The 144179-nt window shown below is 40.1% G+C and overlaps 2 protein-coding genes across 5 annotated transcripts; one reads left to right on the forward strand and one right to left on the reverse strand.

The window, feature by feature from the left end:
• Positions 1-4050: 4050 nt before the first annotated feature.
• Positions 4051-22103, reverse strand: DEK (DEK proto-oncogene). The gene is made up of 11 exons (XM_081950947.1): positions 21899-22103; positions 16907-17049; positions 15802-15903; positions 15466-15575; positions 12629-12723; positions 11490-11610; positions 8710-8895; positions 8086-8221; positions 7103-7251; positions 5854-5922; positions 4051-5458 (listed from the first exon to the last, which is right to left on the reverse strand). The coding sequence occupies exons 2-11, from the start codon at positions 17034-17036 to the stop codon at positions 5447-5449; spliced, it is 1110 nt and encodes a 369-aa protein (XP_081807073.1). The 5' UTR covers positions 17037-17049; positions 21899-22103; the 3' UTR covers positions 4051-5446.
• A 227-nt stretch (positions 22104-22330) lies between these two features.
• RNF144B (ring finger protein 144B) lies at positions 22331-102036 on the forward strand. 4 transcript variants are annotated; one of them, XM_081951544.1, is made up of 9 exons: positions 22331-22360; positions 32939-33032; positions 59673-59860; positions 78113-78217; positions 95659-95719; positions 97146-97350; positions 98112-98256; positions 98735-98824; positions 99717-102036. In XM_081951544.1, the coding sequence occupies exons 1-9, from the start codon at positions 22346-22348 to the stop codon at positions 99855-99857; spliced, it is 1044 nt and encodes a 347-aa protein (XP_081807670.1). In that variant the 5' UTR covers positions 22331-22345; the 3' UTR covers positions 99858-102036. The 4 variants fall into 4 exon arrangements, with proteins under 4 accessions (XP_081807670.1, XP_081807671.1, XP_081807673.1 ...); XM_081951545.1 differs by lacking the exons at positions 22331-22360; positions 32939-33032 and adding an exon at positions 41059-41428; XM_081951547.1 differs by lacking the exons at positions 22331-22360; positions 32939-33032 and adding an exon at positions 41759-41816.
• Positions 102037-144179: the final 42143 nt, after the last annotated feature.

The following is a 144179-nucleotide window of genomic DNA, read 5'->3' on the forward strand; positions in this document are numbered from 1 at the left end:
TTAATAGAAAGAAGGACTAGGGGAGACATGATAGCAGTGTTCCAATATCTCAGGGGTTGCCACAAAGAAGAGGGAGTCAAACTATTCTCCAAAGCACCTGAGGGTAGAACAAGAAGCAATGGGTGGAAACTAATCAAGAAGAGAAGCAACTTAGAACTGAGGAGAAACTTCCTGACAGAACAATTAATCAGTGGAACAGCTTGCCTCCAGAAGCTGTGAATGCCCCAACACTGGAAGTCTTTAAGAAGATGTTGGATAGCCATTTGTCTGAAACGGTATAGGGTTTCCTGCCTAGGCAGGGGGTTGGACTAGAAGACCTCCAAGGTCCCTTCCAACTCTGCTATTGTATTGTATTGTATTGATATCATGCCAGCATCAACACCTTTTCTTTATTTGCTATGAACATGCAATATGCAATATTTTCTAAATATATAATGGAACGGCTTGTCTCCTGGAATTTTGAGAGCTCCATTGTTGGAGATTTTCAAGAAAAATTGCACAATCATTTGTCCAAGATTGTATTACGACTCCTGCCTTGGGCAGGGGGGTTAACTAGAAGACCACCAGGGTCCCTTCCAGCTTTGTGATTCTATGAAGACTTGAAGAGTAACCTGATTTACACAGTAGAGGACAGACTGGAAAAAAAAGATACTGCTTTAAAATAGACAAGTTTTAATATTGTAAATTTTACTAAATTAAATGAACTATAATGATGAAAACATGTATATAAAGAAAAACAAACATGATTTCTGGAAATTTTCTCTGATCTAAAATGCTCAAATTATGTGAATGTTTATCTAAAGCAGTTTAGCTGGTTTTTATTTTACCTAAACCTATTTTCTTTGATACTTATTAATCCTTTTATGTGAAGTTTTTAAAAAATAACAAATGGTATTAGCAAATAAAGGAAGCACATCTTAAACCCAAATGATATAATGTGGAGCATTTACATACTGAGGACTAGGCATCTGTAGGTATTTTATTGTCATTAATGTGGAACTCCTGCTTAAATATTGAATCATTGTATAAATTGTTTTTGCAAGGAAAGATCAGTTATGAATATTTTTCACATTTATTTAAATGACTTAAAATATTCAGGAAAAAATCCCAAAGATCTTTTGAAACTTATTCATTTATTTACATGTAGCAAATTATGCCTTGTAAAACATTTTGAAGTATTTACTAGTGATCATAAGTAAAATGACTTAATAGCAATATAGTAACTGAAAAAATGCTCATCTGTGTTAACACAGGTGTAATATCGAATTACAACCACAATTGAACCCCAAATTTCTGTTGCTAAGCAAGACATTTGTTAAGTGAGTTTTGCCCCATTTTATGACCTTTCTTTCCAGTTAAGTGAATCACTGCAGTTAATAATGTGATGGTTAAGTGAATCTGGCTTCCCCATTGACTTTACTCGTTAGGTTGTAAATGGTGATCACATGACCCCCAGAACTCTGCAACCGTCATAAATACATGCCAGTTGCCAAGTATCTGAATTTGCATCACGTGATCATGGGGATGCTGCAGCGATCTTAAGTGTTAAAAAGAGTCATAAGTCACTTTTGTCAGTCCTGTTGTAACTTTGAACTGTCATCAAACAAATGGTTGTAAGTTAAGGAGTACCTGTACAGTGTATATAACATGTGACTTTGTGCCTGTTCTCTGCTTGGGCTGTTTGGAAAATAGAAATAGTATAAGAAGTCAACCAGCTTCTTAGCTATTTAAAGAAAACCTGCTGGCATTAATTCATGAAAATAGAAGACTAAAGACTAAAGAGAGACTAGAAAAAGAATTGGATATAGTGGTACTTGGGCATACTGGTGTAACCAAGTTAGCTTTCATTTCTGCTTTTTTATTTAAGTATAATTTGCTTGTAGCTCCAAACTGAACATTTGTCATTGTTTACTGACCAAACAGACAAACAAATGAAATATGCTTTTGTTTCTCTTAGAATGACATACTTAAAAGTCAAGATTATAAATCAATTTGAAGTCCTGATTTTAATTAATCCTATAGCTTGCTTAAACAATTATACTTTAGAACTGTTAATATTATATACAGGCAAAACCTACAAACGAGTAAAGGATATAACTGAGAAATAGGATAAGAGTCTGACAGCTGTCAGTTCCTTGGAAATATTTGGAGAATTAATCATTAGTACTCGTTTTTATTCTTCAGAATAATTCAGTGGTTCTCAACCTTCCCAATGCCGTGACCCTTTAATACAGATCCTCATGTTGTGGCGACCCCCAACCATAAAATTATTTTCGTTGCTACTTCATAACTGTAATTTTGCTACTGTTATGAATCGTAATGTAAAATATCTGATATGCAGGATGTATTTTCATTATTACAAATTGAACATAATTAAGTAAAGACCCATTTTGAGTCCAACCACTAGTAAGAGTTCACATTTGCATCTACACAACGAAAATCCAACAATCAAATTGAGATATTTTGCCATGTCATTGCGTCTGATTAAAGATAGAAAAGACAATTTTCATAAAAAGTCTGAAAGGCCCACTGTGAAGAATTTTATGACTTCTGGATAATGAAACCACTCAGATTCAAGAGGAGTTGAACTTCAGCTGCACAGCATCTACAGATGTGACTGGCCCTTTTCACAGGTCACTTACATACTGTACAAACTACACGTATGTAACTAGAAGAAAGAAGGCTTTCTGGAAATTTCTTTATAAGCTTAGAAGGCTACCCTTTTTAAACTCATCACAAACAATTGCAATATCTCTTCCATGTAATAATTCTATTGTCACCAACATATTGAATGAGTTCAATATCATAATCCTGGCTCACAGTGTACTTAGCCACCATAGTACATGACTACATAAAAAATTATATAGTTTATAATTCAGTTTGCCACGAATCCAACAGTAGTTTCATTCATCACTAGTGCAATGTATGAATACAGGGGTAAGGCAAGAATTAATACTGATTATGGCTTGGGCTGAAGGGACCAAAAAGTGGCTGACTTAGGGCTGATAACACTCAAATTGGCATTCCTCAGAGGTGGTTATTTGAATGGCGAGACCCGAGCCAGGCACTCTAACTCCCAGAAGGAAGAGGGGATAGAAAAGCAATAATTAGCTGAATACAAATTAGGGGACTGGTCCAACTGGATTCAAAGCCCATGCTTGAGCATCGTGCAAAGTTACAGGTTAAATTTGTGCAGCAAAGTAAGCAAAGTGTGAGGACGCCTCCTTTGAGACTCTGTGGGCTGCAGCCCTGGATCCTCACTTCCCTAGTTGGAAGTTAAAACCTACTGCCTGGCCCAAGAGCCTCAAGCTGGCACAACCCCCTTGCCACCACGACGGTTCCTCTTCCCTCTCGGTTGCCGGGGCAGCCTGAAGGGAAAGTGGTGAAGATGTTTCCCTCGGCTGCTTGGCGCAGGATATTCCGTAAGATGGCGGAGGCGTCTTGTCAAAAAAAAAGGCGCCAAACAGCCGTCACCAATCCGGCTTGCCCCTTGCCGAGCAGGGCAAAGCAACCAACACAGGCTCCCAAGAGAGGCGGCCGCTTCTCCTTCCTGTCTTGGCCAAAGAAAGAGCAGGAGCCCAGCAGATCAATGGAATCAGACCCAGCCCCGCTCCCTTCACTGCCCGCTCTTCTCACCCGAGATCTTTGCCGGGCCACCAGGGGCTACCATGGTCGAGCGAGGCTCACTTTCTAGGAAAGGAGGGGCAACCGCTCAGCGCTTGTGGCTCAGAGCGGCTCTCCCAAAGAGCATATCAGAAGCTTTGCCAGCTTCTGGCTCAGAAGGGGATGCTGGGAGCTGTAGTTTGAGCTCAGTCTACACCGTTCCTAATACCATAGAAAATATGTGTTTTCCGATGGTCTTAGGCGACCCCTGTGAAAGGGTTGTTCGACCCCCAAAGGGGTCGCGACCCAAAGGTTAAGACCCGCTGGAATAATTGTTGCTTAGGGAAATGTATACGCATTGTCTACACAAAAATAATGTTATCTTAAAATTTTGCTTCATTTAGCATAAACAAGGAATATTTTGTCTAGATGACATACACAAGCACCTTTGATTCTATATCATTTACTCTACATGTATTAAAATATCAGTGTACATTTTCCTTAAAAGACATTTATTGAATAAAAAATTTACACTCAGCTTAGTATAATGATTGCGTGCAAAGTGATAAAAATGATATAAGTTGATCAATTAACAATATTTTGGAATATAGATTTATGATTCCATAACTACATATTAATACCTTATTTAAAACCTGCAATCATTTTAATCAATACAGTCATGGAGAAATTAGTTATACTTGATTTCCTTTATGACACATTTATTTGGCATTTGCTGGAAATTTTAACACATGATGATCTGATCCCTTAAAGGATTTTTGTGAACAGGTACTTCATTCTGGAATTGAATAAAAAATTCATGAACAATTATTTGCAGAATTGATATTTTAATTTAGTTCATACTATTCAGAAGTTGCCTAAGATTAATGCATTTAAATATGTATTTTCCCAAGGTTTAGATTCTGAGAATCCAAAACAAGGATACAGTATTGCAAGAATACTACATTGTTTAAGAGACACCAGATAAATGGTCAATACACCACCTTGGAAAAAGTATTTTAGAAATCAAAATCAAATTTGTTGTTAATTTATGAATTAACAATATGGGGTATCACATTAAGCCTTTAGAGCTATAATCCTCTGCACTCCGTTAAAAGACTGAAAAATGAGTGCAATTAAGAAATTCCTTACAAAAAAAGAAATGTGCTATCTTTTGTATGGTGATTATACTTACTTCTTATTTAATCACAACATGATTCATAAACACTGATAACTAGTCATAAATCTAAAACACATTTTTCTTTCTTAATCTGGTTTTCAGCAAAGAAATCTGAAATAAGCTTATATACAAAAGCCTTTAAAAGTACAAAAATAATATCTATTTGTGATTGATCATGCTTTACAACTTTCAGTTGTATACACATGCAAGATAGTAAAACATAACAGTAGTCTTAGTCAGGGCATGTGACTAGCTCCTGATAGAAAATGGGTGTGTATTTAAAATACATTTAATGCCCAATACTGCAGTATTTCACAGTCTCTGCATGTGTATGTACTAATACAAGTTTTTATATTGTTCTTTTAAAAAAATCTCTACATTACAAAGACTAAAACCTACAATAGCTATATGACTATTTTTACAAAGAAATATCATAATGTACAAAACAAAAGTAGAGGACATGTATTACCATGCAAAATTTAGGAATTATATTAAACTCATTTTTTAAAAAGTTGGTAATTCCAATCAACACTCAGAACATTAAGCCAATAGTCATCTCCGACCAATATTGTTATACCAAAATAAATTTTACAATTTGCTGGTTTTTGTAACATATTTAAATCCAGGAGAACAAGTCCGTGTGGCCTTCATTTTCTTCCCATTAGATCATGAAATGAGCTAAAAAGAAAAGAAAACATTTCATCTTCTATATAAATCCACCTTTCCACGAACACTTTGCTCAGGCTGAAATTTTAACATCTTACTTTAGAGAAAGTTCCCAAAAACTCAACAGGATTTTCAATTAATATTAAAGTTTTTGCGTTGATCCTATGCTATACATCCATAGCATAGGATCAAGTAATTAAACAAACATTAAAGCAAAATTACCAAAATGCGTATTAAGCAGAGTTGAATAAAATTTGGGCCTGAGGAACTGAGTTTTAGAGTTTAGTATTCAGTTTTTAAGATTTCTAAAATTTAAATATATTTATTTACCAAACCCATCTTAGCAAAGCAAGACATATATTATAATTGAAATTTAATGTATGATATCACATTGATCAAGTATTTACCTCTTTCACTGTCTTTTTGATGAATTCTTTTCTGTCAGATAAGTCATAACTGGGATAGCTTTCATATACCTGTAATGATCAATTTAAAACAAGTTTAATCAGGTGAAATGGAATGAACCTACTTATGATGGGAGAAAGGAAGGCTTTTGTTTTAAGAACTATTTCCTTCAGTATTTTCATTATTAAAATTGTTCCTTCAATTATTTGCACTAAGGAAATTATGCAATAAAAATAAAAAGTACTCATATCCACACCCATGACTACAAAACTGAGGAAAACTAGAACTGACTTGCACTTTATTTCACAGTGAATCCTTTCCAGTTCTCATCTTCATATATGGAAAAGAGAAAACTGAAATAAATGCTTACCCTGAAATTTTACTACTCTTGCTTGATTTGACAAAGGCATTAATTGACATTAAGAATGGATTAATGTTCCCTATAACTTAAAAGGCAGGATTCATATGACCTAGATATTTATCTTTTAAATGCTGTACTGATGGACTCCTTAGGCTTCTCTTGTATAGCTGACTCTGAGACTGTATAAACCAAAGGAGTCCATCAAATAAAAGAAGACAAAAAGGAGGGGGGATGTTAACACACAAAATTGTTGCCAGAAATTGGGCCAATTACTCCCTCTGTCTAATCTACCACAGAAGCTAATTGCTGCAGGGACAAAATAAATGAAGATTTGTGTGTATATTGCTTGAGATTTCATTAAAAATATTTATTTATTTTGAATGCTATATTAAAAAAAACTTTACTATGTGCTACAGGAGAGCTATGAAAGTGGAAATATACAAATCAATGAAAATGTCAAATTAGGACTGGAAGGCTCATATTCAGAATTCTCTTCCATTATGAGCCTCATTAGTGACCTTGGGCGTGTCAGTATACCTCAGCTCAAAACCATACTAATTTCTATAGAATTCATGTGTTGTTGATGGCAAAGTAGACAACAGAAGTACAGGCCTTTTTATCATGCATGCTGCATTCTATTTTGTACTGTATTTTCTTTTATGCAGGGTTGTCTGTAAACTGTAATAAAGTTTGGTTAACTAATTAAATTTCAGCGGTTCATTGGGCTGATTGCAAGCATTGTGGGGGGGTTGGGGGTTAGGGAGGAAGAGACTTTATATCCTTGCTGCAAAGGCAAAAACTACAGAAATACTGTTATGGATCTTTATTTGCAGCCTTGAAAACTAAATGTACACAGTAAATAGTACACAAAATAAACAGCAAATATATACCTCTTTACAAATTTGTTTCATGGTAACTTCCTCCAAATTTGCATCAGCAAGTAGTTTTTTCACAGTTTCTTTCAAATCTTCATCTGTGGGTGGCTTTTTCAATTTTTTAATTAAAGGCTCATCATCTGAACTATTCTCAGATTCACTTTCTAAATGAAAAATATTTTGTTAAAATGCAGATAACTGTTTTTTCCTTCCACCAGTCAAATTTAACTTTGAATAAAATTGCGAATTAGTTTATACTAAAGAAAGCTTTACATACTGGGATTTTTCAAAGAGAAAGATTCAGATAGTAAAAAGGTATCTTTTAGATTAGAGTACCCCAACCATTCTGGCTTTGTGGACTGACCAGGAAAAGGGAGGGAAAGGGGATGGTCCCATGTGAGTGGCGGACAAGTGCATGGACACAAGCAGCTCCATTTGGAGTGCCTGTGTTTGCCCAAAGCTCATGCAAGTGGTGCTCACCCTTGCCTGCCACTCAAGGCCCAGTAGTGGGCTGCGGCCTGGCGGTTGGGGACTACTGTTTTAGATTTCTTTTCTCCTGTTTTCATATCCTCCAACTTTATTATTTCTCATCCCAGTCATCTCTAGGTTCTTTCCACCCAATATACATGAGAAAGGATAATCAAGATAATGTTTCTAATATGGCTGATTTCACTAAAAAAAAAAACAATTCCTCTTAACCTGACAGAACATAGGAACAAATTCTTTTTGTATAAAATAAAAAGTGCCCTAGTTTCCATACAATAGTTCCAAATCATGTGATTGAAGTTGTTTAATAGAAACTGAGTTCAGTATTTCTAACTGGCCTGCCAGGACATTTCCTTTTGATCCCAACAGCCAAAGTGAACATTAAAAGCCATGAAATAGTTCAAAATATTTTGAGATATTAAGGAAGACTGGTTCCTCAAAAAAAACCCACAGTTTGAAATTGGTTTTTTGTCAGATTATAATAACTGAGATTTGATGAGTGGTGAACTTACCTTTTTTGGAAGAGTTCTGACTCTTCTTGGTTGTACTGCTATCTGCTTTCTTGACATTAGCGTTTCTTGCACCCTTTTTGCTTTTTGAAGCTACTTTTTGTTTGGGTTTTTCTTTCTTTGTTGATTTTTTGGGTCGCTGTGAGGTAGGTAGAAAGCACAGTAAAATCTATTTCAATATCAGTTTTAAACATACTGAACTAATGCAAATTTAATGCTAAAGAAATAAAATAAAAGTGTAACCCATTTAAACACTGTTATGTATGCTCTACCTGTCCCAAATATCTGTGGCTTATTAAAAGTGGTGTTTCTATTTTTTTTTCCAGTATGCAAAAAGATACATTATAGAACATGTAGACTCAGGCCTAGAAATCTGATACATAGATAATTTTAAATTATGACCTGAAAATATCAATATTATAACAATATAAACTGCAGTTTATAATTGCTATTATTCAGCCAATTCTTTTAAGAACCATTTATAACATTAATATAGCTTAAAAGCGATAAATTTAAGGAATTTTGGGACTATCTGTAACAATCTGATTCCATGCTGTTGCCATTTAACTTAAATTATTGGTGAGAGTATAATTCTTTAGCACATATTATTTATACTGAAATTCTTACCTCTTCTTCACTTTCTTTATCTTCCTCAGATGATTCATCTTTCCCTTTCTTTTCATCGTCTTCACTGCTAGATTCATCTGTCAGGATTTCAGGACATTTGGTGCGTTTGGCTTTCCGTGCTGTTCCAGAGCTACTACGCTCTTTTTTACCACCTTTGTTAGGAGTTTTCTTGGATTTTGGCAATGGCTATTAAATATTGAAAATGAAGTAATTTATTTTAAAATGATCAAATAGTTTTATAATCTATACATACTATAGGAAATACTGTAAACTAACTTAGATGATTGTTCCTATTTTGAAAATTTGTTCAGAAAATAGTTTCATAGGATTATAGTTTACTTTAAGTGAATCAACATTTTTTTGGCTTTTATAAATTGTTTTGTGCTAATTTTAGCTTTCAATATATATTATGTATTTTGTGGACAGCTCATAACCTGTTAGATGTCAAGGTCCTCTTCGATCACCATGGACAAACGTCATCATGTATTTTATGTTTTCATTTTTTTTAAATTCTCAACTTATTTTTACTTTTGTGTTAGACTCATAATTCTTTTCCTATGGAAAGTCATGATACACATTAGATGAGTAAACACATTCGTTTTAAAAAAAGAAATAGAACTGAGTAAGAATTTAATTCCTATTCAGATTAAATATTCAATCTTACATATCTGTGATCTTTTTGATATATTTTTCAGAGGTGCTCTGTAAGTTGGCAGTAACTCCCAGAAAGTTGGTTCCATCTTTGTGCATATAATACAATACAATACAATACAACAGCAGAGTTGGAAGGGACCTTGGAGGTCTTCTAGTCCAACCCCCTGCCTAGGCAGGAAACCCTACACCATTTCAGACAAATGGCTATCCATCAGCTTCTTAAAGACTTCCAGTGTTGGGGCATTCATAACTTCTGGAGGCAATCTGTTCTACTGATTAATTGTTCTAACTGTCAGGAAATTTCTCCTCAGTTCTAAATTGCTTCTCTCCTTGATTAGTTTTCACCCATTGCTTCTTGTTCTACCCTCAGGTGCCTTGCAAAATAGTTTGACTCCCTCTTCTTTGTGGCAACCTCTGAGATATTGGAACACTGCTAACATGTCTCCCCTAGTCCTTCTTTCTATTAAATTAGACATACCCAGTTCCTGCAACCGTTCTTCATATGTTTTAGTCTCCAGTTCCCTAATCATCTTTGTTGCTCTTCTCTGCACTCTTTTCTACAGTCTCCACATCTTTTCTACATCGTGGCGACCAAAACTGAGTGCAATATTCCAAGTGTGGCCTTACCAAGGTTCCACAGAATTCAGCAATTAATTATTGAAAGTAGAGTTTAAGGATTTCTATTCCCTGATTGAAGAGGATTATTTCTTTATAATTTGCATTTAGTCCTCAGTCTCATGGACTCTGGTGATCTGAGATACTTTGTATTATTTATAGAGATTAGAGAAGATTGAAGAGTAAGGAGAACATGGGTTTAATAAAATTTAAATGTTATTATAGAACAAATCTTAACAACTCTTAAATGAATTGTGGTTTTGTTCTAATTGGCTATTTCAATTTGCATGTATCATATTTTTTGCACTATAAGACACACTCCCCCCCAAAAAAGTGGGTGGAAATGTGTCTTATAGAGCTAATATTGCTGAAGCCCCACCCACTTGCTGGCCCCCATCCTTTAGCTGTTTTCTGTCTCAGCACAACCCATTTTCTGCCTCCACACATCCCGTTTTCTGCCTGTTTCAGGCGGTAGGAATAACCATCACTGCCGAATGCAATCGGTGGTGATCCACGCCTGGAACAGGCCAAAAATGGGACATACGGAGGCCAAAAATGGGGTGCAGAGGCTGAAAACAGAATGTGCAGAGGTGGCGATAGGCAACGATGATGGGTGGCGGCGATCCCCGCAGCCTGGAATAGCTGATTGGCAATATTCCGGAAGGCCGATCCAACCACTAATCAGCTGCTCGTGCTAAATCAGGCTCTGATAACATGCTGAAGCTGACTAGGCTGTTTGCTGCAAGGACGCTAGCCAGATGAATACTTATGGATGCTTGGAGGCAGAAGTAGATTTTTTTTTCTTGTTTTCCTCCCCAAAAGCTAGGTGCATCTTATGGTCCGGAGGATCTTATAGTGCAAAAAATACAGTATTTTCCATTTTTTAAAAAGGGAAAAATAAAGAAATAACTTAATAGTTTGAAAATAGGCTCCACTAAAATGTTTTAATTCTCAAGGGATGTTAGTACAACCCTAAGAGCTTCACTTGCCCTCAATATTTAGATGACTTTCCACTCCCCAGAACTACTGTAGGTTATCAGTTTGTTGCATTTGCTTTCAGAAAATATGACCTTACAAATATATCTAAAATAAACAGCAATTAAAATGGTTTCAAATCATGTACTTGTATTATTAATGGAATCATGAAGACATAATCAACCCATTCAGATAAGCATTTGTAGATGCAGGGCAACTCTTGAAATAACAATCTTTAATAACCTTACTGAGGCTAAAAGGGCATTTGAGTTGTTGTTGAGAGTTACTTTAGGTAACTTTAATATCAATAATATCTCAAATATCTCACCCGTATAACAATGTCCTAAGCCATGGCACATAGATGTACATGAAATAAGTAAAACATTAGTGTAATTTTATGCTAACAGCTAGGCTCAGGAGGAACAGCTGTAAAAAACGAGGCACAACATCTTTTTTGTTAATGCTAATATGTTCAAATTATGTCCTAAACCCCATTTTAGTTTAGATTAAAACAATGATCTAAGCATAGCTCTCACCTTGCCTGAAGGTTTTGGATGCATTAGGAAATTTAAGATTCTTGCTACCAGTTCACTGTTAACTCCTGATCTTTCCAAATCAAGAACTTCACATATGCTTTTTAGCATTGCATTTCTGTATCTGTAGAGAAACACACTTTTAAAAACGTTTAGTAAAAGTAATTACTAAATATGTAATACAAATAGACAATATGTTAAATATAGGTAATAGAAGTGTGGGATTTATATACATACATACATACGTATATACATTTATATATACATACTCATGCACATTCTCTCTCTCTACACACACACACACACATGCACGCACGCACACACACAGAGACTCCTTGGTAGACCAAAGTATTTAAAATGCAGAGGCCTCCAAGCCCTTTCCAATTTTAATCAACACTCCTTATCAGTATAACCACCATCATTTTGCAGATAGATAACTAGATTAATATTTTATGCTTCTTTTTTAGCCTCCACACGACATATCCAAATCACATTAATCAAGTATTCTTAAAATTAATGAAAATTCAAATATTAACAATTGTTCTGATTGTTACATTCCCTATACATGAAATAAAATTGCACAAAAAGTTCTCTTAATCATAAATATCAATAGCAACTTGAAAACTATGGAAGACCTTACAGTTAATGCAAATAAATAGAGAAAACATTACAATTTGACAGTAGAGGACCATTAATATTTCCTTCAAAATAAAAATTGGTCTTTCATCAAATCCTTATATACGAATATGATTATGCTAAATTACAAAGCTAAAATTTCCAAACCTAGTACAAAAGGAACTAATATGTTCTCTTTAGACTGGATTGCATTTTAAATGTACAGATGTGAAAACCTTCAGTATTTTATTCAATAAATTATATTGAAAGCTACACTGCTATAAACATATCAGCAACAATGTAATATTGTAGTATAATTTAAGATAATGATTATATTTTAGTTGTTTAATTTTTAAAACATGCTCTGTTAAGAGTATAATGTCAAATTATATTAAATTATATTCACAGATATGATTTGAAATACTTGTACAGTGAAATTACTAATTGAATTTTGTCCTGGGAATACACATTTAGGCTCCAAATATTTTGAACATTAATTATACTGATTAAATATGTTAAAGTCTCACTTTTTCAGCATTTCTTCCTTTTTCTTGTATTGATCACTTCCTTTTTCAAATGGAAAGCCACTGAACTGTCCTACATTTTTTTTCAGTGAAGTAACCTAAAAAAGAATACAATTGGTCAGTATAAAACAATGTTGCAATGTTCTTTATTTCATCTAATTGTCAAAATATCAAAGTACAAATGTGTAGCCTTAAAATCAGACAGCAAACTGTCGTGTCAACTTTGACTAAAATCTAAATATATAGCAATCGAACTACAGAGTAGTCCTTGATATATGATCATAATGGAGGCTGCCCATCCATAACAAGACAAGAGGGGCTAAATCTGGCTGCACAAGATCAAGCCTTAAGAACAAATGCACACAGTGACAGAACTGAAAAGAGAGCAACAGATGCAAATGCCTCCTCTGCAAAGAAGCTGAAGAAACAAGTGAGCCACCTAGTTAGCTGTTGCAAAAAATGACATGACCAAGTAGCAACAATGATGCATTGGAAAATCTCCAAGAAATACCATTTGCCTGCAAGCAGAAATTGTGGGTTTTGTGGCAAGCTTTCTCTGCCATTTTATCCTCGGCTTTGAGCCCCTCAAGGAGGTCAGTGGGAAGGACCGAATTGGAGATAAGGGAAATAATGGGGGTGTCCACTTGTGGCAGTTGCAATAAATCATCTAATTTGCTCTCCACCGAGTAAAGATTTTTGTCTACCCCGCTGGGATTGGTCAAGGAGCCAGGTTGGGCCCACTGGCACTGAATTATATTGACAAACATGTCTGGCACTGGAATCAGTTCCTGTGCGGGGATGATCTCATCAAAAAGACCCTCTTTTGGGTCCTGAGGGTCAGAGGTGGTAGTGGACCCCTGGGAGGTAACGCCCAATTGGGTCAAGGCCTTGGCCTTATGTAATATTGACTTAAATATGGAAGGGCGGAATAAGCCCGTAAAGGCAGGTTTTTCAGGAGGATTCTCATCCTCTGAAAATTCCTGCTCCTCTGCATTGTCCTCCTCCAGAACTAATTCCTCTGTAGCAATAGAAGTCCCTGGAGAGGGAGGCCCTGCTGCCTGATCCCTTGGAACAGGCTTCTGGGTAGTATTGGCACGAGTGGCTTTTGAGGCCTGGAGTTTCTTTCGGATGCCAGCCTCTATGCCCCTCTCAATTGCCTGCTCAATGGCCCTTTGCATCTGTGATGACAGATTGGGTCCTTGATCCTCAGGGGATCCAGATGCCCCCCCCCCCCTGCCAGCTTGCCTAGGAGTTGGATCTTCCTCGAGGGCAGAACAGCCAAAAGGACACATTTCCTCTTGAATAGAGGACTCAGGGTACCCCAGGGAGACTGCAGGTGAAGAGGCCTGAAACTCCTCCTCCATAGCTGGTGGGGAATGACACTGTCCTGGGGAGCCCTGTGGAAAAACCTCGTGGGGTTGTGGCAAGGGGCTAGGATCCCTGGATGGCTGCCCAGAAGAAATGGACAGTCTCCTGGCCCTTTCAAAGGTTTTTTCTAGGGCCTTATGTCTGCGGGCCTCAGCCTTGGATAAGGCCTTGCCACCTCTGGAGTTAGGGGTCCCCTTCCCTTTAGTGCCCTTTAGTCCTTGTTCCACCTCAGGTGGATCTGGCCTACTGCATTTCACCGAGGGGTCTGGATTGTCCTCTGGCGTTCTCTTGCTTCTTTCAGCCATGATGTCTGTGTTCTTCAAGGCTGGAGAGCAGTAGGCCTGGCACTGGCGCGAGTATGTAGTAACTGTGTGCCTCGCAGATCTGTCCAGTGGACGGGAGCATGACCCGAGGGCCAAAACTCTCCCAGGCCGCACTTGTAGGTTTTCTTTGGGGGGAGAAAGCCTTGCCAGCGCCCCGAACTAAGACTCCCCCGCGGCGATCTGCGCACTGAGGGAAAAGGCGCGGTTGCTGCAAACGGCCGAAATGGAAAAGCACGCCAAAACGTATCCAAAATGGCCACCGCGCCTTTTTTGGACGAAAAGGGAGCTGCCTGACGCAATACGGAGCCTCCGCCGAGGCCTCCGGGCGAAATTCGGTTAATTAACAGCTGGGGGGGGGAAAGGAAGCCTCCTGCCCCACCGCGCTCGCCAGCAGCCGCCGGACAAGCGCCCCCACGAACCGCAGCTCCGTTGGCTAATGGAGAGCCGGAAACCTCCGAATTTCTCTTAGCTTGGTAACAAAACCTCTCTTTAAAAAGCAATTTCTTTTCTCTGCCTAACTAAGGAGGTGACAAAAATAACAAAATATCTGACTAATATTGGTGAGTTCCAGTCTATTCGTCCAAGAACTGAGGAACTCTCCAAGAACGCATCCGAACGGGGCTAGACTGAGTTTCTGAACTGGTCCTCAATGAGGAGAGGAGGCGTGGCTAAGAAAATTAACTCAGTCCTTGGGCGAATAGGCTGAATTTAACCCATGCTTGGACTCTCCAAGCAGTGCACAGGAGAATATGTGCCTCACGTGAAAGAGGCTCATCTGATATTTACCAGGACTAGGGCCTTTATGAGGAATTCACTTTTATAGCTTTTGCTTCTACTTTTATAGCTTAAGCATTTCCCCTGTAGAAGACTTGTTTTCAATCTGCTTTTAAGAATGACATGTTTTTATGAGCCAATTTCTGATAATTTGAACTATTTATGGTTTTGTTATTTTGTTTACATTATGTATTATATTTTTAATTTTGGATGTGATTGGAATTTATTGGATTATATTCTAAATTACTGTAGGATTCCATTGATGGTAATATGCAGCATATAAATGTGCTCAATCTAGGAAATAGTGTGATTTCATAGAATCACTATATATCAACTTAAAACAGTATGAATGAAAAAGCATGTTATATTTCTTACTGTGCCTGGCCTGTTGTAAAGAAGTTTGTGCAAATTTCGAAGTTCATCAGTTTTCTTCTTACTTAAAAAATACTGTATTCTTTCAATTTCACAAAGTTTTTGACCCTTTCCTGAAAAGGCAAATATTATGTTATAAACAAAGTTACTTAATCATTTTAGCCAAAGCCCATCCCCATATTTATTGCAATACTTTTTCAAAAGAAACATTAAATGTCCCAAATCCCTAAACATAGGATAGTTTAGAAAATTACAAATGTGATCTTTCATATTGTATACAGAAAGGTTTTCTCTTCAATTAAACAAAGAAAAATGTAATATGCAAGACAAAAAGCTTGCCTGGTGTAATTGTAAAAGGTTCCTTCTGTAATGATGACATTTGCATCGTCAATCTTTCTACTTTCTTCTTCTCTCTCTTTCCTTCAACAATGAGGCTCTTTTCTGAAAGACAATTGATAGTTTCATGCAGTCAGGAAAATAGTTGAAATTACTGCACAGAATAAACAAAAAATAATATAATATGTAGGCTTAGAAAGAGTATATATGACACTTGAACAAGCATTCTAACCTAAAATACTGGCAAATTAGAGCCAGATGTAGTCAGATGCTCAAATAATTTAACAATTTATCCACAAATGGAACGGAACGGAATGGAATAGAATATAATAGTTTATTTGACAAACTATGATTATACACACAGAAGGAATTTGTCTCTGGTTCAGAAGCTCTAAGTGTACATGCAAAACAACAGAATCCAGCTGCACCACATGGCCAGTTGTTCAATCCATTCCTGGGCTGTATAAGCACTGGGCATGCCAGTACCTGTTGCAGTAGGATAGTAACTTAGCAACAGGAAAGACTTGTGGAAAACACCGTAGATTTTTTTTCTTGGTCCTATGGCAGATCTGCAGGCATCAACAGTGAAATGAGACTTGAGCTTGTACCAGGCATGTATCTTTGCTCCTCTTATGTAAGCAGAAATGATATTCTGTTCTCTTTCACCATCGAAAAGTGCATTCCCTTTCAGGCAAATCTGGTGAGGTTCACTGAGACTTACTGTTACTGTTTCTCTTTTCTATCCAAGTAGCAATTCTCTTTGTGCAAGCTTGGCTTGTAAATGAACAGCTTTATCAAAGCCAAACCATACTTCCACTCAGCTAGGACAAAGTGACAGTCAGTTTCTCCAAAGAATGAGCATGATCCTTCACCTTTTAAACATGACTACTGAGGGTCACATCTCACAATTTGAAGTTCTCCATCTTAATATATAATGAACAGAAAATAAATGAAAAAAAATTCTTCACTGTTCTCTACAATCTACAATAAACTCCATTCTGGAGAGTTTCTACTTGAAAGTGACAAGGAGCCAGAGGAGGACGGGATCTGAAAATAGCATGCTGTCTTATAGTCATTTGAATCTCTGTTCAGAATAAATTCCACTCACCTTTTTCCTCTTCCTCTTCTTCTTCCTCTTCATCGTCCTCACTATTTTCAGCTTTGTTTTCAGTTCGTGGTTCTCTTTTTTCTTTTTGTTCAGTAGAAAGTAAATCATCTTTTTCAGAAACAGAAGACATAACTGCTTTCTTTCTGCATAGATGATATAGGGGAAAATATCAACTTAGTATGAAGCATTTTATTACTACTACTAGTACTGAGACTTTGCACCTTCTAGCACAAAGGTTCATACAATGTGCATAGTCATAATTGGTTTGTTTTTGGCTTAGAATGATATGTGAGCTTACTCGTTACCATTTAATGTTATATACTTATTAGGTCACTTATATTTGTTCCACAAACAATGATTAAAAAGTCCTGCTCTACCATTATATAAGCTCAGTTACTGCCTTTCAAATTTTCTTACACCATAAGAAACAGATTTTCTTAAGAATAGATATGTATTTGTTATATAACCTATTAAATACAGCTCCAAATCTCATGTGAATATTTTGCTATCAATTCAACATTATCTGGTAGGTAAATCATATAGCTAATAAACATGCAGATAAAGACAAACTACTGGTAAATAAAACAGATGGATAATCTATTGAATAGTTTTATGACCACATCAAAGGTAAAATACAAGGTATATTTCAGGATAAACTAGGTATAAGAAAATATAATACATTATTATATATTAAATTTTTTTGTTCCCCATCTCACCACAAGTATGCTAAAAATAAAGAATCAATTATTACCTTCTATTATTGGTAATGGAAAAAACTGGAAACAAATTCCTTGTGTGTCCAATCACTTGGCCAATAAAGAAAATTGAATTGAATCGAAATACATTGGCTCTATATAATACCCTGACTTATTCAATATAATTCTGAGCTGAACTGCCTTGTCTGTAAACTTAGCAGTTCTGCTAACAATGTATATGTTAGAGCCTAAGAGGAAATAGGACCATGTGAGATTCAAGTCCCAGTGGGCAATCCTTTCACATATGGATTTAAAATATTGAAGCCTAAAAGGGGCATGCAATTCACAAACAAACAAAATATGAACAATATCTTTAATGGCTAGGGCACTGCAAGCATATATCCTGTCATATAGGAAGATGGAAGCACCCAAATTTGTCATGGAATCCAAAAACTTAAATTTTGCTCTAGAGTAAGCTGTTCTGCAAATTAAGTAAAATAAATTCCGCATTAAACACACTAAAGAACAGAAAAATGCATTCAAAATAATGCTTTCCATAATTTTTAGCATACAATTTCACATTATTATATCCTGATTCTAAAAAATTCCAATTACCGTACTTAAATAGAATAGGACAATATGACTCCCACATATGAAAGGAAATTAATCAAAATGACTTAGAAAACTATTATTAAACCAATTATTTATTTACTTCCAGAAAAATAAGTTAGGAAATTTTTGCTTTATAAAGCAAGTCAAAAGTGTTTTGTACTGTAACTTTGTGAATACTTCTGAACTAGATAGACTTTGGTCTCACCTATAAAAAATGGCAATGTATTCAATACATATTTTAAATAGGTATTTGGTATATATCTGTTTGGTAAATTTTGTATAGGGACAGACAGAATTCCAAATAAATATTTATACTGAAATTAGTCAATTCTTGGCTTTGTTAATATACTAATATGTATAGAATCAATACCAAAAAATTCCAGACATATAGATATAGCAACCAAGATAGACTTTAAAATCCTTCTTCATTTTGACCGTCACTATTATACCTAAGAACATAATAAAGATCAATTTAGACCATGATCACTTGAATACATATGGACACCATGCAAAAATTGATAGTCAAGAGGGATACTGTTTTGCAGTGATGAGAGCCCTATATTCCTTGAATGCATTTAGTCCCTTTTAAAATTGTCTAAGTTAATGAAGCTTTGCATTAAGTAATGTAGTTTATTTACAATATTCAGAACTTTTGAGAAGTGAAATATAAGTTTAAAAACTGCATCAGCCATAAAATTCAATGGTTACTTTGGATAAGGCAGTACTATTCAAACTACTAGCTATGAAAACCAAGCTGCTTGAATAAGGACACAGGAGCATTCTGTATAATGCTAAATAATAAACACCAATACGACATTCTGTGTCTGATTTTCACACTTACATGTTTTCTTCACTGAAGTAGGCAATTCTAGCTATCTCTGCAATAAGCAGAATAGCCACTTCATATAGTTAGTGGAGTGACTGTGCAACAGATGAATTTGTACAACATGCTTACCAACTGGATCATGTAATGGAAATAACCAATCATCTGGTAGTGCGTAATACTCCATTCCATACCATAAACTAGTTATACCGGTACATTTCTCACAGCATTTCAGGCTAAAATATAGTTGGTCATTTTCTGATGCACTATTGATGTTTGCAGATTGTCAGCTCATAGAAACAAAATATCTTTTTCAAATAACACCAAAAAGGAAAGTTTCTGAGTTGCACAATACTTTTCAGCTTCAATTTTTTAACTTTTAGCAGCTATTTTGAAACAAATTCTCCAGTAGCTAATACCTGGAGGTAGCAGCACATTGGTGTGATAGGCTGCCCATAAATGATGTAGTAGTAGTAGTAATAATAATAATAATTTTATTACTACTACTTGGAACATCGTACATCTTAAGAAGGAACTTGGTTGATACCCAGGAGACTGGAAGCAATCCGTATCAACCATTAGCACCAGTCAATGGTATTTCTGATGCATTTTTGAATGTTCAGTTGATTGAGTTTCACGTTTAATGAATAAAGTAAATAATAATAATAATAATAATAATAATAATAATAAACATCAACAAATTGCAGCTTCCTGCAATAACATCAGCGGAACTGCAAAAAACTGCGTTACTCGGAACATCGTACAACTTAAGAAGGTACTTGGTTGATACCTAGGACGCTGGCAGCAAACCGTATCAACCATTAGCACCAGTCACTGGTATTTGTAATGCATTCTTGAATGTTCAGTTGGCCAAGTTACATGTTTAATGAATAAAGTTAACAACAACAACAACAACAACAACCATGCCCTGGTTGCCTGGTAGGCAACCAGGGCATGGAGCTGACAAGCTACTGGAAGAAAAAGCAAAAAATCTGGACTAGGGAAGAAAACATCTTTATTATGGAAGCTTACTATCAGTCTGAGCCAGAAAAATGTGGATTTCAAAAACGAATGTATCAGATTTGGAAGGTGAACCACACGGACTGTGATATCAGTGAACAAAGGCTAATGGACTAACGACGTTTAAAAATTGTAAAATAAAATTTTCACTACAGCAGAATTATTTACAGGAAGTAAATAAAGGAGGCCTTTTGAAGACAACTAAGTTAAAAGCTGAATATAAGAAAGAAGTAATTGAGAAGCGAGCTGAAAATTGGAAAAGCAAAGCTATGCATGGCCAATACTTGAAAAGTTATTGAAGGCAAAGCTGACCAAAAACTAACTTGGAACTGGTTAAGATCAGGAGTACTGAAAAAAGAAACAGAAGGCTTTATTTTGATAGCTCAAGAACAAGCCTTAGCCACAAACTGCATGAAGGCAAAAATTCAACATGTTACCACCAACAGCAAATGTTGCCTCTGTAATGAGAAAGATGAGACAGTTGACCACTTGATGAGCGGGTGCAGCAAAATTTCACAAACTGACTACCTACAATGCCATGACAGCATTGCTAAGATTTTTCACTGGAAATTGTGCCAAAAGTTTGGATTTGAGTACAGCAAAAACCACTGGGACCATCAGGTTGAGAAGGTTTTAGAGAATGAGAAAGGCAAAATCTTGTGGGATTTCAGAATCCAGACTGACAGGCACTTGGCCTACAACACACCTGACATAACAATAATTGAAAAGAAAAAAGTATGGTTCATTGACATTGCAATACCTGGTGATGCACGAATTGAAAATAAACAGCAAGAAAAAAATCACAAAATACCAGGACTTACAAATTGAGGTTGAGTGACTGTAGAAAAATAAATCATGTGCTGTCCCAATTGTAATTGGAGCCCTTGGAGCAATACTTAATGGGCTACCTCATTTGAAAATTCTAAATTTACCTGACTTGAACATTCTGACTCTACAAAAAACCACCCTACTTGGAACAACGTATATCCTCCGACGTTATCTTAACAGTTCCTAGGTCCTTGGTTAGGACTCGAGCTGTTAGGCTACCAACCAGCCCCAAAGGCTGTGAATCTCACCAAAGATTAACCACATAATAATAATAATGTTCAAAAAATCAAGGCTCTACAAATGGGAAATCAAAACACCCCCATCTTTCCCTCAGAATTGCAAACCCCAGTAACTTGTGAAAGTCGGTTGGATGACTTTGGATCAGTCGCTTTTTCTCAGCCAACCTACCTCGAGGGGGTTGTTTGTTATGGGGAAAATTGGAGGTTAGGAGTATTAAGTCTGCTCGCCTGAGTTTTAAAGGAGGAGATTGCAGGCAAGGAATTACAGGGACGTGAAGCAGAAGAAGAGCACCGAGGCTAAGAAATTACACGAAAGAGGAGGAGAATAATAATAATACAATATCGCGGCCGAGGAATTACACGGCGTCCCCAAGAGGCGAACTGATCAGTTAGGCGCCTTCCTCTTCTACCGTGATTTATCCCATTTTACTACCGCTGCTTGCTTAAAGAGCATAGGCTCCTGCAGCGTCAGAGGGCAGAGCACACAGCCTCGGGTAGCTGCTGAGGACTGTGACAGGCAGCAGAATTCCGGCGGGAAAAACAGTTGGAGCCGCGAAAAACGTCAGGCCTCGCGCTGGCCGGAATTGAAGTCCACTCTGAGGGGAGAAGGGAAGAAAGGCGCTGAGGGATTCTTCCCCTTTCCTGACGGTTCTATGGGGCGTCGTGGTAGGCCGTTCCCCCTCCCCCGGCCGGGTTTCGGACACTAGCACACCCTCCGGGCCTGTCACAAGCATCTTCTTTTCGGCCGTTATCCCAATAACACCGAAACACCTACCTCGGGTACTTCGGGGCGCTTCTAAGAAAACGGGCCCAGCAGCGATGGAGGCGGCCCCCGGACGGCGACAAAACAAAACTTGCTTCAGGAGGGCACGAGCCTCGTTTAAAAGAAGACGGGGTAATGTGGGGGGGGGCGATATTGGCGTTACTGGCTTTCCTCACAGAAAATCAACAACGTTTCAAAATGGCGGGTTATCAAAGGGGAAGAAGGAAGCGGGAAAGTGCCGACCAATAGCTGCTCAAGGCGTAGTCCCGAGGAGGCGGGGTTAGAAAGTGATGGGCAGGAGAGCACGTCAAAGACATGAATTTTCCAGGAAAGTCGGGCGGAGCATGCGCTAAGTCGGAAGGCTGTCTGAAGCGGGTGAGGAGCTTCGCGAGGCCGGCTGCAGTTTTTTTCCCGTCTTAATTGGGAGGTGGAAGTTGCATTCTCTTCCAAATCCAGAGAATGGAGGAAGGCAGGGTATCGTTTCTCAGGGCTTAGCTTTATTTTCCTCCCCCTTTAAAACTCCGTGGGGAAGTACGTGATTTATTTACCCGAAATAAGTGGAATAAGTAGAGGAGGTATAGCTTGGGAAACGACACTTATCCCAGAGAAGCGGATAGGTGAATTCTTGGTTTGGTCTATGCTTAAATGAGTTGCACAAAGCAAAGATTAATTGGATGTGTCTAGTCTAGTGAAAAGAAGGATTAGGGGTGACATGATAGCAGTGTTCTAGTATTTGAGGGGCTGCCACAAAGAAGAGGGAGTCAAGCTATTCTCCAAAGCACCTGAAAGGAGGACAAGAAGCAACAGATGGAAACTAACCAAGGAGAGAAGCAACCTAGAACTAAGAAATTTCCTGACAGTCAGAACAATTAATCAGTGGAACAACTTGCCTCCCGAAGTTGTGGGTGCTTCAACACTGGAGGTTTTTAAGAAGAGCTTGGACAACCATTTTGGTTTGAAATGGTGTAGGGTCTCCTGCTTGAGCAGGGGATTCGGCTAGAAGACCTCCAAGGTCCCTTCCAACTTTTATTCTGTAAAGTAATCTTTATTGAATATGTGTCCTGGTTTTTGGATCACAGTTTATTGAATAAAATGTATCAGGTAGTCCTTGAATGTTTGACTCAAGGAGTGTCAGGAATTCCAGAACAAAAGTATGTTGTGGTTTCATTAAAGTGGTCAATCTCAAACCCAAGAAGTCTGTGGTTGGGATTTTCCAGTGCTGTTAATTTATGACAATGTTATTATACCCAAACATATACATTCTGGTCTGGACACAAAATTATAGCCAGATTTGAACTATCATTTGCAGTTAAGATGCAATACATAGAACATATCTTCATGTGTATATTTTATGACATCTTAATATCCATTGGCAGTTGTAATGAATATTCTTCAATCAGAATAAGCCCCTACTACTATAATACATTTCAGTATTTAATTTTCTGAATTACAAATGTAAATTAATTTCCAGAAAATTGCTGGATCGCATTCAGAATAATCAAATTGGCACACCTATCAAATAGGTGATAGGTTTTGCACAAACCTATGACTGAGGTAATTGCTGTTTGTCAATGTTGACCAAAATATTCGGCTACCCATTACTGCAAGTAGAAATGGCAGTGACTAATATGCATATGAGAGCCAGTTTGATGTAGGGGTTAAGGTACCAGGCTAGAAAATGTGAGTTCTAGTTGTGCTTTAAGCATGAAGCCAATTGGGTGAGTTTGGGCCACTCACTTTGTTTCAGCCTAGGAAATAGGCAATGGCAAACCATTTCTAAAATGGCCAAGAAACTTGCCATGAAAACTGTAGGGATATATCCAAGCAGTCTCTAGAAGTCATCACTGGTGGGCATATGCATATGTACAAACACACAACACACACACACACACAGAGAGAGAGAGAGAGAGAGAGAGAGAGACCATGTATTTGTGCAGGAGCAAAATGTATTCTTCACTTAATGTCTAAATTTTTAATTTTACCCAAATTCTTATCAATTTTTGTTGTTGATTGAGCCCATAGAATTATGTAGCTGGTCCCCAAATCATCAATTCAGTCTTCCTTCAACAAAAAGTCTCTTGTTTTTCTCTAAACTAACTTATCACGTTGTCATTTTCACACATTCTTCCAGATTCTTTTATAATCTGATCCAGGGGTGTCAAACTCGATTTAATTGAGGGCTGCATCAGGGTTGTGTTTGACCTCGGCTGGGATGGGTGTGGCCAGGGTAGGCGGGCGCCATTTTCGCTGGCAGAGTGCTGCAGGAGGCCTTTGTGCCAAAAACAGGGCTCAGGGGGGGCTTCACATGGCCCCCAAGCTCCATTTTTGCTGGCAGAGGGCTGCAGGAGGCCTTTGTAGCCAAAAATGGGACTCAGGAAGACTGTGGCCCTTCTGAGCTCCATTTTCACTGACAGAGGCACCTCAAGCCAGTCTTTTGCTGTTCCCAGGGCAGCCCCATGGGCCAGATCTAAGTACCCTATGAACCAGATCTGGCCAACGGGCCTTGAGTTTGACACCCCTGATCTAATCTATCACTTTGGACATTTCATTATTCTATTTTTGTGCATATAATAATCTTGCCGCAAATGCCATACACAGTACTGATTTCTCGTAATTCTTTTCTTATTCGATGTCCATAAAACCCAATAGAAACAATTCTGGTTTCATCGTACCATACTTTGCTATATTAATTAGGATTTGTACCCAAGACCTCTTTGCTTTTTCACATGTCCACCATGCATGAGAGAAGATCCCCTTTTTTATTTTTACTCCCCCAACACAGGTTTTGTATTCCTTTATACAATTTTCACAGCTTGACTAGTGTCCAACGATATATCATTTTATTAAAAAAAAACTTAAATTGTGACATGGCGCAAATTTAACACCAGTGTCACACATTTTTCCCATGTATCTATATTTATAAGCAAAATTTAACACCAGTGTCACACATTTTTCCCATGTATCTATATTTATAAGCAAATTTTGAAGTTCATATATCATGCAGTCCATTTTACCATGGACTTTTAAAACATTTTATCCTCTGTTTCAAGGTCTTGACCTTCCTTTATGTCAGGGGTGTCCAAACTTGGGAACTTTAGGACTTGTGGACTTCAACCCGTGGCTGGGTAATTCTGGGAGTTGAAGTCCACAAGTCTTAAAGTTTCCAAGTTTGGACACACCTGCTTTATGTGATCCCTCTTGTGTTTGAAGAAAGTTATCCTCCTCACACTCTTTAATGCTGAACATGTTCAGCATTGCTGAACATGTTCAGTACTCTCAACCTCTCATTGAGCTGTTAGGCTTCCAGATCCTTCAGAACAGTTTCACAGTATATTATTCCATGCCTTGTGCTTAGTTATGCAGGTCTGTCTGTCTTACTGGAAATAATTGGGACTAGGAATTCTGTGGTTAAGCATGAAGTCATAAGTTGAAAATCCAAGGGACTGTTGCTCAGTCACAGCAGTTCAGCCAGTCCCAGTTGCTGTCATTAAGTAAGGACCATGAAGGTTATTTAACAAGGATCTTACCTGACTATGACTTCCAACCTATCAGCTTCCGCACTGACTTTGCTTGTGGGAAATTGGCAGAGAAAGTCACAAATTGCAATTTGGGATGCTCTAACGTCATGATCACTATCGATGTGATGAACATCTGGTTTTCTGATCTTGTGACCACGGGATGCTGTGCTATCCGTAAGTATAAGGTCCAGTCAAAACTGCCACTCGTTCAGTGCTATTGCAAGTTTGAATGGTCATTAGATGAGCAGTCATTAAACGAGGATCACTTATAATGACAGAAAGAGGCATTGTATGAATTTTTGACATTTTGATTTTGTGTTTATGAATAGTCTAAATGGATTTTTTCATGTGAACGCTAGAGGGAGCTTTGCATCAAAGTGCAACAATGATTTTTATAATTCCCAGGTTTAGTTAAAACAGCTTTTCAGGATCGACTTTCATGCATACATAAGCAATGTTAGGAAAAGTTTTTATAAGATTTGAGTTAAACCTGCAAAACATCTAGCTATAATAAAAGCTTCATACAAGATAAAACCCATTGTTTCAATTTCCTTATTTCCCCTCTCTGTTACAATAATAGACTTTTAAAAAACTCAAAAATGCAGTGCAGGTATTCCTTGAGTTATGATGGCAATGGGGACCATTGCTAAGCAGTGTGGTCATAAAGCATGATGTCATGTGACCACATTAGTTAGTGGTGGCAATCCAGGCAGTCTCTAGTGTCATTGTCACCTGAGATGTGTGGGTCATCAAGTGGGAAACATGGGTGTCCCAAATAAGGAGCTGTGGCAGTGTCTCAGGGTGTGTGGGCGACCCTAAGAGGGCCAGCACAGGCCACATGTGAGTGGAGGGAGAGGGCTGCTGCAGTGTGGCACAACCCATAGGAATGCAGGGAGGCCAGGGAAGGAGGGTGCGTCTGTCGGTGAGTATAGGAAGACCTGGGAAGGAGAGAGCATGGTATATTCAGAGAGACCCAGGAAAGGGGGGGGGGCGCATGCGAGTATAGGGAGGCCAGAAAGGAGGGTGCAGATGTAAAGGGTGTGTGAATGTAAGGAGGCCCAAGAAAGAGAGCATGAGTTACATGTGTATGTGCAAGCACAGGGAAGGGGGAGGAAGGCACTGGTGGGTGCATGTGTGCGTGCAAGTACAGGAAGACCCAGGGAAAGTAAGCATTGGTGAATGGGTGTGCAAACAAAGGGAAAAAGGAGGGTGTAGTGCATACATAAAAGTGAAGGGAGAAAAAAGGCCAAGCTGGGATGTGGGAGACTTACCTGAGCCAACTTCCTATTGACTTTGCTTGTGAGAAGCCAGCAGGGAAGGCTGAGAATGATCATTCATGACTGCAGGATACTGAAACTGATAAGTGAAAGTTGGTTGCCAAGATCCCAAATATTGTTCATGTAACTACAGGGAAACGGCAACAGTTGGAACTTAAAGGACCAAATGCAAGTGCTTTCGTTTGGTACCATTGAAACTTCAAATGATTGCTAAATGAATCATCATAACTTGAGGAATATCTGTAATCTGTTTTTAAACAAACATGTGGGGGAACTCTTGAATTAGTTAACCCAATATTTTTGTACTATATTTATATTTGTTAGTCTGCAACTTTGCTCAGTTTCTTCATTATGATCACCTTTTAAGAGGTTTAATCTAAAGTAAATATTTCCTTAAAATACTCTCATGCTTCCTCCTGAGGGCTAATTAAATTGTCCAAGGGGTTATTGGACTCATGGTTAAGTGAGAGACGTGATCAATGTCTCCTTGATGTTGGATGTGTACAGCCATGATAAGAAAAGATTTCATGTCCAAACAATAGTGAGAATGTGCAATGATCTTGCTTAAATCAACCAGGCTGGGCATCTTTTCCCAGATGCTACTTGGTTAATCAGATTGGACGGTCTCTGCCATACACCATCTGCAGCCTGAGAAAGTGCCATTTTCTAGGACTAGAAAGAATTGCTACCAATTGTTTCTGCTTTTCATGAAGCGTTTCCCTGCAGTTCTTCCTTGACAGTTCCTGTGATTCCTCAGTCTTTCCATTGATCCTGAATCTGAAGAAGCAATAATCTATTTTTTGTAAACAGAAGATATTTGGGGAACAATCCTGATCATGACGTCTTTTTAGGCCATCTGAAGGGTTGGAACTTGAGGGCACTTTTCTTTCTCTTCCTACTGCCAATTTTAGGGTGTGTCAAAAAGTTTCAACTTTCAATTTCCAAATATTTGAATTGCTCAAAAGTAAAGATATTTTGGTTACTTTAATATAATTTAGATGTGCTTGGTAAGTTAACTACCCTGTTTCCCTGAAAATAAAACCTCCCCGGATAATAAGCCAAATTGGGCTTTTGAGCACATGCACTAAAATAAGCCCTCCCCTGAAAATAAGCCCTCCCCGAAAATATTGCAACATAGCAGCAGCCATGAGGTGACCACGCTCGCCATCTTCTGCACCTCAAAAATAATAAGTCCTCCCTGAAAATAAGGCCAAGCACTTATTTCAGGGGTCAAAAGAAAATAAGACCCTGTCTTATTTTGGGGGAAACATGATACATAAAAATCATCACTTTTTAACATTTTGTTTGTTTCATTTGCACCATCTATGAACGATGATTTTGGGGATGAGAACAGTCAGTGGGTCATATTGTGTTAGTGCACAACTGGCATTTCTACTGGGACACATTTGTCTTCCATGTAGTGACTCTGCTATAGACAGAGATCTTCCATGTAGTGACTCTGCTATAGACAGAGATCTAATGTACTAATGGCTGGGAAATGATGATACTTTGTATGTGTTTAGGACCTGATAGTTATATTTTGCAGTGATTCCATGCTAAATAATGTATTCTCTATGAACAAACTTATCATACATTACTTTTTGTTTTCCTTTGCAAATACCTTCTGGTCATTTCCTCCCTCTTTGGGAGCTCATAAGAAATTAAGAAGAGATAAATTGATCCTATAACTGCATTGTGATCTATTATTTGTATAGCTAACAGATTTTTTTCCTTATCTTTAATGTTCGAACCTAGTCAGTGCATGCAAAGGAATAGAATGCATTCATTAATCTTATAATCTCATAGACAGAAACTTGAGAAAGAGAATGAAGAAGACATATATTATTTATAGCTTCCGTGTAATTTTGAGAGTACAGCTTGATTCCCAAATATTTGTTTGATGCATTTCCATCCTCAGAAGGGATGACTCTATCATTTGGCAGTTTGAGGCAATTGCCTCAGGCTCAGATGCTGGGAGATGGCAGCAGCTGTGGAAAGAGAAAACTGAGGGCAGCTTCTGTCTTGTACTCAGGCTATCCTGTTTTCTTCAAGTTGAGTGATAGATGTTATTCTATCCCAACTGTGGAAAAAGGGTTAGTCATCAGTCCGTTTATAGAATTAGGTGAATACTAGTTTACTTGCACTGGAGGCATCCCAATGTCTTCCAAGAAGCCCTGAATCAGACCTGCCCTACTTTGATCCCTTAGAGAAGGAAAACTCCTGATTCCATTTGGTTGAAGCGAAAAGTACTTTTACTAAGAGATGCTTGTTGCAATAAATCCAGGCAGAATCTAAGGTTCCTGAGCAACAATACAGAACTATGCCCCTTGGTTCCCTATTCCTCCCCCCATGACCAGTCCATCTTTAGCCAATACGACATCGCCGAGATGTTTTGGGAAACGTGAGGTGTTGAGGCTGGTGAAATTCCACTCTCAGGCAAATGGCCTTGAAGATGCCTGGCATGGACCAAAATGCTCTGCTCTCCGTTCTTCCCTCCCTAATTCTCACCACAGACACATATTTGTTGCCCATGTGTTCCCCCTCCCTTCCCCGGTGTTTTGATGGCAGGATGCCAACAAGATGCCAAGCCGAAGATGGTGGACCTGATTTTTCAGACACATTGGTACTGTAATAGAGAAGTCAAAGAATGTCAACCATTGTGGGTCTAGCAGCTGAACAATGCTGAAAAGGAAATTATTCTTACTGTTTGGCAATATCTATAGAAGATATTCTCCAATGTCTGGTAAAAATGGAAAGGACAGTAACATATCTTTATATTTTTCATCAAGCTGAATGTTTACTAATGGATCAACAGCAATAAATATTGATATCCTCTAAAGTACAGATAGGCCTCTTTTAGAGACTACTTGCAGTTAGAAAAGTGGTGAAAAAGTAACTTTATGATCAACCTTCACATATACAGGTGAAACTCTAAAAATTAGAATGTCGTGCAAAAGTTCATTTATTTCAGTAATGCAACTTAAAAGGTGAAACTAATATATGAGATAGACTCATTACATGCAAAGCAAGATAGTTCAAGCTGTGATTTGTCATAATTGTGATGATTATGGCTTACAGCTCATGAAAACCCTAAATCCACAAACTCAGGAAATTAGAATATTGTGAAAAGGTGCAATATTCTAGGCTCAAAGTATCCCTCTCTAATCAGTTAATTAAGCCATAACACCTGCAAAGGGTTCCTGAGCCTTTAAATGGTCTCTCAGTCTGGTTCAGTAGGAATCACAATCATGGGAAAGACTGCTGACCTGACAGTTGTGCAGAAAACCATCATTGACACCCTCCATAAGGAGGGAAAGCCTCAAAAGGCAATTGCAAAAGAAGTTGGATGTTCCCAAAGTGCTGTATCAAAGCACATTAATAGAAAGTTATGTGGAAGGGGAAAGTGTGGAAGAAAAAGGTACAGAAGCAGCAGGGATGACCGAAGCCTGGAGAGGATTGTCAGGAAAAGGCCATTCAAAAGTGTTGGGGACTTTCACAAGGAGTGGACAGAGGCTGGAGTCAGTGCATCAAGAGCTACCACGCACAGATGGATCTTGGACATGGGATTCAAATGTCGTATTCTTGTCAAGCCACTCCTGAACAACAAACAACGCCAGACGCGTCTTACCTGGGCTAAAGAAAAACAAATCTGGCCTGTTGCTCAGTGGTCCAAAGTCCTCTTTTCTGTTGAGAGCAACTTTTACATCCCATTTGGAAACCAAGGACCCAGAATATGGAGGAAGAATGGAGAGGCACACACTGCAAGATGCTTGAAGTCCAGTGTGAAGTTTCCACAGTCTGTGTTGATTTGGGGAGCCATGTCATCTGCTGGTGTTGGTCCACTGTGCTTCATTAAGTCCAGGGTCAACGCAGCCGTCTACCAGGAGATTTTGGAGCACTTCATGCTTCCTTCCACAGACGAGCTTTATGGGGATGCTGACTTCATTTTCTAGCATGACTTGACACCTGCCCACACTGCCAAAAGCACCAAAACCTGGTTCAATGACCATGGGATTACTGTGCTTGATTGGCCAGCAAACTTGCCTAACCTGAACCCCATAGAGAATCTATGGGACATTGCCAAGAGAAAGATGAGAGACATGAGAACGAACAATGCAGAAGAACTGAAGGCCGCTATTGAAGCATCCTAGTCTTCCATAACACCTCAGCAGTGCCACAGGCTGATAGCTTCCATGCCACGCCGCATTGAGGCACTAATTGCTGCAAAGGGGGCCCAAACCAAGTACTGAGTACATATGCATGCTTATACTTTTCAGAGGTCTGATATTGTTTTATGTACAATCCTTGTTTTATTGATCAAATGTAATATTCTAATTTTCTGAGATTGTGGATTTGGGGTTTTCATGAGCTGTAAGACATAATCATCACAATTATGACACATCACGGCTTGAACTATCTTGCTTTGCATGTAATGAGTCTATCTCATATATTAGTTTCACCTTTTACTGCATTACTGAAATAAATGAACTTTTGCACGATATTCTAATTTTTAGAGTTTCACCTGTACTACCTTCATAGATCTGTAAAGGAAAGCTGAAGTGATCATAAGTACAGTCACGTTTTCACTTAGCTTGGCTTAACAACTGAATTACCAGTCCCAATTCTGATTGCTAAACAAAGACTACTTGTAGAGGTTTGAGGAAAGCTTTAGAAACATTACATCTGTGCAAGGATTAACACAGATTTCTCTAAACTAGTACTTCCCAAATGTGTGGGTTGCACTCAGCCTAAAGTAATTATTCCTGAAAGATCTTTCTTTCCTAAAGAATAGTTTGGTCTGCTTGTTTTGGTACTGTATGTTTCACAGTGTTATCCAAATTCCTCCAGTCACTAGCACTCTTTGGGTAGAGATAATAACCAAGGAGTTAACAGTCACCACAATAATAACATTAATTTGGAAATATTTCTTTTATAAGTAGCGTTTGGAACTTCTTTGGATAAGAAGAGTACAGGAGATTGTCTACTTGTGCTCTGGATGGTGGAGACACTGTGTCTAAAAGTTGTTTTGAAAGAGGAACATGTTCTACCTGAAAGATTAAGACTGAGTTGAAAGATTTACAAATGACAGGCTACAGATATGACATGGGAAAAGTGTTACACTGGATGTAGAAAAGAAACTGACATACTTAATTATTAAATTAAAAGAGACATGCAAACAATAAACCAAGACAGTCACCTGGATAATTTTCCTATATTGAATTTACAAAAGAGGCTTGCTAATGTTTCAAAGAACCTTGCATAACATTGTAAATGTTACAACAGTATATTTTTTCTGTTGCATTTTTTCTTTCTTCCCCTTTTAAAACAGGTTTTATATATTGTTCTCTTTTTTTGAGAATGCATATATCTGCATTGTAATTATTTTTGTGTTTATTCATTTTTCTGTTAGTATTTTAGAAGCAATACAAATAAAAAGGTTAAGATTATTAGTAGTAAAAGAAATAAATAAAAGTTGGTTTATTTGATCAAAGGTAAAATAGATATGTTGTTATTTCTGGTAACTCTTAATAGACTTTGGTAACATCAAGACTGAAATGACGTTTTATGGATTTGTTTATAGATTAGAGATAAAATATGGAAGAAGTCATTTGCTAGATTTAAAGAGAAGGCAATAAGTTTTTAAAATTATTTATACTGAAATGAAGATGGAAAGTCCTTTATATATTTGTTTTATTTCTCCTTTTGGTATTCTTATTTTCTTTTCTATTTTACTATTTGTCCCTTTTTTTCTTTCTTTTCTGTACTTTCAACGCTTCCTTTTTATTTTATCTCTTTTTTTAGTTTGCATTAGTTTTTACTGTTGTAAATTATAATCTTTAATAAAATTACCAGAAAAGAAACATCAGATTACCAGGCCAGTTTTGCAGAGCTATCTCACTTAGGATATCAGAAGATCAGAATGATTTCCCCCCTATTTCTGTGATACTTTATTTTATTTTTGTGATCCCTTTCCCCCCCAATAGGTTGGAGATTCTGCTGATTCTAGTATGAGGAAGTTTGGCCAGAAAAATCTATTGTGCCAAAGCTACAATTATTTATTGAATCAACATGATTGTGTGGGAACATTCAAATGAATCAAAACGAAAGAAAACACAACATTATATGAAGTAGTCCAGAGAGAATGAATACAAGTTTAAATCAAAATTTTATATATGTCAAAATGTGTGATTTGTATTAGTCTTTTTCTACTTGCCTGCTTTTTTTTAAAAAAAAAACCCTCCCTCTTTTTTTTGCAGAATATCACATTTGTTCTTCAGATAGGAAAAAGTAAGGAGCTACTTCAAAGGCAATTTCACCTGTGCTCATTTTCAAATATTTGTTTCAGCACAGGTAGGAATGTGTTTAATCTTGTTCTTTTCTGGCAGGCTACTTTGTAAAACCTGTCTGAGTAGTCCCCCCCCCCCCCCACCAATCCTTCAACTAAACATATTCAATTACACCCAGCTTTAATAATAACACGGTAGCAAGCAGCAGTTTACAGTTGGCACTGGGGAAATCCAGTTTCAAGTCATGAAGCTCACAGGGTGACTTTGGGCTAGGCGCATTCAAGTCATGAAGCTCATGGGGTGACTTTGGGCTAGGCACATACACAAGATTGTGGTGGTGGGAAAAGTGAGGATGAAGTGGATTGAAAGGTATCCTCAGTTCTTGAAAGAAAGGTGGGCTATGCATCTGTTGGTTCTTCACCAGAAATGTAAACATTATATGTTAACTTTCAAGAAGTGAGGATTATAACAAGCAAAATCACAGCTCCCTCTGTTGATAGAAAAGTGGCATTTTAAAAGCAATTCACTATTACTGCACCTAAAACAACATAGCAGAAATAAATTGTAAGCACAAAAATGAGAAAAATTGCCTTGCTTCATCTTCAATTCTACTACTTTTGGGGTATATTCTTTAACATACCACAAAAAATATGGTGTGACTCTTGCACAATCCAAAATTGCCTGTCCTGCACTTAAGCCATAAATCACAATTTACTAATTCCCGTAGCTGTGTTTTTTGGTGACAGTTACTGTACCAAAAATGCACAAAGCCATTGCTTGGTGCATGTACCATTAGTTGTTGACTACAGTTTTTTTTTAATGTTATTTCCTAGGCAACTGCAAACTCTCTCATTTTATCCTCCTTGTTTTGACTCATGCTTGATAGATCCAATCTAGTAACCCACACTGATTACTGGATTTCTTCATGTTTTGGTTTCAAAAATATTTACTCAGACTTTTCTAAGAGAATAATATCTGCAACTCCTTCACTTTATTTGCCCAGCAAAGTAGCCTGTTTAATTACAGACACTCGTATAAACTGTTCCTACCATATATTTATTCAGTGAAAAGAATAAATTCAAAAAGCAGGAAAATATACTTTTTTTGCTTTAATGTGATCAAATACAAACATATAAATACTACAAATAGAATTCTATAAATAAATACAATCTCCAATTCAAGGTGCTAGTTATTGTTTTATGGCAAGTTACCTGAGGGACGGTCTCACCCTAATGGGAATGGCACATCCCATGTGCACCGGGAGAAAGGGCATGCTGCGGACCCCATTGGCTAAGCAATTAAGCTGGCGGTGTCCAAGAAATGCCTTTCCTGCCACAGCGTCTGGCCTCTGGAACGTCATATCCTTCGGGTGAGATCTGCCCCCCAATCTTCTTGGCCTTCCATAGTAAAGGTCTTAAAACCTGACTTTGCCAATTGGCTTGTGGCCCAGGTAGGGGAATGTCATCCTGGTTACTGGATTAACTGGAAGATCTCGCCTCCTCTCTATTACCCTCCTCCCAGCTACTTTAGCTATTTCTTGTTAATTTTGATGTTTTGTTTTATTGCTTTACTGTCTTAATTTGTACAAGAGAAGGTGCGATGGCTCAGCGGTTAAAGAACCTGAGCTACTCTGCTGAAAAGCTGACAGCCCGAGTTCCAGATCTGAGCGTTACGCAACGGGGTGAGTTCCGCTATTTGCCCCAGCTCCTGCCCACCTACCAGTTTGAAAGCATGCAAATGCGAGTAGATTAATAGGTATCACTTCGGTGGGCAGATACCAGGATTCCTTGCATATTGGCATATAATCATGTTGGCCACCTGACCAGAGAAATGTCTTTGGACAATGCTGGCTCCCTCAGCTAAGAAATGGAGATGAGCATTGTCCTCTAAAGTTGACACAACTGGAAATAGGAACTTTTCGCCTTTACATTTTAATGTTTATACGATAGTTTTATCGAATTGTAAGCTTCCCAGAGCTGTACAACAGTGAGATGGGAGATGAGTAAATTTAATAAGTACTTGAATAAATAAGAACTGTGTGGGTTGAAAGGATTAAAAGTTTTGCTCACTGTCTTTCTCTCACATAGACCATGAAGATCAGGTTCTAAGAACTGTGGACTAACATTCCATCATTAGGAATGGCTACATTGTGCAATTGCACAGCTGCTACCTTGTAAAAAATAGGCAGGTACAAATCCCTCAGAACATGATAATCAACATGTATTCTGCGGATGAACTGTGTCCTCATAGGTGATGCGCTATTAAGATTGTTGCCTCTGTTCTCATTGTGATAAACCACAATTTACTTTGGCTTGTTGGCTAAGGCATAACTGGATGACTTCAAGAATCATTCTAAGGCCAAATCATAAACCAGTGCTTACAAAGCATTCAGATAATACATTATAGTCAAACCATCCAAAAGTGGGTTTAGGACAACTTGCTCCAGCCAACTCTCCATGGATCAATTCAGTGCAGAATAACTCAAGAGAGAATTGCAGAGACCTTGCCTTGCTTTAGGTTTGAACCTTCTCAAGTTAGGAGTCTATGGTGAATTGTAATTCGACTTGTCTCTGTCTTGAGTAATCCCACATTGAATGGGTGGCGAGTTGTCCTATGGTGAGTTGTCTGCAGCAATTCAGCCGGGGTGAGTCGGCTGGGGCAACTTGCCCCATTCTGTCTAAAAGCTACACTTAGAACCATAAATATATCTGTCTACTAATTGTTTCTACAATTTCATTTTAGCTGTAAAAAAGGACAGGGCTCTTTAAATCAAGGCCTGGTGTCTCCTAGAAAGAATCAGTTGAGTACCTTATGCAGCTGTTGATCTAATTTGGTTTCACTATATATTCTTTACATTTAAAATTTGTGCAAATATTACAGTACCTTCTATTATGATCACAGTGCAGGGATATTGCTTTTTCTATTTTTCTTTTTGGGGGGGCTACTCAGAATAAGATCCCTATCATCGATCAGAGAAGCAAGTGAAGGTCCTTTTATCAGGTATATTGCTAATGATGTAGAAAATGGGAAGCTTAGGATTCTAGGAATGAAGATTCATCACTCTGTCTTTCTAAGCAATGATTTCCTTTTTTCACTATAGCGCAATGGATTTTTTTTACTGTAATCTATTGGTGATGTCTAGGCCAGATGATGATTGATATTTACTCCAATGTTGCAATTGTTTCAAAAGTGAGCAGAAAATTGACAAAGAAAGCAACTTAAATCAGAATAAAGTGATGGCATCTCAAACCAAGGGAAAGACAGACATTATTTTAGTGCTAGTAAAAATAGAATTCTACCTACTGTTCCAGTTTTGTATCTATCTACTGTATAATTTGGGATAACAATGCAGTAGTTAGATAGTGGGTGTGAAATTCCATATTCTAAAGAGATTAATTTTATTAGCCTTTGTTCATGCTCTGAATTAGAAAGAGGTGCATTTGGTACTATAATACCCAGTAGTGGAACAAGGGTCTTAAAAACCCCTCTGTGTATTGAATTTTCAATATGTTTTAAAATGTATGTGTTATGGGCTTACCAAATCATACAGGTGGAAATGTCCATTGAGTCTATCCCAGGAGCCTCCAAACTTGGCAACTTTAAGACTTGTGGACTTCAACTCCTAGAATTCCTCAGCCAGTGGTCTGTTCCATTGCTTGGAGCAAGAATCCAAATTAAAAACTGCCACGACAGATATAGCATGTGCTTAAGCATATCCAGAGAAGAGAAACCCATTCCATTCTGGATAATTGTCTTACACGAATCTGCCTTCTTATGCAGTAATTGAAATTCATTATTCCATGTCCTGCATTCTGTTCAGCTCTATATTGTCCTGTTAATTGACATAAAATGGAGAATCTCTCAATTCCAAGATTGGATAGCATCCGTCTTCCTGGGAGCTTGTCATTGTTAAAACACACTATGTATCTTGAAGCAGTTGGGCCCAATTGATTTTGCTTCTACCTGACCTTTCCCAGCAGGAACTGAGAAGAATTAAGTTTTTGGACATTTCAACATTCTACCAGTTCCTTGAAGTAATGGCTGCATGATCCCAACTTTGCAAGTCCCTCACTTTTCCAGGTGAAAGGGAAAAAAAGATATGAATTCAGGAAGGATGAGGAGTGTCACCTAAGGCCTTTATACTCAGAGATCTTCTGTGGTTCTATACAGTATACAGAGGGGTGGGCTTCAAAAACTTCAGCAATGGGTTCTCTTCTCAATTGCTGGATGGGCATGCCATGGTGGGCATGGCCTAATCAGCCACCTGCACAACGGTGGGGGGGGGCATTTTTGCCCTCCCTGGGTTCTGGAGGCTTTCCTCAAGCCTCTGGGAGGGCAAAAACTACATCCCCCGGGCTCCACAGGCCCTTCAGAAGTTTTGGGAGGCCCATTTCCCCCCCTCTCTGAGCCTCCATGCAGGCTCAGCACTTACCTCGCATCCAAAACAGACCGCTTGGAGACCCCTGGGAGGGGCGGGATGGGAGGGGCCAGGCAGGGGTGGGATTTGGAGGTTCTCCGAACCAGCCATAATGTTAGCTACGGGTTCTCCCGAACCCGGGCGAATCCACAGCAGCCCACCCCTGAGTATACACCATTTCTGTGGTCAGCTTCAACTCATGAAAGGGAATAAGCAATCCTGCTTCCTTCTTCCCACGCATTCAACTGGCTCTACAGCAGAGGTGGTATTCAGCAGGTTCTGACCAGATCTGGAGAACAAGTAGCGGAAATTTTGAGTAGTTGGGAGAACTGGTAAATACCACCTCTGACTGGCCACGCCCCCATCTATTCTCTGCCTCCCGAGTCCCAGCTGATCAGGAGGAAATGGGGATTTACAGTAATGTTCCCCTGGAGTTGGGAGGGAATGGAGATTTTATAGTATCCTTCTCTTGCCACACCCACCAAACCATGACACGCCCACCAAGCCACGCCCACAGAACCTGTACTAAAATTTTTGGAATCCCTTTTGGAAGCTACAGTGTTGTCATTGTACCTGGTTAATTCTCTCTCTATTTGGAAATTCTGATTTTTCATGATTTCCTGTCAGAAAAATAGAAATACCTTCTTTGCTCATTTTTACACAGTGTTCGTTGTAAAAGGAAGGAGAAAAACCACTCACCTACAAATTCAGCATAACAGTTCTTAACACATTTTGCTAGATTCTATAGAAGTAGTTCAAACCTAGTTAACATGATATGGAAGCTTTTAACGTTTTGCTTTGTTGTAACCTGTGATTAAATAACCATTATGCTACAATATTACTACATGTGTATTCAGGAAGAATGTCCAATAAACATAGTAGCCTATTATTAAGAAACAATAATAGAATTAGGCTGCATAAAATTAAGGCCGGGCCGCTTATATACCAGTAATAGATTATATAACATTTTGCAGATTTGCATGGTTTGTATTCATATACATAGATGCTTTGGAGTTTGCCTGCCAGAAATGATACTATCTGCTGAAGTCTGATGTGCAGCAGTTGTAGGCAGTCATGTTACACTGCACTGAAGTTATGAAAGACACTCAGTCTTGGCAAATGGATTGTTTTCATAATAAGGAACATCGGACTCATAATCAAAAAATGTACATCTCAGTTTATTTTTACGGCTTATTGCAGAAATCCGGTTATAGGGTGACTTAGAAGATGCACTCCATCTTAGTGCAAAGTCATCTATGCTCCTATTTCTCTTTTAGCTTATGGTATTTTTTCTCCTGCTCTGAAACCAATTGAACAACAACCACTGGTAAATGGCTGGAAAGGTTTAGGGTAGCTTTTGACACTTCTTCAGATTTCCAAGCCAAGGCAAATTTCATGCTGATTCAACGAGGGGAGGAAATATAGCATTTCAGTTCAGCAATAGGAAAGCCTCATAGATATGGTTTAATATTACAGGATATGGCAGCATTATTTGTATATTTTTACACTGATAATGTCTGCCTTCCTGCCTGCCTGCCTACCTACCAGTGATGGGTTCCAGATCCCATTCCAACCGGTACAGTTGGAACGGGCCCGGCGTCACCAACATGGACGCATGCAGCGTGCGCGCACATGCACGGGGTGCACGCATGCATTGTAGCTGCAAATGACGCTTCTGCAAGCCTCCGTGACGCTTCAGCTGCTCGGTGGAGCATCACACAGGTGATGTACGTGCCATGCGCATGCGCGAAAGCGCCAAAAGCTTTAAACCACGGTAAGGAGCTCTGGGGGGGAGCCCTCAGAGCACCATACTGGAACGGTATCCAGTGCTCCGGGCAGGCTCCGGTATGCCCGTACTGGGGCGTACCGCTTGCAACCCACCACTCCTACCTACCAGTGACGTGCAGTCAGGTGAGGCAGGGGAGGCACAGCCTCATTACTGTCATCATGAAAAGAAAACAAAATGTAAAAGGAAAAAGGAGAGAGCTGAGGTCAGGCTGAGCTAGTTGCTGCCTCACCGTGGATGACTCTGCTTAACTGTTTAAAAAAGCCTCTAAAAAGCACCCTCTACTATGAGGCAGGAGAACTGCATGCCTCATCTAGTCTGACTTTAGGCGTTTTATGATCACTCGAGCAGAGTTAAGCAAGGGTTAAAAGCCTAAAAATTCCTGACGTAGGTGAGGCACGCAGTTCTCCTGCCTCATAGTAGAGGGCGCTCATTTGGGCGGGGATTCTTCAGAGGACCCGAGGCAAGAGCAGAGTTGAAATCCTCTCTGAAACAGTGGAAAAGGTACGTGTGGGTCCGAGGGAGGGGGAGGAATTCAAACTTCATCCTCCTGGTGTGGGGCTTTGGGCAAAGGCTGGAGGGAAGGACTCTGGCTTGCTTGTGCTGCTTTTCCTCCCCAAGTGTAGTTTGATTGCTGGCAGAGCCACGTTGCCTTTTCAAACCTGTAATCAGTGAAGCTGGGCTGGATCCTTCCGGGGCTGGGGGAAAATGTGTGTGCTCCAGTATGGCTCTTTGACTGGCTTCCTGCCTCCTCCTGTGGTCTCCTCGCTGGTGCTATTCCCTCCAATCCAACTGTGTGTGTGTGTGTGTGTGTGTGTGTGTGTGTTTGCGAGAAGGTGAGTGAGAGAGAAGGAAGGGGGTAGGAGAGATAATCCTATCCAACTTGTGTGTGTGTGTGTGTGTTTGAGAGAGGGGGGAGGGAGGGAGAGAGGGAGGAAGGAGGGGAAGGGAGAAGAAAAAGAAAGAAGGAAACTTCTTTCGTAAAGGAGAAAAACAAATGCTGTCGCTTTAAATCAGAACTGAGCATGCCTAGCTGTGGAATTCTGGGAGTTGAAGTCCACAAGTCTAAAAAAATTTGAAACCCACCACTGTCAGTGCCTCACCAGCCATAAACCTCACCGCACGTCACTGCTACCTACCTACCTACCTACCTACCTACCTACCTACCTATCTATCTATCTATCTATCTATCTATCTTATCTATCTATCATTTCTATCCCATCTTTAATTTACAAACATACAGTCAAGGAGATATAACATAATGCATCTGGTCCCCTACTTTCCCCATAATAACAGTCCTGGGTTGAGCTGAGAGAAGGTTCCTTTCCCAAAGTCACACAGCCAGAACTTGAACTCAGTCTCCCAGTTTCTAGTTATCATCTTAACCACTACTACACCTATCTAATGTTGCTTTTCCATGTTACATTCAGTGTAGTGTCTCTATCATGCCTAAACTTTGGGGTGCTGAATAAGACAACAGGAGAATGAATTCTGAGCAGCATAACCCATCTCTAAACACACTGGCTGTATCATTGATAGATGTGTATAAGGTAAAGAAATTCAGTGGATGCAGCCCTTATGATACCCTTTGTTGTGTTTCTGCGTCTCTCACAACAATTAAAGACCAAGAAGGAAATAAGGAAATAAAAAGCAGCAGCTCTAATCAAAAGCTTATGATGCTTTTGTCTTTGTGTGTGTGTGCGTGTGTGCGTGCCCCAAATCAATTGTGATCCAGCTCTTTAATTACAGCTCGAACAAAATGTTTTGATAGCTTTCCTGGACTACCCAGTTAGAATTCAGGAAGAATTTGCTCTCAATTTTTTTTTTAAAAAAAAGGTAAGTTAGACATCAGCTAGCCTCTGGGAGGGTTAAAAATAATCACCTGCAGTTGAAATGGGACTTGGGAACTAGGAAGTGCTGTGGCTCTCACTTCTTGTATAAATAAGTATAGCTTTCACACAGCTTTTGCATATGTGTGGTGACATGTGCTTTAAGATATAATGGTAACATGCTTCTAATAGCTGGGAGGAGATTATTTTGCGTAGTGACGAGAGGGAGGGAGATGAGTGCACTTTCAAGTCTATAACGTGTAAAGCTTTCCCATGCAGCAGGGAAGAAAGACGGAAAGGGGGAAATGGTTTTATTTTTCAGCCTCTGAGATCTTGCTGGCTGTGACATGTCTTGGAACTACTGAAATGTGAGAGAAGCTGTTGAAAAGTCTAACGCCGAAGAGGGAATCCTCCTCTCCGTTTATAAGGTATGTCAGAAAGATCTGCATTTCTTAAGAGCAACGACTGTTAATTCAGGGCTGTGTCGTGTTTTTTTTTTCATTTTCACGTGGGGGAATCTTAAACAGAAGTCATGATTGCTATCTAATTTAAACTTAAACTGTGGGTAGTGCAATTCTAAGAAAACTGAGCCAAAAAATATATTGTTTTTAGATGTTCAGTGCCAGGGTTCAAACTGCAACACAATTGTGTGACTGTAAATATGTGCTTTGTGCATGGGCATTTCTGAAAAAAGGATGATTTGGTCAGTGCAGCATTTAAGAAGAGTAATTTTATCTGTAGGGAAGATGAAACTCAAATGGCTAAAGTTACAGGCTCATCCATTTGAAATGGAAACTTAACAATTTACGCAAAAAGGTAATATAAAAGGGATGAATGAGAGGCTCTTCCTGAAAACATACTCATTTATTGTGGCTTGTGGATATACTTGGGAGTACAGTTTATCTGTAACTTGTCTGTGAAAAAAACCCCACCAGTTTCTAGGGACATTTTATTTGTTCAGTAATTTAGAAAGTACAGTACAGTGATAGGTAGGCTGGCAAATATTGAATCAGTAGTATGTGGAGGTCTGTCTTTTAACACAGATTACCATTTTCCAAGCAGAAAATGAAATGTGTGTTTACATATTTATAGACCTCTGAGAAACCAAATCCTTGTGTGGTGGTCTTGGTACAAAGCAGTTGTTTCTGCTTTGCCTTTGAAATATTATTGTATGCCACAAAGGAGCTGATAAACCCTCTGAGTTCAAATTTCAGTTAAGTACTTTTGTTTTTTTTAAAAAATACTTGTATAAAATGTGTTTTTTTGCAACACACACTGGTTTACTTCTGGAAACACAGTTTCAGAGACTTCGTACAGCCTCTGCTTGTGGAGTTTTGATTCTTTCACTTTCATCTTAGCCTTGTTGGGATGACCCAAACCGGATTTATGCACGAGTAAGAGAGATTTAGTATCATACCTGCTGGCATTTTCACAATATTCAGGCACTAATTGTAACCCTTGCTACCTGCCATTTCTGCACAGTGTACAATATGTGTGCAGTGTTTACCTTCTTCGAATGAATGTTTGCTTAGATACTGTAATACTGGCAGGAACTAGGCAGGGCTTCAGGCAAGTTCCTCACCCCACTATAGTGACCTCACCCACTATTGTACAGAATAACAGAATTGAAAGGAATCCTGGAGGTCTTCTAGTCCCACTCCCTGCTCAAGCAGGAGATGCCAGAAAAAATGTTTGTCTAATCTCTTCTTAAAAATCTCCAATGATGGAATACTCACAACCTCTGAAGTCAAGCTGTTCCACGGGTTAATTGTTCTGTCAAGAAATTTCTCCTTAGCTCTAGATTGCTTCTCTCCTTGATTAGTTTCCATCCATTGCTTTTTGTTCTGCCTTTAGATGCTTTGGGGAGCGGGTTGACCCCACTCTTCTTTGTGGCAGCCCCTTAGATATTGAAACACTGCTATCATGTCACCCCCAGTCTTTCTTATTTGCTCTTGAAAATCAGCAATGCTCTCAAAGCTTAATTTATATCTACTTTTCCCCTTGCAAGCCATCTTACAATATAGTAGGACAGGACAGATCTCATTAACTGGCAAATAAGAGGACTGGAGAGGTAAAATTATAGTATTACAACCGCTGGAGATAGAAACAGTGAAATTGGCTGATAGAAGGACTAGTTCTAGTCGTCAATTCAGTCAGGGTTCATGATATTCTCCCAATAAAACCTTTTCTTGTCTTTTATTCTGCTTTTTGCTTTGAAAGCAGCTGAATGACAATCCCTGGTAAATGGCTTGGAAGAGTTTAGTGTGTGGTTCCTGGCATTTCTTCAGGTTTCCAAGGCATGCTGAATATTTAAGTTTTATCTGAGAACCCTTTGTAAATATTACTATTAACCTTGGAACTTGGAACACTTCTCCTATCTCCCTCGCCCCTGGAGAGCTGGATGTTTTTGAGTTTTCCTATTAATCTGTTGCTTTCAGTAGAGGTATGCTAATATGAGTAAGTTCCCCATTGCATGGTAATGACCAAAGATAAAATGACAAAGTGAAGTCCTTAATTCAGTCTGCAGACACGCTCAGGACTTTGGAATATCCAGATACGAAGAGCACAGACGTTTTCTGTTAAATTGTGGCTAATAGCCTGCAATCAGTAAACTTGACTGAGCTCATTTTCGTTCAGGTGCAACACTGAAAACTGGATCAGCTCTGCCAAATGTTTTGAATAACAGACGGGGTCTTTTTTTCCCCTTTTTCTTCTTTTTGCATGTGATTCAGATCTATGTTTATTTTGGTAGAGCTAAGGAAAGAAAGCCTGAATTGGAAGAAGACTAAAGTCTGTATGAACCAAGGCAGACATTGTTACGGATGAGAATAGAATCGTTAAAAGGGGCTAACAAATCCAACACTGCTCAGTGTAGGAAGACAAATTAAAGCATTTTCAGCACACTATTGTCTAGTCTCCACTTCAATACATCCATAACTGACTACAAAAACTTATTTGCCTCTGAATAAGCCAAAAAACAGCCTGGGATTTTCTCAAAGAGGATATTTTTTTTTCAGCCATGAGAATTAGAAATTAACACAGCTGACTTTTCTCACTGTGCTAGGCTAGAATGCTTCAGGTTTCTAATTTATTGATTATTAGCAAGAATTCCAGTGCACCCTGCCTTATCACTACCACTTGGCTCCTCCTCCAAGTGGGAGGCACTACATTAATTAGGACTTCAAGTCTTAAAAAGCATAATTCTATGGCTCACTCTGGACATTGGCTTCCTTTTCCTTAAGGTTTGGTGAGTAAAAACAACAGTCCTTAACTTATCGAAATAAGATACAGAGTACCTAACTGTGAGGCAAAGGCAAATATTCTTAAACAATAAATCCAGGAGTAATATGATACTTATTTTATTCTCTGCTGACATTTCTGAACACAAAAGTTTTGGGATCCCCTGTACTTTCATCCTCATCAAGAGACAATTCGGAGTATTATTCAGTAGTAGGTAAAGAGCCAGGTTCCAAATGTTGATTTAGTTGTCTGTGCCAAATACCTCCAGGCTCAGAGTTTGCTGTCTTTGTTTTTCTATATATATAAAAGGGTCTTTCAGGAGGGACTTAATTGATCTTTACTGAACAGTAACAAGAAAGTCTAAAACTAAATTCTAATTTGAAAATGATATGGCCAGGTGTAGTGATGAACTTCCTGTCTTGATACATTCATATGTTTGAATGCCAAATCATAAAATGTATGTGGTTTAAGCTATGATACTTCCAAACTCTTATATGATGAACAATAGAGTAAAATTTCCATTGGTATTATGAAAGCAGTTTATAGCTAAGTAGGGTAGGAAATATTCTGTGACCAGCAATGGTTTTAAGGTCTAGGTTTAGCAACTTGAGGGCTAATCTTTTCCTACAGGTACATTAACCCCCCTCTTGTGAAAATTGGTGAAAAATAAAGTCAGCCCCTGATTTTTAGCGAGAACCTACATCATCATCATCCAATTATTCTGCACATTTATTTTGGTCGATTGCACTCAAATGCTAATGAAAAGGGATGGAATTAGAGTGTTTTGATCCTATAATTTTTCTTTCCTTTTTCTTTGTCTTTAGTTGGTTTATAATCATCTACCCAGCCCAGTTTCACAGTTGGGGAATTGAATCAGGGTTTTTACCATGAATGATGTAGAATGGGACAGGATAAATTTTTTTGGTGTCATTTGAATAAGTGAGCGATTAATCCGCTAGAAAATTAGCACTGGGGGATATTTGTGCCCATACCTCTCTCTCTTTGGGCCCTGCCCACTGTTTGACATTCCGTACAAGACTGAATGTGCCTCTTGGCACAAAGGAGTCGTGCCGTCTCTGCTTTGATAAATTGCTGTTCTTTTGTTCCAGGAGTTTTGGTTCTGTAAATCGGTTAGTGAACCTGAACAGTGCTGTTGACCTTTATCTGGAGACACTAGCATTTATGATATCCACAAGACTTGGCATAGATAATACTACATTCCATTCCAATACCACAATGTCCTGGCTTCCTTACAAAGATTGTCAACGTTTGGTCCAGACTGGATGCAATGTTTTTGTTGTCTACCTTCGTTTTCCTTCACTTCTGACCACACTAAAGCTAGTGCAAATGCTTGCATGGAAATCTGTGAGAAGAAAATTCAGCTATAGTAGCGGCCTTGAATGGGAATTCTGGGAGGTCCAGGACCTCTGCTCTTCCTTAGGGCTGGTGCTTTACAAAAACTAGGTGGCTCATTGAATTAAGCTTTTTATTTAGTGCAAGGATCTCCGCAGAGGCAGTAATCCACTTATGACTGCAATGGAGCCCAAAATCTGTATTTCTAAGCAAGACAGTCGCTAAGTTCATTTTGTCCCATTTTATGACCTTTCTTGCCACAGTTGTTAAGTGAGACACTGCAGTTGTTAGGTTAGTAACATGGCTGTTAAGGGAATCTGGCTTCCCCATTGACTTTGCTTGTCAGAAGGTCGCAAAAGGTGATCACATGACCCTAGGACGCTGCAACCATCTTGAATATGAACCAATTGCCAAGCATCTGAAATTTGAACATGGCCATAGGGATGCTGCAGTGGTTGAAAAATGGTTGTAAGTTCAAACGGTCACTAAATGAATGGTTGCAAAGTCCAGGCTTACCTGTACTGTTTTGGAGCTGTTATTGTTACTTATTGGGTCTCGAGCAGAGGTGGTATTCAGCCGGTTCTCTCCGGTTCAGGCGAATTGGTAGTGGCGACTGCGGGAGGGTCCTCCCAACCGCCCTGATGTAATGTGCGAGCACTGTGCATGCGTAGAAGGCAGTGAGCATGCGCAGACGAGGTGCGTGCACTCACATTTGCGAACTGGTAGGTAAGGTAAGTGAATCCCACCCCTGGTCTTGTGATGACGATGATCACAAAGAGGCATGATGGAATGGTAGCCTTACCGTTTATAAGCTTTTTGGTTTTTGTACCCAAGCTTACTCCCACTTATGAAATATTGACATTTCAGCATTGGAAAGGTGAGGAATGATTTATTGTTTTGTCTCTCTTCCTCTACTGTAGTCATGGGGTTAATGAGGCATTTATAAATACACAAATATGAGTCATCCATTAAGAAGATTGCTCTTCCTGGGAAGAGGCGGCAGAATGCTGCTTGAGTATATGGAAAATGTATTATTCCCCCTTTAGGTACGTAGAAGTCACTGGCTTGAGACTTCTTTCGTCTCCTATATGCCTGCTCTTTTGAATTTAATTTAACAGCCTTTATGTATAGCTGCTCAGCTCCTGTCAGACTAATATAATTTAGTTTCCTTGAATGGAGCAAAACAGTGTAAGACCATCTGTAAAACTTGCCATTATTTGATTGCAATTGTTACAATTATATGTTTATATTGTATTTAATTTGAAACTGAATTCATTTATTTTATTAACCTACAGAATTCTGGTCCATAAGTGTAATAAAGAACTATACAGGCAGTCCTCAACTTATGGCCACAATTGAGCCCCAAAATCTCTTTTCCTATAAATGAGAAATTGATTAAGTAAGTTTTGCCCCACTTGACAACTTTTCTTGCCACATTTGTTAAGTGAATCACTGCAGTTATTAAATTAGTAACAAGTGCTAATTTGTGAAGTGAATCCGGTTTCCCCCATTGACTTTGCTTGTCAGAAGGTCACATGACTCGGGGACACTGCAACCGGCATAAATGTGAGTCAGTTGCCAGCATCTGAATGTAAATCAGGCAACCGTGGGGTGCTGCAATGGTCATAACTGTGAAAAGTGGTCATAAGTAACTTTTTTTCAGTCCCTTTGTAACTTTGAACGGTTACTAAATGAACTGTTATAAGTCAAGGACTACATGTATTACATTTTTTGCTCTTGGCTAGACTGAACCAGATGGCAATGGTGGCTGGAAATACTTCCCCCCCCCCCAACATAAGTTAGTATACCAGCTTTGTCTTTTTATGGACAGGAATGATCTATGTATTATCAGTCTTGCCCTATTTATGTTCAGATGCCACACACTCATCTTTAAAATGGATTTTCACTGCAATGACACAGTGCCTTTGAAAAGGTTCTGGAGGTATCTAAACTCCTGTAGGGAAAATTTCGTTGGGCATAAGGATACATACATATCCACTTTTTCTTTATCCACAAAGCAGATAACCAGTGGTGAGATCCTGCCGGTTTAACAACCGGTTTCGTGATTGCATGTTTTGTGTTGCGCGCAAGTGCACAGTTTTACCGAAACGTCTCTTTCATGTTACTTCTTGGGGAGTAACAAAGCTGAGCCGTGGCAATCCGCTCTGCCGCGCTAATCAGCTGAGAGGATATAGGTAAGTAAAGCGCAAGGGCAAGTGGATGGGTGAGTGGGCGGGCCAGCCTGATCTTTAGAGTGAACCAGTTCGGTCTCAGCTCATCGTCGGCCGAATCGGTCCAAACCGGCTGAATCCCACCCCTGCAGAAAATTCAAAGGGAAGAATTTACGAAAGGTGGTTTTTGACTAGGAATCTTAACTATTAACTTATTGGGTCTGATTTGATTCTAAATCTGGTTCTAAATTCTGAAACTAACCTCTGGTGCTGAATTATTGCTTCAGTAAAATTGTATCGAAGGCTGCTAACTTCCCTTTAAACTTTCCCAGGCTTCTGAAGAATTCTGGAGACATTGTTTCATCTGTCTTCATCACCTCTGGGAAACTGTGAAATTATGGAAATATTATTTCTAGGGAAACTGATTTCTTCATTTACAATGTAAAGGATGATCCTGACAATTATAGACCAATTAGCCTCCTCAACATAAACAGCAAACTTTATGCAAGACACTAGAATGGAAACTCCAGTACTGGCTGAAAGAGAGAAGCAATTTGGCTTTAGGGAAGACCAATCTACCATTGATCAATAGTAGATTGGCCTAGTATTCGATCATCTCATTGAAAAATGCTTCTCCCTCAGCACAACTTCCCTATATGCTGCTTTCATAGACTTCAAACCAACTTTTGATTCTATATCCCAAGCTAAATTGTGGGAAAAACTAGAAGCCTCCTTGACTGATCAACATCTACTTCATTTAATAGTTGTGCTACACGAAGGGACTTCACTCAAAATAAGATGTAACTCCTGGGACAATCTCACCAGTGCCATTGGAACTGAGTAGGGCATAAAACAAGGCTTTATATTGACCCCAGTGTTATTCAGTTTCTGTATTAACTTCATGGTGGGCCATCATCTCAACATGAAATTTCATACATACCCAAACCAACACTCAGAAGTTACTGGAAGACATACATCTCATGCATACATTTTACTCTATAAAGACAACGTAGCAATATTTTCAAAAGCATCTATTGGCCTTAATAGAACCTTGACGACACTAACACAGTAGTGCAAGGAAGCCAACTGGTGCTCAAATATCAGAAAACCAAAATCATGACATTTGCCAAAAAGCCCAAGAACCACTCCTGGAGGATCGATGGCCACAAGGTTGAGCAGGTCTCCTGGGGATAGTCCTTCATTCTGCTAAGCATAGGGAACTCCATGGAGAATACACTGCTGAAAATGTCATCCTCAAATTACTTGAGAGTTGGCTACTGTGCACCTGCCGCACTCAAACTATATGAAGCTAAGCCAATAACACAACTACTTTATGGTGCTCCTGAGCCCCTTCCCCAATTTTGCATCAATAGAACTTGTTCAATCTAAATTTCTAAGATCAGCCAATCAAGTCCCCAAATGGGTCTCTAATGCCATCCTGAGACTGGAGACAGGCCTCGTAAAAGTGGAATCTAGAGAGTGGGTGACATACTCAATTATTAGCTCAGACGATGCTTTTTTTCCATGAATGAAGGTGAATATAGGTGTCTCAGGATAATGTTGCAGTATCCAATCTGAATTGGTCACTGGGACCAGCAGTTTTGTCTTTCAGGTTTTTGGCCTCATACCAGAGCCCATCTTCAGGCAACTTCTCTCTAGCAGAGTGTGTGCACTGAAGATGGGCTCAGACGATAAAACCACTGGATGACCAACCCAGATTGAATCCTATTCTTCTTTTCACATTTGGTCTTGCCTCATTTACTATGAGGGATGACTTTCGGTTCACTTTGAAAAAAACAAACAGTGGCAACTGAAATCTCCCCAAGTTTTCCATTCAGCGTGAGTTATGACGATCAGGCCAAAGCTCTCTTTAAATAGTGTGTAGCAGACACAGAGCACTAATTGACTTAGCCAAGTCCCCAAACTTTATTGCCAATGAATCCAATAGGTACTCTGTCTCCCCTGGAAGATACCTAACTAAAAATACCTAACCACCACTTTACCCTGGTACAATGTCATGCCCTCAGCTGTCCTTGAAGGCTGATAACAGGAAAATTCCCTACCCAGAGAGACAATGCCCTTGTAACTTGGGACACACAGGAACAACACAGCATGTACTTTTCCAGTGCCTGTATTACAGAGAAATCCACACTAGTATCATCTCACCATTACGATATAAATACTTAGAGCGCATAGGACAATTCCACATCTTCCTGTTGCTTGCAGATCCTAATCCTGCTACAACCTGTCAGGTACTGGGCAGCAGTGCATCATTGTGGACCTGTGTCATAAACTAATCTTAACAAGCATTGAATTCGTTGTTTTAAGAATTCCTTGCATTGTGATAGATTTAGTCTGCCCTATACTAGATTTGTGGCTCAGTGGCTGAGATGCTGAGCTTGTTGATCAGAAAGGTCGGCAGTTCGGTGGTTGAAATCCCTAGAGCCGCATAACAGAGCGAGCTCCCGTTAAGTTATCCCAGCTTCTGCCAACCTAGCAGTTCGAAAGCACATAAAAAAGGCAAGTAGAAAAATAGGGGCCACCTTTGATGGGAAGGTAAAAGCATTCTTTGGCATTTAGTCATGCCGGCCACATGACCACGGAGACGTCTTCGGACAGCGCTGGCTCTTCAGCTTCGAAACGGAGATGAGCATCGCCCCCTAGAGTCAGGAACGACTAGCACATATGTGCGAGGAGAACCTTTACCTTTATAGTAGATCTTAAGTTCCCCTCAATCAATATCATGTTCTTACCTCTCCCTTTAAATTGTTAATGACTGTTTTTTTTTAAAAAAATAGACTTTTTCTCATATTGTTAGCTATTTTTTATACTTTTATACTATTTGTTTGATCTTTTATACTTTTTTTTAAATCCTGCGAACGCCATCCTCCTTATGGCTGCTGTGTGTGGGTGTTTGCGTAGGTACTGTACATAATAGTTTTATCCTTTTAAAAATTATTGTTTATATTCCACTCTCCTTATGCTGGTCTGTGACCTTAATAAAGATCTGATTGATATCTACAACAAGAAAAGGGAGTTAGCCTTGAATCTATTGCTGCTCTGAGTCAGGATTGTATGAGCTCTTTGACAACAACAACAACAACAACCACATGATCATTCCAGGAATTTGCACGGCAAAGCAAGGGACCTGAAGGAAAACATCTGAAAGCTAAGATAGACAAGATAGGTTTCTATGGCTAAAGCTTGCTGCATCTGCCCTTCAAATCTACTTTCAGACTTGCAAGATTTTGTTAAAGTAATCTTACAGTAAAATAGAGTAGATAGTTCTGAGTGGGCTTCTTGTCTGGATTACCTCGCAAGCAGAGCAGAGGTGGGTTGCTCCCGGTTTATCCCGGATTGGGCAAACTGGTAGTAGCCGCAGTGGAAGCCGAAGAGGCAGCGGAGGTGGTGTTGGTGCTTCAGGAGGACAGGCGGGAGGTGGATGTCCTGGGGCTGTTGCACATGGGCACCATCTGCCCTCCCGGAGCACCGCCGCCACCACCCCTGTCAGCCCCAGAGCAGTGGCTGCGTCTTCATTAAGGGCTGCCCACCCACCCACTGGCTGGCCCGGCCTGGATGCCAACCTCGGAAGGCAAGCAGGCATTGGGGATTGCCGGGAAGGCCATGTGGAAGGCAAGCAAGCATGGCAGGTCTGCAGGGAAGAGAGTAGGCTGCTAGCTCCCTTCTCCACAGCCAGCTGGCCCCGACATACTTGCCTGCCTTCCACGTGGCTTTCTGCTTGCCTGCCTTCACAACCTGGCCACGGAGACACCGGGAAGGCTGTGTGGAAGGCAGGCAAGCATGGCAGGGTTGCGGGCTGCAGGGAAGGGAGTAGGGGAGGCAGGCTGGGATGGTGGAAAGCAGATGCTGGGTGAGGCAGGGCAAGTGAGCGGGAACCGGGGGATCGGTTCAGGGGTGTGGCCGGCCAAGGGTCCCTACCGGTTCAGCGACCCAGGCCCAATGTCTGCTACCCGTTTTCCCAAACCAGTCCGAACCAGGAAGATTTCACCCCTGCCGGGGAATGCTGCAATAGTTACAATTATGAAAAACAGCTGCAATTCACTTTTTTCAGTGCCATTCTAACTTCAAACAGTCACTAAATGAATGGTTGTAAGTTGAGGACTACCTGTAGATAGTACTGATTTTTTTATCTGTAGCCCTGTTGTCCAATAAAATGGGGAAGAGTTTGCTTTAATTTTTCTCCCGAATTCTTTCCTCCTTCATTACTACAGTTACAAGATTGTTCAAGGCACATTAAGGCACAATATTCTTTTAACTGGTAGGCAGGCTCCACTTCCTTCACATAAATCCCGGCATAAAACTTTATCCTGGAATGTCTCCCAAGGACCTTTTGCAGGCAGAAAAGTAGGGTCAGCCAAGGAAGTCATACAATAATGAAGAGTTGGGCAAAGCAAAGCCAAACTGACATCCTCTGCTATTTGCAACCTTAAAATATGCCAAAGAACATTATTTCTTTCGTAAGCTACATGAACAGCAAGGGAGAAAAAGGAAAGCTTTTCCACGGGAAAATGAAGATTTGGAAAAAATGGGCAGCAGATTTCAGCCCAGTAGGGCTTTTGAATATAGATCTAAGTGTTGGCGTATTATTATTTACTGTCTGAGATATTTTCTTTTCTTTTTTTTCAATAGCCGTGGGGCATGGGGTATCACTCCTGCTTCTGCCAACCTTCATTAGGTCAATAACTATCGCAACATTGCTTGTGCAAAACTGGCCTCCTTACTTAAAAAAAAAAAGATGTTGTTTTGAAAATTGTACACAGTTCTAGAACTGTCCTGAGTTTAGGATGTTTTGTTTTGGGTTTGTGTTAGTTTATGTTACTGTTGGTACCCAGAGTCAATTGGAGTCAGGCAGTGTCCAAGTTGAATTAAATAATGAATAAATAAATAGTAAAATGAGATAAAAATGATAAAGAAACAATTTATTCATTTATTTATTCTTCGCATTTCTAAACCGCCCCCTCTCCCAAAAAGGGACTCGGGGCGGTGTACAATGAAAGAAACGACAGTGCTTGACTTGAGGTTGGTTTCTTTCTTTCTTTCTTTCTTTCTTTCTTTCTTTCTTTCTTTCTCTTTCTTTCTTTCTTTTTCATTCTTTCTTTCTTTCTTTCTTTCTTTCTATCTCCTTCCTTCCTTCCTTCCTTCCTTCCTTCCTTCCTTCCTTCCTTCCTTCCTTCCTTCCTTCCTTCCTTCCTTCCTTCCTTCCTGGTGTATGTAGGATGATTTCAATCGAAGACTTTTATCTAATGCATGGTTGTCAAACTCAAGTCCTGCAGGGTTGCCCTAGAAACAGTGAAGGACTGGCCCGCAGTGCCTCTGCCAGTGAAAACGGAGCTCAGGAACTCCGTTTTCGCTGGCAGAGCATTGCAGGAGGCATCCCAGGCAAAAACAGAGCTTGGGAGGACCACATGTGGGCCTCCTGAGCTCCAATTTTGCTGGCAGAGGGTTTCAGGAGGTCATTGCAACCAAAAATGGAGCTCGGGGACCTGTTTTCACTGGTAGAGTGCTCGGGCCACCACAGGCACCCCCAACAGGAGTGACATCAAGGTTGCCAAGCTCCCCATCCCCAAGGTCAAACACAACCCTGATGCGGCCCTCAATGAAATTGAGTTTGACACCCTGATCTAATGCAATCTTTCTCAGCTTTGGAACTTTAAGTTGTGTGGTCTTCAACTCCCAGACTATCACAGTATCATCTTCCTTTCTGCCAGCCTCGAAAGCAATGTTTCTCGACAACTTGAAGATATGTGGACTTCAATTCTCAGAATTCATCAGCCAGATGTGCTGCCTGAGGAGTTCTGGGAATTGAAGTCCACGCATCTTAAAGCTGCCAAGGTTGAGAAACACTGTTCAAACGAAAAGCAAAATGAACAGTTCATATGTGGGATCAGAATTAGTGATTGTCAAAGGTTGGGTCGTTATTGCAAAATTGGACAAACTCTTATTCAAGTTTCCATTTAGTGTTGGAAAATCAATTAAAATGAATCCATGTTGGGATAATGGATTTTGTTGGCTTTTCATTCCTTTTTTGTAGTTGTTGCGGTAGACCCTTCAAACAAAATTGATCTTGTCAGTCATCTCCTTTCACTTTCTTGTATCATATCTTAGCTATGCATTTGATTCCATTATGCATCCATTATGGTACAGTTGTTATGATGCTGTAAAATCTCTTTTCTACTTACAGTATTTATTCTTACTTGGCAAGGGAAGCTGACATCTTTGACAGGCTGTTTTCAGCTTTCATTGTACCTAGTGTATATAAAATTCATGAATGTAGCTAGTGCCCAATAAAAAAGCCAGGAAATATATAACTAATGAACTGTATCAGCTCTTAGCATTGTTTTATATTCTAATTGCTCAGCTTTGAAATGTCATACAATGTAGAAATGCAACAACAGCATTCTCTTACATGGTGCCCTAAAATGTTTGGCATTTTAATCTGCATCATTTCTCAAGACGGTGAGCCAATACTTCTGGGGGACCCCCAAGTTGAGAAAAGCTGCTTTAATTTATTGTTGGCCTTTGGAAAGTAACACATTTTATGCATAACAAAGATCTTGATGGAAAAAATATTTTGCACACCTGCATCATACTACCACTCAATTTTTACTCTCTCTTTCCTGTTAGTTGGGTTTTATACTTCCAAGCAACATAACATATTCTTCACATTGGGTGCTTTTAAATGGACAAAGCATTAGCATTTGCTTATCTCTTCTAGTCTTTCCCAATATTCTGTGGGGAAATTAATTTTTAAATAGACTTTGTTATAATCTATACTCATAATGTTCTTGAAAGATTAGAAAGAAAAACGCTGTGTTGCAGCGTTGAAGATAAAACTTCCCGAAGCCAATTAAAAAAAGAAGAAGTTTGCTTTATGATACATTAAGGACTCAGATTTTTAGACTAACAGGTTTCAAAGGTTAAGATTGCTTTAGCTTAAGGACTTAGATTTTTGGACCAACAGGTTTCAAAGTAAGTGTAAGTTCTTAGTCAAACGTTGATTTTCTAAAAAAGTAGGCTACTGTTTTAATATTAAGAGTTGTAGTATTTAGAATCCCACTCAGACAGTGTGCTGAATATTTTTATACACTTTAGCTGTAAAGTTAAGCAGGTTTGATCCTAGCCAATTTCTGGGAGAAAATCATAAAAGAGAATTCCTATGTGCATATTTATTTATTTATTTGGAAATTTATATTGCCGCCTATTTGCACAAGGCAGCTTAAGGGTAAAGGTAAAGGTTCCCCTTGCACATATGTGCTAGTCTTTCCCAACTCCAGGGGAGCGATGCTCATCTCTGTTTCAAAGCCAAAGAGCCAGCGTTGTCTGAAGACATCTCCGTGGTCATGTGGCCAGCATGACTAAATGCGAAAGAATGCTGTTACCTCCCCACCAAAGGTGGTTCCTATTTTTATGCTTGCGTTTTTACATGCTTTTGAACTGCTAGGTTGGCAGAAGCTGGGACAAGTAATAGGAGCTCACTCTGTTACGCAGCGCTAGGGATTCGAACCACCGAACTGCTGACCTTTCTGATCGACAAGCTCAGCATCTTAGCCACTGAGCCACTGCGTCTCTCAAGGCGGCTTACAAGAATATTATATATATACAGTGTATATGTATGTGTGTCTTGTTGTATTCAGGTCTTTTCCCGAGTAAGACCTTCAATGACGCCAGAGATCAACAGGATAAAGTAATGGCTTTTTGCTAAGCCGAATGGACAGAAATGCTGATGCTACTGTAGATAAATGCTGAGAGACTACAAAATGAAGCCATGGCGACTCTCCTGATTATTTCACTGGAAGCTGACGCCATGTTCTCTTTGAAGATATCTTTATACTGATTAAGAATTCTGGGACACAATTGCGTCCTATGTCATATGGTCCCTGTACTGCAATAATACTGGAAATAGAATTTCACAATGTTCTGATTCTAACTTGCTGCTTATTTTAAGTTAGGAAGAACAGACCTCATGTAATGAAGAGTGAACTGGGATTGCTGGTTCAATAATTTCATCCAGATCATTCTGTTCTCCCTTACTCAGGAGCCTAGGGGTTATCTCTGTAAGGTTGCCAAAAAAAAACCTGTATAGATTTGCTCTTGATGTCATCAGGAGTCATGGCTGACTTAAGGGAAATGTTACTTTTATGTGTATATTAATAAAACATTGGCAAATATGCACATGACTTTACAGGGCATAGAAAAAGGAAGGTCTGGCCAGGAAGAGAGCCCTGAAGAAGACCGGAGAGATATGGAATGGGCGGATCAAATGGAAAATAAATTGTCACCCCAAATAAATACAACCTTTGATGTGTCGGTGTACTGTTGTTGCTTCATTAATAAAAATAGCTGCCTCAGTTATAGAACAGTAGCTTATAGATTGTGAGTTTGCTAAAAGATGTTGCCAAAATTTCTGGTAATGTTTGAAAGGGACAGTTTGTTGTGTAAAAGAGTTGTCATTGTACTGCATTAGAGGAAGACAATTACTTTCATAGAAAGAGATTCTGCAATCCAATGAACCTTCATTGTGTAATTTCATTTGAAAGCAGGCACAATTGTTAGCTTTTTTGTGCAAAAAGATTAAATATCTGATAGTACATGCGTATACAAAGTTTAAGTTGCTGATTGATACAACACAAACATCAATTATTGTTCTTTGGTGCTTTGATGAATAGTGAGAGATGTGTTGCACAGATTGCATTTTGTTAATATGAAAAATCCTGTGTGTATGAATAACATACTCGGACAAATGTGATGTGCAGGCCAAGTTCTTACTTTGCAGAAAGTTTAAAAGCAATGTATGTTCTGGCTTCTGGTATTCATGAAGGAGAAATATAATGGGTAAAAACAAACCAGCTAAGCTATTGGATAAAACACATTTAATCAAAATGTGTCTGTATAGCAGAAATAATTTATGTTTCTGCTTTATAGCAGCATTTTCAAAAGTCTAGGACAGGTACTTTCCTAGACTTTTGTCTGTAAGGCTTGTAAAACCTTGATGAACTTCAAAGTTGGTTTGCTATTGCAGTATACAGGTTTGCTGGCAAGTCAGACCTATGAATTATTTAATTTGATTAGGTTTGCAAATGTTTATGAGGTCTTTAGGCCACTTCTCATAAAATACATGCTTCTAGAAACTCACCTTGTACAGAATATAAAGAAGCAGCATTAATAGATTTCAAGCCAAGATACTAGCATTTCAGTAAACCAGATTTTTTTTTAATTCCAGTACTTGGAAACCATTTGGATTTGCAATTTGCCAAAACTCCCAATGGGATTGCCAAAATATTTGCTGTATATTACGGTATTTATTTATTTATGCTTCTTTATAATTTGGATTTATAAGGCTGCCCCAACTCGAAACTGATTAGGGGGAGTGGAAATTAAAAACTCGAGATGTTTTTATGCTAAAAAAGCAAACAAAATGAACCCAAAGTAAACTCACATATCAGGAAACACACATCACAAAACAAATAATATGTAACAGATTGACATATCGTGACCTGCTGCTCCAGTGTTTATGAAAAAGGAGGGTTTTTTGTTTTTTTAAATCCAAAGTTTTTTAATTTTTTAATACAAGTTTACACATATTATAGAAACAACATGTTGACGGGATCTTTCAATCCTGTCATTTACATAATTCATTTTACATCATAGTTTTGTTTTCACTTTTGGTCAAATTATTTTCTTCCATTATTTTTCATTTTTATACTTATTTTTTTCTTAATACATAAACAATATCTTCAACTGCCCCTTCAAAGTACACCAAATTATCATTTCATATTTCTCTATTGGTCTATTTTACTATAAACAATATATATCCTTTAATTAAGTTTTAACATAGAGAGCATTTTTTTCAATTTTTTCTGCAATTAACAATATATTATAATTTCTTTATTTCTTAATTAGTTACATAACAATATCAATCGCACTACTATTCCCTTTAATCTACTAATGTAGTTTTTTTTTTGAAAAAAGAGGTTTTTAAAGTCCTTCTGAAAACTGGCAAGGTTTGATGCAGTCTGAACTCTTGGGGGGGAAGCCATTTTAAAGGACAAGAGCCACGATAGAATAAACTGTTTACTTCAATTACCACTTGTCAGGACATAAAGACACACATACTGCCAGATTTTACAAGGCTGCAGAAATGTCAGAAGAAAAACTGGCCCTCAGAATGCCAGGGTCTTTGCCATGAAGAGGTATATACTGTAGTTGATCCCCAGGACTTATTGGTATAGAAACATATTGGTAACCAATGCAGTTTGTGTAACAGAGATGGTACATGAGTGCACCAAGATGCATGCACAACCTCTTGTGCCCCTGCATTTTGATCAGCCTTACTGCCAAATGGTCTTCAAGAACAGACCTATGTACAGTGTATTGCAGTAGTCCACACATGAAACAGGGCTTCTACTCAGCTTCTTCGCCATGGAGAAGAATTGACACTTTGCCATTCTTATCATCAGTGAGTAGACTGAGACCTGAGCTCTTAACAGTACTTGGTGGTGTCCACTTTGAGTTTTATACCAAGATCTCTTCAGGCACTTCATTTCCCTCAAATTCTTCAGTAAAGCAAACATTTGTTTTTCATTAGCGGCTGGAGAGAAATTGTGCTATTTTATCAAGTGCTCTGGCCATATTACGTAAGGTGAATTGTCATAAACATAAGGTGAATTGTCTACCAGACTGCATAATCTGGATCTTTCTGGGAAGTGCTTCAATAAATATACAGGTTGAAATTGTTGGTTCCTTAGGGGTTTATGGTCTGGGATGGATGCCTACTGGACACAGTCCATAGCAGATCGGCAAACTTAGTAGACAGGAAAATGTCACATTGATAAATTAAAAATCATTGCAGGCCACAAAGGAATACCTGGTATATTTAGCAGCTGATGGAATGGCAGCAATGCTGGAGGTGGCACTGTGGCCTGGAAGTTTTGCAGGATCTTGACAGTGCATCTTTTGGGGCAACAATGGTGAATTTATTAACTGTTAAAAAATTTCTGTGGGCTAGGCAGATCTGCTCAGAAAGCTACATATTGGCAGGCCTGGTCTATAGTGATGAGCAGGGCAATGTCTTGGGGAATCATCAGGGATTATTTTGAGCATGTAGAGCAGGGATATCAAGCTCGATTTCATTGAGGGCCGCATCAGAGTTGTGTTTGACCTCGTGTGGCCGGGGGAACATGGTTGGGGTGGGTGTGGACAGGGTGGGCATAGCCAGCTTAACTCTTCGAGGCTCCATTTTTGGCTGTGACAGCCTCCTGCAGCCCTCTGCCAGTAAAAAGAGAGCCCAGGGGACTTGGACGTGGCCCGCCCAGGCTCCATTTTTGGCTGAGACAGCCTCCTGGCCCTCCTTTTTGGCTGAGACACCTGCCAGCCAAAACAAGCTCGGGGGACCGTGTGTGGCCCATGTGGGCTCTATTTTCCCTGGCAGAAGCTGCATGAGGCCATTGCAACCAAAAATGGAGCTTGGAAGGGCTTCACAAAGGCAGCATGGGACAGTGTTTTACTGTTTTCAGGGTAGCCCCGTGGGCCAGATCTAAGCACCTTGCAGGCCAGATTCAGCCTGTGGGCCTTGAGTTTGACACCCCTGTTGGAGAAAATATTTATTTCTGATAAGCTTATGTTGTTGATTTATCTGAATGTGTTTTCTCCACCTGATTTGATGAAGGCTGCTGTAGAATTAGGAGGGAATATACTTGTGTTATCTTGCACAAAATATAAGTGGGTCAGCCCTATCAGTGCATTTGACATTCTATATTGATGAGTAAAAGAACAGGTTAAAAGTCTGAACTGTGGAAGATGTCACTTATACATTGCTTAAAATTGCGCTATGTTAAATTTTAGCTTGCAAAATAATTCTCATTGGTACATTCTGATTTATATCTTGTAGAATTGCCGGGTGTGTTTAAATTGATGTCCTCTGCTACTGAAATCTGCTTCAGAACCATGACAACCGAAGTAGCAGAAGTTGGAGAATTGTCTTTGGAGTCTTTGGTGACTTGCAAACTGTGCTTATCTGAATATTCACTGGATAAGATGACCGCTCTTCAGGGTTGCAATTGCATCTTTTGTACCTCAGTAAGTATGGACAACAATGTATCTATTGTTGAAAGAAAAGAATGAGCTAAAAAACATTTCCGTAACATTAACTAGCAGATTACTGCAGTAATTAATGATATTTTAAATATTATATTCTTTGTTAGTTGTGTGTCCGGTCCATCAAGACTCCTTGGACAACGTTCCTCTAGGCCTTCCTTTTCCTCTACCATCCTCTGGAGTGCATTTTAAGCTCACACCTACTGCTTCGGTGACTCCATCCAGCCACCTCATTCTCTGTCGTCCCTTTCTTCTTTTGTCTTCAATCTTTCCCAGCAGTAGGCTCTTCTCCAGTGAGTCCTTCCTTCTCATTAGGTGGCCAATGTATTTGAATTTCATCTTCAGGATCTGGCCTTCTAAAGAGCCATCAGGGTTGATCTCCTCTAGGACTGACCGGCTTGATTGCCTTCAGTGGTGGCTTCCTACTGGCATTGGTACCGGTTGGTTTGTGTATGTTTCGCTGGCATTGCACGCGCATGCGCAATTGACTGTAAATAGTTCTGCGCATGTGTGAAGACCATGAACAGCTAATAAAAAACATAATGGCAATGGCAGCGGAGACCGGGGAACTGGTTCAGGGGCATGGCCAGCCTGGGTTGCTGCCGGTTCTGCGACCCAGGGCAAATTACCACTACCAGTTCGCCTGAACCGGTGCGAACTGGTAGAAACCCACCTCTGATCACCTTGCTGTCCAAGAGACTCGCAGGAGTCTTCTCCAGCACCATAGTTCAAAGGCCTCAATTCTTTGACGTTCAACCTTTCTTATGGTCCAACTTTCACAGCCATTCATTGCAACTGGAAAAACCATAGCCTTGACTATACGCATGTTTTTTGGCAGGTTATATTCTAGAGCAGGGTAGACAACATGATGTTTATGGTCACCAATGAGTTTGTGCACCAGGCTCTAAACAGACTCCCTTCATCTTTTTTTAAAAAAATTACTTTTCCCTCCCAGATACTTTTTTTTAAATAGGAGAAATCTGGCATCTGCAAAAGCCCTGACCTTTCCCATCAGTAATAAATATACAGCTGGTATTTTTTTATGATTCTTATAAAACTTTATTACATTGAACCCTGTAGGTTCAGGGCTGTCTGTTCTAATTGGGTAGCAGCATTCCGGTGCCTCTGCAACAGAGCATTCCCTACCCTTTGCTGACATCTTTTAGATGCATGATATTACGCCTAAAATCCAGCCATACAGCTCATGTGCTTGTCTGCCAAGCTGTGGGTCCTTTTTTATTCCTACTAACCCAGTGAAATGATGAAGAAATATCATTTCTGTAAGGGAGTGCAAAACTCTTGTCAATCTACCTGTCAATAGGACAACTTTCTCAAAATAGATGAAAAAGAAAAGATTGACTTTGAAAATGGGAAAAGTTTGGACTGAGGTGAAAAAAAAGAATGGTATAGGAAAAAAAAGGCATCCTTATGGGATGGGCAGTGATGGAAGTGACTCAGAATGATAGTTCCTCCTCCATTCTAAACTTATTATTTGTTGCCCATAGACAAGATCATCAGAATAGTTCTCAGACATTTAAGTCTAGACTAGTGATGGCTAACCTTTTCCGGACTGAATGCCCAAAGCTCATGTGCACACATATGAATGCATGTGCACATGTCTGAATCCCCAAAATGGAATACATGTCCCCTGCACATGCACTCTGCCCCAACGCATGCGTGTGTGATCCTGCGCATATCCCCTGTGCATGCACGGCAGAGACCTGAAGGCCAGCTGGCCAGCGGGAGGCATGTGCGCATGCATGTCGGAGCTGAACTGGAGTGATGGCTCATGTGCCATCAGAGAGGGCATTGCATGCCACCTCTGGCACGCTTGCCATACGTTTGCCATCATGAGTTTAGACAATCCTAAACCAGAAAGGCATCCCAATGGTTATTGATGTACACCTGCCCATGTTTGTATGTGTTTGTATCTGGGGTGGGTTCCGGCTTCTTCTACTGCCAGTTCGCTCAAGGACGTGCTTTGGGCCCGTACGTGCTAGATTAGTGCTATGTGCACATGCGCAGAAGCGACAAACAAGATGGTGGCGCCTACAGTGCCATCGATAGAACCAGTTTCAGGCATGTGTTTCAGTCCGAACCAGTCCGAACCGGTAGGAACCCACTTCTGGTTTGTATGTATATATGTATGCATGCATGTATGTATGTAATTTAAATACTAAGTTTCCGTATTCACACACGTATAATGGGTTCCTCTTAAGAATGCCTCTTATCAGTAGCAATTTGTAACAAATCTATTCCTGTTACACTCCAGACCTATATTATCTATTTCTTATGCAGTAAAATATCTCAAAAAGCTACCTGTATATCAGGGGTGGGTTTCAGCAGGTATACACTGGTACGGGTGTACCAGTTGGTGAAATTTAGCATGCCTTCCTGTACCCCTTCTTCCGGAGGCCCCGTACAGGAACGCTCCCTCCCCAAGCCTGCCCACGCCCCCACTCATTCCCCCCACCTGCCCAGTTTCCGCTCATTCGCTTGCTTGCCCCGCCCACCCACTTCCTTTGCCCACCCAGCCAAGGCTCCGAGGCTGCAGGCAGCCGGGGAGGTGGGGGGGGGATGCTGCCCATCTGCCTGCCCTCTCCAGAAGAAACCGGGTGGGCCCTGGGACGGTGAGCAGCCCATGCGCCACTGCCATGTGACCACTCTGTGGGCCCAGCACCTGCCCGGAGGCGGCTGCAGCCGGCAACAGGACATGAAGGAGAGGCCATCCAGCAGAGTGTTCTGAGGTCAGTGGGTTGGCGGGGAGATTGCGTGGGGCTGGACTGGAGGTGGCAGGAAGGCAGGAGTCGAGGCTATGCCGCTGTACTGGTGAAAAAAAGAATATCCTATTCCCGCCATCCTGGAACTGTGCCACAAGCTAAGGGAAGCAGGTCTTCCCTCCCCCTTCAGAGTGCCCGTGTGGGGAGATAGGAGGCGACCTGGTTCTTTCTTTCTCCGAAGGTGTGCAAGAATGCCCCCCCACTGCCCAAATGTGTGAAGGAAGGAAGCCGCAAGCTCCTTTGCTCTCGGCTACGCAACCTCCTTTCGTTCTCCGCCTGCCCGAATGAGTATAGGAGGCACTCACTGGTCACTAATCTGCCCGTTAGCCATCATTCAAACCAGCCTGCTTCCTCTCCCGGCATGGACTCTCTGGAGGGGGAGGGAAGGTCCCTCCCAAAACCTCACTTTTCCTGGTGGCACGCCCACAATAGCAGCTGAGCAAGGGAAGGAGGAATTCTAGGAGTTGAAGTCAGAAGTCTTAAAGCTGTCAAGTTTGAACACCCCCGGGGTTTTTTTTCTAAAGGGTTAGGGGTGCAAGGGTCTTGCAATTTGACAGTTTTTAAACTTGCACACTTCAATGCCAGAGTTCCTGAGCCAACATGACTGGAGGAGGAATTCTGGGAGTTGAAGTCCACAAGTCTTAAAGCTGTCAAGTTTGAACACCCCTGGGTTTTTTTTTTCTAAATGGTTAAGGGTGCAAGGGTCTTTTAACTTGACAGCTTTAAGACTTGCGTGCTTCAACTGCCAGAGTTTCTGAGCCAACATTTTGGTTGCTAAGCAAGAGTGTTGTTAAGTGAGTTTCTCCACATTTTACAAGTTGGCCACGCCCACCCAATCACATGACTGCCAAGCCACTCCCACCCGGTCACATTACTGCCAAGCTACTGCCACAAAACAGGCCACACCTACAGAATAGGTTCTAAAAAAAATTGAAACCCACCACTGCTGTATATATGCATGTGACTGGAACAGCATATACATCCGAGTGAATATTTAAATAATAAATAATTTGAGTGCTGAGGCTCTTTGGGAATTAAGCCACAAAAGCAGGCTGCCAATATTTCTGAACTAGTGAATAAACCAATGTTCATACTTTTGATGTATAACAAAGAATTCTTGAAAATCAGTTTGGATAATTGTAAAGTTTTTCATAAGGTATTTGGATCAAGTTTCTCTTTATTAATTTTATTAATTTTACAATAATATTTTTGGTATTGTCTAGAACAGTAAGTAAGGGGTTACATATAGTACTACTCATTTTAAGCAAACACATGCACATTGAGGAATGCAGAATTACAAGTCCTTCAAGCCTTGATAATGGCCTCCTAGTACTTTTATTTGGCAGGAATAGTAGATTGGGGCAACTGAAGTTCAGTGACATTGACTTCATATTTCACAAGATGTTTGTGGCTTACATGACCTCTTACAACATTTGTGTGAACTCTTAACAAGTTTGTTTGGGGTGAGTTAGATAATGTATACTTTCTTTTGAAACCTGAGCATTATTTCAGCATTTTATTCATTTAAATTAGAATTCAAGAGAAGACCTTGGGTGTTGTCTCGGAGCCTTTCAGCCTTAATAGCTCTTCTTACAAAACCTACCTTTACAATTAAGTTGATAATATCGATAGGTCATTAATTGTATTTTTTTTAAAGTTTCTTTTCAAGGGAAGTATTTTCATTACAATCATAGAATGTAGAGGTTAGGATTACTTTTATTGTAACAGCTATAGGAACAGAATGTTGGAAGTCTAAAGATGCATTCCTCTCTCTCATTTTATATTTCTGTGCACTAGGGAAGGGTCCGTTTGAGATGTTTATTGAAACTAATTTTTGGCCCAGGTTAAAGCCCCTCCTAATATGACTGTTGCCTGGGTTCAGGCGATCCTCTAGTTAGGATTCTGCCCAGTTTGGCGAACCCCCAAATGTCACCCCTGGCTGGCCCCTCCCACCCTGCCCCTCCCACCCCAGGAGTTTCCACATGGCCCATTCATCATGCCAGCTAAGTGCAGGGCCCACATGGAGGCTCGGGGAGGGGGGGAAATGGACCTACTAGAAGTTCTGAAACTCTGAAAACCAGTCTGTTTCCAGCTTCTGGAGGGCCTTTGGAGCCCGGGGGAAGCACTTTTTGTCATCCTGGAGGCTCAAGGAAAGCCTGGGAAGGGTGAAAAACGCCCCCTCCCTGCCATGATGCAGGAGGCCGTGTAGGCCACGCCCACCATGGCCACGCCCACTGAGCAACGGGGCAGCGAATCCAATGCTGCAATTTTTGAAGCCCATCCCTGGTGATATAGTATATCAGACATTGATAAAGATAAGACAAGATAGAGTAGTAGTTGCAATAATAGGTGTATGACTTTCTTTAAAAAAGAATCTGTTTGAATCAGTTGTGGCACACCTTTGTCTAATATACCACATAACAGAGTTCTGAACCCTGTATTTGCTTGAGGCTGCAAATATTAAGCAATTTACCTGTATAGCATGTCCAATGTATATTAACCGACCCGGCCAAATAACTGTTAAGATAAAGATAATCCTCAAGTTATGACCACAACTGAGCCCAACATTTATGTTGCTAAGCAAGACAGTTGTTAAGTAGGTTTTGCCCCATTTTACATCCTTTCTTGCCACAGTTGTTAAGTGAATCACTGCAATTGCTAAATTAGTAACATGGTTCTTAAGTGAATCTGGCTTTCTCATTGATTTTGCTTGTCAGAAGGTTGCAAAAGGTGATCACATGACCCCGGGACCCTGCAACCATCACAAATATGAATCAATTGCCAAGCATCCAAATTTTGATCAGGTGACTACTATCTGAATTACGGGCAGTATGGTACTATCTTCTGAGTTACAGGCAGCCTATGGAGAATTATTATCCTCACGTCTGACTGATGGCCTTTGGATAGTTATCTGGCTGGCTTCTGTGCATCTTGATTCAATAGGCTTTTGGTCTGATTCAAAAAATAGTTGCCCTTAAGCAGGGATAAAGATAGTTATCTGAATTTTCAGTGCTATGTTTTGGGATGGCTTGAAGACAAGCACAAATTTACATTTGATTTGCTATAAATCAGAGATACTAACAATTTATAGAGAGTATCTCTCTCTGCAGGGGTATCAAATGGTGGCCTGCGGGCCAGATGCATCACGCGAAAGGGAAAAATGTCCCAATACATCACGTGACAGCAACGTGATGCTGCGAGTTTGACACCTGTGTTCCATAGAGATAAAGAATACCTCTTTATAGCGAATTCTATAAATTCTGCATTGGTATGAGAAGTTTATCCACACTAAGACTAGTTCTATTATAATGTTTTAAATGAAAACAACGCCTACCAGTTTGTCTTTATTAAAAATAAGTGACCTTTGTCCCTTCCCTGCTCTTGTGTGATCAGCTGCATTTAACTAGCTGTACATGGGAGAATGTGGCCTCCAGAAAAGGTTAGTTTAACATTATAAACCTCCTTCATCTTGTATACTGTATAATACAGTGCAGATTGGCATTCAGTTTCTGTTTTGAATGTGTCCCTTGAGAACTGGCAGGTAAACTCATTTGTTACTTCCTTTCTTTGTTTTAGGTTAAATTCTTTTGCAGAAATAGAGCTATGCGGCAACATGTGGTTTCAGTTGCTTATCCTGTTTCTCAATGCCCTGTTCTTGAGAACTGTGCAGAGAAGAAGAATGTGAACTAAGGATGAATGTATGTATGTGGAGTTTGCTTGTGTGCCTCTACAAATGGTATTACAAGAGATCTATTCCGGTTAGATACACATTTCACTCTATTCCTATTTGATCCCTTTGAACTAAGCTCTTGTCATTTAAAATGCGTTATTCACTTCTCATCTAACAGCAAACACTTTTTGAAACGGTACTTCAATTTCTGTATGGTCGGATAACTGACCGTTGATCTCAGAAAGCTAAGCAGGATCAGACTTGGTTAGCACATAGATGGGAAAGCACCCAGAAATGCCAGGACTGGAGGCTAGCCTGGGAAAATTGAAAAAAAGCATGTCGGCAAATGTCAACAGAAAGCATTTATCTATTGTTCTTAAGAAAATGACTTGGTAGTATCCATGACATCAGAAGATGGAGTTGATTTGAAAGGTACATTATGCTTTGTGCGTGTTTTATTCCTAAAATTGTTTTTTTTTTTTCAAAAAGTTTTATTGGTTTTTTTTAAAAACATTTATGTGGAAAAGGGTAGGTGGAATTACAAATTTTGGCAGTTGCAAATGTGGCAGACGCCCCCTCCCTCCAAACTCCTAGGTTACATCAAAATATCAAATCTTAATACATAATCATAAAAAGTCAGCATCTTAATTCTAGAAAGAATAATTTTCAATCAATTTATATAATTATAATATATAGTCTAGTTATAAATTCATTTTTACTTTCGGTCTGTTTATAACATTGTGATTTTCTTATTTATTTTTGTGATCTGAGCTTTCTTGGTGTTGACCCTTCACCCCCCGCTGGCAGAGCTCCGGCCCCTCCCGTGTCCTGTATGACCGTTGTGGTGTCTTCTGTTTTTTCTAGGTTGGCTTTATTTTTTTCCATAAAGGCCTGTGCCTCTATGGATGTATTAATTCTGATTCTTGTCTCCTCCCAAAATATCAGCATACCTTCAGGCATCAACCATCTAAACCACACCCCCTTCTGGTATAATTTATTCGCCAATTGCGAATAATTTTTCCTTTTTTCCCTAATTTTTTTGGGAATCTGCTTTAGAATGGTTATCTCCCTGTCACCGTATGTCAATGTTTGCCCCCTTTGCACACCCAGAATTTCATCTCTTGTGGTTTTCCTAAGGAATTTAATGTGAACCTCCCTGGGTACATTATGTGTTCTGGCATATGCTGAATTCACTCTATAAGCTAGGTCTATCTCCCATTCCATCTGCTGTTTATCTTTGTGTATGTATTCAGCTAAAATATTAGTCATAATGTCCCTTATGTTTTCCCCATCTGCTTCTATTACATTTTGAAATCTAAGATAAAAGGACATTCTCTCAAACTCTATTTTCATTTGTTGGATGTCAAGTTCTTTGTTCCCCTTCTGTAAAGCCTCTACCCCCCCCCCTCGCCTCCGCCACCCCACCCTCCACAAGGTCCAGTCTCTGTGAGTTCTTAAAGATTTGGGCTTGGTTCTGTTTAATTTCATCTTTCATTTCCCTTAACTGTTTCTTAATTTCCTCCTGGCCCTGTAGAATTTGTTGAAGCATTTGTTGAAAGTCTATCTCTGTAGTCTTGGGTTGCATCAGTTCTGTTATCTTTGACTGTGTAGCTGGGCTAGACGTTGCAGACGTTGGGGCAGAAGTAGCAAATCCAGGCTTTCCAGGAGGTGGTCTTTTTGGAGACATGGTTTTTAAAGCAAGGAAATCAGTCAAAATAGAGACTGGGCAGCTGGAGAAGTAGAGCAGGCAGGCGAATCCAGAAGGCAGAGGATCCAAACAGATGGGGATTTCTTTAGTCAGTCTAGCAATAGATGAAAATTTTTTCCCCAAAGAGTTCAGAAAAGAACAATCCACAAGAGATTCCTCTGGGTGACTCGGAGACAAAGACCGGAAGCCTGAATTTTAAAGGTGGAGTCAGGTTTCACAGTTCATGAAGACAACGGAAGTGTGCCATCTTGCCCTGCCAGCTTTGGGCTCAGAGGCATAATAAAGTTTTAAAAGTTCAAAAAGTTCTCAGTTCACCCATAGGTTCTGGAACTAAGTCCAATGAAAGTCACTTTTATGAGGGTGAGGCATCATTAGTTGGCTCTCCCCCCTCCTCCTTCCCCTGAGGGCGAAAGCAAAATCTTCTCAAGCCGCTTGTCCAAGGGAGGGGGGGAAATCCCCCTCCCTCTAGCCGCACCTCTAGCAGAAGTCCGAAAGTTTAACTTTTTTTTTTTAAAAAATGCTGAAAGGTCCATAAATTCAGGATAGAGGGAATGGAGAAGGGAAGCCTCTCACCACATTGCCGCTGCTTCGTTCAATAGCGCGTTCTCCGATCGGCATGGGGCGAGGCGCGCGCACACGGGCGCCCTCCGAGACTGCTCCCCGGTGCCTAGAACGAAGCGGAGAAGCCCCCGCCAGCCGCCGCCGACGCCAGGACCCTCCGCGAGCCGTTCCCTCGGCAGGACACCTCTCCGGGGCGTCCTGTGCCCCCCCAGAAGCGGGGGAAGCCCACCGGGAGAGCGGGAGCAGGCAAAGGCTTGCCTGTCGCCGTAGCCGCCGGAACCGGAAGTGTTTTATTCCTAAAATTGTTGACAAAGCCAGGAAACATGCTACTCGGCAGAATAGCAGAACAAGTGTAATGGATTTTCTGCATCACACACTATTACTGCTTAACATGCAGTTCATGAGCCTGCTTTAAAAGGTGATTGATTATGAGAATCAAACAGAGAACCATTTTAAAGCTATATATTGGCGACTCCCTTGATAGAATTACATCAGGATCCTAATGCCAATTGCAAGTGTACCTGTTACAGTGGTTAGGCTCCAGATCTCTACATGTATAGTATTTTATTTAAAAATTAAACAGCAAAGCATCTTTCAAATTTAGGCAGATCATTAAAATGTGTTACTTCTGTTTCACACTGGAATAAGAGAGCCTGGTGTTTTATCACTATAGCTGCATCGAGAACAAATAGCAAGACTGCTGAAACCCAAGAGGGGTTGGTAGTTGTGATTATTTGGATGCAGCCTCTCTGCAAAGATAGCTCTAAGGCAGCATGCCAAGACAGATTTGAGAAAGATGCAAAATAATTGCAGTGGAAAATATAGCAAAGGAGCTGTGAGGTCGAATTTGTGGATATATATATATCTAGACTTAAATAAATGAGACTTTTCTGGTTTTGAGAAGTTGATAAATTAAGACTGCTTTTCTATGAATTTATCTAGGAGTAAGCACCATAGCCAGAAAGTCTGACTTATATGTGTGTTTTTATGAAAACTGTTTTAAGTTTAATATATCATAAGGGGAAATGAAGTAAAAGTGTGCTTGAACTGAGTATGGTAATCGGACTCTGTTGAAATATGTAGGTTAGTAAAATCTGTAAAATTAGTGAAAATCTGTAAATAATAGTATAAGCTGCTATAATTTTCTGAAGCACAAATAACCAAATATAGCTGTTGTATAGACTTACTTTACAAATAGCAATTGCAAGTTTTTATTTGTCTTAGCTGCGACCTTCATCCAAGGATGCAAACTGAGCAATCAGTTATTAAAAAACTCATGGCAATAATCCTACCAAACTAGTCCTTTTGTTAGGAAAATTACTGTGGAAAAGGTCAATGGCCGGGAAAATGTTTTTATGAGGGAGCTAAGCTTTGCTTAATACAGTCAGGGTTCAGCATCATGCTGAATCATGATTGGCTGTAATTCCATAAGGCACGCTAGGCCAAAGCCCAGAAAACTTATGTTGTGGCTTAGCCTGCTTGGAGAATAAGCTCACATGAGAAATAAAATCTCTATTTGCAGTTGCTGCTAAAATATAGAAAATAATAATTTATTAAATGTATATGCTGCCAGACTCTCCGTGACTGGGTCATTTACAATTCGTTAAAAGAATTAAAAGCAACTTTCTTCCTGTTAATTATTTTATCATTAATATAGCATATAGAGACAGAACAATAATTTGCAAATAGATTTACTACTGGTAGTATTTTAAAAAAATGGGGTGTCTGTTTTTCAAGGGGTGAGAATTAATATTGTAGCAATGTGCTAATCACTATTCAGTTAGCGGGGATAACATATGTATATTGGTTGGGTTTTTTTTAATGCCCCCTTTTAATGTCTTAAATGTTTTGTGTTTAGTGATCTTTTTTGTTTCTTTTGGGGGAATTTTTTTTAGAGTTTTGTATTTTAACTTACTTTTGAATAAAATAAAACTTTGAAGAAAAACCATTGAAAAGCAAGTAAAGTTACAAGAAACACAAAACGAAGGAACAAAGATGGCAGAGAAAGCAAACCTCGGTGTATGCGTGTTTGTGGAAGTTCATTCCAGAGCATGCATGCTGCCACAGGGAAGATGTGCTTCCTGAGATGCAATACATGGCATTCTTTGGGCAATGGAACCCAGAGCGTGCCAACCTTGCCAGATTGAACCAGCTAGGTGTCAGGGTTCCAAGGAACACCCCCAACGAAAGAAGACGCCGAGGCTTGAAGTTCCTCAAAGTTCCATTTGATTAGAGATGTCATATTGGCACATCTGGGAAAACCCGAATCTGAAAGCTTCCAGGTTTTCTCCACTCAACTGAAAGTCTAGGCCCCCGCCCAGCGCCCACATGTCCATCACATGGCCCAATCAGGCCCCGTCCCAACTGGAGATACCTCCCAGTCATGCCGCTCTAGGTGCAGGGCAAGATGTCCCTGACTCTCTGAGAAAGGAATGTTATTACGTTGTTATGAATGTTATTATATCTCCCATATTCCATATAATCCTCCCTCCCATTTTCTCACAGTAGTAAATGTGACAGGCGGGAAGGCCCAATGCAAAAGGTGGCTTCCAAGTCTGACACTAGGCAGATGTTTTGGGAGACAGGTGATCTCTAAAGTAATACAATCCGATGCCACATAAGGCTTTATAGGTAAATGTCTGTGGATATTCTCAACCATCCAGGTTATAGTTGTTTCAAAGATGCTTTTGAAACTGGACGTAACTGGACTATCTTTTCCTTGAGGAAGAAGAAGAAAATGTTTCATTTCTCATCCCAGAAGCTTCATCAGTTCTGAAGAAGAAACATTTTCTTCTTCTTCCTCAAGGAAAAGATGGTCCAGTTACGTCCAGTTCAAAAGCATCTTTGAAACAACTATAACCTGGATGGTTGAGAATATCCAGTTACGTTTTGAAAAAGCATCTTTGAGGTTTTGTAGGTAGTGACCAGCAACTTGAATCACACTTGGAAGCAAAAGTGGCAACTAGTGCAGCTGGCGAAGCAGAGTGTTGGATGGGCATAAAATGCACGGCTCTTACTGCCTGCATTCTGGAGCAGATGAAGCTTCTGAGAGGTCTTCAAGGGCAGCCCCATGTACAGTGCATTACAGTAGTCTATAAGTAATACTAACAAAAGCCAGTTGGGAGAATGTAAAGTGGAGAAATGCTGGTTAAGTGTATGGAATGAGAAACAACATCCAAGAACTGTTTGGAAGCAGGCTGCAAATGTCTTTATTATTATTTTTTAACATGTAACTTTTTATTGGTTTATCAAAGTATAAAACAGAAACAAAAGAAGCATGAAAAAGTAAGAAGAGAGGGAGGGGAAAAAAGTGATATAGTGTAACAGGAGAGAAAAAAAGAAAAAGGCACTGACTTCTGAATCTCTCTTTAGCACAGTAGAAGGCAACAACATTACAACCACAACTTTTTGCTTTTACGCAACAAGTATGTACAAGCCATTTCTATAACAATAAGCCTGTCCAGTTCACAAAAACAGAATCAAAATTTCATTTTTCCCCATTGTAAGCACAAAATCCAGAAGCAATTTCAAAATAGAAACAAAATTAAATATATTTTCTTCTTTAGATAAAAGAATCTGTCTCTGCTATAAATGTCTTTATTTTTGAAGTGTCAGAAATGCCATGGAGCAAAACATTTCCCTCTTCTTTTGAAGAGGAAGAGGAAAATTCACAGAATGTTGTCTATTCTCTTAGCTTTTGAGAGGGGGTTGCAAACGTTTGCGTTTTCTTGAGCAAACCCAGCACAAAAATTTTCCATAGAAAAAAGGCCATCTTGCAAATAAGAAAGATACTAGCAAAAATATTTCCTTTTTAAAACCAATATGACAAAAAAACTCCAAGCACAAAAAAATTTTTTGGCAGGCAGAGAAACATAAACATTAATGTTTGGTTGGAAATGATCATTCACAGAATTTTAAATAATTCTAATAATATCTTAAATAAGATAATAAAGTGATCTGGTGTATATGTTAATGCTTGAATAGAATTCAAGACTAGATTTCATTGCAGAGAAAAGAGACCAAGAAAGAAAGATTACCTCCTGGTTATCTTTTTAAACATCCAAAATTGTGAGTAAAATGTCACTTATCTGAGGGAATATCTTCATCTCCTTAGTAGAGTCAGACTGTTATTTTGTCTAATGGTGTGATATTTTTCATAAATGATATCAAAGATCTAGCCAGCAAATCAGAAGCTCACTTATTTGTTAGTTGGCTTCATTAACAACTGTGTACTTTAATTATAAAAGAAATAAAAGTTCTAAGTGACAAATTGTTATGTAATAAAATTTAAGATTTGTATACATTTTGGAGATTGTCACAGTACTGTTAAAATCAGTAAAAACTACTCTGTATCTCCAAGTTAAAAGTAAAAGGGCTGTTTTGTAATTAAGTCTGGAGAGGTTGTACAGATGGTCATTGACTTAAGACAACAATTGAGCCTTTAAACAAGACCTTTCTTGCCACAGTTGTTAAGCAAATCCCTGTACTTTTTAAGTTAGCAACATAGTTGTTAAGTGAATCTGGCTTCCCCATTGATTTGCTTGTCAGAGGATCACAGAAGGTGATCACATGATCCTGGGACACTGCAACCATCATAAATATGAACCCGTTGCCAAGCGATTGAATTTTGATCACATGACCATGGGGGTGGGCGTGCTGCAGTGGTTGTAACTTTGAAAAACAGTTGTAAGTCACATTTTTGATTGCTGCTGTAACTCCGAATGGTCACTAAATGGTTGTAAGCTGAGGATGATCTGTATGACCCTCACCTGATTATATGGATAGCCTCTTACCCCAAATACATTAAGTATGCTTTTTTATATAAGCATATAGTCCAGTGGTAGGTTGCCATTTTTTTTTACTACCGGTTTGGGTGCGCTCCCATGAGCGCTGGCGTGCAACTCTTCTGCACATGTGCAGAAGTGTCCGGGTAGGTGGAGCCTCCCACCACTGCTACCGGTTCGCCCAGTCCGGGCTGAATTGGGAGCAACCCACCTCTGCTATAGTCCTACGTTTTGTAAACTCCCTTTATCTTCCATACTAATATTTGCCCTATTGCTATAGCACCCCCCCTTTCTCCTTTTCCTTTTCCTTTTTTCACTGCTTTCTGAAAATGTGTAAGACTTGAAGTAAATCATCTGGAAGCCTTTTAAAGTGTTGAATCACAGGGATAGTTAATGTAACGGGGCTGAAATGGCGATCCGAACAAGCCAGCCCTTTGTTTATGAATGCCGAGGAAGATTATCTTAAAGTGGCCTTGATGGATTTGAGGTGCGAGGAAGTACGAAATGCCTTCTTAAGCCATTAGTTAGCACCACGAGATCTGAACGGGCCATCGCCTGATGGGTTGAGCTACATATTGAGTGCAAATAAATCCCTAAAGGTTTTGGAAACGAACATTTTGAGCGGAGGCTTGGCAGCAAGTGGTACACTTAAATCTTTCCTCGTTGTCATCAGCTGCAAGTTATTTGTGCTTCTCCCTTCACGAATGTCAGTTTCTTTATAAACGTGGACAAAGCACTCAGACCTCTCCAGGAGTGGAGGTGGGGTGGGGTGGGGGAAAGCACAGGTAAATATTGAACAGACCCACATGGAAAGGGTGAAGCCAACTCAAAACTATGTGGAATGACCACTGGACACTAGGCAGAGAGAAAGATAGAGAACTCCTTCTATGTGAGGCACAGAGCAGAACCTTCTTTCATGCATTATACCTTTGACTGCAATGCAATCCCTAGTTTCCTATATAGAACCGAACAGAATATAATTCTTTATTGGACAAGTGTGATTGGACGCACAAGGAATATGGCAGAGTTACTGCTTAAACTCAAAGCTGAATTAAACATAACTTCCCCTTCTCTCCCATTCCTTCACTCAGATAGGGAGGGTGTCAAAGAGCAACTTCACCAGATTACCCTCAGAGGTGGGTTTCACATAATTTTACCACCGTGCACTGAAACTGTGAGCGTGCGTGCCTTCTGCGCGTGCATGTGGCCGTCCGTACATGTGCTTGGCTCACATGTGCTGCTTGCACGCATACATGTGGGTTAGAAAACATGGCTAAATAGGACGACATAGAGCCGGGGCAGGGGGTGGGCGGGGCCCGGGTGGGCGGGCCCTCCCACAAGTGACCACTACCGGTTCATCTGAATTGGCTGAATACCACCACTGATTCCCTTCTAATTCAGGGATCCTCAAACTTTTAAAACAGGGGGCCAATTCATGGTCCCTCAGAATGTTGGGGGGAGGGTAGACTAAGTGTCTAAGAGGCTAAGTGTCATGTGACTGGATGGGCGTGACTAGGTGGTCATGTGACTGGGTGCGTGTAGCCAATAGAGTAGTCTATTAAATAATACACACAAATTAAACTTTAATTTGTTATGCTTCTGGGGGTGGAAAGCAGGTTAGTGAAGGGATGTGGCTACTTTGGGGTGGCTGTGAGGGACTTGTGTGTGTGTGTCTCCATCTCTCTCTCTCTCTCTCTCTCTCTGGAGGCCGGAGGGGCCAAAAACGGGTATTTTTTTGGCTTCCTCGGCCTCCAGAAGGTGGGTGGGAGCCAGCGGGTAGGTGGGGTGATGTGGGCAGGGCAGCCTTGTGGTCCAACGTGGCCAGATTAATGGTTTAGGTGCACTGTATCCGGCCCTCAGGCCTTGGTTTCCGGCCCCCTGTATCCAGCGTCCCGGGCCTCGTTCTAATTAATAGATGTTTTCTGATGGGCCACTTCTACTGTAACAACCATTTGGTAAATAGGCAACAAGCCCCAACTCCTGGCAACCTGACTTGCACAAAACTGTTGCCTGCCTCTCGTCTAGACTATTTCTGATCAGGATGGGCTGCCAAGAGTCACTGATTATTTAATATTTAGCAGAAAAAGCATACTTCGTGTTAGAGATGCCACTTACATTTCCTATGAAATTCTGGAAATGTGGGCAGTCCCTGAGGTGTACCTTTTACTCCAGAAGATTAAAATCCTAGTTTCCAGTAGCATTTCTGTGGGAGAATATAATGTATAGAAGTCTTTTAAATGGTACCATTTGTGATATTTGATGAAGAAGTTTATGGTGAGTTTATAAGATCAGAACACCTTATGTGAGGGAGATTGGCAGTTCTTCAATATGACAAAATAAGTAAATAACATTTCATAACACCACCTATTGTAAGGGCTTTATGTAATACAAAATACTTAACATTGAATATATACTTAATACTATGGATTAGGTGTAATTTCCACAAAATAGAGATGGATTTGTGGGATATCAATTTCCCAGTTTATGTTTCCCAGCTCCTCTTAAACTTCAACCTACATTTATATCTCTGATAGTCATAATTATATTGCAAAATAGTGTTTAAATGCTCACCATAAAAAGCTTTTAAAAATTAGAATTCAGTTCATTTACTTATGGGGATTCAGAACCCTATCCAATGAACTTATCTAACTTTAATTGAAAATTGCAAGCATGGCACTTCCTTGACATGAATATATTAACAAATTAGCATTAACATATGTGAATGATTTTTTAAAAGTAAAATTATCGAAAGGGTAAATAAAATATGAGGAATGCTTTTCTTATCAAGGTTATAGACCAGTCTTCCCAATCTTGGCAATTTCCCCAAGGTTAATGCTGGATGGGGAATTCTGGGAATTGAAGTCCACATGTCTTAAAAGTTGCCAAGACTGAGAACCCCTGCATAGATCTTCATCTTCATGTGTTTGCTTCAGAGTTATTACTAAATAATGTTTTTATACTGCTAAATATATCCATGCATCAACTTATGCAAATTATATCCACCCCATTAGAAGAAAAATATCAGAAATGAAAACTAGGAAAATATTTCTTTCTCCGGGCCACCTGAATCTCCAGGTTTATATTCCACAGAGTAGGTCCAGCAACAGGTGATCTATAGTAGCTGGCTGGGGAATTGTGGGCATTGAAGTCTGCAAATCTTAAAATTTCCCAAATTTGAAAGCCCTGATCTAGACTATGCAACGCTCTAAATAACTAATCTGTGCCTAGATTAATACATGGAATTGAATTGAAAGTATAACTGAAATGATTTGGCTGTATGATAGTGAGAATTGCCTTATCAGTGGAGGCTTTCCAGGTCTTGGGTTCTCATTTCCTCTCCTTATATAATGTTATTAGGATAGTCTAGAGCTCCCACCCAATCTCAACAACATGTTGCTTTCTGATATTTAAGTTTGTCAGCTATACAGTGCTTATCTATTAGCTGTAGCTTGACTGTATGCATTTACATAACCATTACATGGCAACCAATAGATATAAAGGCTAAAGTCTACTCCTCCAAAGTCTAACTCTTTATACTATTAATTAAAAAATCTACCAATCCTCCCATAGCAACACAGAGAGAAAGAGTTCAAATTTACAATGGAGCTGAAAAAAGATGAGTTAGCTCCAATAGCTAGTGGAGGTGCCTTATGCCATTGTATGTTTATATCTTAGAACATAGGACATAAAAAGAGTTGGAAGGGACCTTGGAAGTCATCTAGTCCAACTCCCTGCATTGAGCAGGAGAGTCTATATCAGTGACGTGCGGTGAGGTTTACGCCTGGTGAAGCTGGTGACGTCATCAGGAAGGCGGGGAATGGGACCACATGTGCTGGAGGCTGAGGCTGCCTCAGTCTCCAGCACACGTGATCCCATTCCCCGCCTTCCTGAGCGCGCTCCGCCGGCTTGCGCTCCCCAACAGCAGCTGCTTTTTAGTGCTTTTCTGTGCGTCTGGAGTTTAGGACATCCGGCTATCTACCTAAATGCCAGACGCACAGAAAAGCACTGAAAAGCACTTCGCCTCCAAGCCACTTCGTCTTGATGATGTCACCGACGTTGCTGCTGGGCACGGCCGGACGGAGGTAACCAGAGTGTCGCCGAGGGGTCCGGGCGGACGAAAGAGCAAGCGAGCGAGCGATGGAGGATCAGGCAGCCTGATCCTCGGTCGCTCATCCGCCGGACTGCCTTGGCGCCACTCTGGCTACCTCCGTCCGTCCGCGCATGGCAGCTGCGGCGACGTCATCAAGCCCCTGCCACTTCTGGACATCGATTGCAGTTGCGAGGAGCGCGCAAAGTACAGTGAAGGCAGGAAGGTTATTGGCGCTTCCGAGAACCCTCCTGCCTCCGGCGGTTGCCCAGCTGGCACCACCCCGCACGTGCTCCTCCTCCTCCCTCCTCTTCCTCTTATATATATGAAACTTCCTCGTGGATATTATTATTTTATATATTATTATTTCATGATGAGAGGTGAGGCTTTGCCGCCCCTGCCTCCAATGACCGCACGTCCCTGGTTTATATGATCTTAGTCTATTCTTGAAAGCCTGCAGTGATGAGGGCACCCACAAGTATTGAAGGCAAACCATTCTATAGGTTGATTGTTTTCAGCATTAGGACATTTCTCCTCAGTTCTAGGTTGCTTCTCTCCTTGATTAGTTTCCATCCATTGGAATATAATACTTACATATTATAATTTACATATGATTTGTAACTTATATATTTCTTCTTCCTTAGTGTCTAAAACAATACATGCAATTTGCCATCCGTGAAGGGTGTGGTTCTCCCATCTCTTGTCCAGACGTGGTCTGCTTAGGCCATGGGATGCTGCAAGAAACAGAGGTATTTATATTTAGTTCCTCTCTCATTGCCTTTTAATCTTTGTCATTCATTTACATAATGAATATATTAGATTGTTTCCCCCCTTAATTACTCTAATGACTACTTGGCAGGGAGCCCACTTCACAGGAGAAACTAGAAACAAGCAGATGGTTTTTCACTTGTTTTCCCTTTCCTGGGGAAATGTTTACTTGGTATCCAGACAGTCTCAGAATTGCTTGCTTGCTTGCAACAAGAACATTCTCAATTTGAATATCCCTAGTTCTTTGTTAGCAATAGATTCTGGAAGATGTACTCTGGCATTCAGAATTGTAAAACACAAATGATAGAAATGTTACATGTCGCTTGAGAAGCATAATATATATTTTTTATGGTGAAGATGTGGAGACTCTAGAAAGAGTGCAGAGAAGAGCAACAAAGATGATTAGGGGACTGGAGACTAAGACATATGAAGTTGCAGGAACTGGGTATGTCTAGCTTAAGAGAAAGAAGGACTAGGGGAGACATGATAGCAGTGTTCCAATATCTCAGGGGTTGCCACAAAGAAGAGGGAGTCAAACTATTCTCCAAGGCACCTGAGGGTAGAACAAGAAGCAATGGGTGGAAACTAATCAAGGAGAGAAGCAACTTAGAACTGAGGGGAAATTTCCTGACAGTTAGAACAATTAATCAGTGGAACAGCTTGCCTCCAGCAGTTGTGAATGCCCCAACACTGGAAGTCTTTAAGAAGATGTTGGATAGCTATTTGTCTGAAACGGTATAGGGTTTCCTGCCTAGGCAGGGGGTTGGACTAGAAGACCTCCAAGGTCCCTTCCAACTCTACTATTGTATTGTTATTATAAAATGGTGCTTGTAGATATCCAATTGCAGTTCATTGGATGCCTGAAATGTTATGTATACCCAACTATGCAGTTCTTTTGGATAAAAGCTCAGGATAGAAAAAAAAATTCACGTGGCCAACTTATATTAAACTTCTTCGTGGAACATTCATGTCATGCAAATTTTAAATTAAGATGATATATAATAGGATTAAAAATGTGTAAGGATTATCAGTTGGTTAAAAGTTGGTTAGGAGCAGTTTAGACATTAAATGTGAATATGATTCATTAAAAGGCTTGATGAAATAATGGAGCGTGAGCTATATCTTCCCTTGAAAGGCATTGCAATGAAATGTGTGGATAACCTTGGGGGACAAAGGGAAGAAATGCTGCCCAGATGAGAGAGGGAGGAGCCCCCAATAGATTAGTGGTCAGAGGAAGAAATTTAGGAAAGATTTAGCCTAATTGATCAGGGGATTAAAAGTGTTGGAAGGAAGCTTACATCTTCAGACTCCCAAGATTCTGTTAATGTAGCCTTGCAATAAAAGCAGATATAGCTCACTTAGACATCTTTTTTTTAATCTGGTTTATCCAGGAAGGCTGATATCCATCTTGCAAGTCTGAAGATAAATTTTTTCCATCGGCCACTTTTAACCACCTGATCAAACCGTTTTCTTGACATAAAAAGTGGCGTTTTTTAAAAAAAGTACTGTAAAGTGCTAAATCAAGCCCAAAATTATACAAATAAAAGATCTCCACATTTACATAGAATTTGCATGATTTTCAATTTGAATTTTCAAGGGGTACATTGCCCATATTCAGTTTCAAGGGGTACATTACGCTGCACATATTGAATTGCACAGTGAGCAAATCTGTTAAGGGATAAAGTTGCTTTGTCTTCTTAGATCAAAGTTCTAACGTTGTTCACATAGACCTGAAATAATAATAAGCTTTTGACATTTTGAATGTAGAGAAAATGCAGTGCTAAAGTATGCATGAAAATCATAGAAGAGTGTTCCAAGATTATTGTTGGTAAAACTCTTGAAATCTAAGCTTCATTTCAGTTAGCCAGGCAATAGGGCACTTGAGGGTATACATCTAATGGGCCATTAATGTTTTCTTTAGTATGCAATCTTAAATACTGAATGAATAAACAATGAGGAAGATATTGAATGGATCATGCATGAGGGGAAGCGCTGAAGTTATGGGTTTTGTTCCTTATGTATTTGTGAGCTTCACTGATATATTATAGTGACGAGTAATCATTCCGACCAGAATAGATGCTCTTAAAAGCAGCAAATGATCTATGCTGGACCAAAACTTTAAAAAAGAGCTTTTATCTCTCTTAATGAATAAACCGTATGGGTATGTTACTGTTTGCTACTATAGATAATGCTCTGATTATATTTCTAAATGTTTTCTATTCTGAAGACCAGCTTTATCTGTTGTCCACCGAACAAGTTGCGTTGATGGCCTTTGATCATACTTGCTGGGACATACTGTATGTTATTTGTTAAACAGGTTTATATATAATATCATCATCAAAGCTGACACCAGCCAGAGCATAGAACAACTCAAATAAATAATGCAAGACCAAAGGACATGGAGAGACATGGCCCATACAATTTCCAAGAGTTTGACACAACTGAATGGATATATCATCCTGATCATGTATTAGGTAGCTAGCTGGAGATAGAGAGATATGTTACACATTATAACACATGTCACGGGCAGCACATTGGGGAAGGAGGCATTCTAGGGTGCAGGGAGACAAGGATATTCCTCTTGTCCTGGTATTCTTGGTATAAAATTGTCAAGATCTGAAAAAGGCTTGTTAGAATAATTAGCAGGACTTTCAAGATAACTTATTGTCAGGGTCCTCAGTTATACCTCATTTCAAAATTTCATGCTAAGGACCCGAAGTTCTCCAAGGAGCCCTGTCATATAAAGATATTTGGAGTGGATATATACATGGTACTCCCCAAATTTAGTTCCACTTGCCTAGAGGTCTTGAGCTATCTTTAAAAGATTGCCTCAAACTGTTCTCCTTTTCAATACTCTGGGGCTTGTCATCTGGAACTTACCCAAGCATGGATGTCACTGTATGCTGATTCATATGGTTACAAGTTTATGCTATTTGGTCACTGGACTAATAAGGTGCAAGCTTATAAGCGCACTGAAATTCAGTAGTATTTCTTGGCTTAGATAGTAAAACCAATTCTTACTTTAAAACATTTAGATTAAAACAGCCTAGAGATCAACAAAAAGAGGCCCTGTGTGCTGACTTGCATTAGAACTAAGAAAAATAAGAGCTCTATGAAAGGTTTAGCAGGAAAAGACCTATTTTTGTACATGGGAATGTACTATAATGGTAGCTCTATTACTGAGATAGTATAAACCAGTGATGGTGAACCTTTTCGGCACTGAGTGCCAAAAAAGGAGCATGTGAGCACTCGTTGGAGCCGCAACCTGGAAGAGGAGTTGCCCAGGTGCATGTGTGTGCCGGAAAATGAACTACCAGTTTTTGGGGCGTGCATACGCACCAGCCAGCTAGTCTCCTGGTTACGGGGGCATATGCACGTGTGACAATCAGCTGGGTGGTGCAGAAGACCAGCTCTTCCAGTTTCCAGCACTGCCACATGCACAAAGGCCAGGTGATCGTTGTGTGCGCATGCATGCCAGAAACCTGGAAGAGGAACGGGCAACACCATGCGTGCCAGACAACATGGGTCCATGTGCCATTTTGGGCACATGTGCCATAGGTTTGCCATCAAGGGTATAAACCATTTTAACATACTTTCTAGGTAACTCCAGAAAGAATAGTCCAAGACAGTAAATGACTAGGAATGATGGAAGCGGTCAAACCAGTTGTAGATTCCAATCGGTTCTATGGTTATTATCCTTACGGTCCTTTAATGGTAACTTTTTTGAAAAGTCATGCCTGCATATTCCACTAAACGGACACTATTCATTGCCCAAATGATAAATACAAATTGCTATGGAAAAGTAGGCAGAGCAACTTTATGGTGTGGTCTTAAAACTCCAGATTTCCACTTGATAATCGAAGCTTTTAAAATCCCTCCTTGTCTGAAGTAATTTGTTGTCTGCAGAGGACTACAAGAAGTTCTAATATGTGCACTCCGAGTATTGTTAGGAATAAATTGGAAGTAGTCCATTTGAAGTACCTTTGCGAGTCCCATTTGGTATCCTGGAGCAAGTCGGTCAACAAGAATAACATTGTTTTGAGTATCTTTCCAAGGCCTACATTATCCACTAGAGCAGAAAAACACTTTCCCCTCCATATCCATTTACCTGAAACCTGAAATAGCATTAATGGGTTACATAGGTTTTCTTGGAATAAATTCTGTTCAAAAGCAACTATAATAAGCCTTTGGAACACTTCCATGGCAACGGAAGCAAGATTTGAATAGTACTCAATGTCTAAAAATAGTAACATAACTCCTATTTAGTTTGCTTATCCTGTTCTTTTCATAGAACACAGCCGGGTGATTAAGGCTCCCTGTTCATTTTCTTTTAAATTTGAGGGAAATAATAGGAATTAGACGTAGATGGGGGATAATTGTATGGAGGGGAAATAAGACAGCAAGTGAATGATGGGTGACATTTAAAAGACAAGCCTGATTGTTTTCTCTACCTTTATTTGTGAGTACATTTTTAAAAGATTTGTTGGCAGTGCTAGGAAGGGATGAAATGTCTTTGTAATGGCTCTCTTGAGCATTTACTTTGGCACTGCCTTAGTTGAGCAGCGGGCAAAGAAGTGGCAGCTATAAGTATAGAACAGGGGAGCTCACTCTTACATGACTAACATCTTGTTGCCTTCAACTCATCTGCATACAACTTTGTTTGGGAAGTTGTACTGAAAGAATAGACAGGTGGATCAGTGTGAAGCAATATAAAAGTTAAGGTTGAACTATTCAAATAACCCGAAGGGACGTGGTGGCTCCGTGACTAAGACACTGAGCTTATCGATCAGAAAGGTCTGCAGTTTGGCAGTTTGAATCCCTAGCGCCGCGTAATGGAGCAAGCTCCCGTTACTTGTCCCAGCTTCTGCCAACCTAGCAGTTCGAAACCATGTAAAAATGCAAGTAGAAAAATAGGAACCACCTTTGGTGGGAAGGTAACAGCATTCTGTGCACCTTTGGCATTTAGTCATGCTGGCCACATGACCACAGAGACATCTTCAGACAGTGCTGGCTCTTCGGCTGTGAAACGGAGAAGACTACTGCCCCCTGGAGTCAGGAGCATCTAGCACATATATGTGAGGGGAACCTTCACCTTTTTATTCAAATAACCCAAGGAACGTGCAGAAGAAGAAAAACCAGGATGATAAATGATCTTGTTTACATATTGTGGTAAACAATAATTGGTTTCGTCATTATTTGTAGAAGACCCCAGATTGGCTTGGTTCACACATTGTACTAATCTCTAAAACCAAAGTTTATAAACCACAATAACTGAGCTCACAAAATACGCTAAGCTGAAAATGTGTGAATTTATCAGGATGCCCCCTGCCTTCTCCTCTAGCATCATCTCTTATAGAATGACAACGGCATATCTCTATCCTTTTTCTGAGCAATTCTATATATTTGGGGGGGGGGGGGGAGAGAACAGGGCCACAGGTGCACATTATTTCTATTTTCCATAAAAACATATGGGGTGCATTTTTGGAAATAAAGTTGATGAAGGAGGCTGGGACTTTGTAGCTCTCTGTTTGAGAATAATCTTTTTTAAGGTAAAAGGCCAGATGGGACAAGGAGCACGGCAAGTATCAAGGGAGAATGTTAGCATAGCAACATATCACTTTGGAGAAACCAGCTTTACAGCAACATATGAATCCAATTATTATATTGATTGAAGTATGTAACAGTTGGCAACTATGGGCAATCAATTACTAAATACTAATACATAAAATGAAGAGATATGCCCAATCAATAGTATAACGCTTAATGGACATCTAAATTCCGTGATGTAAATCCAGAATGGTAGTGTAGTCCATTATATTTTATGAAGAATTGCTACAAAGCTATCACACAGTTGTTTGTATTTCAAGCACAAAGCTGCTGCTGCTGCTTTTCTAGCAAGTGTGCAAATCATTTGAACATTCAGTTAGGCACTTTTTCTTTTCTCTTCCTTGTATACATTTCTTTACCACATAGAAGTCACTTGCACCACGCCAAAGATGTGGAATGACAATTAGGAATGGATAGCTTTTGTCGTCATTTCAGTGACACATATAAAAGTGTTGACCTAAAGATAGCAACAGTAGCTACCTGTCTTTATTGTAAAATAGTAAGCACTTGAAGAAAGCAACAACCCTTCATCCAGAAACTGAATCTAGCCTTGCCAATATTTCATAATGTTTCTAAAAAGAAATCTATCTTCAAATTATAGTTGCTCCGTACTCCTCTGTTGTATTGAGTAAAAGCAGAAATAGTAGATACACTGCAAAACTAATGCTGCTGTGGAAAAATCACGATAGTTTATAATGCAACTCTGATGGATGCTGAAATTGAAAGATGAAAATCTTACAGAAAACTCCCTCCCATTGGTTGCCAGGTAGATATCATTCAGCACATTTTGCTCCCTTCAGTATAACAGATAGTATTTCACTACCAAAGTCAGGTTTTGAATATTTAACAGCGACAACCAGGAAAAATGTCTTTATGGTGCTTAAGCGAAATGTTATTGTATTGCCTAACTTGTTTTGAATATGTGTTTCCTTTTTCAAGAGTTCTGTAGTTCAAAGGAAACATAAAATAATACTTGTAAAAACAAAATATTTGCCCTGAAGTCATTAGGTAACAATTGTTGCCATCACAAAAGGAAACTGAAGGCAATGAAACAACTACTTCCTAATTAGAATGAATATAACCAACTTAACATAGTATTTCCCTGAACAAAAGGTCATTTTAAACTGGGAAAAAAACTGTTTTTTTTCAGATGTGTGTTGTGAATTTTGCCCCAAATTGGTAGTATAGGCAATCCTCAACTTAGAACCACAATTGAGCCCAAACTTTATGCTGCTAAGTGAGAAATTTGTTAAGTGAGCTTTGCTCCATTTTACCACTTTCCTTGCTACATTTCTTAAGTGAATCACTGCCGTTGTTAAATTAGTAACACGGTGAATCTGGTTTCCCCATTGTCTTTCCTTGTCAGAAGGTCGCAAAAGGGGATCATATGACCCCGGGACACTGCAACTGTTATAAATGTGAGTCAGTTCTCAAGCATCCAAATGTAAATCACGTGACCATGGGGATGCTGCAACAGTCGTAAGTGTGAATAATGGTAATAAGTCATTTTTTCAGTACCGTTGTAAATTTGAATGAACAGTAAGCGAACTATTGTAAGTCGAGGATTACCAGTACAGGTTTTCCATTACTTCAGCCAACAAGGACTTTTGTGTAGCTATACTTTATACTGCTCTTGTTTGCAGGTAGAGAGAACATCATTTTGGTTAAGGTACCAGGCTAAAAAACAGGAGACTCTGAGTTCTAGTTCTATCTTAGCCATGAAAGTCGGGTGGGTGACTGTGGGCCACTCTCTCTCTCTCTCAACACAACTTATCTCACAGGGTTGTTATTGTAGGGAAAATAAAAGGAAGGTGTATTGTATATGTTTGCTGCCTTGAGGTATCTGTGAAAATAATAAAGGCAGGATAAAAATAGATAGATAAATAAATTTGACCATTCCATTTTACATACTAGGGGTGACATGATAGAAGTGTTCCAGTATCTCAGGGGCTGCCCCAAAGAAGGGGGAGTCAAGCTATTCTCCAAAGCAACTGAAAGTAGGGCAAGGAGCAATAATAAATAATAATAAATTTAAATTTATTAGCCGCTCCCTTTCCAGACAGGACTCGGGGCGGCGTACAATGGAGTATAAAACATAAAACATGTGTACAAACACATAAACCTACATATACACAGGACATAACATGCACGGAGGAGGTAACAAATTACATCACATTGGACAATTAAAAATCACCATTAAAATACCCCAATTGTAAAACACAATTTAAAATTTAAAAAATTTAAAAGAACTGTTAGGAGGAATAAGAAAAATTTACAGTTGAGCCAGGCCAGATAATTGAAAGAGGTGGGTCTTCAACTGTACACGGAAGGAGCGGAGATCGGAAGTAGTCCTGATGTCATGGGGGAGGTCATTCCATAGGGCTGGGCCCATCACAGAGAAGGCTCTGCTCCTGGGTGTTGCCCCCCGACACTGTTTGGCGGACGGCACCCGAAGAAGTCCCTCTCTGTGTGAGCGGATTGGTCGTAGGGATGTATGGGGCAGGATGCGATCCTGCATGTAACTAGGTCCTGTGCCATGAAGCGCTTTAAAGATCATAATCAAAACCTTGAAATGCACTCGATAGACTACAGGAAGCCAGTGCAGCTCGCGCAGGAGAGGTGTTACAGGGGAGTATCTCGTCCTCCCCATAATCACACGCGCGGCCGCGTTCTGGACCAACTGCAGTCTCCGAGTGCATCTCAAGGGAAGCCCCATGTAGAGAACATTGCAGTAGTCCAGGCGAGACGTCACTAGCGCATGGGTGGCTGTGCGTAGGGCATCCCGGTCCAATAAGGGGCGCAATTGGCGCATCAGGCGAACCTGATGGAACGCCCCCCTTGCCACGGCTGTTACATGGTCATCCATGGACAGCCGGGCATCTAGGAGGATGCCCAAATTGCGCACCTGTTCCATGGGGGCCAGTTGCACGCCCCCAATGGCCAGAGATGGAAGCAACTGGTTGAACCGGGAGGCCGGAAGCCACAGCCACTCCGTCTTGGAAGGGTTGAGTTTTAGTCGGTTGTCATCCATCCAGACCCGTACGGCCTCCAAACACCGGGACATCATTTCGACGGCCTCATTGGGGTGGTTCGGGGTGGAAATGTATAGCTGAGTATCATCAGCATACAGATGATATCCCACCCCAAAACCACGGATGATCTCGCCCAGCGGTTTCATGTAAGTGTTGAACAGGAGAGGCGAGAGCACCGACCCCTGAGGCACCCCACATGTGAGTGGCCTCTGGGTCGATCTCTGCTCCCCTGCCAACACACGTTGCGTCCGGTCAGAGAGGTAGGAGCCAAACCACCGTAGAACGGTGCCCCTGACTCCCAGCCCCTCTAGCCGGTGCAACAGGATACCATGGTCGATGGTATCGAACGCCGCCGAGAGATCTAATAGGACCAGGATAGAGGAACAGCCCCTATCTCTGGCCCTCCAGAGATCATCAACCAATGCGACCAAGGCCATCTCCGTGCTGTGCCCGGGTCGGAAGCCGGACTGGCGCGGGTCTAGATAATCATTCTCCTCCAGGTGACGTGGGAACTGTTGTGCTACCACACTCTCTACAACCTTCGCTAAAAAAGGAAGGTTGGAGACTGGACGATAATTGACTAGGTCCATTGGGTCCAGGGAAGGCTTCTTGAGCAGGGGCCTCACCACCGCCTCTTTCAAGGCAGTCGGTAGAAGCCCCTCACCCAACGAAGCGTTCACTAGGCCCAGGAGCCAGTCACATGTAACCTCCCAGGATGCCAGTACAAGCCAGGAGGGACACGGGTCCAATAAACATGTGGTAGGTCGCAGACGTCCACGCAACCTGTCCAAATCCTCGATGGCAACCGAGTCAAACTCCTCCCAAAGCGGTCCCTCAAGACTTGCCACGGGCGTCTCAGCTGGACTACTGAAAGGGGCCCATCCCTTCCGGATTTGAACGACTTTGTCCTGTAGATATTTCCCAAACTCCTCTGCTCTGCCCTGTAAAGGGGCTTCCCGCGGTCTCTCAAACAGGAGAGAGCGAGTCACCCGAAACAGGGCGGCAGGGCGGTCATCTGCGGACGCAATAAGAGCGGCACAATATTGACGTTTGGCCGCTCTTAATGCCACAAGGTACGTCCTCAAATAGGCGCGTACCTGTGCTCGGTCAAATTCGGAACGGGAGGATCTCCTACGACTCTCTAGGCGTCTCTTGTGGCGTTTCATCACCCTTAGCTCCTCGGTGAACCAAGGGGCCAGGGTGGTTCGTCGCCGCAGGAGAGGCCGCAAAGGCGCCACCCGGTCTAGGGCCCCGGTAGTCGCACTATTCCATGCGCCTACCAGGTCCTCCACTCGGGGGCGGGTCAGGTCCACAAGAGGTGGCCCAAGCTCCGTCTGGAACCTATCTGGTTCCATCAGGCGCTTGGGGCGGAACCATCTAATACCTTCCGGTTCCGCCTCCCCGCAGCGGGGTGTAGCACCGGGGAAGTCAAGCCGGAGAAGTGAGTGATCTGACCATGACAGGGGAGTAATAATAGGATCCCCTATTCCCAGATCACTCGTCCACTGGCCAGAGACAAAGACAAGGTCCAACGTGTGGCCTCCCTCGTGAGTAGGGCCCTGAATTAACTGGGTCAGGTCCATGGCTGTCATGGAAGCTATGAACTCCCGAACCCCCTCCGACGCTTCTCCCATCGACGGCAGATTAAAATCCCCCATCACTAAAAGTTTGGGGGTCTCAACCGCCACCGATGAGATCAGCTCGAGGAGTTCAGGCAGGGCCGCTGGTGTATAGCGAGGAGCCAGGTATACTATCAGCAGGCCCAACTGCCTCCCTGGGCCCCATCTCACGACGAGGGACTCACACCCAGATGTCTGTGGCACAGTGAACTCTCTCGGCTCCAAGTCTTCCCGGATAATCACTGCTACCCCACCGCCCCTTCCCTGGGCCCGAGGCTGGTGAAATGCTTGATAACCTGGCGGGCACATTTCCACGAGGGGTAAACCTCCCTCGTGGCCCAACCAGGTCTCGGTTATTCCTGCGAGGTCCGGCTCCCCCTCCAAAATTAGATCGTGGATGAGGGGGGCCTTATTGACAACGGACCTCGCGTTGCATAACAGCAGTCTCAGGCCTTGGGTCTGTAGATCCTGACCACCTAGTATGCAGGGGTTGGTACAAACGACCGGGAATGACCAAAAACCCCGGTCTCCCAACCGACTACGCGCTCTTAATCTGTCCTCGCACCTGCCCCTCCCCACGACCGTTGGTATCAGGGAGCCCTGCGCAGGAATGCTATCTTCCCTCTCCTCCCCCACTCCGCTCCCTCCTCCTTCGACCACACCTAGGTGCCTGGCTCTCCCATCCCTCCTAACCTGTTCCCCCCCCCACCCCTGGAACCCCTTACAATTTTTAAAAAGCAATTCATTAAAAAACCCCTCAATGTGCGCTTCCTCCACCTCTCTGGGTTAATGAACCCGTCCTCGAGGTGGGCCCTTGAGAGGGCAGGAGCCCATAACTGCGAGAGGGGGGACTCCCGCAGTAAAATAAGGTCAGACCTCACATACATGATAAATGATAAATACACCGGGCTAAAGATGGATTCTGGGTGCTAAAGGTGTTAAATAAGTCTACCCGTTAAAAATCATGACAGAACGGCAACCAAGATTACAAGATGAGAGAGATGAGTAAAGAAATAGGTAGAAGTGACTAAAAAATAAGTAGGGCCTATAATCTACAGTTCTCAATAGTAGGGGGTTAGGCAGTTCTTAAAAATCCGTGAGAGAGTGAGCAGATGATCCATAGCGGGCGGGGGGGGGTGTTCAACAGCTCCCCGCAGTCCTTCCAAGCCCCAGGTGGTGAGGGGTTAAGCCGATCTCAAAGTCTATGCAAAAACAAGCGGATAATCTGTAATGGGCAGGGGGGGTGTCGACGGCTCCCCGTGAACCTTCCAAGACCCAGCGTCGCCTCCACGCCATTTCAGGCGGCCTCTGTTATTCACTCCACACCTTCTGCCGGCCTCCGGCGCCCTCCAACAACTCCGGCGACTCTGATGTTTCAAGCCCAGCTCAAACCTCACACGACCTCCACTGGGCTTCTGGTAGGCTCGGGCTCCCAGTGGGTCCAGCGGGTCGGGGGGCTGATGTTTAGAGCCCCCAATGATCTTCCGGGCCGCCACTGCCACCATCGCCTCCCTCCGCCTTCTCTTGTGTGGGACGCCATCGTGTCTCCGTCGCTAGCCGCTCAGGGCGTCGCTGGTCTCACCTCGGGCTGTCGTAGCTGTCGTGGCTTGCAAAAACGCCCGCAAACGCCGGCCAAACAGATCGTAACCGCCAGGACGCCAGCTCCAGCAGCCGTCGACGCCTGCAGTCTCCCGGAGTAAGCCGGCGCGCCCGCACGCCGACCGCCATTTCCCGGCTCACTACAGGTAATGGAGCAATGGATGGAAACTCATCAAGGAGAGAAACAATCTAGAACTAAGAAGAAATTTCCTGATACTTAGAACAATTAATCAGAGGAACATCTTGCCTCCAGAAGTTGTGAAGTTGTGAATGCTCCAACACTGGAGCATTAAAAAGAGATTGGACGGACATTTGTTTGAAATGGTATAGGATTTCCTGCCTGAGCAGTGGGGTGGGAGTAGAAGACCTCCAAGTCTTCTCTCCTCTCCTCTCCCTACACACATACATTTTACATTCTCCATAGAATACTCCAAGATGCTGCTTTCTGGAACTACTCATTCCCCCTAGTGTCTTTGGAACATTAGGAAGTTGGGATTAACTGTGAGGGTCCCTGGTGCTCTCTGAGCTTGGGTGTTTTCTGGCAGACATTTCATTACCAAACTAGATAACACCCTCAGTGCTAGAGGATATTAAATTAGCAGGGGTTTAGGCAGTTTCCCTTTCTAGGGGGGAAACAAATGAGAAGCAGTTAGGTTTCTGAAAAGATGTGTATTGCTAGTAAGGTAATATAACAGGATCTTGAAAGCCTGCCAAAGCAATTCTCCTGCTTAGGTTATACCCAGCCTAATTAAGCCAGAATTACTCTGTGTTTGTTTCTCACGCTTTCCCCTGCCCTTGCTGTGGTGTTCCTTGTGCAAAGTCCTGTTTCCTCTTCCACTTTCCCAGACTCTGTTAGCCATGCCCTCACAGCCTGCGACGTATTATTCAGGCTACTACTGAACTTCACTGGAAGATTGGTAAAATTCTGTCCAAAATTAGTTCATCTGATAAAAGGAAAGGGGCAGAGGTAAGAAGACAGACCCAGGATAAAGCATGAGAAACTTTTTTGATGTACCGGGTTAATTTCCTCCAGTTTTACAATTGTTCTTTGCCCCACCAACCTATCAGATGGACTATTTTTGGAGGTAGATTGACTGTTTTTTTTAGGAGACCAATAGACCCATGTTTACAAAACAATTCAAGGGTTAATTACGTCATGGAACACTTTTGCTGTGACATCTTTCTTGCACAGGCAACTTGAAACATGGCTCAGGCATCATCCCAGGCACCTTACTCACTGTTTCTTAACATGATGGCTGGAGAATCCTGGAGTTGAAGACCACATATCTTAAAGTTGCTTAGCTTGAAAAACACTGACTTAACCATTCTGCTCAGACCTGCCCCAGACTTCAATTGCTGATGGGTTTTTTTTCTTTTCTTTTCTTGTCGGCTTGTGATGTTGGAGTGATAAAGCAATTGAAGTTTGGGAAGTTTACCCATCATTTCCCTTAAATTGTCGTGCAGTAAAAGTTGAAAACAGAACCATTCACATGCCTTGTTAGCAAGTAAGATTTGTGTTTGTCAGTTGGAGCAGTGAAGATTATGTTGGGATTTCCCCCCCCCCCTTTTTTTTTTTTTTTTGCTGATTCAAGGACTGGAGAAATGCACATTAACAAGGGTTGTGGGACAGAGACCCCTAAATGTGCAAGTAACTCTTTCCTTAGTGCAGATTTAAGAGAGAAGCTTGAGACATTGAAAAACCTTTGTCCTGGGCTTAGAGAATAGGGTAATAAGGAAATACCATTTTAATTTAGTTATATATTTACTTCTGTTTCGTTGTGCTTCAATCCTTGTCCCTATTTATTGCCTTCAGCTTCTCCGTGACCTGTCATTAGCTGTCTTTTTTTTTCTGAGATCAAGTCTTAATGGTATTGTAATGAGAGAACTTTGGGAGATAAATGGCTTTGTTTGGAAGAGCTGTGCCTTTATTTCCTATCACAACAAATATGATCTGACAGTAAACATCTGCTTTCCATTGACTGCTATAAAAATTTGCATTATATAACCTCATTGTCTGGGGAAGACAAATGTCCGTCTCTGAATATGTTCTTCAGCTCTTTATTATGAATAACAACACAACGCTCTCTTGTGCGATAGCTCTTCACTATTCCATTGTTTTGATTTGGGCTTGTTTTATTTTTATATTCTATAGCAAAAGGGAGAAATACTGCCCAAAGATGTTTGCTTTTCTATATCCAATTATTTCATTTTTCTTTCTGCAGTTCCGAACAAATCCTCAAAGTCTTGTTTGAGATGGCGAGGGAGGTGTTTAATGAACAGAAATGAATATTTTATGATAGGAGTAATGTGCACTTTCTTGCTAGAGTAGGGGTAGCAATAAACTGACATCCATGGGAAACCAAAACTAGGAGTGATGAAAGATAGAAGAGCAAGAGACAAAGCACCTTAAATCTGTCCTCTTGATTTGTAGAAACATGATTCTGAAATCACAGTGTCAATAGCATTCATTAACTTGCATACATTACTAATTACTGGCATTTAAATTAGGATTGCTTTAGGTCAGGAGTCTCCAACTATGGCAATTTTAAGCCCGGCGGACTTCAAGTCCCAGAATTCTGGGAGTTGAAGTCTGCCGGGATTAAAGTTGCCAAGGTTGGAGACCCCAGTTCTGGGTGACTTGTCTGTAAACAGTTGTGTTGTCTACTACATATTCACATTAAAGAGAAACTGAATGTCCCTGGGAAGTTATTTTGAAGTTGGTAATAAAACAGTAAAAGAGTAAGATAGGAATACTACCATCTATCATTATTTGCTGCAGAGAAGCATTTTGATGAGGCGCTTTTATTAGCTGCAGCTACAATTTCTGAAACAGCAAGAATTCACAAACTAGCTATTCCTATGAGAGTCAAAGAAGTTAATGGCATGTATATGCGGGTAGGGATAGAGACAATTTTAGCATATCCTGTTCCCTTTTGAAGTATTTATATGGCAGCAGATAGCAGCAGGGGTTTTACCAAGACAGTTTCTTGTAATCTGTCCCATTTCCTTCTTTGGTGTGGGTTTTTTTTGGTGTGTGTGTGTGTGTGTGTGTGTATGTATGTATATGTATGTTGTTACTTACCTATACATATACTTTAAAGTATATTTACTTTATATATATACAAATTTAAAAGGGCAGGATACTCGTATGAACAAAATTGCATCTTCTCATGATGGGTGGTGTAGAATTTTGATGCATAAAATAAATACAATTCCTGATCCTCCGATGTCAGAATCAAAGGCTGTGCCTTAGAACAGTGTTTCAATTTAGGATAATCACAGATGTTATTAACTGCTGCCACGGAAAGCAGAATAAAATCCAAATGATTAATATCAGTGGGAGATGCTAACAGGGCCCTTTCTGTCTGATAATAAATCCGTTTTGCCTAGGGATACATTTGCTCTGCGTAGGGAGGGAGCTGAGTGCTGGGATGATTAGAATCTGGCACAGGGGAATAATCTAAGTATATTCAGCAAGTGATGTTTTAGTTATTATGATCATTATCATGTGACAGTTCTGGTCATTTGAATCTTCCATACTGGCACATAGTCAATCACCACCTTAGAGTTGTTACTGTCAGTGGGGGGGGGGGAACCCAAAGCAAAGTATTATACAAACCAGGGGTTGTAACACAAATACATACCTATTTCCCTGGCTCAACTGATAAGGAGGCGAGCCTGTGGCTTAGTAGCTAAGACTCCTGCCTAAGATATAATACAGCCCAGGTTCAAATCCCAGTAAGGGTGTGGCTAGCTGATGAGAGCTAATTAGCTCGAAATAGATCTATACTAGTCTCCCTTTATTTATTTATCAGTACAAATACAACACAAATATAAAAAGGCAACATTAAAAATAAAAATATGGTTTTCTGCCTGCATGGTCTTCTGTGATGAGCCGAAGGACAGAAAGAGGGAGTAGTGACCTTCCTCCCATATTTAGGCATACCAGGGGTTGTAACACAAACATATATATATATGTATCAGTGACGTGCGGTGAGGTTTATGACTGGTGAGGCACTGACACAGTGCTGAGTTTCAAATATTTTTAGACTTGTGGACTTCAACTCCCAGAATTCCACAGCCAGGCATGTTCAGTTCCAATTTAAAGTTACAGCATTTGTTTTTCTCCTTTGCTCCTTCTTTCTTTTTCTTTTTCTTCTCCTTCCCCTCCTTCCTCCCTCTCTCCCTTCCTCCCCCTCTCTCAAACACACACACACACACACACACACACACACACAGAGAAGTTGGATTGGACTATCTCTCCTACCCCTTCCCTCTCTCACTCACTCTCAAACAAACCCCCCACACACAAAAGTTGGATTGGATATCTTTTCCAGTGGCTTGAAAGCAGCTCCTCTGCCACCACCACCCATTCCCCTGCTGCCTTTCCCAAACACCTCCACCATTGCAAATGCAGCCTGCTGTCTGGGTGGGAAATGCCTGGAACACAATAAAGCCCACCCACCACCTCCTGCTGGCAGGCTGGGGTGAGAGGAGAGGCAGAGAAGCCGGAGGGGAGCCTTCCAAAAGAAAGAAGCTGGGGGGGGGGGAAGTGTGTGTACTACAGCATGGCTCTTTGCCTGGCTTCCTGCCTCCTCCTGTGGTCTCCTCAGTGCTCACTTGTGCTCTCCCTCCCCAAGTGTAGTTTGATTGCAGGTGGAGCCACGTTGCCTTTTCAAACTTGTAATCAGTGAAGCTGGGCTAGATTTTTATATAATTTTATCCAGCTGTGTGTGTGTGAGAGAGAAATGAATGGGGGCCTGGGGAGGAAGTCACTACACTTGGGGAGGGAGAGCACCAGTGAGGTTAAGCAGAGTCATCCACGGTGAGGCAGCAACTAGCTCAGCTTTTTCCTTTTACTTTTTTTTTTCATGATGAGAGTGGTGAGGCTGTGCCTCACTTGCCTCACCTGACTGCACGTCACTGATATGTATATATATATATATATATATATATATATATATATATATATATATATATGTGTGTGTGTATGTGTGTATGTGTGTATGTGTGTATGTGTGTATGTGTGTATGTGTGTATGTGTGTATGTGTGTATGTGTGTATGTGTATGTGTATGTGTATGTGTATGTGTATGTGTATGTGTATGTGTATGTGTATGTGTATGTGTATATGTATATGTATGTATGTATGTATGTATGTATATATATATACATACATACATGTACACACACATACACATACACACACACACATACATACATATACATACATACATACGTACATACATATATATTTATGCAGGAAACTGAATGTAAAATTCAAAAATTTCCATATTTTTGCTAAGAATACAATGAATAAATCCATGTGGTCCTCTGGAGTGAGTTTGATAAAGAGAAACATTTTTTTAAAATTGTTCACTAAGATTTTGAGAGTATTTATTAATAATTGCATTTAGACTACTTTCTTTTTAAATTTACCTCAATCACTAGTGTTGAAATTGTTCTGTGAGTGAGGGGGAAAAAATCTTCATTGAGCTATTGTTAGAAATGAAATTGTAATCCACACTTTCTTTTTAGCATTTTGCTATTGTGTTCTTCATTCCAGATAGCCAGCTTGGTGTCTGCAGACCAATTTCAGTTGTACAAGCAGTTGAAATTTGAAAGAGGTAAATTTTTTACATTAATATGTAGGGGTTCGGATTGCCTTGTTAAATTCACAACGTAGCAAAGAAGATGTAGGAAAAGTTACTTGACTAGTTGTACTATCTTATGAAAGTCTATTCAAAAATAATTTATTAATTTTATAATTACAATTATTTTTACAATTCTTAAATCTGCAGATCAGATTAAGGAAGAAGATTGCCACTTATCTCCTGATGAGAAATCATAAGATTTTTCTGGTGCAATGTGGCTGATGGCAACAGGGTTATGCAAAGAGATGTGTAGACTCTTCATGAGAATCAACAGGAATTCATGCTATGTGCATGCATACACACACTTACATGTGTGTGGGGTTTTTTTGCCATAGGAAAAGTTTAACCCTTGCTGTTCGTTCTTCATGGTGTTGAATGCTCTTTCCTTGCCCGGTGTCCATGGCAGTTGGGAGGCAATACATTTAAACAAATTACCATACTAATAATAAGCCATTTGAAAAATTAAGGCATAAACTGACAGTGGTGGTCCCAATGGTTATCAGCACACTGGGTGGCATACCAAAAGGTCTTGGATGACACTTAGAAAATCTGCACCTTGACAAAATTTTCATCTGTCAATTACAAAAGACCACGCCGCTTGGATCCATGCATGTACTACACCAATTCATTAGAACATCCTAGGAAAGAGGAAGGCCAACTTCAGCTAAAGAACTGGCAGCAGTGACTTCATGTTGTTGTGTTTATTATAGTAACCTTTTACTGCCAATGTTTAAAATTCAGAAAATTGGATTCCTTCCTTTCTTACATAACAGTCAAATTGGGCTAGAAGTGAAATTTCCTTTTGCAAGTTTTGCCAAGCTAGAATACCTGCCATGATGCTCTCATAGTTCTCCCTCATGGGAAATGAATTATATGAATTTTTTTTGAGGATGCTTGCAAGATTCAGACCACTGAGTGAATTCTGATGTAATGAAAGAACAATCCCTTTTGCCTAATGATTCATTCCCTGTAGGGTCCTGGATAGTCAATTACTTTTCAGAAGCAACCTCACATTTCCTAAAATACTGTACAGTAAGGAAACTCATGCTAGGGAAATCAGTCATTTTTTTCCCAGCTTACACTGAGGGTATATTCATAATTGCCAAACTGGCAGCCCGCGGGCAGGATGCATCACGAACAGACCACGCCCACCCTGGCTCCACAAAGGAAAGAAATGTCACGATGTGTCACGATACGTCACATGATGCGACTGAGTTTGACACCTATGGGTTAGATAAAGACAAGTTAGACAAGATGGATAAGAAATTTCCTCTTTTCTAAAATATGCTGGAAGATGTAAACCATATGATATCCCATGTTTATAACTTTGGTTTCTCTTCTGATTGTATAAATCTTTCACCTTTTTCAAAACTTATGTTTTGATCTGTAACATTCTCAGAAGTGCATTTGGATCCACTGAGGACCTGGTGTCCGTCTGCTAATTGTCAGACCGTGTGCCAAATTGAACCAAGCGACTCTGGATTACCGGTGCCTATAAAATGTCAGACGTGTTACTTGACATTCTGTTCATCATGCAAAGAACCTTGGCACGTGGAGGGATCATGCTCAGAAAGCCATTTGGTGGGGATTGCAAATGAGCAAGGGTAAGTGAAGAATCTGTCTAGCTGTTGCAAAATCTTTATATCATTCAAATTGCTATAAACACTATATTTCTTTAGCAAGAAATTACATTTCTGACACTGGTTCAATAATGCAATTAATTAATTGTTTGCTAGCTGAAGGGAAGACATTCTGGGCTTTGATTGAGGTACCTCAAGTATTTGAAATGCTGCTTCAGCATTCTTGATTCTGGAAGGTCTGTTCCAGCTACACTGGCTTTCTGTCAGCCCAAATGGCAGATTTAGGGGTCAAGGTTAGCTAGGTAATATGGCAATTTCTTGGTGGGCATTTCTTGGTGCAATCGAAGCTGTTTGCCTGGGTATAACTTCTACAGAGTAAATACAAGGAATTAGTTAAGGGCTGTTTTGTACCTTATGAGGAAGCATGGATGAGAATTATATTTTACTTTCATATCAACTTGTTAAAACAGAATACTAAAGCAAAAATAAGATGAACTTATCGGCTCATTTTCCCAGTGGAGGAAATATGTGAATGCCAACATTATCCAACCATTAAACACAATAACAAAACAAATGGGGGACCTTCCATTATTTTTGTATATGTTTGCAAAGGTTGCAGTGGGTAATTGTTGCATAAGGGAAGTGCTTTTCTCCAGCTGAAGCACATTTACATGGATCAATAATATTCTTCTAGGCAACTATGCTTCAGTTCAGTCTGATTAACGAAATAGCCAGGGTATCCTTAAGACTGTTTCAGAGTTTTTTTCCCTCCTTTTCTTTTCCAGAACGCTTATTAAAAACAACTCAGAAGCTCCAATTAAACAGTGTCCAGTCTGTAGGATCTATATTGAGCGGAACGAAGGCTGCGCTCAAATGATGTGTAAAAATTGCAAGCACACATTTTGCTGGTACTGCCTACAAAATTTGGATGTAAGTCGTCTCTGGCAAAAAGGTTTTTCCTCTATAGTTGTTTAACACTTCTAGCTAGGAAGACCGATGCTTAAAACCATTAACTTTCCATGATGACATCTCATGGTTTTCCTTCTGTTTTCTTTTGCGTTCTACATCCAAATCTTATGGCAGCAGATCTCAGACATATAACACTTGATGAGGTTAAATGGAGCTTTGCAAATGATGCATCTTCAGCTTTACTAGAACTTGTTCCTCGTTTGCCAGTGATTCTTTTTCCTGCTTTATAAAGCCGTACACTCTATAAAGCCTTATAAAACACGCAGTGAGTAATTGCATCATAGAAGGTTAATTGGTGTCAAAGTATTGGTCACACTAATTTTTGTGAAATTCCAAGTTTATAAAATAGAGCTGGAGGAAGCCTAAAAGCCTCATGTTGCCACTTTGGTATCCAAGAAGGTTGAATATATGCATGATGGGGTACTATTTTGCCTTTCAGAACGACATCTTCTTAAGGCATTATGACAAAGGTCCCTGTCGAAATAAACTGGGCCATTCACGAGCCTCAGTTATGTGGAACAGAACACAGGTATGCCAATAACATGGATTTGTGTTTATTATAAGACCTGTGGTTTTAAAGCACCAAAGTCGGAAATCGGGAGACCAGAGTTCTAGTCCCATCTTAGGCACGAAAACTGGGTTGACTTTGGGCCAGTATCTATCTATCTATCTATCTATCTATCTATCTATCTATCTATCTATCTATCTATCTATCTATCTATCTATCTACCTATCTCTCTCTCTTTCTCTCTCTCTCTCTCTCTCTCTCTCTCTCTCTTTCTCCCTCCCTCCCCCCCTCCCCCCCTCCCTCTTAGCCCAACTCACCTCACAAGATTGTAGGGAAAATAGGAAAGGGAAAGAGTATTAGGTATGTTTACTACCTCGAGTTATTTAAAATAATTAAATTAAAGAATAATAAAAGGCAGGATAAAATAATCTAAAAATAAGGTTCGATGGTGTATAGCAGGGTTGTCAAACTTGATTCCATTGAGAGCCACATCAGGGTTGTTTGACATTGGGGGGCCTGGGGTGGGTGTGGCCGGCATAGGCGGGCCCCGTTTTCACTGGCAGAGTGCAGCAGGAGGCCATTGTGGCTAAACATGGGGTCCAGTGCGGCTGTGCATGCCCCCCGAGCACTATTTTCGCTAGCAGATGGCTGCAAAATGCCATCATGGCCGAAAACAAGGCCCAGAAGGGCCGTGTCTGGCTCTACTGAGCTCCATTTTCACTGACAGAGGCACCGCCGGCCAGTCCGTTGCTATTTCCAGGGTGGCCCCACGGGCCTGATCTAAATACCCTATGGGCCAAATCCGGACCATGGGCCTTGAGTTTGACACCGCTGGTGTATAGATATGGATACAGGGTTTTTATAGATATAGGGTTTTCCTTCTTATTTCTTATTTCTTCTTTTCAACTTCTAGGTTGTTGGCATCCTAGTGGGCCTGGGAATCGTTGTTTTGGTCACATCTCCATTGCTGCTCTTAGCTTCGCCATGCATCATTTGTTGCGTCTGCAAATCCTGCCAAAGCAAGAAAAAGAAACACAGCCCACCACCAACATAAAATATTCTGCCTATTTTGGATGTGGATGCCTGTCGTGTTTGTCAGGGAGAAGACTTAATGGTTGACGTTTTGCACTCTGCTTTACCAACCAATACTCCTTTGTTTTGCCAACTTCTGTAAAAAGTGCCTACTGGTTCACAGGTTGCCACTTTATTTGCAAGCTGCAGCTCAGCTGGGATGGGGCTATTTGTTATGATCTGGGTTAACTCTGCTTTTTTTTTTTTTATGGAGCCGGACTTGTAAGGTATTTCAAAATGTCTGCTTTGTTGAAATTGGCAGATAAAACAACAGCCGTTCACAAGATTCTGAATGACAATTGATTTTCAGAGCACCTTGATACTACATTTCCTGAAGCAGTTATACAGTTGAGTAAGAAAATAAAATGGATAATTCATCGCTTTTAAAAGAAAATGTTGGTTACTTTAAATTTTAGATTTCTAGTGCAGACTTAGTGGCAGTTGAAAAAAACCACCTCCCAACTCTTTTAGTAACTGTACAACTTTTTATTTTTTAAAAAAGATCTATAGCTGAAAAGGGGGAAACCATAAAACTCAAGCGTTGAACATCATTGATAGATCACCTTGTCAATTTACACTTTTTTTCTTAAAGGCAAGTCAGGTCAAATCATTTATTTACAATAGGTTCTACTTTGCGACAGCACCAAAATCAATAATATGACTCTGGCCTTACATTGTAAGCCTAAAATGCTGAGCAGATCACCCTATTTGTATTATTAATATGGCCTATACATTAATTACTTCCAAGCACTTGATAAATCCTGAGTGCTAGTTGAGATGCTAGCTTTGGTCCAGAAGTCGGAAGGGTGGCATAACCGACCTGACTTAACTGGGCCTTTATTTATTTTTCTCTAGATTTCATTATTACTGTCTTATTCCTCATGGTTGAAGTTTAGCAGAGGAATGAAAATGATATTGAGACATAAGGACTTTGATCATCAGCTAGAACAACTGAACTTGCCAAAAGGTTTGCCTTTGTAGACATACTGTTCAGTAAAGAATAGTAACTACTTAAAAAACCAAGAATATGAATGACCCTAATAAATATTGTTGCAACAAATAATAGCCATTTTGTTGAACTAGGGATAAACTGTGAAAATAACACAGTGTTTTCTGAACAAATGTTTGTATGTTGTGGACTACCTGTATATCTACAACAAAACTGTGAAATATCATATAGCTCAAAACAAGTTACATGGGTAAGCATTGTTAATACATCTAATTTTCAGATGAAATAACTACTTGCCCGTGTTGGAATATCTACTATCTCAAAACAGATCTTCAGCTAGTGTGAAATCAAAAAAAGAGGCGCCTTGAAAATATTCTAAAAGAACAAAGGATGTTGGAGAATATCCAACCAATCTTGGTTACAAGAAAATAATTCTCTATTCTGATCATGCCTTCATCCACACCATCCCATTCTATAATAAAAGGTGGCATTACATAAACAAGGCACTCAATTATTTCTTGAACAATTAAGTTTGTGTATTCTGTGTACATCAAGGAAAGCCATGTATATTTCATAATGCTCAAAGTGTTGTCTAATGTTATAAAATTGTGTGGACTTTTACAAAAAATTCTTTTAAATAAGTTTAAATTATTGGATCATTTATTGTAGAAATAAATTGCCATATCATCAAGGAATATTGTAGTTAATATATCTCACGTATTTCTTATGAAGCAGCAATGTTCTATCTAGCATGGTGGCTGGGGAATTCTGGGAGTTGAAATCCACATATCTTAAGATTGCTGAGATTGAGAATCACTGACCTAGAACTACTTGACTTGTATGTATTTACTTTTCTGTTATCTAGCTTGATAGTAAAATATAAGCCTTAGGAGCCTTGGCCGGTGTAAAAATTTAATAAGTAATAATAATTAGGACTTGAATATTTAGTATTTGAATGAAAAGGGAGAGGGCAAAGGAACTCCAATGAAGAACCAGTTCTCCTACTGTAAATTTCTCTACGCCCCCCCCCCCCCAAATTTTTCTACTTCCCCAGTTCTTTTTAGAATTAAAATTGATGAAACTTACAGGAAATCAATAAGACAGAAAGTTTACCAGAAAATAGTAGCCCATGAGATAAAGGATGCATATTTCTTTTTCTTTTTTTCTTTGTGTAAAACTTGTTAACATGAATAAATAAAACTTATTTTGACAAAAAGCTATTGACCTACTACGGGAAAGGGTTTTTTTAATGTTTTAAAGTCTATAGCTATTTTCAACAGGCATTTCAATAATTTTTCTATACGTTCAGCATTAAATGGAAAACAGCAGGAAATAATGGGCCACAGGGTGTGCTTTCATTTCTACTGCGCATTCTCTCAGATGAAGAATGTCAAATGGATATGATAGAAAATGTATTTAGCTTTTATTAGGAAAATGTATTTAGGGAAACAAAAATTAGATCTTTAGAGATTCACAGAGGTTATCATGCTTTTCAAGGATTTCAAAAAGGAGATAATTGTCTGTTGATGTTTGTTTAAGCAAGTACAATTTTATTAGTCTCAGTGTAACGGAGGTGCAAGGCTATCATTTTTTAAAAGATTCATTAGAAGCTCTGCAGGAAGAAAGTGCATTAAAGTTATTTAATGATTCAGCATTAGGAGTTTTCAAAAATAGAAGTATATATGAGTCTCTTATTTTCTTTCCCCCTGTTTTTAAAGTCATAGCATGCAATATGTGCAAAATCAAAAATTCAGCAGAGCTTGTCTTCAGCAAGCTGCTTTTAAAAGAGACTATAAATATTTAGCTTTGTTATTAGAAGACATTTCAATCACATATAAGTATTGCTAAGAGAGGAATGCAGAAAAGAGGGAAAGTAACATTTGTCTTGTGGATTTAGCAGCATACTTCAATAGTTCAAAAAGCATTGGGACCCAATTCCATAACCTCTAGTCAAGACAACCAGCAAGAGGAAACTTTTTATGATTTCTTGACTAAGTAGTTAATCTCCATTGGTGGAATGGAAGACAGCTCTGGATGTGCTTTCAGTACAGATAGTCTTTGAACTTAAAACCATGTGTTAATACACATTCAAGTTTAGAGTGACACTGACAAAAGTTACTTATGATCAGTCCTCCACTTACAATTGTTGCAGCATCCCTATGGTCATGTGATCACCATTTGGGCACTTAGAAATTGGCATATATTTATAGTGGTTGCAGCACCTTGAAGGGGGTCACGTGATTGCCATTTGCGACCTTCTCAACTGGCTTCCAACAAGCAATGTCAATGGTGGAACCCAGATTCACTTAACAACTGGGTGATGGTCTTAACAACTGCAGTGATTCACTTATCACTAGAAACAAAAATGGTTGTACACTTGGGTGTGGACTACTTTGTGTAGCAACAGAAATTCTGGTCTCAATTGTGGTTGTAAGTTGAGGATTACCTTTTATCCAGTGTTGGGATTCAGCCAGTTCGCACCTATCCAGGAGAACCAGTTGTTAACTTTCTAAGCAGTTTGGAGAACGATTGTTGGAAGAAATCTCATTTGATTTTTTTCCACTTTACAGGGCTAATCCTGTAAGGAAGGCAGGAAGGAAACATTCTGGTATTGTTTCTAGCCTAATCTTTATTGCCTTGCTTACAGAAACTGCCTCTCTGGTAAAGCCTTATTACATTATAATAGCTGAGGTGAAGTGCCCATTGATGTGAGTGACATTGAGTTGGCCACGCCCACACAGTCACATGACCACTGAGCCACGCCTACCCAGCTGGTCATTAGGGCAGAGAACCAGTTGTTAAATTATTTGAATCCCACCACTGCTTTTATCAACTGTCATATTTTATGGAATAGAGCTAACAAGTTACCACCATTGTGTTCTTCTTGTCTTGGTTGCTTTTCCATGCAAAGGAAACTAAATGCAGTGTTACAAAGCAAACTGTTATTGGCCTGGGAGATTTTCTTCATTTCTGGCAAAAGAGAAGGCATTCTTTTACTGCACAGGTAGTTCTTGATTTACAAACCACAATTGAGCCCCAAATTTATCTTGCTAAGCAAGGCAGTTGTTAACTGAATTTCCCCCATTTTGCAACCTATCTTGCCTCTGTTTTTAAGTGGATCACTGCCGTTGTTATGTTGTAACATTGTTGATAAGTGAATCTGGCTTCCCCATTGACTTTGCTTGTCAGAAGGTTGCAAAAAGTGATCACATGACCCCGGGACACTGCAATCGTCATATATATGAAGCAGTTGCCAAGCTTTAGAATTATGATCAGGTGACCATGGGGATGGTGTAGTAGTCATTTGAAAAATAGTCATAAGTCACTTTTTTTCAGTGCCGTTGTAACTTCAAACTATCACTAAACAAATGTATGTAAGTTGAGAACTACCCGTATATCGACAACAAAACATGTCTAATATTGTCCACCCTGTGTAACATCTGCTGAGACAGAAGACAAAGGTGGGTATAGTTATAAAGCATCTGTGTTCATGATACAATACAAGTTTCCCTAACTTTGTATTGCTGATGAGTTGAACTACAATTCACAGCCAATATATTTAGCTGATATATGGATACAAAATGGGGAGGGGGGGAATCCCCAAACACTTAATATCATATTGAGAAACACAGGCTCAGTTTTTCCTATCCCTTTGTGTATGCAGTACAAAGTCCAAATTGTTTCAAAAACAGAATTTTAATTTCTATTTCAAGAGAATTCAAACCTGTCACTAATATTAATGGTTGGCACTTCAAGTGAAACAAGCAATATATTCTGTCCCCTGAGAGAGGTGACAGATTCAAAATACAGATCAAGAGCAAAGCTATAAAATGGAGAGAAAAGGTGACAAAATGACATTGGGCTAATTATGCATCTGATCCTTTTAAAGTATTTCTTCCATCAAGGGATTATGTTTGAAACCAAGGTCACTGAAGCTTTCATTTGTTTTGATTTTGGCATATACAGTCTCCAGATAATTTGACATGGCCATTAGCTTTAAGTTGTGGTCATATCAACACAGTTGTATAAGATATACTTTCTTTTTTAAAATAATGTTGTTGAATAATCCTCTGACTCAAGTTTTTTCTCCCTGAGAATGTCGAATAGTTTGAAACTCTATTTTATGCGAACAAGGGTTCTTACCTTTTTCCGAGTAAGTCTTCCCTGCCTTTAGGAACTGTATTCCCAGAAAAGATCCCATATCTTCACCCCTCCCCCAATTACAAGCTTCCCACAAATGCTTATAAGTGTGTTGGAAGGAAAATCCATCTGGTTCAGTTTCGGGCTAGGAGAAAGATGCTGGAAACAACATGGAGGTTGATTGAAAAGAGAGTAATGATGAATGGAACTAACAGCAGTTCTGGATCAGCTGAACAAATGAATGAATATATAGATCTTTATAGGTTTTTGTGACTTTGAAGTTTGAACTGTTCTGGGGGGTTGTGCAATGAAGGGGCTTGTGTCTTTCGCTAAATGGTGGTGGGTTAATCCTACTATGTCCTAAAGGGTCATGTCCTGTTCTTAGAATTTGGGTGGAGGAGAATATAAACTTTAATCCCATCCTTAGAGGTGAAGTTCTTTTGTGAGTAGGCTGGCCCAATCTTTCTAAATGGGCACAAAATATCTGCTGGGGGTTATTAAGAAAGATTGACTTTGTAATCTGCCTCTAAAAATGTTTCTCCATTTCTCCTTTGGGGGAATATAATATTCTGCCTTTTTAATATTTCCCAAAATATTTCATTCTTCTAGGAGTGGGGGCTTCCCACAAAATGTATAAGACTTTTGCCAGGAGTAAGCCTTGAGTAGCTAGCTAACTAATCATATCAGCCATGTGTGTTCATGTTTTTTTTAAAAAAAAAAACATCGTTCCTTGCTTCTATTTGCAGTCTTGGATGTGCAAAAAAACAAAAGAGGAGAAAAATGGTACATGCTAAATCTCCCAACCAACGGTAGAATATTTCCTCCTTTAAAACAAACAAGGAAAACCTGTAACTCTATCCCTTTTCCTTTTGGAAATGACCATGGAATCCATTTGGACTCTCCAGCCACAGAATACAGTAGAATCTAGAAGCTACTAGGTAGGTAGATTGGGAAGTAGAAATGATTGAGGAATGGATCTGCACCAAAGTTTTCACCATTGTTACTAGAGTTGTTTGTTGATGTTACAGATTTTGTATTTTTATATTTATTTCCCCAAATTTGGCTGCCTTGCAAATATGTATATCAATTCCATTGTTTGGAATTCTGGGAGATGAAATCCATACATGTGAAGGATATCCATCCCATATCCATCTTGGGGAAGACTACTTTATACTCTTCCCAAGTCTCCTGGCCATTTTGTGCCTTGCCAAACTGCCTGTTCAAGTAAGTTATCTCTGTTGAGAATTATTATGGAATTATAGGAATGTTCTATGTATGATATTTGATGTGCCCCTACAATTTTATGTGGGTGAGAAAGTAGAGAATTTAACTTTCCATGAGCTATGATGCAGATAGAGACAAAGGGCTTAGAAGTACGTCCATTTTAAAAAAATACGTAGCTTATGCATTTTTACTGAAAAATAATGCCTCTTGACCTAACAAAAATCGCCCTTCTCTGGCTTAATGAATGAAAACTATACAGCGTAAAATCTCTAGATTAGCAGTTTTGTACCAAATGAAGTCAATTTGTGCTTCATAAATTAATGCATATAGAAATGTATTGTTAATTATGAGCAAAGCAGGCTTCTAATGGTTTGAACAGTATCTTTGTTGACTTTAAAATATGCCAGAAGCATCAATATTCAGCTAGACAATCTGGCTATTCTGACACACAACAAACCAGTTATGGATTATTTTTGCGAATTCTATTTGCCCACAGTGACCATTTTCCTGATTTATAGAAGTGGAACAGCTACAACAGGGTGTAGTGCAGTATTTGTGCACCACCTAGCGGTGCCATAGTCTGAGTAATTTTGTTTTGTGTTTTGTATTTTAATATATAAACATGTGGAAGAGGCCTTCATCCTGAAGTAGATAGAATAGACAATGGTTAAATGATATTATGTATTAAATATAAATAAATATAAATCTTTAATATATGTATAATATATGTGTGAAATGTATATAAATATGTTTTTCCTTACAAATGTAATAATTAGCAGTAATAAGTTTATAGCTGAGCTGTGCAACTTTTATAAGAAAAACTATATGCATAAAATAAACTATACAAGGCTAACTTTAAAAAAAAAGTCAAATCAGAGAAAGAAAAATATATTAAAAAAACAAAGAGAAAATGACATCAAAAAGGAAAAATCCAATAACATAACACGTTTCAAAAATTTGCTATTTTGTATTTTGAAATTTTAATTTGTTTAATTTTTAAACAAATTACTGCAATCCAGTTTTTTTAACAACAAACTATCTACCTGCCATATAACCAATTTTACATATCAACTGAAAGCAAATTTAAAGTTTGTCACTCTGCCAGTTTTCAGAATCTGGATACCTAAATATCTTTTCAGGAATACATAATCATGCTCTTCATAATAGTGCAGGCATAAGAAGTCTAAAGTTCTCGTAAATTGATCAATTCCAGGTTTCTGCAGTGTAAGTTTATGGTACATTGAATCTTTCCTTTCCAAGAATCTGGTTTACCATAATAGTAATGTTTAACTGATAGGGAACTACCAGGGGACATTTTCCTAATATGTCACTAAAGATCCTTCAAACTTGATTACAAAACGAGAATCAGTCACATCCTTTTAGGTGCCCATTTAATACAAATACAATTTTTACTTTGGTTAGCAATAGCATTTATATACCGCTTCATTGCACTTTACAGCATTTTATGAGTGGTTTAAAAATGTCAGGCTCTTGCCCCCAATAATTTGGGTTCTCATTTTATCCACCTCGGAAGAACGGAAGGCTGAGTCAACCTTGAGCTGGTCACGATCAAACTCCTGGCAGTGGGCAATGTTATCCTGCAATACTGCATTTTAACCACTGTGCCACCCTGGCTGTTATATGTAATAACAGATTCTTGGTTTAGTCTCCCTCTGGTAGTCTTCTCCCATAGACTCAATGTTTCTAAGATTTTGAAGGCTACTGGTATATCTGGGTGAAACACTGAACATACCAGATATTTTCAATGCATGTTCAGTGTTTTAGCAAATATATATTCCTTTTTTAGGTTTAAGAAATTTTAATGAGGGGCATTAATATCCTGCGTTAAAAGCAAGTCTATCACAGAGTGTTATAATTTAAATATTATTATTCACGAGTATTCGTATTGTTTGATGAAGATAAAATTACCATGTACTTTCAGTTATGTATATCCATTAGAATTTAGTTTATTGACATATACAGTCACTGACCAAACATTCAAAAGCTAAAAACACCCCATTCTATGATGATCCAATAAAAACCTCTTTATGCCTGAGAGACTGCCGAGAAGCATTCAGATCCAAAACCTCCTATTTGTTATAGTGTGATGATGATGATATCCATTCAGTCTTATCCAACTCTTGGCGGTTCTATGGGTCAGATCTCTACACAACTTCCAGTCTTGCACTATTTCTTTGAGATTTTGTATGCTCTGGCTGGTGTAGCTGTGATGGTGGCCTGGTTTTCTTTTACCACTAACTCTTCCCAACATAATTGAATTCCTTCTCCTGACATGGCCAAAATAAGTGAGACACAGTTTGCTAATTGTTATATTAAAGGTAAAACATTTGGCTTTAATTCTAGAGACTTCCCAGGCCTGGTCATTGAATCAGTAACACACATTTGCCACGTAAAAGCATTCTGAGTAGTCTGTAATTAGAAGGGAGATTAACTTTTCCCTCTAAAAGTGGTAGGCAAAATATTTCCAGAATACAGTACAGGTAGTCCTCGACTTACAACCGTTGGTTTAATGATCGTTCAAAGTTACAACAGCACTGAAAAATTGTTACATGACATTTTTTCGTAGTTATGATTTTTGCCGCATCCCCATGGTTACGTGATCAAAATTCAGATGCTTGGCAACTGGTTCATATTTATAAACTTTGCTTTGTCTCAAGGTCATGGGAATCACTTTTGCAACCTTCTGACAAGCAGAGTCAATGGGGAAGTCAGATTCACTTAACAAGGGTGTTACTAAACTTATCAACTGCAGTGATTCACTTAACAACTGTGGCAAAAAAGTCGTAAAATAGGACAAAACTCACTTAACAAATGTCTCACTTAACAATATAAATTTTGGGCTCAATTGTGATCGTAAGTTGAGGACTGCCTGTACATGTGCTACTGTCTCAGTTTCAAACCCTGAGCAAATACATGAAACTTCTTGGTGAGGAATTCCATCCATCTATTTATCCAATAGTATTACAGAATTCCATTGTGTCTGTGCAAAGATCATCCAGTGAGGCAGGATTAATAAATGATATACAGTAAATATATGGAAAATGTAAAAAGAGGATACAGGAGCTCATTGTAGCATAGATAAATTTTGATTGCATCTATTTATAAAATACTAACAAAATGTCTCTATTTGAGATGTTTTCTGGCTTTACTCAAAAATATAGAGTGGGAGGTGATCCCACATTAGCCTAGCCATCCATTCCAAGAAGAGTCAAAACTAGTTCAGCTAAAAAATTTGATTCCTTCTCCCCCACCCTCACCTTTTTTGAGCCAAAACTTCCCCTGGCAGAATTGTAATTAAGGTTTGATTGAAATAAAGCCAAATTCTAGATCGAGAAGTGCATTAGTGACAGACAGGAAAACTGAAGGACTCAGAAGTTTAGATTGTACAGCTTCTAATGCATGAGTTTTCTTCTAAGTGGAATGAAGACATGTATTAAAACACTTAGTGTTTGGGCTTTAAAAACCTTAATTGCTGTGGGCATGTATTTCTTATCCCATGGGTTGAATCCCTAATGATTGCATTACAGGCTCACAAAGAAAGGTTTGGAAAGTAAAGCTTCCAGGAAAACGATGACTGGATATAGAGGCCAAGGCATTTGAAAGCTTTCTCCTGCTCAGGTTGGTAGTTATCTATATTCCAAATATGGAGCACGATTAGTGCTTTGCTTGATGAAAACGGCCACCTTGGGCTTTGTGCAATTAATTTCTAGCATTACCAATTGACAGTGGGATGCTAAAGCATGAAGGAATTACAGTCCTGCTTGAGAAAAAGATGAGATTAGCATGTCACCAGAATACATGGAGATTGGTTTACCGACCAGAGAAGGGGGATGAAATTCAGCTTTGATGTAAAAATTAAATAATCAAGGGTATCCGTAACAGAGCCTTATTTAATTATTACACAACTATCAGATTTCATGGGTAATCCAAAACATTTATTATTAATCAAATGTATTTTAAAAACCCAAAACATTTATATACTACCAAATAAGGGAAGGGAAGGAGTTTATCATCTGTTGGTTATTGTGGACAGAAAATGTACCCTCAGCAATGCATCATATGGGAGATGTCCAGGTCAATGTTTCACCGCCAATGAATTCCTCAGTCATATATGTGAACCTTTACCATAGTTCCATAATCAGATTTAGCCTCCTCCTTACTGTTTGACAGGTTAGTAAAAAGCAGGAAAGCACTTTATGATTAAATTCCTGCCTGTAAATTGCTCATGAGTTGGACATTAAGAATGTCTGATTGAAGAAGAAATGATGCCTTCGAATTGTGGTGCTGGCATAAATTACCAAAGACATAAGGTAGTGTGCATGGGTGTCAAACTCGATTTCATTGAAGGCCACATCAGGATTTTGTTTGACCTTTGGGGGGCCGGGGTAGGCATGGCCAGGGTGAGTATGGCCAACTCAATGTCACTTGTGTCAGGATGCCTGTGGTGGCCTGAACGCTTTGTGAGATAAAATGGGCTCCTGAGTTCCATTTTGGCTGCGACGGCCTCCGGCAACTCTCTGCCAGCAAAAACGGAGCTCAAGAGGTCCACACACAGCCCTCCTGAGCTTTGTTTTGTTGGCAGAGGCACTACAGGCCAGTCCTTTGCTGTTTCCAGGGTGGCTCCATGGGCTAGATCTACACACCCCGGACCTTGACTTTGACACCCCTGGTATGGTGCATATCATAGACAACTAACAGAGAAGTGCTAAATTGTATAAAACCAGAAACACCACTAGAAGCTAAAATCATTAGATGACATCGGATTTACTTTGGCCATGTCATGCCTGCAAATTCATTGGAAGAGTCAATGATGCTAGGAATGGTTAGTGGAACAAGAAGAAAAGAGACAAGCAAAGAACATGCTGCCTTGCAGCGACATGCAGTCAGGTGAGGCAGGGGAGGCACAGTCTCACCACTGTCATCATGACAAGAAAAAAAAATGTAAAAGGAAAAAGGCGAGAGCTGAGGTCAGGCTGAGCTAGTTGCTGCCTCACCGTGGATGACTCTGCTTAACTGTTTAAAAAAGCCTCTAAAAAGCGCCTTCTACTATGAGGCAGGAGAATTGCATGCCTCATCTAGTCTGACTTTAGGCGTTTTATGATCACTCTAGCAGAGTTAAGCAAGGGTTAAAAGCCTAAAAATTTCTGACATAGGTGAAGCACGCAGTTCTCCTGCCTCATAGTAGAGGGCGCAAAGGAGAAAAACAAATGCTGTCACTTTAAATCAGAATTGAGCATGCCTGGCTGTGGAATTCTGGGAGTTGAAGTCCACAAGTCTAAAAAAATTTGAAACCCACCACTGTGTCAGTGCCTCACCAGCCATAAACCTCACCGCACGTCACTGTTGCCTTGATGTCAAATCTGATACAAAGTTGAAAATCCAACAATTGAAAGAAGCTGTGCTTGGAAGGGTAGGGTGGAGAGCACTTGCCTTTAAAATCAACAAGAGGCAGACATTATTAAATAGTTACAACAACAACAAATTATTCATGTTATCAAGGCAGCCAGTTTCAGCCACATGTTTTGGCTGGGGTGGTTAGAGCTGGTGTCTCTTGTGTTTGGATCTCCACCTATACAGACAAGTGTATGTCTCCCATTTTAGATTCTTCTTACCCCAGCTCAGTCCTACCTGTTTAATTTAATCGGAGCGATTACAGGAAGCTGCACCGCAGTACAATATACTTTGTTATCAATATTGAAACAAGGTCAAAGAATTTGCTTTGAAACAATATGCAGGTTTTTAAAAAAAGAAGTATTATTGCCAAATCAACATTCATCCCTTTGAAGAAGTGGGCACTTAGAGGGTATTGTTTCACATATGCCAGAGACATGCCTGTTTCTTGAGGGAATTTATAAGACACTTCAGTGGATTTGAGAGTCATGAATCAGGGAGGTCCTTTGAGTGAATAACTTCAAAACAAGACAGTAAAAGCATTTCTGAGGGTCTCTAACGGTGTATCCATCATCTTCATGGGGGATTTCTAGAAGAATTTGGATCCTGGGAATTTGCAACCCTTTAATACATTCTCAAAGTCAAACTTTTCTATACAATTTTTATATTCCCCCAGGTGGTTAAAGCAGAGTTAGTTGACGTGCATCGTCCCTAAAGTCTAATATGTGCCCCTCCTGATTATTATCATTTATATTGTTCTTCATTCTGGATCTATTTGCTTTTTGTTAGGAAGAGTCAATGTGTCCTTGTTCTCTCCTGTGGATGATATCCATCTCTTCAAAGCAAAATACAAGCAGAGATAGATGCATTCTTACATTACTCTGGTCTGTCCACCTTTATGAGAAAAGGAGCAGGACATGACAACCATTCCCTCCTTTTCATGTAGTCAATAACATTAAAACCAGTCATTATATGGGACAGCCATTTGGCAAAGACTCTGCAGTCTTCTCTTAATGCATCACTTAAAAGGTATGTTGTGCTTATTGGGAATTACGGGAGATGAGAATATGGAGTTGGAGAAACCACGCTGAAAAAAGCTATTCTAAAATGTTTTGGAGACAGATTGTATCAATTCTGTTCAGGTAGTCCTCAACTTGCAACAGTTCATTTATTGACCATTCAGAGTTACAATGGAACTGGAAAAAAAGTGACTTGCGACCATTTTTCATACTTAAGACCATTGGAGCATCCTCTTAGTCACAAGATGAAAACTCAGATGTTTGGCAACTGGTTCATTTGTGACAGTTGCAGTGTCCAGGGTCATGGGATCACTTCTTGTGACCTTCTGACAAGCAAAGTCAATGGGGAAGGTAGGTTCACTTAACAGCTGTGTTGCTAACTTAACAATTACAGTGATTCACTATTAATTTGGCAAGGAAGATTGTAAAATGGGGCAAAACTCACTTAAGAAATGTTTCACTTAGCAAGAGAGGGTTTGGCTCAGTTGTGGTTGTAATTTGAGGACTATCTTGTATTTTTTTTTTAAAGCAGAACTGCGCAGTCAGAAGGCTCTCGGCTGCATAGAGCCCTTAATCTTAAGTTTTTTCAACTATTCTTGCTGAGAATTAGTGCCACTTTCTGCTGTATATGGACAAATGATTATGTGTGCTACAAAATATGCTTAACACACTGTGAAAAGTACAGGTAGTCCTTGACTTATGATCACAATTGAACTCAAACTTTTGGTTGCTAAGTGAATTTTGCTCCACTTTATGACTTTTTTTTGCCGCAGTTGTTAAGTGAATCATTGCAGTTGTTAAATTAATAACACGGTTATAAAGTGAAGCTGGCTTCCCCATTGACTTTGCTTGTCAAAAGGTTGCAAAAGGTGGTCACATGACCTGCAACCGTCATCAATACAAGCCAGTTGCCAAATAGGGATGTGGCTGCCCAGTAGCTTAAGAACGCTGGAACTACCGGCCAGAAATGGTCTGCACTCTGGCAGTTTGAGCATCATTAATGAGCTCCTGCCACTTGATCTCTAGCTCCTGCCTGGCCAACAGTTTGAAAGCATGCAATATTGTGAGTAGATAAATGGGTACCACTTCTGCGGGGAAAATCTCGCTGTACGGAGGAGAAAGCCGACACTGGACCTGATTGGATGGAAGGCATTGTGACACGAAGTGAGGCAAAGTGAGCCAGAACCTGAGCACCGCTAGCTAATTGGTGTAAGACTAATTCAAGCCCCCTATGGTGCACCAAGGATAGGCACGCAAGGGCCGAACAGAATGAACTAGCAATCTAGGCTGTTAAGACTGCATTGTATCTAGCATGTGTCGAATTCCCTGGCATTGTATGCCCCATGCTAAGTAAATAAATAAATGCATTGCCCAGTATCTGATCTTTATCACATGATCGTGAGAACGCTGCACTTGTGAAAAATGGCCGTAAGTCACTTTTTTTCGGTGGTGATGTAACTTTGAATGGGCGCTGAATGAATTATCATAAGTCAAGGTCTACCTGTAAAGGAATCACCTTCTCCCCCACTAAAGAACCAAAAGGAAAAAAAATCATAATCTTTATATGGTACAGTCTTGCCCATGCTGCATCATTGCTCAGTCCAGTGGTGGGTCGCTCACCGGTTTACTACCGGTTCACTTGTGCTCGCACGCTCGCTTGCACGCCCAACACTTCTGCACATGTGCAGAAGCGTCCGGGTGGGTGGGCGGAGCCTCCCGACAGAAACCCATCTTTGGATCAGTCACCTAAATATCAGCTCCCTCTCTCCTTAAAGGAATGTTAACTTTACCAAGCATGGCTGTATAAAAGCCAATCTTGTTAGATCAGATTTCTTCTCACAGACAAATCTCTGCCCTGAATAAAGCAACACATCCAAGTAAATTAGTTCCTCGCTTCCAACTGTTAATTCAGGCCATTATGAAGTAGTTAAAATAAGTGCAAATCAAAGCCCTGTGAATGATGGAACCTCATCTCCTCTTCACCCCTGTCCGCCACAAGAGCAAAATATGTTTTAACCCCCAAATTAAACCCTGGAAAAGGAAAAGGCATCCCTGAGATAATTTAATGAGCTATCCATCTGGATTAAATAAGCATGATTTGGCTGCTGAGCAACTCTGAACATCTAGGAACATGTTAGATGTTGATGAGCAAAGAATGCCCAGGAATTCTTTCTGGCACAAAGCCTAATGACTTCGAAAACAAGGACTTAACAGCTGTAACAATATTAATATGCTCCACAGTAATAAGGTGACTTATTTGGACGAAGAGATGGCTCAGCTCAGAATGCCTGATGAGCCTAAACCCTCATGATTGGTGAGTTATGGTGCTGACATCTTAGCTGACTCATATATTCTCAGAGCCCCTTCCCACAAAGGGAAGACAGACACATTTTTAATGGAAGGCTGTCTTCCTTGATTCCGACAACCCTGGAACATTAAGTGCCTTGCCAAACACAGTTGACTGAGCGTGTATGCATGGTGTCCCCAAAGGGGCCCAATTAAGCAAGCAGAATCTGAGTTTTGCCATTTGGAGGTGGCTGAGAAGGATGAGAGATGGGTACCAGGAGGAAGGCGCTGGGAGGAGAGTGCAATAGCAGTAACTCTCTCTGCTGGATTTAGGCATGTCAATCTAAAATACAGTTGTTGCCCTACAGCCAGTAAATCATGTGTATTTTCCTGAACACCATCACTCTGCTAAACAAATAATTCCCTCACCACCGTCAAACTATTCACTAAGGCTGCATTACTATTAGTCTTCTCATCGTTCCTATCACCCATCTCCTCCCATTTATGACTGCAGGACTGTAACTTTGTTGCTTGTATCCCTACCATTTATACTGCTATTGTTATTGCTTATTTGTACCCTATGACTATTGTTGTACCTTATGATTCTTGACGAATGTATCTTGTCTTTTTATGAGAGCATATGTACCAAAGACAAATTCGTTGTGTGTCCAATCACACTTGGCCAATAATGAATTCTATTCTATTCTATTCTATTCTATTCTATTCTATTCTATTCTATTCTATTCTATTCTATTCTATTTATTTTGAGAACATTTGTTCCCAATCATAAAAAAACCAAACATTTAACAGTGTGTAAAGCCAGGGAGTGGATCATAGGAGAATTGAAGGGAGGTCATTGGGCAATGTGGAACAAGTACTACAAGTAGCCCTTGACGTATGATCACAACTGAGCCCAAAATTTCTGTTGCTAAACAAGACATTTGTTAAGTGAATTTTGCCCCGTTTTATGACCTTTCTTGCCACTGTTGTTAAGTGGATCCCTGGAATTGTTTAAGTTAGTGACACAGTTGTTAAGTGAATCTGGCTTCCCCATTGACTTTGTTTTGTCAGAAGGTCGCAAAAAGGGATCACATGACCCTGGAATACTGCAACTGTCACAAATACATGCCAGTTTCCAAGCTTTTGATCACATGATCGTGGGAATGCTGCAACGGTTGTAAGTGTAAAAAACGATCATACGTCACTTTTTTCAGTGCCATTGTAACTTCAGTGCCATTGTAACTCAAGGACTACCTATACTGCACTGGTTGTCTGTGTGGATTAGCAAAGCTAGAGGATGTCATAACTTCTTAGGAAATACCATCCATCTCTTGAGCAGATCACCAGTTCCTAGTCTGCCACTCCTCATCTCTCATTCTTCTTTTTGATGTAACTTTGTAGAGTTCTTCTAGGACCCACAAAGCCAACAATTTCTTCAACTACTGGGGCTGAGTAGGCTAAGCAATCAAGCAAGTCCTTGAAGCAAGGACTAGTTTTTAGCATTCTCTCTCTCTTTTAAGAAGAAGTCCCATGGTGTCTTATAACAAAAAGTGACAGGATACTGCAGCCTTATGGTTTGTTGGAAATGTGCCTAAAGAAAGAGTAAAACTGGTGTGGCAGACAACCACCTGGGAACCTCAAGGAAGATGTAATCTCACCAATTTGTTTACTGGTCAATATGGTTATTGACTGGCCATGTTTACTCTGGAAGTAATATTGTGGTTCCTTAAGCCCCCAATGTTTTGTTTCATTTTTTGTAAACTGCCACAATATAATTTCCAAAGTTCAAAAGTGGTTAGCAGCTCTAAAATGTTTTCAGCCCTAGTAATGTGTGAGTTAAAAGTCTGAAAAATTGTGAAAGATCACCCTTTGTATAGGATTAAATTCTACAACAATACAAAAGTATATCTTGTATATCATATGACACTAAAGAAAAAAAGCAGTGATATAATTTGCCATGATTGTACTATTCATACTTGTATAACAAGACATGCTATGTGTTCAAAAAACTCTTTAAATCGTCATTGTACTTGATGTAAAGAGGGCTTTGTGTTTGTATGGTTTATCTCTGTGTGTGAGAGACTAATTGATGGTTGCTTTTCCATATAAACATTTTTTTTTCTGCAGGAAATACCAAACATAAATGTATTCAGTGTGGAATTTACTGCAAATTTGTTCTTTACTTGTTCATATAATTTACTTTACTTGATCATATAACAAGACAATGATTCTACCTCGTCTATCTGGTTTTGTGGAAGCACAAATTCTAGCAGTTTTCTTTGTAAATTTTAGTTTTGCCAGTGGTTTCTTCCTAGGGCCAAGAGAGGGTGACTGGCTAAAAGTCTCCCAGTTCCCTTTGAACCTAAGACAGGACTAGAACTCACTGTCTCCCAGTTTCTAGCCTTTAACCGCTATACCTCTCATGATAAGCCTAAAATATATATTAGGATGAGAGGCCTAGTGTTCCGAGATTTAAATGCCAGCCCAGGACAGGCTGTTTGTTTAATTTATTTTGGAATGGAATAAAATAGTAGAATTCCTTAAAGAACATATTTAACATTAAATATTCTAAAAAGTCAGAGATATATCCATGAATGGAATCAATTGCAGGATTTCTGTCAGTGATTATATTGACTTAAATCATTTTATTAATTTGTATGGCTCAAAAAATGGACTGTGCTAAGAATGTTGTATCACTGAGGAATTATTATCTGGTTCAGAATACCAGATGAGATTCTATTTACGTATGATTAGTTTTCAGCAAAAAAAGAGAGTGTCCAATGTCTATTGCTTTATGGGTACTGTGGGAAATTGGGTTATTAGTTATGGTGGTTGAGGGATTAAGAGTAGTCCCAGAGAAATCTAGAAAGTGTGTTGGGTTATTATGGGCCAAACACTATTTCTTTGTCTAGTCTACCAATAGATTATTGGAGCAGAGAATTTTATATAGCTATCTTGAACTTTTGAAGAAAAGTTTGGTATATACATTAACAAATAAATAATCTATATTGAAATTCAGGGGATCCATTATTCAGTGATACCATCTACCAATACATCTATAAAATATTGCTTTCTTGTAACAATGTGAATGACCTCGAAAATCTTCACTTGCTCATTCTGAGTATATCAATTCTAATTTGGAGTGGTTCATCCTTTGTAAAATAAATTGTATTATTGATCCCAGGGCCAATATTTGATACGAACACTTTTTCCTATAGCTGACTGGGAGAGCAACCTTTCCTAAGTTGACTAGGAATTATTTTCTTTCTTTCCCCTTGCAAGATGTTTGGATGGCCTGGGGTTTTGGAAAGTCATGATGGATATTTTGTATCTTGAATAGTCTTTGCAGGCCAGCTGTGCAGGCAACACGAAACTCAAGGGCTGGACAAGGACCTTGATGGACTGTATCAGCTGCTGCCTTACAACCACAGTCTTTTCTACTAACTTTCTTCATACCGTGTTGTACTTTTCAACTGCAACATTTTTCCTCTGCACCTGGCTATATTATTTTCTTCCTATCATTTGCTGTTTTTTTGTAATATGCCATTGCTAGGGGTGATACTTTACATTCTAAATGGTATTAGTAATAATCAGATCAGTGTAAGAAATGAAAAAAAAAACTTACTTAAGTAGTGATAACTAGTGAAATGTCATTCAACATCCTTCCCTGCAACTTCTGCAGTGGCCTTGGCAGAGGAAGAATATGCCTTTTCTACCTTGTACAGGAAGGAGCTCATTATTTCTTATTAATTAGGCTTTCAGTCCCTAATCTGTTTATGTGTATCTCCAACAACTGTTTACAGATAACTGTTGTAGGATCTAATTGATGAGAGATAATTAGCTCCTCCCTAATTAGAGTGAAATATGTCCTCTTCACTCTGTGGATTATCACTTACGGATGAAGGGCCATGGAGGGAAAGCCAAGAGATGCAATATGGCTCATCATCATTTGTTTCAGCTATTTTCAAAGGCCACATTAAATGATTAATACACTATCAAGCTTTGTTGTGGGGTCCCCCCCCACTTTGCTATGAGTCAGAATCAAGGACCGATGTTGCAGATTATTCTGTGATAATATTGCAATGCACACCTTGCAGTGAATTCCTCAAATTATGTTGTAGCTTATTTACATTAGAAGGTATTAAAAAACAGTTTGGGATAGAATGGAGGCATTCATGTTACCGAGAATCAATCCCTTCTCCAAAATCTGATCTGTGTTCCCTTTTCAACATTTGTCTCTACCCCCACCCCTCACAACAGAATACCACAATTATGACCTTTTAAAATAAGGAGGCTGCATGCTGGCTCAGGAATTCTGGGAGTTGTAGTCTGTTAGATTGGGTAATGGAAAGGCATGCATAGGCTAACGGTAACAGCAGCTCTTTATTGTAACAGAACAAATATGAACAATCCAGTGAAGGTTGAGTCTGACAGCAGTTCTTTCATAGGGAGCTGTCAGATCCTTCGATCAATTAGATTAAACCTCTGTTCCCACCGGAACAGAGGACCTTGGTGGAAACCATTATAACTGTAGCAAGTATCTAGCACCCCTCCCCTCTTAGATGGAATAATCCTACTGGTAACGTAGTCACGCAGGTAGGTGGGCTTTTGGGTAGCTCTGCCAGACCTGCACAGTTCAGTTGGAGGGTGTTCTTCGGACAGGTCGGATGGACCTGTTTGCTCCACAGCTCCGCTTGGTGGAAGCTCCTGGAACCTTTCACAGACCATGGCTGGAGCTTCTAGAGCCAGTTCGCTCGGAGCTCGCTGTGGGCCTGCAACACAAGAAGCTAAGTATCCTGGTGACTTTGGGTTTGAGTTGGCTGTGGAAGGAGTGACTTTGTGCTCCTTTTGGGTAGGGCTTTGGCTAACTCGTGCAGGAGTTACCTCTGGCTGCCTAAGAGTAGAGTTGGAGAGGTGGCCATGGAGTTGGTCAACGTGCCTTCTCCAATTCTGACTGTCCTCGAGCTCTATGAGATAAGAGCGAGGCCCGGTGATGCCTAGAACTGTGGCAGGAAGCCTAGGTGTGGGAGTAAACTGAATCCCATACGCTAAAGTTCCGAATTTTGCTTGTGGAGTCTGGGGACGATGCGGCAGAATAGTTTGGGTGTAGCCAGTCTAAGTGGGACCTTAGCTGGCGACCCATGAGAAGTCGGAAGGGCTTCTCCCTGTAGTGGCACTTGGCGTGATGTGTTGAATTAGCACGTAATGGTCAACCAATGTTTGCCAATCTCCCAGGCCCATCTTAGATAGGGCCTCTTTTGCAGATCTCACTATTCTCTCTGCCTGACCATTGGAGGCTGGATGGAATGGCGTGACCAGGGCATGTCTGATTCCCTGTGCTGCTAAGAAGGTCTTGAATTGCATGGCCATGAATTGGGGCTCGTTGTCAGAGACCAGGACTTCAGGCAGGCCTTCTGTGGAGAAAAGTCTCCGTAGTACCTTGATGACCGCTTCAGTCATAGTGGAGGTCATCAGGACTACCTCTAGCCATTTCGAGTAGGAGTCCACAATTATGAGGAATGTCTGGCCATGAACTGGGCCAGCAAAATCAATGTGCACCCTAGACCCGGTGCTTGAGGTCGCTCCCACTCCTTAGCGGGCACCTCTGGGGGAGCTGGTATGGACTCCCGGCACGGTGTGCAGGTAGCCACCCATTCTTTGATCTCCCTGTCCATGTTAGGCCACCACATGTAACTCCTGGTCAAAGACTTTATCCTGACAATTCCAGGATACACTACGTGTAAAGCCTCTAATGCTGCAATGCATAGTTTGGGTGGAACAACGACCTGGTCCCCCCACAGCAAACAGCCATTAGCAACAGACAATTCATCTCTCTTACTATAGTACATTTTGAAATCAGAGCCAACAGGTCCCTTGGGCCACCCCCTCCACACCCAGTTCATAATTTGTTTGATGGTGGAAACCATTATAACTGTAGCAAGTATCTAACATAGTCCATAGGTTGTTAAAGGGGCCACCCCGGTTGACAGCCTCTTTTTTCTATACAACAAAACACCATTTATAAAAGGAGTTTAACAGGATTTACAGAAGCTAAAAGTAGTTGTGCTCCCCCCCCCCCCGCTTTTGCACCCTGGTTAAAAAGCGGCAGGCCTCACAGCTGCCATCTTGACTTTTTTTAAACCTTCATTGTGGACAAAAATTTGTTGTCTAGTAAATAAAATACAGTAATCAACACAACCCCTTAAGGTTTTTTGGGGGGGAGGGGGTGTCCCTGGAAAAGAACTTGGGCGAAGACGGTTTTGGATTGACCAAAAACTGTTTCTAAAACCTTGAAGAAATCTTTGAGATGAAAGAAAGTCTGAATGGAGATTCACTCCTGCAGTTTGATGAATTAAACATTCAGACTGTCAGAAACATAAGAAAGGAAGGTAAAGTTGACTTTTTAGATATTTTTTTATCCCTCCTTTATTATTTTTATAAGTAACTCAAGGTGGTAAACATACCGTATATATTTTCCTCCTCCTATTTTCCCCACATTGACAACCCTGTGAAGTGGGTTGGACAAGAGAGAGTGACTGACTCAAAGTCATCCAAATGACTTTCATTCCTAAAGTGGGATTAGAATTGAAGGTCTCCTGGTTTCTAGGCTGATGCATTAACCACTCCTGCCAGTTTTGTTTGATCAGGGTTAAAATCAGAAATATTTTAAAATAAAATTCTGGAAACCTTCTATGGACTTTTTGCTGACTCTTGGACAGAAATGACAATGATTGTTGGATTTGTGAACGGATAAGAGTGTGTGTGCAGGGGCTGAGGTCTATAGGAAGAAGTGAATCATGCAAATAATTTCATAGGTGGCAAGGAACTATTAATTTTCTTGTACTTGTTGCAAGGAAGATTGAGAAGTGCCATAAATAGTTTTTTTTTCTACCTGCTTTCGTTGTTCTTTTACTTCTGATTTTAGTTTGCATTATCTTCCAGTTTTGTAAAACTCTAATAAAAATATTTCTAAAAAGTTATAACTTTATTAAGACAAAGGTTTTCAAAAAAAAGTGGAAACAAATTTCAAAAGGCAACTGAACATTGTTTTTTTCTTGAAGATGTTTCACTTTCCATCCAAGAAGCTTCTTCAGTTCTGACTGAATGATGTGTGGGGTGAGGTGTGGAAGGATTTATATTCCTTACAATCATCTGGTTATTAGTACTCTCTCTTAGAGTAACTGAAGCTGCTTGGATGTTTATCTGGGATCTCAGGATCACCTGAATCAGAATGTTGTGTGGAATCTTCTTGGAACTGCTGAAAGGACTTCAATGAGCAGGTGACTGCAAGATATAGAAGTCCTTCCACCCCCCCCCCCTTCAATCAGAACTGAAGAAGCTTCTTGGATGAGAAGTGAAACCTCTTCATAGAAAAAACAAACCAAGAAAGTCCAATTGCCTTTTAAAAAGCAACCTTTCGTGTAAAGCTCAAGACCCACCTTTTTCAAGTTGCTGGCCTGGCTCAACTTTGATCCAACTATATCGCTCCTGACGGGTTTTTTATTTGGGGTATTTTAATTGCATTCAATTTATTTAGGGGTTTTTAAACATTGTGTTTTTACTTGTTTTTATCTATCAGTTCACCTCCTCCTTGTATATGTCGTATATATGTCTTAGTATATGTTTTGTTATATGTATGTCGATATATTTATTTCCTATGTTTTGTTGTACGCCGTCCCGAGTCCTTCGGGAGAGGGTGCGGCTAAGAAATAAATATTTATTATTATTATTTAACCATGAGCTGTATGGCTGAGAATCCCCATAGAATCTTTATTAGGATTTTCAAAAAAATTACAAAATTAATGATAAACAGAAAAATAGAAAAAAGAATGACTTCTAACTTTCTTTAGTACAGATATAAGTAAAAATACACTGAATATTGACTACATTATTTGTCTACATTATTTCCAAAATAAAAAATAGGAATAGGAGTTGCTTAATAGAAGGAGTGTCCATAATATAGCTTCAAAATCTCAAAAGATATACATTGAACCAAACCTCTTGATGATGTGGTTTGGAAGGAATATTTATACAGTTCATAACCTAAACAAAACTTTTTAACATGCTCTCTATGCTTTCTTTCGTGAATGTAGCAGTTATAGAAGAGGCGAACATGTGAGATGCTTCCTGGGACCCAAACACTCAACTATCTCATTTGTATTTCTGACCAAACATTTCCTTGTACTCCCTTCAGCCTCTGCTTTGTGACACAGAATTCTGTTTAGTAAGTTATAGCATGCAAGTTTCTGGTAACAAGATATGCCATCGGGGAGATAACATAAATTTCCTGTCTCCTTCATGCTATTAAAAAGAGAAACATTTTCCCCTGGCAGGTTACTCTTTGCTTGTGGACACAAATCTTGCCAGTAGCAAGAGATAAACCCGAGTGGGAATTCTATATTTTCCCTGCTTTCTCTCCTTTTGTAGTATTAAACAACTTCAGGCTCTTTAGAGAACCTTTGGGAGTCTCCGAAGTGAAAGATAACACATCCAGGTACTTTATTCATTCCTTGTCAGTGAAAGGAACGGGGTTTTTTTTTAAAAGCCTTCCATCTTAGTTATCCATGTAATCTTATTAATTGGTAAAGATTTTGAACTCAGCCATTGTTGAGGACGTTACTAGTGCCACTAAATTCCACTAGAGCAAAGGAATTTTATTCGCAGGATATAATAATCTGGAATCTGGATTAAATTGTGATATCTGATTTTACAATACAATAGCAGAGTTGGAAGGGACCTTGGAGATCTTCTAGTCCAACCTCCTGCCTAGGCAGGAAACCCTACACCGTTTCGGACAAATGGCTATCCAACATCTTCTTAAAGACTTCCAGTGTTGGGGCATTCACAACTTCTGGAGGCAAGCTGTTCCACTGATTAATTGTTCTAACTGTCAGGAAATTTCTCCTCAGTTCTAAGTTGCTTCTCTCCTTGATTAGTTTCCACTCATTGCTTCTTGTTCTGCTCTCAAGTGCCTTGGAGAATAGTTTGACTCCCTCTTCTTTGTGGCAACCCCTGAGATATTGGAACACTGCTTTCATGTCTCCCCTAATCCTTCTTTTCATTAAACTAGACGTACCCAGTTCCTCATGTTTTAGTTTCCAGTCCCCTAATCATCTTTGTTGCTCTTCTCTGCACTCTTTCTAGAGTCTCCACATCTTTTCTATATCGTGGCGACCAAAACTGCATTTTTATTTAATAGCAGCGAAAAAGTCTGAAATTATCAAGGCATGTATGGAAGAAAAGGACTCTCTAAAAGCAGCAGAACTTGTTAAATAAGCATGCATTATTTAGGAAAAATCCCCTAGGTTGTTGTGTTGTTGTGGTCATTCATTTGTAGACTTTAATTGTGTTAGACATTAATATTCCTAATTTCCTGGCCAATGACTTTTTCATTATATTCTACAGGAGAGGGAGGGAGGGAAAGAGAGAGAGGGAGAGAGAGGTGTTTTGTAACAACTCAATAAGCAGGAATTTAGCAGATGGAGTTTTAACTACAGATGGAGTGATGTTAAGTTTCACCAGGGGAGTTTTCCAAATCACATCGATAATAAATGCTCAGAAGTGTTGCAAGAAAAACAAGAAAGGTAGTGGGGGAAAATCAGGCTTGAATTCTATGTTTTGCAAGCATAGGATTGGGAATGAAAATTCAATAAAAATGGTTGTTCACGAAAGAACATTTCCATGGTCATGTGACCAGCATCACTATATACTGAGGCACACAAAGCACTGTTAACTTCCCACCAAAATGGAACCCATTTATCTACTTGCATTTGCATGCTTTTGAACTGCTAGGGGGGCAAGGACAGATGTTCACCGTCACCTGGTGTTTGGGTCTCAATGCTGGGCAGTTGGAGTCACTTTCCCAGTGTAGAATATTGGCCGAAGGATGAGGCAGGAGTCGCACTGAGGGAAACTGACAACTCTTTATTAACAACCACAAGCAACTATATACAGAGTGAACGGTTCAGCACTTTTCCTGCCTGACAGCTATTTATACGGAGCTGTCAGGCAGGACAACCAATCAGCTGTTCCTGACAGCCCGCGCTCAGCCAAGCTGCGTCTTAGCCAATCAGGCGCGGCTTGGCTGTTGCTGGCTGCCAGGACCCAATTCAGGAGTCACAGCCCCCAATACTCCCACCACCAGGGCCGGATTTAGATGAAAAGAGGCCCTCGGCTATTTTCCACTTATGGGGCCGTTTCACCTCCCATTTTTAAGTTTGTAAATTACATGAGAGATAATAAAATGCATCATTACTGTGATATATATATATCAATATATTAAATGAAACATGTTGTAATTGGTACTAACCTTTATAAAAAATGTGGCACGGATAATAAATAAAAATAAAAGGCCCCTCTTGATCTTGAGGCCCTAGGCTGAAGCCTAGTTAGCTTATAGGAAAATCCGGCCCTGCCTACCACCACTTTGGCCTACCACTTTCCATATGTATGATTTTTTTGATCCCACCTTTATTATTTTTATAAATAATTCAAGCAGCAAATATACCTTGTATTCTTTCCTTTTCCTATTTTACCCACAACGTCCTGGATACTTCTGCTCCGAAGCAAGCCCGATACAGCAGTTCATGCCAAGACAATTAGCGCTAAATTCACATATTGTGCTTAAATAAAATACAGTTTATCTGGTGTTGCCTCAGCGTATTGTGGGAAGCCAGCATATGGCGGTTTATTCATCTGACTCTATACAGCTTAGCTTATTCTATGACCCCAATCTTGGTATTCTGAACAAGCTTGAATATCAGTTTTATGTTTTGAGGTAGACTTTTCCAAGATCTATTTTAATGTTAAAGGTCAAACATATTCTGGTAGCAAAACAAATCCGTCAGATCAGAGCGGCAGCGATTTTTTTTTAAGATAATTCTTTCAGGATTTGGCAGTTAAATGTCTCTCCTGGGTGTTCAGCAAGTTAATTGGCTCCCATTTCTTTGTCTCGAAACTTTTCAATGCTGTAATACAGGTTGGCATCTTTAATGGAAGACAAAGTCAGTGGACAGGTGTTGCCATCTGGGATAATTAGCAGATGGAAGTCCCTGGCTGCCTCTGGAAACAGGAGTGATGGGGACAGGCAGGGACTGTCAGGAGGGCTGCCTCACCACAACAGGAAAAACAAGATGGCTGCAGTGGTGGGACCTACTGAACCATAAAGTCGTCAAACTCGTTTTATCTTAATGTGTTATGTAGACACAGCCCCACATTTGGGCTTCTGATTTAGTGGAAGCCACAGGTTATTTCCTCACAGTAATAAACTCAAACATAATCTTAGGGTTGCAGGGGTTGGAGTGTGGGTGTCTCTCTGTGTGTGTGGCATTATTTTACATTTTAAAAAGAAGCCAATATGTGGGCCTCAACATGCACAAACCACATGACAGGTGGTCCTTATCTTACAACCATAATTGAGACCCCAATTTCTACCGTTAAACAAGGCAGTTGTTAACTGAGTTTTGACCCATTTTATGACCTTTTTTTGCCACAGATGTTAAGTGAATCACTACAGTTGTTAAGTGAGTTGTGTAGCTGTTAAGTGAATCCGACTTCCTCATTTGATTCTGCTTGTCAGACGCTAGCTGGGAAGGTTACAAAAGATGATGACATGACCACGAAACAAATCCATGCCAGTTGCCAAGTGCCCCAAATTTTGACCAAGTAATGGTCATTAAGTGTGAAAACTGGTCATATGTCCCTTTTCTGAGTGCCACGGTAGCTTCAAATGGTCAGTGAATGAATTGTTCTAAGTCTAGGACTTCCTATATGCTGCAGTCCAAAAATTATGTTCGTTTGCTGAAAGTGCAAAGGAGAGTTCGAAGTCACAAGCCATGGGAGTGTGCTCCATAATATATTTCTTTAAGGCATGGGATATCATTTTTATTAGCTTTAACTTAAAGGTTATCTGGAAGCTTTGTTAAGGGCTGCTGCATGCTGCTGCAAGGCCTCCTTGGGAGCCCCGGCTGTTCTGATTTGTTGCTTTATTATCATCATTGTCTTAAAAAAAAAAGTGTTAGTGTAAGATTTTATTCCCCCACCTCTTAGAGGAATTTCCCTGCCCAAGCATGCAACAAGAATTCCCCATAACTGCTTTCCCTTCAATAGTTAAAGAGACAGATGTGCCCCTTTTCCCTCTCCCTAGCTCAGCTCACACAATGTCACATTGAGTTTGAAACAGGGAACTTTTTATATCTCCCCTCCCCAATTGTGTTGGCACCTGGCAGATGCCTATTTACCAGAGGCATCAATACACATAGTAATCAAAGGAAATCAGAGGCCCAGATTAGCAACAGCTGCAAGTCATTAGTGGCAGACATGGGAAAGCACAGCTCTGCACCCAACTTTGAAATAACTAATATGAGCATTTCGGAGCACAAAGGTTACCGCAGGGCACATCTGAACACCAGAAGCAGGAAACAATTGCTTAGCTTGTCTGTAAGAGATCTTCCTCTCCCTTCTTTAAAAAAAAACAAATATTAAAAGAAAATCAGAAAATCATCCCACAGCGATTTGCTGTCTATTGTGGGGATGCCAAATTGACTAAAAAGAAGGAAGATTGAAAAGGATGCACTGTGCAACTGGTGAAGATCAGATGTCTGGATAGCAGGATAGCACAACGCAGAAGCCTTGGAAGTTTGTTGATCATGTTTTCCTACACATTTCTAACTGTGCTGGTTAAAGAAGACCTTGATGTTCTTGTGGTTGATGTTATCAGAGGTCAACGGGAAGGAAGGGCCCTCTGTCAGCAGTTTGGCTGAACTTCTATCATATCTTTAAAACTTCTGCAACACACTTTTTAAAAAAGAAACTCCTTTAAAGCCAGTTTTGAAGGCATGAAGAAGTTGAAACTTAGCCTTAACTCAGCATGGTATTTGCAGTTGTATCTGTGTTTGTATCTGAGATTCTTATTTTGTTCCTTCCAAGTCTGATGTTATGGGACAGAAATGATATGGGCATTTCTTTCCAGGTCTTTGAGATGATCCTGCCTCGCTTAGTATCACATTTCAAGATCACCTTACTTCACAAAGGATGAGTTCACCAAACAGATAAGCCAACGCCAAACATCCATATTTAGAATTAGTGTAGTTATGTGAATCCAACTATTTGAAATGATCATTGGTTTATATAACCAATTACAATTTAAAATGTTATCGGGAGACAATTGGTGGGTGGGAGTGGACACAAAACCTTGTCACAATGAATCTGTGATGTTTTAAGACCTCCAGTTGCAATTCTCAGTTATTTTCAAAGGGACAAGGCTCTTTCGCATAGAGGATTTGTACCATTAATGAAGATGCTGTAGACATGTTATCCCAAATACAGTGTAATTTACCCATCTCCAGTGTAAATGTCTTCCAGGTGCTTTGGCTTCAGTCTCCAAGTTCCCAAGCCAATATGCCAACACTGAGACTTTGGGGATTAGAGAAGGCTGGCATTGTTCTTTCATGCCAAATTGTTGCTGTTATTATTATTAGATTTCTATCTCATATAATATGCCCGAGTTCTGTTTTCCTCACAAGAATTATTTAAGGTGGGTTGGGCTGAATAAGTGAATCAAAATTACCCAGATTATGTCCATGCCTGAAAGAGGATTAGAATTCACAGTTTTCCAGTTTCTAGTCCAATCCATCAATGTGTACGCCAAATTGGTTGCTTGTTTCTTAAATGGTAGCCTGATTTTATGCTATGAAATGGAGATGATTTCTTTTCCTCATGAGTTAATCCATTGTAGAAGAAAGTGGTTGAAGGTCTGTGGCACTGCATGTTTGGCATGCAAGATCAGGCAGTTCCATCATAATTTTCCTGAACCCAAGGCTGTGTTTGCTTCATAAGCCATGCTCTATTCAAAGGGTGTGGACCATTAAAAAAGGCTCTTTAATGGGGGCACAAGAGACCTAATTAAATTATGAAGTGTAGTGTCAGTTTTCAAGCCTTGGCAGATTTCTGTTGTCCTTGTTTAGACTATACACATTTGCCTTAAATATGAACTTTTTCTTTGGACATTTCTGGAATGTACCTCAAATCATCAGCCATTATAAACAAATGATTATGATTACAGCATATTCTGTTTAGCTGGATATTTGCTTTATTTCCCCTCCACCAATCCTTGTACTCATTTATACATTGAGAAGAAAAATAAATCTGATGTCAACAAGGAGTGCTGCTAATAAGTAATAATGCCTTATCTCCAACATTCTATTTATATTTAACCATCAAAAAAGGAGGAATACTTTGCGTCATTATGATTCTATGTTGTGAATAACATGACTTAATATTGAGAGAATAATGCTATAAGAAGAATGAATTATGGACTATCACTATATTGTCAATTACAGTACAGCTCATATATGCATGTATCTCCATCCCTGTATCACACATACATACATGTGTGGATCCCTTTCCTTTCCATTTCCTTTTCCCTTCCCTTCCCCCCTTCTCCCTTCCCCTTTCTTTCTTCTTCCTTTCTCCTTTCTCCCCTCACCTTTCCACTCCTGCCCCCTTGCGCTCTCTCTTTCTCCCTCTCTTTCTCTCTATCCCTCTCTTTTTCCCTCTCTTACCCTCTGTTATGTTTAAATAAAAAAATGCCTCATATACCAGAGCTCTAAAGTGCTATCTTGAACACTTATGAGCAATCTCAAGTCCTTTCATCTGGAAAGGAATGATCAAAGAGCTGGTCTTTGCTGGTTCTTCATTTCACCACAGTTGTTGACTTTTTGTGGAACTATCCACAGTCCACCATTTATCTCCCAGAACTGTGAATTTGAGGGAGAGGATGAACATGATGGAACACTGCCCTGTCCCTAAGTCTTTATCCATAGGAATGGATCATATGTTTTGCTGTGACTTAGAACATCAAGGTTGAGAAGCAAAATGGATTGATTATGGCCTTGTCTCTCAGCTGCAAACCAGAGTCCTTTATTTCTTGTAGATATTCTTTTTAAAAGTCATAGTCCTTTCTATGACTAAAACGTGTGAGCAACTCCAAATTCATTAGATTTGAGAGAGGATAAATATTGAAGTTATTTCTTCAACTATGTCAATACCTGCTGCAAGGCAATTATTTGAAGTTTGGACCTTGGACTGATATATTCCACATTCTGTTTCTAATTATCTCATAACTAAAGTCTAAGTAGCCACTTCTTTTACTTTCTGGCTAGGGAATTCTGGGAATTGAAGTTCATCTCAAAGTTGCCAAGGTTGAGAAATACTGGTTTAGTGTAATATGTGAATCCAGAGTGGATGGTTCTATTCTTTAATCAAAGTAAACAATTTAGAATTTTATTGGAATGTCAGACAAAGCAAGATAATTAAGTCAGTTATAATTAAATTCCTGCCATGTCAAATACGTACTTGGAATGCTATTTTCTTATTGGATTTTTTTTTGTTATCACATTCAAGGTATGTTCTTTCTCATTAATGTCTCAATATACTAAAAAAGTTTTTTTTTAAAAAAAGAAAGTTATTGGCACCCAGTTTGGCCACCATGCAGCAATTTTTGCAGGCCTGTGTCTTTAAATGGTATTAAGCATTTCTAAATTATAAACAGTATTTTCCTGTTCCTTTTTTAATTTAAATTTTACTGGAGAGAAAATATATGTTTTCTCCAGGATAATCTTGCTGTGAAGAGACTGCTAAAAGATGAGTTCTGTTTTTCTCATTAGTCAACACTTTCCCCAGCTCTTGAGAATCACTGCTAATTGATACTTTTTTCCATTTTAATTACATATAATTTTTCTGTTTTGCTATTCAGGGAACAAGGAGAAGAAAACAATACTCTGCATGCAAATATTCCAATCAACATTTTAAAACCTTTTTGCTCTTGAATTTGCTCTTTTTATTTTTCAGAGAGAAGAAATTGTTTATACATGCCCTTTACAAGTTTTCCACATTTGGGGTTATTTTTATTTTATTGGTTTTTGCTTTGTCTTCATAGATAAAATGAATTTTAAAATGTGTAGGTAAGGATAACTGCTGTTCTCTGCTTAATGGGAAAACTCCAGGCTTATAAAAACGCGTGCTTCTTTCACCATGTTTCTTCAGGAAGGAAAATTTTCATCAAGTTGGTCTTACATCTTTTGTAGAATTAATTAACTGGCTTCTCCTGTGGAATTTATTTGAAATATAATTATTGCTTAGCTCATTAGAGCAGGATTCACTAATCTTTCTGGCTTTGTGGACTGGCAGAAGGGGGGGAGAGGGTATGATTCCATGGGAGTGGTGGGTGAGCGTACTCAACGCAGTTCCACTTGTGCAAGCCACACCCACAAATGGAACTGTGCACACCTGTGAGCTCGCACGCTGCTTCTGTGGCCCAGTTCTGAATGGCCCATGGCCCGGTAGTGGGCCACAGCCCAGGGACTGTGGGGACCCCTGTATTAGAGTCCTTTCTATGACTGACCAGGCAACTTACAGGTGCATATAGGACAGGCAGAGTAGTTTACTATGACTATGACATGTTTCTACACAAGTTTTTTTGGGGTGAAAATGAATGAATTCATACCACAATGACATAAATTGACAAATGCACAAAAGCATTTTCTTTTTCTGGTCTCAGTTAAGAACAAAACATTCCTGCTCTGTCCAGATGGCCAGTACAGATGAACAGTTGACTGAAGCTAAAATGTTAATGGCAGTGATCCGGGGATGACTCACCGTCTACAACTTATTTAGGACTCCTCTAATTCTATCAGTAACTTTTTGAACTTCTCTCTCATGCATAATGTGACCCCAGAGATGCAGTCAGCAGAAGGGACAAGTGGACGGGTAATCCAAATACACATAGTTAATATAACATTAATTAAAGGACCATTCTGTAAAATGCAGTTGAGTTTAACATTAACTAACTGTACTCATCAATTGGGAGGAATTTTTGAAGCAAACATGTACAGTTTTGTCTATCATTGGCTAGGAGGTTAATACTGTTTAATTTTTTTTAAAGAAGCAGAAGCAGATAAAGGATGTTGAATCATAGCCGAATGCAAAATCAATTTATATCTACAAGAAGCCTGAAGGCTCTTTTGAATGTAGTTTAGGTAATTTTTTGTGCATTAGCTACAGGCACATCATACTTCATGCTTTGTTAATGCATTCACTGACTCAGTCCTTTCTAAGCTAAAGGTACGTGAATCTGGGTGGCAAGATAAATAAGGCAAAAATATATTAGTACCTGGAAGGGGCCTTTAAATGTCTGGATGGGCAGAAACAAGTTGATATTCAACCCTACCAAAATGAAGTGGCTGCAGGTTTGGAAACCAAACAATTCTGGGAAGATACCAACTTTGGTTGTTGATGAGGTTTTGCTCTGCGAGGAAGAGCTGGTGCCCAATCTAGTGGTGCTTCTGGATTCTCATCTCAAAGCAGTGACGTGCAGTCAGAGGAGGCAGGGGAGGCAGAGCCTCACTGCTCTCATGAAAAGAAAAAAAATGTAAAAGGGAAAAGGCGAGTGATGAGGTGAGGCTTAAAAAAGCCTCTAAAAAAGGGAGGACTGTGACATCTTTGATCTTTGCAAGCGTGCAAGCAAAATACCCCAGGATCACGGTGGCGGGGAGAGCAACTCCTTCCGCTGCGCTGTGGAGAAGAGCCATGCTGTGCAGGAGGCTCCTCAGTGCTATAGCCTCAGATCAGCGCGAGCCGCGGTCCTCTTCATGTTGGCTCAGGAAGGAGGGAAATGGGACCGCATGTGCAGGAGGCTCCTCAGCAGTAGCCTCAGATCAGCGCGAACCGTGGTCCCATTCCCCTCCTTCCTGAGCCAAGATGAAGGGGACCGTGGCTCGCACTGATCTGAGGCTAGCACTGAGGAGCCTCCTGCACACGTGGTCCCATTCCCCTCCTTCCTGAGCCAACATAAAGGGGACTGCAGCTCGCGCTGATCTGAGGCTAGCGCTGAGGAGCCTCCTGCACACGCGGTCCCATTCCCCTCCTTCCTGAGCCAACATAAAGGGGACTGCGGCTCGCGCTGATCTGAGGCTAGCGCTGAGGAGCCTCCTGCACACACGGTCCCATTTCCCTCCTTCCTGAGCCAACATGAAGGGGACCGCGGCTCGCGCTGATCTGAGGCTAGTGCTGAGGAGCCTCCTGCACAGCGTGGCTCTTCTCCGCAGCACAGCGGAAGGAGTTGCTGTCCCCGCCACTGTGATCCTGGGGTATTTTGCTTGCACACTTACAAAGATCAAAGTTGTCACAGTCCTCCCTTCATGATGATCATTTGATGACGTCAGTGCCTCACCAGCCATAAACTTCACCGCACGTCACTGTCTCAAAGCAGGTGGGAACTGTGGCCAGCAGGGCCATTTCCCAGCTTTGATTGCTAGTCAGGTGCAAACTTTCCTGGAATAGAAGGCCTCAGCAAAATTGCCTTTGTTGCCTCATGGATAGACTACTATAAATTTCTCCATTGGGAAGATCACCCAGATGTAACAAATACCCACAATAGCCTACATATTAAGTAAGACAAATCAGTATTAGCATATAACATCAATATGATGGGAGTTGCATTAGTTGCTGGTTTGTTTCGGAGTTGCTGAATTGAAGGTGCTGTTGATCAGGATTTTGTTTATTATTATTATTATTATTATTATTATTATTATTATTATTATTATTATTATTATTATTATTATTATTATTATTATTATACGATTGTATCACAGCGGCCAGTTGATTCTCCGGATTTGGCATTGATTACTAGTCGGGCCCCACCCAGGGGCCTAGGACGTCGTAACGTATTTTCGTAATATACGTGCAGATCCAAGCAGTGCAGCTTTTTGCATTTGACTGATGGTGATTTTGTCAAGTTTTAACTGTTTTAAATGTAATTCCAGTGCTTTTGGAATAGCACCCAGTGTGCCGATTACCACTGGAATTACCACTGCTGGTTTGTGCCATAATCGTTGGATTTCAATTTTTAAGTCCTGGTATTTCGCGACTTTTTCATGTTCCTTCTCCTCAACTCTGCTATCACCTGGTATTGCAATGTCTATGATTGTAACCTTCTTTTTCTCAACCAGTGTGATGTCTGGTGTGTTATGCGCTAGTACTTTGTCTGTTTGTATACGAAAATCCCACAGGATCTTGACCATCTGATTTTCGGTGACTTTTTCAGGCTTATGTTCCCACCAGTTTGTTGTTGTTTTAATATTATAATTTTTGCACAAATTCCAGTGGATCATTTGTGCTACTGAATTGTGCCGCAATTTATAATCAGTCTGCGTGATTTTTTTTACAGCAGCTGAGTATGTGGTCAACAGTTTCATCAACTTCTTTGCAAAGTCTGCATTTGGCATCATCAGAGGATTTTTCGATTTTGGCCTTAATGGCATTTGTGCGGATAGCTTGTTCTTGCGCAGCCAGGATTAGTGACTCTGTTTCTTTCTTTAATGTACCTGTTGTTAACCATAACCAAGTTTTTTCACTGTCCACTTTATCTTTTATTTTTTCCAGAAATTGACCATGTAAGGCTTTGTTCTGCCAACTCTCCATTCTTGATTTTATCACATCTTTTCTGTATTCTTGTTTCGTCTGTTGGGCCTTCAGTAGATTTTTGTTCTTTACTTCGATTAATAGATGTTCTTGACTTTCTTTTAAATAATCAGCTAGTGCATGTTTTTCTTCTTCAACTATTTGCTTCACTTGTAATAATCCTCTGCCACCTGATTTTCGGGGCAGGTATAGTCTATCAGTGTCACCACGTGGATGTAAACTGTAGTGCATTGTCATTAGTTTCCTTGTTTTTCGGTCCAAAATGTCCAAATCAGCTTGTGTCCAGTTAACTATACCAGCTGTGTATCTTATAACTGGTATTGCCCAGGTATTTATGGCCTTGATTGTATTTCCACCATTTAATTTAGATTTCAAAATTTTCCTAACTCTGTTGGTGTACTCTCTCCTGACAATATTTTTTACTTGTCCATGTTTGATGTTATCCAACTGCAAAATGCCTAAGTATTTGTAGGCTTCATTTTCGTTGCATTTAATTAGTTGGCCATTGGGCATTTCAATTCCCTCACATGTAGTGATTTTGCCCCTTTTTATGGATACAGTGGCACATTTTTCCATGCCAAACTGCATTGAAATATCGGTGCTGAATACTCGGACAGTGTTTGTCAGTGATTGGATTTCTATTTCTGACTTTCCATAGAGTTTCAAATCATCCATATATAATAAATGTGAAATTTTTTCAGCTTCTTTGGCTGTTTGGTAGCCTAATTTCATTTTTTTTAAGATTACTGATAGTGGGATCATCGCAATGATGAAGAGAAGAGGTGAAAGTGAATCACCCTGGAAAATTCCTCGCTTGATATTAACCATTCCATAGTTCTCATTCCCTACTGCCAACTCAGTTCTCCATTGTTTCATCGCCTTTTCAGTGAAGGATGTAATATTTTTACTAATGCCAGTTGTTTCTAAGCATTTTATGATCCAACTATGTGGCAATGAGTCAAATGCTTTTTTATAATCAATCCAGACCATATTCAAGTTCGTTTTTCTTTTCTTACAATTTTCTAATATCATTTTATCAATTAGGAGCTGATCTTTTGTGCCCCTACTCCTTCTTTTGTTGCCTTTTTGCTCTACTGGCAAGATGTTGTTTGTTTCCAAATAATCCATAATGTTATCTGCAATAATGCCTGTGAGTAATTTAAAGGTTGTTGGCAAGCATGTCATTGGTCTGTAGTTTTCAGGTATTGTTCCTTTAGTTGCATCTTTCTGAATCAAGTATGTTTTTCCAGTTGTCAACCATTCATCAATTTGACCATTTTGTAAAATTTCATTCAGTTGCCTGGCCAACATTGCATGTAAACTGGTCAGATATTTGAGCCAGAAACCATGTAATTGATCATTTCCAGGTGATGTCCAATTCTTTACTTTTTTTACTCGATTTTTGACCATCTCAGTTGTTATTTCTAATACTTGCATTTGTTTGTTACCAATGCTTTCCTCAAAGTCATGTATCCACTTTGCTTCCTTATTGTAGTCCTTTGCATTTCCCCACAATTCTTTCCAGAATTCAGCTGTGGCCTGCTTTTCTGGTTTTTGACTTTTGGTGCCACCATTCACATTAAGACTTTGATAAAAACGCCGTTGGTCTGATCGAAATTGTTGATTTTGTTTATACTGGATGATTCGTGCCTCATATCTTTCAATTTTTCTAGCTGTTGCTGTTATCTGCTGTTTTACAATCTCTACAGCTTCATTGATGTTTCTTGTATCCAATCTATATCTTCTGATTAGCTGATCTATGATTTTTCTGTTTTTAAGCCGTTGCTCATGCATGTTCTTTAAGTTGTTAGCATCTGCCCTTAATTTTTTGACTTTTTGTTCTAATCGGATTTTCCACTTTGGCTTTGATGCTTTTTCAATTGTGTGATTAGGTACTTTGATTTTAATGCCTAGTTCATTAGTGACTATTACAGCTGCACTGTACATTAACTGATTTGTTTCCAAGACGGATCCCGATTCAATTGTTGAAAGCACTGCATTAACCATTTTCATGATAGGACCCAAAATTTTCTTAGGGACAGTTTTTAATGATGGTAAACGTTGCCTTTCCTCCCTAGCCAGAAAATGCTCCATGATCTTGTCCTTCAGTTCATTTTGTTTTTGAGTTGGTTCATAAGTTGGTTCAATGGTAACTAGTTCTGGTGGTAGTGTTTTTATTTCCTCTCCGGCAGCTTCCTCTGGGAGTTCTACTACGATTTCTTTAGTTGTATCATGAGTATCACTTATTTCCTCTTGTGATGTTGTTTTTTTTTTTTTGCAATTTGCCTGAATTTCCTCAAGTTCAACTTCGCTAAACACTTTATTTCGTATAATAAATCGCCTTTGATCTGCTAGTCGTTGTCCACTAATATTTGAATCTGGATATTGTTGTTTCCATAAATCATACATTCGCTTTAAATAGCCTCTTTTTTTTGGCTCTGAGTTGTAATAACAGGCCATTATGGCACAATTTTCATCTGCACTATATTTCTGTCGTTTTGTTGGCTGGTCCACTTGTAGCCCACTTGTCGACGGATGCCCAGGGACCTCAACATCTGCCGCGGCCCTTGTTAACCCGCGCGACGACCGATGCGGTATAGAATTTTTATTCATTTCTTTCACCATGTTGTATGGGTTGGCGAGTTTTTTTATGGGGCCAGGTTGCCAACCTGACCCCAACCCTCCTCCTTTCTCATCCGGGCTTGGGACCGGCAATGGCGGAGTTATTATTATTATTATTATTATTATTATTATTATTATTATTATTATTATTATTGCATCAACAGAATTGTATCACAGCGGCCAGTTGTTTCGCCGGATTTGGCATTGATTACTAGTCGGGCCCCACCCAGGGGCCTAGGACGTCATAACGTATTTTCGTAATATGTGTGCGGATCCAAGCAGTGCGGCCTTTTGCATTTGACTGATGGTGATTTTGTCAATTTTTAACTGTTTTAAATGTAATTCCAGTGCTTTTGGAATAGCACCCAGTGTGCCGATTACCACTGGAATTACCACTGCTGGTTTGTGCCATAATCGTTGGATTTCGATTTTTAAGTCCTGGTATTTCTCGATTTTTTCATATTCATATTTCATATTATTATTATTATTATTATTATTATTATTATTATTATTATTATTATTATTATTATTATTATTATTATTATTATTATTATTATTATTATTTAGTTAATCTTTGGTGACATTCACAGCCTTTGGGGCTGGTTGGTAGCTCAACAGCTTGAGTCCTAACCAAGGGCCTAGGAACTGCTAAGGTAACGTCGGAGGATGTAAGTTGTTCCAAGTAGGGTGGTTTTTTGTAGAGTCAGAATACTCAAGTCAGGTAAATTTAGAATTTTCAAATAGCGAGGTAGCCCTTTAGGTATTGCTCCAAGGGCTCCAATTACAATTGGGACAGCACATTATTTATTTTTCTACAGTCACTCAACCTCAATTTGCATGTCCCGGTATTTTGTGATTTTTTCTTGCTGTTTATTTTCAATTCGTGCATCACCAGGTATTGCAATGTCAATGAACCATACTTTTTTCTTTTCAATTATTATTATGTCAGGTGTGTTGTAGGCCAAGTGCCTGTCAGTCTGGATTCTGAAGTCCCACAAGATTTTGCCTTTCTCATTCTCTAAAACCTTCTCAACCTGATGGTCCCAGTGGTTTTTGCTGTACTCAAATCCAAACTTTTGGCACTATTATTATTATTATTATTATTATTATTATTATTATTATTATTATTGCATCAACAGAATTGTATCACAGCGGCCAGTTGTTTCGCCGGATTTGGCATTGATTACTAGTCGGGCCCCACCCAGGGGCCTAGGATTATAATAATTACTAGGATTATAATAATAATTACTAGGATTATAATAATTATAATTATAATTATTATTATTATTTAGATTTTATGATGGCTTTATGTCCCGCTTCTCTAGTGCTGTATTAATTTAAAAATTAAATAAAAAATAAAATATATACACATAACCAGCAATATTCTCTCTTTGTTCAGTTCACACTACTGGATATTGGATAGGTATCTTTGGCTAGTTCATTGTAGACTAAAATGTATGGTGGCACTGATCTTTTGACAAATTTTCCTTTCAGATATTAAAGTGCCTACTCAAAAATAATCTACACTCTGAGCAATATGAATGATTCCCAGGTCAGTGTTAATGTTATCATTTCTTGATCTAATGTTTTCCAAATGTATTGGAGAATAACTCGATAACTCCAGACTTAATCATAATTTCAACTGAGAAACTGTCACCATCCTAGACCAGGCCAAATCCAAAAAGCTAGGGAATTTCTAAAAGCCTAGCACTTTGACAAATTAGCCATCAATAGACACATAGACATAAACAATGTCTACATACTATCCAAAAGAGACAATCAATGAGCCAAACGGGGAACAAAAAGACCAAAGCACTTCCCCACTAGCACACAGATAAGCAAAGATTAACTTCAATATTAACATCAGACCAACAACCAAGAAATAAACAATACCCCAATCAAGGAACTACTAAGCAAGCCAACAGAAAACAGCCCAACCAAAGAACTTCTAAGACCAGCCCCACCAACACTGACAGGGCAAGCCACTAGAACATAAATTGAGAGCAAACCCCATTCCTTAACTAGTACTGATGATGTTACTAGTTTGGGTAATAAAACATTTGCAAAGGAAACAACCAAGCTCGGAGAGCACCCAGGACCCCTCAATTCCATAATTTTTACCTTGACTGGTCAGTGGACAGGGAAGTTGACAATTAGAAAGCTATTCTCCAATATTTCTAAATTAGAAAAGATTGGTGAATCAATTTCTTGCTTAATCAGCCTTGTCACCACAGTTTCATCAAACAGATAATACTTTTTCTACTTTCCCATCACCCAGTTTCCATAAATTTTCTTTCAGTTCAGAAAGCAATGCTAAAAAACGAGCAATGTATTCTCAGTGAAGACCTCCTTGGAATCCCTTTGATTACCAAAATGAGCTTCTCTGAACATTCTTGTATTCTTCCAGGGAAACCAAACACGGATGGATAAACCTAAAGATGAAATAATAACATTATAAATTTCTGATATGAGGAAGGTATTCTCCTGCCAAATATGGGTTTTTTTGAAAAGCATATTAAAAATCATTCTTAAAATGACAGTTAGATTGTTCTCGAAAAATGAAACGAGGCACAATTCTGCCAGTTTTAGTCCATACTTGCTGGGGTGATAGACATATCATATTAGAGTTGTCTTAGTTCTGTAAGAAGATAGTGGGGTGAACATATTTGGCGCTGGTTTTCTTCTACTCTTGTTGAGAAGCATTACCCCAACTCCATTTTCCCAGTAAGGTAAAGGTAAAAGGCAAAGGTTCCCCTTGCACATATGCGCTAGTCATTCCCGACTCTAGGGGGCAGTGCTCATCTCTGTTTCAACGCCAAAGAGCCAGCCCTGTCTGAAAATGTCTCTGTGGCCGTGTGGCCGCATGACTAAACTCCGAAGGCACATGGAATGTTGTTACTTTCCTATCAAAGGTGGTTCCTATTTTTTCTACTTGCATTTTAACATGCTTTTGAAGTGCTAGGTTGGCAGAAACTGGGACAAGTAACGGGAGCTCACTCCGTTACGTGGCGCTAGGGATTCGAACCGCTGAACTGACAACCTTTTTGATCGACAAGCTCAGCATCTTAGCCATTGAGCCACCCTATTTTCCCAGTACCATCATAGAAATGGTGCCATTCTATATTGTCATTCAATGATTCTCTGTAAGAGATGCAAAACGAAGTAGGTATTAGTTGCTGAGTGGTCCTTACTTGTGAACAGCAAAATCTGTTCCAACATTTCTTTCACAGGAAGTAGAAAAATTCATCATCACAGTCATAAGTTTCAGAGGGTGGCTACGTATGTCAATGAAGGAGCCAGTAGGAAACAAAAAGATGGAGAAAAAGAAGGCATTTCTCCCTACTTATTCAGGCACACCCTTCCTTTGAAGATCTATCTATTTTGAGATTTTTGAAACATAAAGAATGCTGAGAAGGGAGAACCCATGGGAGAGCCTCATATTAACTCTACATCTCTGAACAGAATGATGCAGACACACGGGTCATAAGTCACACTTAAACTTAGTTCTACCTGGTAGGAGAGATTGATGCCATAGGAATTTAATCATATATATATATATATATATATATATATATATATATATATATATGTATGTGTGTGTGTGTGTGTGTGTGTGTGTGTGTGTGTGTGTGTGTGTGTGTGTGTGTGTGTGTATATTTGTACTGATAAATAAATAAAGGGAGACTAGTATAGATCTATTTCGAGCTAATTAGCTCTCATCAGCTAGCCATACCCTTACTGGGATTTGAACCCGGGCTGTATATATCTTAGGCAGGAGTTTTAGCCACTAAGCCATGGGCTCTGTTCCTTATCAGTTGAATGACATATATATATATATATATATATATATATATATATATATATATATATATATATATATATATATATATGTGTGTGTGTGTGTGTTTGTGTGTGTGTGTGTGTTGTATTTGTACTGATAAATAAATAAAGGGAGACTAGTATAGATCTATTTCGAGCTAATTAGCTCTCATCAGCTAGCCATACCCTTACTGGGATTTGAACCTGGGCTGTATTATATCTTAGGCAGGAGTCTTAGCCACTAAGCTACAGGCTCTCCTCTCCTCCTTATCAGTTGAGCCAGGGAAATGGGTATGTATTTGTGTTACAACCCCTGGTATGCCTAAATATGGGAGGAAGGTCCCCTTATATATATATATAAATGTAGTCTAGGGTTGAACTGTGGGATCTTTGGTGCTTTCTGAGCTTGGCTGTTTTCTTGCAGATATTTTATTACCAAACTAGTTAAGATAACCAGTATTAGTAGGGAGTGGGCTTTGCTCTCATTTTATATACTAGTGGCTTGCCCTGTTAGCGCTGGTAGGAGTATTTGTGGAACCACTAAGACCACTCCTACAACACTGATAGGGAGTCACTAGTATATAAAATGTGAGAAAACCCCACTCCCCACGAGCACTGATGATCTTATCTAGTTTGGTAATGAAACATCTGCAAGCAATCAACCAAGCTCAGAGAGCACCAAGGACACCGCAAGCGTAGTTCTAAATTAGAATTTCTACATGTTAATTATTATATGCAGATTTTATTACATTACATCCCTTTTGTGATGCCTTCTGCTTTTTTGGCAAAAGATACAACAATACTAGATCAATTTCTTGATTTATTTATTTTGATCTTATTGAAATCTTGGCAGACATCTTGCACTTTTTCCTTTTAATAACAGTGATACCAACCTGCTTCATTGCTGGAGCTTTGCCTACATGAACAAACAAACAAAAAAAGGCTGATTGCATTCTATTCCTTTATTTTTCTATTTTAGGAGCTAACTTGGCTGTATGTCAAAACTGTAATGCTTTAATTACAAACATGGACATCTCTAGAATCAGGTACATAAGTGAAATATGTAAGATCAATATTCAGACAAAATAGAAGATAAAATGAGTCTGGAATCCTGGAAAAGGAAAAAAAAATCAAAATGTAGGATTACAAGTGAATGAAATGAGTGCCAATCTCATTTTGTGAGTTCTTATCAGATGTTCACTGTGTCATTTTCCTGGATTAAAATTGGAGGGGGAAAAATAACTCGTGGTGGCTTGTCCACCCAGGGACGTGCGGTCAGGGGAGGCAGGGGAGGCAAAGCCTCACTGCTCTCATCATGAAAATTAAAAAAAAGGGAAAAGGGAAAAGGCGCTAAGGAGCCTTCTGCACACGTGGTCGGGAATGGGAGCACTCCGTGGTCCCCTTCATGTTGACTCAGGAGTCAGGAAGGAGGGGAATGGGACCACGTGTGCAGGAGGCTCCTCTAGCCTCAGCCTCCCTCCTGCGCACGTCCCATTCCCCGCCTTCCTAAGTCAACATGAGTGGGACCGCGGAGCGCGCTCCTTGGTCCCCTTCATGTTGACTCAGGAGTCAGGAAGGAGGTGAATGGGACCACATGTGCAGGAGGCTCCTCTAGCCTCAGCCTCCCTCCTGCGCACATCCCATTCCCTGCCTTCCTAAGTCAACATGAAGGGGACCGTGGAGCGTGAGCTGCGGTCCTGCAGAGCGCGCTCTGTGGTCCCCTTCATGTTGACTCAGGAGTCATGAAGGAGGGGAATTCCCCTCCCTCCTGACTCCTGAGTCAACATGAAGGGGACCGTGGAGCACGAGCTGCGGTACCGCGGCTCATGCTCCATGGTCCCCTTCATGTTGACTTAGGAAGGCGGGGAATGGGACGTGTGCAGGAGGGAGGCTGACGTGGTCCCATTCCCCGCCTTCCTGAGTCAGGGGGAGGGAGGAGCCCCTGAAGGCAGCGAGCGGCGCTGGGGGAGATGGCAGCCAATGCAAGCAGATGATGCCTTGAGGAGGAGGGAGAAAGCGAAGCTGAAGAGGCGGGTGGAGGCCCCTGGCTTTGCGGGAGGGAAGTGCCATGGTTTTGGGAGCAGAGGAAGGTCTCCATTTAGTGGGACTTTGGGGTGGCGAAGTTCTTGGCCCCGTTTCCTTCCCCAATAGCCTTGTATGGCTCGGAAAGAGAGCTCTGACTCGGCAAATGGATCCCGGGCTTGCACGCCTGCTCTGGGCGTGTCCACAGGAGGGATGAAGAGACACCCAAGTCCTCCATGGGGCTTTCATTGTGCAATCGAATCCGGGAAAGAGAAACCTTCTGCTGTTTTTAATGTCGGCTGGCGCAGAAGGGGTTTTTGGGAGGAAAGTGGTTTTTTTATTCCGTGGTAATCCAGTTTCAGAGAGGTCAGGAGCCGGCCTTCTCCATATATTCAGATGGTTAAATTAATGTCGGAACCCGGGGTTGTCTGATCTATCTCCAGTATGAGGTCATTGGGGTGTTTATTATAGAGTGCTTAAGTCAGCTTGGCATTTCAGGTTATATGACTAATCCTTTCCAGGATTTAGGATGGCCTTTAAAAAAAAAAATCATCAATCACTCAGGAAGGAGGGGAATGGGACCACCTGTGCAGGAAGCTCCTCAGCGCTAGCTTCCTGCACACGTGGTCCCATTCCCCTCCTTCCTGAGTCAACATGAAGGGGACCGCGTCTCACGCTGATGATGTCACCCGCCTCACCAGCCATAAACCTCACCGCACGTCACTGTAAGCAGCAGCCCCCAACTTCTGGGGCACGAGGGGCCGGTTCTGTGGAGAAAGGTTTTTCCATGGACCAGAGGGGGTGTGGTTTTGTGTGCTGCCTGCATCCCACGGATGGGACTTCACTTTTTTGCACAGTCCAGTTGCTGGCTGGTCCACAGACCGGGGGTTAGAGACCCCTGGCCTATAGGAACAAAAAAATAAAATAAAAATCAAGCATCAGAGTTTGACAGCAGAAGGATGTATGTTAGAATCTAATGTATAAGTCACACCTGGTTGTTTTTTTTTTTTTTTTTTTTTTTTTTGCATGTGTGAAATTGTATAACATTACAGAAAATGCAATAGCTGGTGTTTCTTCCAGCAAACAGTAGCTCGGGCAAAAGCAATTGAACCTCTAGCATTTTCTAAAGAAACATTCATTGCTGCATTTTTATAGATTCTATAAATACTGTTATTTTTAAAAAAAAAAATAAGTTCCTGAGACAGAGACTCAGCTTGGTAGGTAACTGCACAGTTGAGGGATGGAAAACTTTACATTTGCATTTTAACCAAGGGCAGATGGAGCACATAAATAGTTTTTGATCATTTTTATCAGTCTATTCAGAAAAGGAGAC

Source organism: Natrix helvetica (assembly GCF_964273705.1).
Source record: "Natrix helvetica genome assembly, chromosome: 4".
Classification (NCBI taxonomy): Eukaryota; Metazoa; Chordata; class Lepidosauria; order Squamata; family Natricidae; genus Natrix; species Natrix helvetica.

Coding starts and splice junctions, on each gene's coding strand:
- RNF144B (XM_081951544.1), top strand. Junction 33,033..59,672: donor AAATATTTGTTTCAGCACAG/GTAGGAATGTGT, acceptor TATATCTTGTAG/AATTGCCGGGTGTGTTTAAA. Junction 78,218..95,658: donor GGATGCTGCAAGAAACAGAG/GTATTTATATTT, acceptor TCTTCATTCCAG/ATAGCCAGCTTGGTGTCTGC.
- DEK (XM_081950947.1), bottom strand. CDS start 17,036: ATGTCTTCTGTTTCTGAAAAAGATGATTTACTTTCTACTGAACAAAAA. Junction 15,904..16,906: donor AGAAGAGGAAGAGGAAAAAG/GTGAGTGGAATT, acceptor ATTGTCTTTCAG/AAAAGAGCCTCATTGTTGAA. Junction 8,896..11,489: donor ATCCAAAACCTTCAGGCAAG/GTGAGAGCTATG, acceptor AATATTTAATAG/CCATTGCCAAAATCCAAGAA.